At 45.0% G+C, this 144,179-nt stretch overlaps 1 protein-coding gene across 1 annotated transcript; it reads right to left on the reverse strand.

The window, feature by feature from the left end:
• Positions 1 to 23,822: 23,822 nt before the first annotated feature.
• On the reverse strand, positions 23,823 to 107,559 carry LOC138249596 (adiponectin-like). The gene is made up of 3 exons (XM_069203537.1): positions 107,323 to 107,559; positions 40,892 to 41,003; positions 23,823 to 24,376 (listed from the first exon to the last, which is right to left on the reverse strand). Exons 1-3 carry the CDS (start codon positions 107,557 to 107,559, stop codon positions 23,823 to 23,825), a joined length of 903 nt encoding a protein of 300 aa, XP_069059638.1.
• Positions 107,560 to 144,179: the final 36,620 nt, after the last annotated feature.

Here is a 144,179-nt window from a genome sequence, read left to right on the forward strand (position 1 = left end):
TCCTGTTGTTTGAAGTCTCGGGGACAGCAAAGACTTCTTTCTGCCAGCACCTGGAGTATCTGGAGAGACTCCTGCTCTGACAAGTGGTGCCCTATCCAGTCCCTGGGCCCTTGAAGAGAAAGCTGATGGAAATCCAAGGAAATCGACTTCGGACGACTTCAGACCGATGCCGCTGCTGAATCCAGTGACGCCGTCTGCAACCGATTCCCTGATCTTTGCTGGAACGCGTCGACCTTCGCTGGCCCGACGCCGCTGCAGCCCTGCTGAAGTCCACGACTCCGTGGAAGTCGCCGTACCACGTCAGGACCGATGTCGCTCAAAGTGCGCGGATTCAACGTTTCGCACAGACGCCGCGATCCCCGACTTCGCGCATCGACTTGTTTTCACTCTTCACCAAAGGTACTGTACTTGGGGGTCTACGCGACTCCGTGTGTGGCGCCGCTGGTGTCGGCTTGTTGGGAACGACTCCGTCACGACGCCATGTTAACACCTCATCGAAGCATTTTGTGTTTCTAAGCGCTATTTTTGAGTTTAATCTTTAAAAATTCATAGCTTGACTTGTGTATGTCGGATTTTTGTCGTTGTGGTCTTGTTTTGTTTAGATACATATTTCCTATTTTTCTAAACTGGTGTTGTGTCATTTTGTAGTGTTTTCATTAAGTTACTGTGTGTGTTGGTACAAATACTTTACACCTAGCACTCTGAAGTTAAGCCTACTGCTCTGCCAAGCTACCAAGGGGGTAAGCAGGGGTTAGCTGAGGGTGATTCTCTTTTACCCTGACTAGAGTGAGGGTCCTTGCTTGAACAGGGGGTAACCTGACTGTCAACCAAAGACCCCATTTCTAACAGTGGCCACATGTGGTTGTATTTGCAAAGCTGGAGTTAACGTTCGCATCAGAGGTGTTTTAGCATTTCTTAATGGTCTATTGCTCAGCATCTGGAGGGTTTCATTTAAATGCTCTCTCCAGTTTTTCAAAGTTCCATCAGATAATTTTCGCAATTGAGCTTTCAGTAAGCCATTCATTCTCTCAATCAGTCCTGAGGCCTGTGGACAATAAGGAATATGATATATCCACTCAATATTGTGCTGAGAACAGTAGTCCTGCACCAATTTGCCTTTGAAGTGTGACCCAGTGTCACTCTGGACCTGGAGTGGTACTCCATAATATAACATTAATAAGTCCAGAGTTCTGATAGTATTGTGCTGAGTAGCACATTTGCAAGGAACAGCAATCAGGTCCCCAGAATAAGTGTCCACTACGGTGTAGACGTATTGACACCTGTGACTAATCGGTAGTGGTCCAATGTAATCAATTTGCCATATCTGTCCTGGTAGCTTTCCTCTCCCCAATAGACTTTTAACTGTTTGAGGGGCAGATCTCTGTTGTGTGTGCTGACAAATCGAACATTGCAAAATGACAGTTTTTATCAAGTCTAGGGGAATGTGCATCCCTCTAATCTCTTCCCACTTGTAAATGGCTTTATCTCCCAGGTGTCCACATTTTTGGTGCGCCCATTTAGCCATCCTCACCAAGTCAGAATCCAGTATTGCCACTTCTGTCTCTGAAATTTTGGCTTTATCGTCTGCAAGGGAATTGAACCAGCGTTCTAGTGAGTCAATGGGACAATGAGCATCTACATGATAGACAGTGACTTTACTCTGTTCTAACATTTCCCAAATTTCCTGCCACAACTCTTTGTCCCACACCTCTTCTGTGTGGATAAACCAGTTATGTGCATGCCATGTGGGAATTCAAATGGCTAACTTATTGGCAGTGGACCAAGAATCAGTGTAAATATGACAAGTCCCAGGAAGCTCTTTCTTTGGAGCCTGATACACAGCATACAGCTCTGCTTTTTGGCTATTTTTTCCTTCTCCTGTGCTGGTCAGCAACTTTTTGGTAACTGGATTGTATGACACTGCTTTCCAATGTCTTTTGGTACCCGCATATTTGGATGAACCATCGGTGAACCATACATGTTTCCTATCCTCAGGATACAAGGATTCAAATGGTTCACCCCATCTTACCGTTGACTCTTTTACCTGTGGTACCTCCTGCACCCTATCTGCATCCTCTACAGGGGCTTGTGACACGTGTTCATGTAGGACTGCAGTGCCTGCCGGTCCTACTCGAGCCCTGTCTTGTAAGTACCATTACCAGCGTATGATGCTAGCCTCTTGTGCATGTCCTATACAGTGAGATTTAGGTGAACTCATCACCCACTGCATAATTGGTATTTCAGGTCTCAGAATTACTTCATGACCTTGTGTTATTTGCTCAGTATCCACTAGAGCCCAATAACAGGCCAAAAGCTGTTTTTCAAAAGGAGTATAGCGCTCCCCAGAATCAGGTATTTTTCTAGTCCAGAACCCCAGGGGCACCCTCGTCCTTCCTGGTTTCTGCCACATACTCCAATTTGCATATTGTTTTTGAACAGTTACATATAACTCAATGTCTCCCTTCTGTACTGGCCACAAGTCTAAGGCCTGTGGAATTGCTTCCTTTGCCAAATCAAAAGCACGCTGCTGCTCTTCACCCCGTTCAAACTCATGTTTCTTCCTAGTCACTTTTTACAGAGGGGCCAAGATCTGACTCAAATGTGGAATGTGCTGTCACCAAAAACCAAACAATCCAATACATTTCTGTGTCTCCTGCTTAATGCGGGGTGTGGCAATTTCGAAAATCTTTTGCTTTGCTTGTGGTAACACCTATCTGTGTCCCTGATTCCACTGAATGCCTAGAAACTTCACATTTTGAGATGGTCCTTGTGTCTTATCTGTGTTAATCATCCACCCCTTACACTGCAAGAGTTCCACTACTCTCTCCAACTAAATCTGCACCTGGTATTCTGTCTCTCCCTGAATTATCAGATCATCAATGTAATGGGTCAATTGCACACCTGGAATGACAGATACTTCATCTAGGTGCTCTGTCACCAGCCGGTGACAGATAGTGGGACTATGTATGTACCTCATTGGCAAAGATAACATCTTAAATTGCCTTCCGCAGTGGGAGAAAGAAAGTTGCTCTTGACATTCTGGCACCAAGGATATAGAGAAAAACACATTGGCAATGTTGATAGTGACATACCATGTCCCTGTATGTTTCTGTATTCGTTCAATCAAAGTGATGGTGTCTGGAACCATGACTGTCAAATGAGGTGTATGTTTATTCAGCTCGCGGTAATCAACTGTCGTTCTGTACTGCCCACCAGGTCGTTTACCCGGCCAGAGGGGATTGTTCCATTCAGTAGTAGTTGGAGCTATTACACCAGCCTCAATCATGTCTTTTATAGTTTCACTTATTTCATCATGCCTTCCAGGAATGCGGTACTGTTTCAAATGAATTAATTTAGTTACAAGGTGCACCTTCACTGGGGGAATTTTTAAATGACCCACTTTCATGGCAGCCACTGAAATGTATCTTCTTATTCCAAACCGATAACAACCATCATCCAAATACAAAGTCATTCCTTTCAAAATGTCAATTCCAAGTATGTATTCCAAAAAAGGCACAATCAGCACAGTATATTCTCTTTTTGCTGTTCTCCCTATTTTCATTTGTACTGTGGTTTGTACAGCGGGGTCTGCCTTCCCCCCAACCCTGTGATGGTGTAATGCGGTCCATTAAACTTCTTAGGGTTTCCATAAATCAAAGAGGCCTCTGCTCCAGTGTCAACTAAGACTCGAACTTTGTGCACATTTTTGTGTTTCCAATGTATTTCTAAATCAACATGAAGTCTGTTATCTCAAGGAGCCAGTTTCCTAGTCTGATTTAAACCTGTCAACTTTTGCCCAAGTGAGGTCTGGATATATGCTTTCATATTTGTGAGCAGGCTCGCCCCCGTCTCTGTTCTCAAAAGTTAACCAGTCAATGTCCAGGTTTTCCTCACTCTCTCATGAGGAAACATTTTTCTCCCTTTCCTTTCCTTCCCTTGAGATCTGTGACTGGCTCTGCTTTTCACGCTTGTTAGCTTGCTTGTTTATCTTTTTGCTGCTTTCCTTTCGATCTAAGCCCCTTTTATGGTACATTTCCCGCAAGCTTTTGGTATCTATCACATTAATCTGTTCTTTTTTGACTCCATCTTTTAGTAGTGCCATAAACATGTCTTTTCTGGACACTTTGTTGTTATCTGGGCGACCTTCAGACCTTGAAGATCTCTCAGGTTTATCCCAAATTCCTAATTCACCAAACTCTATGACCGCTTCTAGTACATCTTTCAAATTCTGCCCTGTCTGATTAATTAATAAAGTCATAATTTCTTGCTTATAGCAAGGTGAAGCAAGGCAAATTATTTTATTTCTTATTGGCACAGTCAACAGTCCATCTAACAATTGGTTCTGCATTGCCCAAGAAAATGGTAGATTTCACTGCATCCTCCTTAATTCTTTGCATTGCATCACATGAAGTAACCAGAGTTTCTCATTGGGAGGCCACTCTGAATCAGTGGGGTCAGAACTTAAAGAACACAACTTGTGAGAGTCCCCAACATCTAATATAACACTGGAAGCACCAGTTTCAAACAACCTCACAACCCATGCAAGTAGGGACTCCCCTGTTCTCTATTTAAAGTGATCCATAATGTCATTTACTTCTTGAGCGTAATTATCTAAAGCATGTAGTGCAACTCCTGCTGGATCTTGTGCTGTGTCCTGCAATTTCCGTCTAAATAATGTCTGTGCACTCACTACATTCTGCTCCTGTAGGTTCCCCCTGTTCCCCACCTTTTTCACTCTCCTCTTCACTAGAGTTTGACGTATCACTGCTGGTCCAAACGCTATGCATCCAAGACAAATCTGGGCACCAATCCAAACCAGCATTAGCATTGACTAAATGGACCTTTTTCTGATTTATCCCTCCTCTACGTTTACAATATTTGTTTTGAGCTATTTTGATTGCAGTACGTTCTGCAATGGTTTGATACGTCTCTGCCTTATCTTGCAATAATTTATTTTGGCAAGACAACATAGTAACACTATTCTTTGAATCCGCAAGCTGCTTTTCCAGTTGTTCATTTACCCTTTCTAAGTGTTTACATTTGTCACACATTTTTCTGTAGGCAGACAAAAGTATCCACCCCCATCTGCCAAGAACTGAAAGATCATTCCCTTCAACCAGTACTTTTCTTAACCCCTTCTGTGCTGCGGACCTAATGGTTACATCCACCGGCACAGTGCTCCTGTGTGTCAAGCACGTAACCATTACGTCCTTGGCACAGAGCTCAGAGGGAGCGCAAACGCTCCCTCTGTGGGCTTCCCTCCCACCCCCCAAAGGCAGGGATGCAAGGGGAAGCCTTTCCACCCCTGGCCCCCCCCAGTGATGTCTGATGACGTCAGCACGCCTTCATGCAATGACCTCATGTGAGGCCACTTCCCCATCGCGCTGGAAGCTCACCTTCCAGCGCAATCAGAAGAGAAATGCAAGGGTCGCTCCCCTAGGGGGCAAAATATATTTAGGCCATTTCTGCCCCCCTTGGGGGAGGATCTGCCTATTTTTATGAGGCCAGTCTGCCCCCAAGGGGGGGCAGAAACCACGAGACACCAGGACGTTTTTTTTATGGCGAATTCACGGAAGGAGAGCGACCCCTTAGGCAAGGATCCAGTTTCCTAGTCTGATTTAAACCTGTCAACTTTTGCCCAAGTGAGGTCTGGATATATGCTTTCATATTTGTGAGCAGGCTCGCCCCTGCCGCTGTTCTCAAAAGTTAACCAGTCAATGTTCAGGTTTTCCTCACTCTCTCATGAGGAAGCATTTTTCTCCCTTTCCTTTCCTTCCCTTGATATCTGTGACTGGCTCCGCTTTTCACGCTTGTTAGCTTGCTTGTTTATCTTTTTGCTGCTTTCCTTTCGATCTAAGCCTCTTTTATTGTACATTTCCCACAAGCTTTTGGTATCTATCCCATTAATCTGTTCTTTTTTGGCACCATCTGTTAGTAGTGCCATAAACATACCTTTTCTGGACAAGGGGGGCAGATTGGCCTATTTTTGGAAGGCCCATCTGCCTTCAAGGGGGGGCAGAAAGCCCACCAGGGAAGTTTTTTTCCAAAATAAGAGGGTGGGGGTATGGCCATAGCCCCACCTCAAATAAATAGGGGCAAAGATGTTCTGCCCAGCAGTGGGCAGATGGGGCAATTACCCCTGATCCACACCCTGGGGGGCAGAAAGTCTACTAGATGCCAGGGAATTAAAAAAATATATATAGTGGGGTCGCAGCTACCAACTAGTATGGGCCTGGTTATGCCCCCACCCCTACTGAAGGGGGTAACAGTCTTTCAGCTCCTCCCGCACTCTAAAACATCTTATCCCACAGCAAGCAAGAGGACATTTGATTATTTTGGGGTTTGGTTTTACATTTGGGCCATGAGAGCTTGGCTAACTCTCAAAATTGTCCCACTTGGAATGGAGAGGGCTGCACTTTTTGGACTTTGGGACGCTGCCATGTAGAAAAATCCACAAGACCTAGACACATCTGAAAACTAAACATCTGGGTGATTCTAGGGTGGTGTGTTTCACGTGCACCTTGCACCATTTTCTTACCCACAATGCCCTGCAAACCTCCAATTTTGCTGGAAATCACACATTTTTCATACGTTTTTATGATGGAACCTTCCGGAATCTGCAGGAATCCACAAAATTCCTACCACCCAGCATTGTCTCATCTATACCGATAAAAGTTCTGCTGCACTTGTCAGCCTAAAAATGTTTTTTTTCAAACTGCCCTTTTGGACCCGCTTTGGTTCGCCCTCAATTTCAACATGTTTTTGGCTCTTCCCTGTTACAAGCACTTGGCCCACCTACACAAATGAGGTAACATTTGTACCGGGAGGCTGAGGGGAACATTGGGTGGTATGAAATTTGTCCCAGTGAGGTGATCCCACACAGAAATGTGGGAAAAATGTGATTTTTTAGCTAAGTTTGAGGTTTGCTGAGGATTCTGGGTAAGAAAACATTGGGGGATCCACGCAAGTCACACCTCCCTGGACTTCCTCGGGTGTCTAGTTTTCAGAAATGTCTGGGTTTGGTAGGTTTCCTTAGATGGCTGCTTAGCCCAGGACCAAAAACAGGTAATTTTATATTTGATAATTTCGATGTGTCCAGATAGTGTTTTGGAGCATTTTCTTTCGCGGGCAGTAGGCCTACCCACAAATGTGAGGTACCTTTTTTATCGGGAGACTTGGGGGAACGCTGGGTGGAAGGACATTTGTGGCTCCTCTCTGATTCCAGAATTTTCTGTCACCGAAATGAGACGAAAAAGTGTTTTTTAGCCAAATTTAGAGGTTTGCAAAGGATTCTGGGTAACAGAACCTGGTCAGAGCCCCACAAGTCACCCCATCTTGGATTCCCCTAGGTGTCTAGTTTTCAAAACTGCACAGGTTTGCTAGGTTTCCCTAGGTGCCGACTGACGTAGAGGTCAAAATCGACAGCTAGGCACTTTGCAAAAAACAGCTCTGTTTTCTTTGTGAAAATGTGATGTGTCCATGTTGTGTGTTGGGGCATTTCCTGTCGCGGGCGCTAGGCCTACCCCCACAAGTGAGGTACCATTTTTATCGGGAGACTTGGGGGAACGCTGGGTGGAAGGACATTTGTGGCTCCTCTCTGATTCCAGAATTTTCTGTCACCGAAATGAGACGAAAAAGTGTTTTTTAGCCAAATTTAGAGGTTTGCAAAGGATTCTGGGTAACAGAACCTGGTCAGAGCCCCACAAGTCACCCCATCTTGGATTCCCCTAGGTGTCTAGTTTTCAAAACTGCACAGGTTTGCTAGGTTTCCCTAGGTGCCGACTGACGTAGAGGCCAAAATCCACAGCTAGGCACTTTGCAAAAAACAGCTCTGTTTTCTCTGTGAAAATGTGATGTGTCCACATTGTGTTCTGGGGCATTTCCTGTCGCAGGCGCTAGGCCTACCCATACAAGTGAGATACCATTTGTATCGGGAGACTTGGGGGAACACAGAATAACAAAACAAGTGTTATTGCCCCTTGTCTTTTTCTACAGTTTTTCCTTCCACATGTAAGACAGTGTGTAAAAAAGACGTCTATTTGAGAAATCCCCTGTAATTCACATGCTAGTATGGGCACCCCGGAATTCAGAGATGTGCAAATAACCACTGCTTCTCAACACCTTATCTTGTGGCCATTTTGGAAATACAAAGGGTTTCTTGATACCTATTTTTCACTTTTTATATTTCAGCAAATGAATTGCTGTATACCCGGTATAGAATGAAAACCCATTGAAAGGTGCAGCTCATTTATTGGCTCTGGGTACCTAGGGTTCTTAATGAACCTACAAGCCCTATATATCTCCACAACCAGAAGAGTCCAGCTGACATAACTGTATATAGCTTTCATAAATCTGACATCGCAGGAAAAAGTTACAGAGTAAAACGTGGAGAAAAATGGCTGTTTTTTTCACCTCAATTTTAATATTCTTTTATTTCAGCTGTTATTTTCTATAGGAAACACTTGTAGGATCTACACAAATGACCCCTTTCTGAATTCAGAATGTTGTCTACTTTTCAGAAATGTTTAGCTTTCTGGGATCCAGCATTGGTTTCCCACCCATTTCTGTCACTAACTGGAAGGAGGCTGAAAGCACAAAAATTTGTAAAAATGGGATATGTCCCAGTAAAATGTGAAACTTGTGTTGAAAAATTTAGTTTTCTAATTCAAGTCTGCCTGTTCCTAAACGCTGGGAAGGTGGTGATTTTACCACTGAAAACCCTTTGTTGATGCCATTTACAGGGAAAAAACCACAAGCCTTCTTCTGCAGCCCTTTTTTCCCATTAAAAAAAAAAAAAATTAGCTGTATTTTGGCTAATTTCTTGGTCTCCTTCAGGGGAACTCACAAAGTCTGGATACCTCTAGAATCCCTAGGATGTTGGAAAAAAAGGACACAAATTTAGCATGGGTAGCTTATGTGGAGAAAAAGTTATGCGGGCCTAAGCGCGAACTGTCCCAAATAGCCAAAAAAAGGCTCGGCACAGGAGGGGAAAAGCCCTGGCAGCGAAGGGGTTAAGCAAGTTAAAACACCTGCTGGTTCTGATTCACCAAACATTCGTCCCAACTTTCTGATAAACCAGCCAAATGTGAAATTTCACTAGCTAACTCATCATAAGGTGCGCAGCCCCATCCTGGAATTTGAAAAACACTCTTTTCACACACGTTTTTAGAAGCAGATGTTTTAGTCTTCCTGCTAAACATATTTTCACTTTTAAATGTACACTTTTAATCTACAAATCCTTCCCTTGCTAACCTATGCCAAAGTGTTTTGCTTTACTTTTGACTGTGCCAAAATATACACACTGAAAGGAATCAAAAACATTCTCTGGAATGCACTTCTTAATCTAAAGAAGACATTTATTATAGCTTTTCGCAAGGTTCGTGAATGAAGGCTTGAATAGAAAAAAGTGTACTTTTAAAATGTGCAACAATGAAGTAAGACCATACATAACGAATCTTTAAACAGCAAATATATACATGCAAGAATACAAACACTGATATTGATATCTGTATAAATATATTTAGACACAATGCGAAGCAAATAATTAAGAAAAATGCATCACCGTAGGGCCTGTTAGGTGCTTCATCTTTCCCATGCCAGCAAGCCGTGGACCCCGTTCGACTGTGAGAAAGAGAGATCTCCGCCCTCACGGGAAATCTATATCAGGCATTCAACATCTGAATCCTACTTGAGGTGTCTGAATCTGCCACTGTCGATGAGGGTCATCTTTTATATTTTAAAGAACCGGAGAAGAAGCTTTCTGGAAAACCCCTCCCATTGATAAGTATTCAAAAATAATGGCTAGTTTAGGTAAGCTTTGAAAGAAACACGTTGGGAGTTGGCCAAATTCGCAAGGCGTCCCTTCCAAAGTCAAACCGTTCCCTGCTGTACCATAAATACGAGTCTAGTACATCCTTATCGTGCTGACTGACTAACTCCTCCATATTATGTCCTAGCTCTTCAGTGATAATACGTCCTAGTTCTTCGGTGAGAAAGAGAAATTGCAGAAATAGAAAACACGTTGCATAACATGTTTGTATGGCAAACTACTGACACCTCTAATGTGGCAGTGAAGCAGTAAGGCTAAGCTGAAAACAAAATGGAATCAGTAACTAGTGACCACTAATGTGACAGTGGGCAGCTAAGCCAAGTGCAAAGTGGTGCGACATGAAGTCAGTGGTCAACATACAAATATCACTACAAGAAGTAAGAACCACATGAGTTTACATGGGAGAGTAAGGAAATGTTGCTGATGTTTTGTTATTGTTTAGATTTGTTCTTCAACAATACTTAGAATAATTACTTTTACCATGAGGGGCCATAATTCTGACGACATAGGAACTTTAGAGCTTGTATTTCTTATGGGTCAAGGGACAAATATCACCTGTATTCAGAGGAAACATCGTGTTAAGGCATATGTTAAAAGACTGCGATTGAAGGATTTTCAACCGCAACTCTTTTTCTCAGCAAAGGACAAGAAGCGAGGGTGGGTACTGTGATTCACTGTCTGATCAGTTTAAATCATAAAGAAGGTGTGTCATCTGCATAGTTATAGCAGATGATGTCAAAACTATTGATCAGATCAAGTAATGATTTCATGTAGAGGTTGAAAGCAAGGGTTAGATGAATGAGCCATGAGGGGCTACTGATTTAATGCTTTATGGTTTGGAAGAGAATGGAGGGGTATGGATAATATCTGTTCTATTGTGTAGGTACAATGTACTCCAAGTGAGAGCTGGGCGCTCAATTCTGGCTTCCTCATGTCTTCGGAATAATGTGTCATGATCAACTGTGTGAAAGTCTGATGAAAGTTCAAAGAGAAGAAGGACAGCAACGCCGTACGGATGTATGATGTAACCATGGATGCACATACAACGCATGCCTTTACAGCGTGGTAAATGCAATGCACGGTCATTACCACCCATGTACTTACCACAAAATGTTTTTACAATGCATATGCTTTTACCACAAAAATTTTGTAGAAAAGGCATAGTTGGTAAAGGCATATGCATGGTAAAAACTAGAGGTAAATATGTGTGTGTGTGTGTGTGTGTGTGTGTGTATATATATATATATATATATATATATATATACATACATACATACATATACACAAGCACACCTTTCCACCCAAAAACCCTACCTTCCCTAGACCCTAAAAATTACCTTACCACCCCAAAACCCATACCCACCCTAAACCTAAACACCCCTTACCACCCAAACCCCATACCCACCCTAAAACCCAAACACCCCTTACCACCCCAAATCCCATACCCACCCTAAAACCTAAAAATGCTCTTACCACCACAAAACCCATACCCACCCTAAAACCTAAAAATGCCCTTACCACCCCAAAACCCCATACCCACCCTAAAACCTAAAAATGCCCTTACCATCCCAAAACCCATACCCACCCTTACACCTAAAAATAACACTACCACCTCAAAACCCATGCCCACATTAAAACCTACAAATGGCCTTACCACCCCAAAACCCATACCAACCCTAAAACCTAAAAATGCCCTTACAACCCAAAAATCATACCCACCCTAAAACGGAAAAATGCCTTTACCACCCAAAAAGCCATATCCACCCTAAAACCTAAAAATGCCCTTACTACCCCAAAACCCATACCCACCCTAAAACCTAAAAATACCCTTACCACCCCAAATCCCATATCCACCCTAAAACCTAAATATGCCCTTAAAACCCCCAAACCCATAACCAACCTAAAACCGAAAAATGCCCTTACCACCCCAAAACCCATACCCACCCTAAAACATAAACACCCCTTACCACCCCAAACCCCATAACCACCCAAAAACCTAAAAATGCTCTTACCACCCCAAAACCCATACCCACCCTAAAACCTAAAATTAACCTTACCACCCCAAAACCCATTCCCACCCTAAAACCTAAAAATGCCCTTGCCACCCCAAATGCATACCCACCCAAAAACCTAAAAATGCCCTTACAACCCAAAAACCATACCCACCCTAAAACCTAAAAAAGCCCTTACCACCCAAAAAGCCATACACACCCTAAAATGTAAAAATGCCCTTACCACCCCAAAACCCCATACCCACTCTAAAACGTACAAATACCCTTACCACCCCAAAACCCATTCCCACCCTAAAACCTAAAAATGCCCTTACTAACCCAAAACCCATCCCACCCTAAAACCTAAAAATACCCTTACCACCTCAAAACCCATGCCGACCCTAAAATCTAAAAATGCCCTTACCAACCCAATCCTATGCCCACCCTAAAACCTAAAAATGCCCTTACCACCTCAAAACCCATACCCTCCCTAAAACCTAAAAATGCTCTTATGACCCAAAAACCCATACCTACCCTAAAACCTAAAAATGCCCTTACCACCCCAAAACCCACACCCACCCTAAAACCTAAAAATGCCCTTACCACCCCAAAACCCATACCCACCCTAAAACCTAAAAATATCCTTACCACCCCAAAACACATGCCCACCCTAAAACCTAAAAAGGCCCTTACCACCCCAAAACCCATACCCACCCTAAAACCTAAAAATGCTCTTGCCACCCCAAAACCCATACCCACCCTAAACCTAAAAATGCCCTTAATACCCCAAAACCCATACCCACCCTAGAACTTAAAAATGCAATTACCACCAATAACTGTTACCCACCCTAAACACTATATATCACTCAACCCACTTAACACTTACCTTTAAAACCTTTAACACGCATACACCTTTACCATTCATGCCTTTCCAATTAAATTTGTTGTAAAGGCATGCGTGGTAAAGCCATGCGTGGTAAACACTTGTGCATTGTAAATGCATTGTGGTAAATGCATTTTGTTGCATTCACCACGTTGTAAGTGATGTTTCCAATGCTGTACTGGTCTAATATGTTTTTAAGGCTATCACAGATTGGGATTAGGGTTTATTCAGTGCCTCTTCCTGGACGGAATCCAATTTGGAAGTTGGAAAGTAGGGCATTATCTTCAACGAATTGTGACATCTGGATGAAGCTGCTCTTTCTCTAAGTGTTCAGGAATTATCTGTTTGCTATAGGTCTGTAGCTGTCAGGTTCACAATGGTCTAAGTTATATTTTTCAATAATGGCCATTTGTATGCCTTTTTTAAGGCTTCTGGGAACATTCCAGTTGTTAGGGAGTTATGGATGAGTGTTCTTACTAAAATGGCCACTGAAGTTGTGAAAATAATATTTTTGAAGGATGAATATGGACAAGAATCAGAAGGGCAGCTAGGTGGCTTCTTTGCTTTGACAAGATTTTTTGGAGGGGTAGTATTATCTGGTATTTTGGTAATGATTTGAGGTGTAGAATTTGAATGAGGACTGAAGAGTTGTGTATGTTAAAGGAGAAAGCAGTATTGAGTGTGAGAGGAGAGTCTGCGTAGCATGAAAGTTGGTGAACAGGGGTTTGTTGGGATGGTTGTAAGTTAAGTAGGAGTAGGATTTATCTTTACTGGTGGAGGGGACTGTTGAAAGAGTGTTGCCATATATCTTGCGTGGCAAGACATGGAGGGTTGTGTGGTGATGTGGTGTGTTACTGGGTTGAAGAAAGGGCTCAGAGTCATAGCAAGGACAATATTGAGGCGGCAGAGTGTAGTAAATGGATTTTGATTGGGGAGGGTGGGTGTTTGTGAGCTTGAGGGTGTATGTTTTGTGGTTTATTGGTATATATGCAAATTGTGTTGTTGGTTGTGTTGTAGTACAAAGTTGTTGTTTGTGTGGGATTGTGTGGATGTAGGGATAGAGCGATATCTAAGAATGCCTTATAGAACTGAGTAGTGTTTGATGAGTGAGTGGATTGAATTTGTTTGTTGGTAGAGAGTGATGTTTGTTGTGGGCTTTTGTGCATGGCTGTGTTTGTGGCTGTTTGCTGGACAGCAGTTGTAGATTGCGAAACAGGCAGCATTTCTAACGTTTTGTCCTTCTAGGCCCAAACAGGCAATCACTCTTGCCCTCTCTGCTCTTAGCCTTGACACTGTGGCTGAGTCGCCCTAGGAGGAGGGCTTGTAAATACTGGTGGAGAGCTGTCAGCCTCTTAGGCTCAGCTGCAGGCCCAGCTAAGTGGTTGGCCAGAAACTACCAAATAAGTGTACTTGGAGGAGGGGAGGAAAATGTTGTCTTGGCTTGCTGAAATGCTTCCTCACGATAGGCATTTTATTAATCTTCTCTCTCAATACCACACCCAGAGCAAGAATAACAACAGCCAAATTTATTCCTGAACCATTGCTGTCTAAGGGTATTTATTAGGAGTCCCGTTTGTGGCCTTTGTTCTTGGCGCAGTATCCCATAGTCAAGTTAAACAACTGATATAGGTACTTAATTAATCAAAGACCATACAACAAGATTGAAAGACACTGCACCAAGTTTACATTGGAAGACAGTTATGTTGCAGTTTCGTTAAACAAGGTAATGGAGTAACTTTGAGCTGATCTGACTGACCACCTCATTAACTAACAACCTAGAATAAAGATCACCCTGTGCTGGAATATGTTAGGGTTCCCCCAACATTAGACCCAAAAGCCAAGAAAATGTAGAGCTCTAACAGAGAACCATGTGACCTCAAGTTGTTCAGACTTGCATCTGTCCAAATGGACTAATGGGGAGCCATTGTTTTAATCCCAGAGCCAGCAGTAAGAATTCCAAGGCTATTGGATTGCAGACCCTATTGGACTTTTTTGTGTTTGCTTTCTCCACCAAAATGTTTTGGGTGGCCCTGTAACTCTGCTTGCAATTTTTGTAAGATGATCCATAAACATTACAACAGCATAACATTTGCATTGCATTTGATGTACACACAGATTATTAACATAGCATTCACTGCACAAGACAGATGTAAATGTTAGTGGTACAGTGGGTTTCCTAACGGATACGTAATGTAGATGAGCCTTGCAGGCTCAGGGTTCAAGATACCCTATGTTTTCATGTTATGTTATGTTATGGTATGCTATGCTATGGTATGCTATGTTATGTTATGTATTACTATGACGAGCCTGCTGGTGATGAGGACTTGCATGATGGTTTTGTGGGTGTCCGGGGGTAGGCACTTGAATACCTTTCCAGAGCATTCTAAGGGTATGGAAGCAGATGCAGGTGACTGTGTTAACTTGATCGGTCTGAGGTGATGATTGCCACAGAAGTGATGTAATAGAAAGAGTAGGGCTGGACTTGCCATCCCTGTGGCACATTCTCCAGCCCAAATAAATGGTACAGGAACAGGGGTTCTAAGGTGCCAACTTGTTGTCCTGCTACGGAAGTGGTCAGTTGCATAGCACTGATATTTCTCCATAGTCAAGTCAGTTGATTGATGCATTAATTGAACCAATGACCCTTCAACAAGAATGAACGAGACTACGCCAAATTCGTGTTGAAAGAAGATTATGGTATACAGATTTAATAAACAATGTAATAGGTTAACCCCCAGGTGATTTCAGGTCTGGCAGCGATGATATGACCTAAGGTACCTAAGGTCCGATACATTAGCCATCAATCGCCAGGAACAAGCAACATCTGGTGTTGAAATATTTCGGGGTTTGCCCCAATATCTAGACCCAATAGCCGTGCACAGAGCCGTGCACAGAGCAATAGAGGAGTCCCCAGTTGTTCATGTTTTTAACTGTCTAAAAGGAATAACAGAGCTCCATTGCGTTCATCCCACGACCCTCTCATAAGGACTAACAGAGTGCTGGTTTGCAGCCCTCTTTGGGGTTTGTTATGTTTGCTTTCTGCACTGGTGTTCTTTGGATTGCCCTATTATTCTGCCATGCCTCTTGGGGCACTGACTGTGAGTGACCCAGCCCCCACTCAATTACCTGTCTTCCCTTGTGACCTGTGTTTACTTCAAGACTGTCTCTGCAACCATCATTGGTTTAAACATAATGCTACAGGCATTCACATTGCTAACCGAGTAATACTTCAATGGTAGATTTAAAATGCGTGACTTGGAGATACGCTTGAGCCTATAGCACTGTTGGCCACACTGCAATGTTTTTGCCTTTTTCCTGAAGTCTCATCTGGTGACCTGTTGCCCAGACACCTTTAATTTATTAGAGGACTAACCCACAGTGGAAGATTGCTCATGTGTGAACTCTTTCAATGCGGACTACCCGCCCTCTATGTCTTCCTTAGCTTTGCCATCTGAAGATGAAATGTTGGGATAGAAGCTCGGAAATAATACTCACAATCGGTGGGTACCATGTTAGAAAACCAACATTAGTTCAGCTCTTATGAGGGTGCAAAAGTTGTCCAAATATAAGGATCATTTGACCCCTGTCTTGTTAACCATGCTTTAACAACCCATGAATGCTTCCAGTTTTAAGATCACCCACCCAGTTGAGTTATGGATGCTGAAATAATTTAAACAAAATGGACAACTGAACTATCTATTTTTATTTCTATAGGGGTGACATTGGCCCCTGCCCCATGTTGGGGAGTCCACCATTTCTAAGTCTGCGCATGACACTCAAAGACCCCTTGCGTTGTACTTGCCATTGAATGATCACAAGGTAAGTTACTCTTTGAGTTCCATTGCTTCAGTTAAACAGCATTCCCACACTATAAATGAATATCCTCAGCACCTTGGGTAATGATACAATTTGGTATTTAAGTATGCACTGCGATTTGGTCTTGTGGTTAACCCGGGGTGAATGGAGCGTCCCTGTTTCACCTTTCAATAAAATACAAGTTTTTTCTTAGTGCCTTAGGGCCAGATGTAGCAAAGGTTTTTAACCATTCTGTGTCTATGGGAAAAAAGTGTTCGTACATATGGCCCTTAGTGTCTTATTTAATTATTCTCCTTGCTCAGACCTGTCTTGGGCACCACAAGCCAGTGAATTATACTCAATGAGCCAACAATCATTCATGCTGTTTATTAGTGTTAAGTGTATCCACTCCTAATAGAGTAAACAAAGTCCTGCAGTCTGTTTCCCAGGTACAATCACCCAGTGCTCATCTATGACAACTAAACCTAATAAAAGCATGAAGTCCTTGTAAAGAAATAAAGTGCTATACCCACGCCAAAGGATGCAATAGAGGATGCAAATTTAACATATATATGTTCGAAGGAAATATAATGAAGTCGTTTGCGTGGAGTAATAATTAATGTAATTTGGAGAATAGGAGAACTTGTACTCAACTTTCAAAGACCATTACATCATGTTACTTTCCTGGAGAACAGGGACCAGACTGCACTACATTTGTAAAGCTCATTACAAAACACAGCAGTTTTTTATAAGGTGTTATTCTTTCACATGGTCCAGTTGACCCTAACATATGTTAATACTCGGCTTAGGGAGGTCACTGTGTAGTTAAACAATGCTACGTGGAGAAATATATGAAGAATGGTCTTGTTAAAATATGTTTGTGAAAGAGAACAAGCATATATGCTGCTTTACCATTGACATCTGATTGCTGACATATTCATGAAGTTTAAGAGATCGAAGTTTAAAATGCGTGTTTGTAGGTGAGGCAGCAGTTTCCCATTTCCATATTCGCTGGCTCTGTGAAAATTGTGCAGATTTTTGAAAGTTCTACTACAGAAAATAGGGTGACCGACGACTCAGTGCTCTGTCCATCCAAGGTTGCATTTTTGAATCTCCCATTCTCTGTGGCGTTTTCATCACCCTCTGTAGGCGGGCACTTATCGCACAACTTTTACTCACAGCTAGGTGGACGTTGGCAGTGTTGAGGAGGCCAGCTCAAATGTCAGAAATACATAATGGGCTGAAAAACATTCTAAATATTTCATTTGTGAAAATATTACTTATACCATTCATAGTCAACATGGCTGGCAAGTGGATACTGATCATCATGCTTGTATTTCGGTAAAATGGAAATAAAGTAATGTGTCATGCTTTAAAAGGACTGACAGACTATGCCAAAGATTGGAAGCTGCACTATCTTATAAATATTCTATCAATCGGATCTATAAAAAAATAATGCCTGTAGTACACCTCTCTATGATCTAACCTTCACTGAGATGGATACCCTGGTATATACCTTCTAGTGCATAAACTCAAAAATACATCCTAGTGAATAAAAAAAAAATTAATTAGCAAGAGATTGGAGTTCATGGTCACCTCACAGAAACCAACATATGTGGGCAAACTGGTTTCATAAAGAATCTAAACTGCAAAATTTCACACATGGCATTCATAAGCAGAGGGTGTCATTAAGTCATATCTTCTAATGCAGAGACCTCTTTCATTTTACTTTTAAAATACATGTTTGTGAGAAATTCGATTTTTGGTTGAAGGGGGTGTGAGCCCAGCTAAAGAAAAAAAACACAATCCTTGTCAGGGTGAACCACAAAATTCACTAATTTAACCTGCGCTTAACCCTCTGCTAACTTGGCACAAAAACAGGCTTAACTTAGAGGCACTGTGTTATTTATTTATGCAGCGCTGAAACAGAAATAAAGTGAAACACAAAATAATTCACACCAATTTAGAAACATAGAGTGAAATTTAATAGATAAAATGACACCAAAATCCAATCAGCAGAACCAGAGTTATGAACTTTTAAAGATTAAAGTGAATGATGGTGCCAAAAAGAGCAAAGCACCAACCACGGATATATGGTTGTGCGAGACCAAGGCAAAGTCAAATATTAAGGCTGACCGCAATGAAGCACAATTCAGCCACGATTGGATTCGCCTGGTCTTGATTTACCTTTGGACTTAAAATAAATTCTGGAGAAAGGTTCTTGATAAGGAAAAGATCATTGGGTTAAAGCAGCCACTGTGTCCTAGGAAGAGTCGTTGGGGAGCAGCTGGATGAAGTTGTGGTGAGGATGTCAATGTTCAGACCTTGTAGCTTTGTCACAACTCGAAAATCTCCATCAGGACAAAGCTGTAGCTGACGATGGCTTCATGAGCACTGATACCTTCTCTGGGAAAGTCTACTGAACAGGATTTGCTGTTGCGAAAAAGAATGTAGGAGGAGCTACTGCAAAGTCAGGTTGACCGGCAATGCACCTCTAGTGGATCAGCGAGTAGATAAGTTCCGTTCTCCCTCTGGTTCTCAGGCCTTTTTTTGTGAAAGATTTTCCAAGTCCCAGGTTTTAGGGTTAGGCTGGTTAGTACAATTAGCATCAATTCCAAGGGCACAGGACTGGTTGGGGACCAATTGGGGTGTCAAGACTCACTTTTGCCAGGGTTCAGGTGTGGGTGTGAGGTTGTTAGAGCTTGTTTTGTCCCTGTAGCTCAGAACAGGAGGCCAGCCATCTAGCTCTTGAAGTCACTCTGATAGCCCTGGGGTCAACCATCAAGGCAGGCTTCAAGCAGCAGGGCAGTCCTCTGAGGGTAAAAGGTAGGGTCCAAGCAGCAGGTCGGTCCTCTGGTAGCAGCATTGCAGTCCTCTGAGAAGTGAACTGAATAATTGGTCTGAGGGTCCAGTATTTATACCAGGTGCCAGCCTTTGAATTTGTAGAAATTCCTAGGCTCTTCCTTACATCTATTTCTGTAAGCTTCCTCTTTCCCCTGCCAAGGCTGCAAAATATCTAAGGTCACAATACACTGTTTTCAAGTTCTCTGTGAGTGCACTGGAGGCAGCCCCTTTGAAATGTAAGTGGGGCAGGGAAAAGCACTGCCCCTTCCATCCTAGCAGAATGACCCATCCTGTTCTCCATTGCTTTACTGTCTAGAAGGAATGCACAAAGACCAACTACCATTTTTATCACAGTCATGTGACCCAGGACACAGGTTGCAGGCACCAAATGGTTAGGACAAGCAAATGCCAACTTCTAAAAGTGTGATTTTCTGAATTCTGAATTAAAATCTGACTTTACTATTAAAGAAGAAATTTAAATGTCAGTTCTTTAGAGTCCAAACTTGTCTGTTTCCAATCAAAAGTTAGCATTTATTAAATATAATCAGGTAACTCAATGTTATCCTATAGGAGTGTTAGCCTTTGCAGTAGTGAAAAAGGAATTTAGGGCCACATGTACAAATATTAGGTTTTGTGACTCGCAAATTGTGAGTCTTAGCGACTCGTAATTTGCGAGTCACAAAACCTGATGTACAACAGAGTCAATGACACTGTTTACGATTCCCAAAGGGGTCGCAAATGACCTACCTCATAAATATTCATGAGGCAGGTCACAATTTGCGACCCCATTGGGAATGGCCGCCCTCACAGGGATGGTGGCCTGCTGGGGACAGCAGACCACCATGTCTGTGACTGCTTTTAAATAAAGCAGTTTTTTTTAATGCATCCTGTTTTCCTTAAGGATGCATTTCAAAGACAAAAATCAAAAGTTTTCTTTTCATTTTTTCAGAGCAGAAAGTGGTCCATGGGATCACTGCCTGCTCTGAAAAATATGTTCGCTACTATTCACAAAGGGGAAAGGGTCCCGTGGAGACCCCTTCCCATTTGCGAATGGGTTATGCTCCAATTTGAAATTAGAGCTAACCGCGATTGTTTTTGGACTGCATTCACGGTCACAAAACAATCCTACATTGCACTGCGACTCGCAATTAGGAATGGAACGCCCCCTCCAAATTGCGACTCACAATCCTATTTTGCTATTCGGTAAATAGATTACTGAATCGCAAAATAGGGTCTGTACATACCAAAATGCTTTTTTCTTGTCGCAAACAGCCCGATTTGCAGAATCAGGCTGTTTGCGACTAGAAAAAAGGTACGTACATCTGGACCTTAGAGTTTTTCACTACTAGGACATGTAACCTTTTAAATACACTGCACCCTGCTGCAAGGGATTTTTAGGATTTTCTTAAGGGGTGACTTATATGCATAAAAATGGTAGGATTAGGCTCGGCAAAAGGTTTATTTTGCCTAGTCAAATTGGCAGTTAAAACTACATGCACAGGCTGCTGAGGCAGGCCTTCGACATGTTTAAAAGGGACCTGAAGTGGGTGGCGCAATAAGTGCTGCAGGCCCACTAGTAGCATTTAATTTACAGGCCCTGGGTACATGTAGTACCACGTTACTGGGGACTTCCAATTAAATTAACCATGTCAATTGGGTGCTGCAGGCCCACTAATTAAATGTAGTATCATATAGCTTGTAGTGCCTTTTATTGCAAACTTACAAGTAAATTAAAAGTGCAATTGGGTGCTGCCGGCCCATTAGTAGCATTTAATTTACAGGCCCTGGGTATATGGTATACCACTTTACTAGGAACTTATATGTAAATTAAACATGCCAATCGGGTGTAAGCCTACTTTACCTTGTTTAAGGGAGATGCACAAGCATTTTAGCACTAGTTAGCAGTTGTATAATGCACAGAGTCCTAAAAGCCAACAAAAATGGTTTTAGAAAACAGGAGGGTGAAAGCAAAAGTCTAGAGATGACCTTGCAAAGAGGACCAAGTGCAAAAATGTTGAAATGCATATTTCATTTCTGGTGATTCTTGAGGGTGTGACTAATTATTGAATGATCATTTGGATTACCCCTGCGTCCTGTTAGTAACCCAGAAAGCACAGAGTCCAACATTGGCAGGTATGCTCAGTGAGTTGTTTGGGTTTACAGTAACCTGGAATTCACAACTTATCGTTGGTGCACTGAACTCAGTGCCCCATAGCCTGTGGGCTGGGACTCCAAACCATGTAGATTTAGGCCAGGGGCCTAGTTAAGCAACAAGGAAGAATCAAATGAGTAGTAATATAACTGTAGTAGTGTATTCTATCTTTAGTACAGTGACATTGATGGTGCATATAATACATCACAATGATGGTATCTACAATTTAAAAATACAGCACGATAAGTGAACAATTTAGTTTAATGGGAATCAGTGAATCCAGTGCAATCTATATATATATATGTGTGGATTGGGAATCCAAACCATGTAGATTTAGACCAGAGCCCTAGTTAAGCAACAAAGGAGAATCAAACAAGTAGTAATATAATTGTAGTAGTGTATTCTATCTTTAGTACAGTGACAATGATGGTGCCTATAAAACAACAATACAGCACAATGACGGTGCCTACAATATACAAATACAGCCCAATCAGTGAACAATTTAGTTTATTGGAAATCCATGAGTCCAGTGCAATCTATATATATGTGTGGCTTGAATAGATAAACAGATAGTCTTGCCAGCCTTTCTCCAGACAAGAGTCCTAACTATTGACACTGTATATTATAAAATGCATAAAAGATGTATCTTTAGAAATCTCTGACATTACCTCTACTAAAAGGAATTATTACAGAACGGCATAAAAAATTTAATTCTCTCCGTATTATCTACTGTTCCATTCCTTTTTTGTGGCAAACATCTGTGGAACCCATATGAAGAGATCTGACTCTGTATAAACCTACATCCAAATAAGAGAGACTGCTTCCTGAAGGACCTCCCATCGTGTGTAAAGGATTTTTATGGTTCTCAAGGAACGTAGATTGATTGTACTACTGAATTACGACCTCCAGAATATCATGGTAAAATTAAATGGACGACAGAATATCGAAAGAGAAAATATCAAAAGGTAGGTGCTTATCTGGAAGTATAGCTTTACTATTCCTAACTCCACATCCATGTACCTTGAAGATATATGTACTGCATAGGTACATATATGTGGATTTAGGTATAGAAAATCTAGACTTGCCTGTCAGTATGTTTTAATATATATTTTGTCCTTGCTTTTGTGTCCCATCGATATTCTGGGGTGGATATTCCGGGTGCATACCACGTGGATTATTACCTCTAACTGGATCTTCTATGCACTGGCACTTTAGTTATGACCATGTTTCGTGCCTGGGATTTCACTATTTACAATACTCTGGTGTATGATCTCTGCCAATCAGAATGAGCCAATCAATAGCCTGGCTGCACAGGTAGAGCATGATTGGAAGAGCTATATACTCTGATCAAGTACCCAGGACTCCAACCTGACCAGAGGGCAGCAGAAGTTTCTCACACATCCAAAGGGTGAACCCTGACAAGCCTTTATTAAAATATATACTCAGTGAGACCATGATTAATGAAGGACTAAAATATATGAAAACTGCATTATCTGGCTGTTCAGGAATTTGTGAAAATTCTTGTCCACATTCGGCCCTATACAACTTTAATAAAAGAAAAAAAAACGGTAAACAGTAAACTGATCTACCTCCAGGTATCTAGGTTTTTGGTGACTATTGCCTAATTTAAGATTTAGATTTTGTTGGGAAGGTTTACGTATTGCTGGCCAAACAAGATAGAAGTATAGGCGTATACACTATGGATGAACATGCATTACTCAATATGCCCTACAACATTTTCTGAATTGTTAATAGGTCTTAAACTAAAAGAATGCACGGCAATGTTTTGTAAACATAATGGTTATATGAATGCTGGAACAAAGTATTGGGATAAATCAAATTTGTTTTATACATTGTGAATTTGCTGTGGAGGAAAATTAGTTTTAAAAAGTGATATTATTTAGGCGTCAATTTTTAATTGTAGCAATGAAAAGCTATGGACCTTTTGGATTGTGCTGTGAAGCATATTCTTGAGACACTTGTCAGTTTTACCCTTGTTGTACATAAGTTCACCATGTTACTGCAAATCAATTTTTATGAGTATGTGCGATAACGAGTATAACAAAAACGTGTGTATGCACTTTTATGGATGTCTAAGCATACTTTATCTGGGGGGCAATGACAGTTATGTACTAACTCACAGGAAAGTATCGCTTGAAAACGATAGGATAGCTTTTTAGAAGCAATGGAGCATAATTGGCAGATATCGAAATTGTTTGCAGCTGCGATGTAAACACCTATGGGTTCTAGGTATACTACTTATAGATTACAAGAAGTGTATGACGCGCTGCTTTGTGCGCTCGCGGCACAAAATAAAATACAGAGATGTCAGAGCGTGTGCAATAGGAACCCAGAAAAAGTTGTGTCGTCATCATCGTCAGCATAGAGGCCACTCGGGCTTTGCCTTTCTTCTAACCAAATGCTGTCATCTTTCTCAAGTTGTAAAATGGCCGCACCAGAGGACTGGGCTGTTACACTGCTCTGTGAACTCTTGTAGGTATACTGCAGAATGACACTATTTTTATTCAGTGTCACTTGCGTTGCGGTATTATATATCGTCAATTGATACGTGAAAAAGTAAATTCCTTTTACAGGCGCTACAAATTTTCCTGTTTCCGTGTTATAAACATTTTGATCATTGTAAAGTATTTTCTTAAACTGAATGGGTTTATTCGAGGGTGGGTTCTTTGTCGTCAGTGCAACGTGAAAGGCATAGAGTTTGGGAGAGTGTCCCACTAGTTGTTGACCCGGTAAACCAGGCACTCCTTGGTTTCCTGGAGGTCCAGGAGGCCCATCTAATCCCGGAAGTCCTGGAGGTCCTTGAGGTCCCGAGGGGCCAGCTTTTCCCGGAAATCCTGTGGAGCCATTTTCTCCAGTCATACCTAGAAATAGGAAAGGCAAGCAATCAAAACCACTGAACAGATATTCCAATCTATGAAATAACACTGTGTAACCTGGCATCCCGCAATAATCTCATAACTAGACATTTTGATGGCAGGGGCAAGTCAGTTCATTTGCTGACTTTGCTCAAGAGCACAGGTAAGTAAGTAATTATCAGTTCAGGTTTTCTACACACCACAAAATACATCATACACACCTGCAATTTCAGCAGTAAAATGGCCCCATTATAGTTTGAACACAACATATACTAGGGATAAAGAAGTACCTTTGACAAACAGGTCTTTTACCCAGCAGCACACATACTGAGACATATGTGCAAAGCATATAGGGCCAGATGCACTATTTACTTGTCGCAAAAAAACATTCGCACCAATAAAGATTTTTGAGAACCGACCTATGTACTATTGGGTTGGTTCTTATAATTTCAAACTGTAGTGTGTTAGAATCTAACCTATCTAATGAATATTGAACAGGTCGGTTGCAAATCCAATTTAGGGGGCTATTTTGGTCCTAATACATAGGATAGGAATGTCGAAGGGAGGCCTCTTCCAATTAGCGATTCCTTACCCATTTCTAAATCCCATTTTGGGACTTTGGGAGTAAGTAAAAAGTTACTTGGGTCCTAGATTGGGTTTAGTACATGTCTATAAGCAGTTTTCAGATGCAAACTCGGAATCTGTGCGTTTCAGAACAATGAACTGATTTGTACATCTTGCCCATTGTTGCCAGTCTTTGGGCACGTGTTTTTGTCATCCTACTTATTGATATGTTTTTTACTTTTAAATTCTTTCAAGAAGGCTGCCTAAAGCCGACGGAAGTACATACTGTTCAGTAGAATCTACCGAAATACACTCTTGCGATTATTGTTTTAGTGCAGATGTACGCAACGGAAAACAACAGAGCAGCGTAAAACTAATACTATAGTTACATAAGAGGCAGAAGATACCTTTAAATACATCTTCTGCCAAATGTGAAGACCCCCTGATGCGTTTTGTTCCTTTGCTGAAGAGGGATTATCTGAACCCACTATTAGCACCACATTGACATTTGCTGTGGGATGCACGCTATTTAAATGATGGCACACATCTGCTTGCACACTCAAAATCACTCAAACTTTTATGCACTGCCTTCCACTTTAATCTGCTTGCATCATGAATATATAATGAGGCTAAATATTCGGTTATTGGTAAAGAATGAAAACTGCATTCTGGTTTCAAGAAAAAAATTGTTATCTGGCCATGTTTTGCAATTTTCCTCCTTCGGGTCTAAGGTGGTAACTATGTAAAGATTCCAAAACTGCATCATATAAAAACAAGCATTTGCAATGCAATAAGTCTCACATTTGTTCGACTTCGAGCTATTAGAGTTGTAAAGTCCTTACCAGACTTTTCTTTCTACATAAATTGAAAATGAAAAGTAGTACAGTTTTACATAAGCGAGCCGATTTAAAGTGCCATGCCATGAGCATGAGCATGAAGGAGCACAGAAAGGGAAACAGAAGTTCACTCGCAGGCAAATGTATTGACAGTTATGCAATGTAACAGGAATGATGTCCTGCAAAGTGCTCAATTACTGCCCAGTGAGATCGCGCCGCATAGGAAATAAAAAGAAAATGTTGTCCAGAAGCTACGTGGAATACATGGAACCTCGTATGTTTTCAGTAGTTTACCGGTGTTGTCGAGGAGCGCTATACACCGGAAAATGTTTGACATATGCATGCTTTTCACAAATGAAATCAAGCAAATTTTAAAAGCCAATCCCATGAACCAACAAAATTGATGGGTGTGACATGGGTGTGGTTAAAAGCCCACAGAGAGATTACAGCAGGGCCCAGAGCGCTTGCAGGCTCGACTCTAAAAAGAACGAATTGGGTTCTTTATATTGACAGGTTTATAGGCAAAACAAATATCTTGGTGAGGCGTAACCAAGACACACGACAATACAGAACAACATTCATTGTAAGCTACATGAAAAAATAAGCAATGCATGTTTCCTTGTAGAATCAAAATTCTCATTACAACTGCGGTTCAAAAGCAAACACACATTTACTTCACATCAATCTGTTGTAAATTCAGAATGATGCGACATTAGCAGTTTAAAAAAACCTGAGTGAGAGCACAGATTTGAGTTTGCATCCCAGTCTATATTATGTCACTAATGTCATCGTTTACAGTGTTTTGGTCCTGACCTCACCTGTCCACCCGAAAACACACTGAAAGTGCTTGTATCCATGACACTAGCTACTGCCATCCTTGGTGCTCATCAGGCGCGTCATCAGTGGGAGATCAGTGCAAGAGAAGAGTGCCAAGCTCATTGCCGCCATGTCCTTAAGTCAAGGGCCAAAACACTCAGTTCAATTGTCTCTGCTAAATTTACTTCAACGTTATTATTGTTGAGTGTGGTGATGGACTGAAGAATATTTCTTCTTCTGGATGAAGATCTTCATGCTGAGATGCTGATGATTCTTTCATGTTTTATCAAATTAAAAAGTAAAGCACTTTCTTGTAAAAACAACGTAGAGATAAAGTCCTCTTCATGTTCTATCAAACCACCTACACTCTTTTTTGCCTTTTTAATCCAACCCAAATATATTAGTGCAGCGAACATTGTAAATGCCTGCTCTCCTCAGGATATGGAAACAAGTGACACATTAGTACATCTTCTAGTAAAAGTAAAAACTGTCAAAAACACTTTCCAATTGAAATGGCTGCAAATGTTAATAGTGGACACAGAAAAAATATCTCCTCTAAAAGAAACTCAAAGGACAATATAAAAAGGGTAACTCTTTGCTTGGAGAAATTTTGGAAGAATCTATGCTTTATAGATCATTTTGGTATGCACTGTTACTGGGATACTAAACTGAACTCGCTGCTGCTGAGTCTGGTACAGTAAGAGACCGGAAAGAGTTGTTCCTTTTATCGGTTCCTGGGGAGTCCAGGATTGGCAAAATGTTATAGTTTGTTTCTCCTTCTTCGCCACAGGGTGTTAGAGGTCCTACTTGGCAGTTTTTTGGGTGGTGGGGAAATGTTCACCAAAACAGCGATGGAGAATGTTTTGCAATTTCTTGCTCTGCCTTGTGTATAGTTAGAGTTCAGCTTGATTCAACATAGCCACTGTAACCTCAATTTCCATAATGTCCAATTTTTCAAATCAAGATGGCTGTCACTGACTTTCAGGTTGATGACACATCCCACATGGGCTGAAAGGGATGCTGACAGTATATAAGCTGGTGCTGCCTTCTAATGTATACCTGGCAACATCTATAGTTGGTGGGTTCTTCCGTTATTGACTAGTCAGCTCACCTGGCTCCCTTCCTTTCATGTGGACCTTTTTTTTGCACTTCTAGGTCCCTATCCGGAATTTCTCTTAACTGCTTGCGGCTTAACTCTCTCTAGTTATTCATGTAGCCCTACCATTAGGAGCAAATTTCCAGGTTTTACCACGTCCAGGATGCCCATAAGATATGATGATGGTGAATGCGCTCTGTTCCGCAGATACACAAACTGCTGGACAACTGCTGGTTTCTCTGCTTTCACTAACCATGTTTATCTCATTTCCTCTTATTGTACATCCCCAGCACTTGCAGCACAAACAGTTTGAGAGCATTAGTAAATTGGGAGGCTGGTGGACAATCTGGGCAGTCCTCTACTTCAATCATGACATATATAATCAAGAAAACCCCAAAGTACACTGAAAAAACATACACATTGAAGTTATGGCTATGAATTAAAACCAAAACACACTTGAAATGCTCCAGTTATGATTAGCTTTGAAATTTGTATATCACACACCGGCCATGCAAACCATAATTTGTGCAAGTAATGCTATGTGTATTTGAACACAGACTCCATCTTGATGACTGACTCCATTTTGTGCTTAGCTTCAGGTGCCGTTACAGAGGCGGCACATGTTTTATTCCCTACTGAGCTTGATTTCCATACAGAACGTGTTTGCGCTTTTCTCCCCAAAACAGGGTTACATTGTATTGGAACAAAATATGGGGGATGTGGAAGGTAGATGTGATAAGAGTGTCTCAGTCCAAGAATGTTTTCTTCAAGAAAAATACAGCTCCTCCTGTGGAATGTACATTGGGGCAGGGCCCGTTCCTTTGCGTGTTTTCGGCGCAGACAGAGTACAGCCAGCGCTTGAATGTCATAACCGTAGGTAAGGGCAGATTGCTAGAATCTTCCTCTTGAGTTTGTTTAAGGTATTTAAGGCGGGGAAACTGGGTGCTGAGGTAGAAGGAATTTGCCTTTGCAAGGACGAACAGTTCAGGGAAAGAATCTCATGTTGAGAAGACCTCCTGCCTCAGCAATTCAGGGTTCCCCGGGTTGATGCTGGCAAGGATGAAGAATTCAACTCCCATGGTGATACATTTTAATTCCTAATTATTTAGCTTGACTGTATTTATATTTTCACTACATCTATTCACTGTTGAAGTATTGCACATTTTCTGTCTACCATTGTTTAACGGTTGTGAGCATTTTGACATCTACACGTGTTTCATTCTGTCTTCAAGTTAAATGCTCATGTTCATATTTTTGTATGCTTTTATTTATTTGATATCTGGGAAGTACCTTAATACATGTATTACCCAGACTAAGAGTGCTGCATTCTTTGGCATTGTTTCCTCTCAGTTTAAAGTAGAGCAACACAGTGCACCAAATGGAATGATTATGACATCACAAAACTTCTCTTAAATAAATACATAAAAAAATCTGGCAGAACAGCATCAGTAAAAACAACACACTCAAACAAAGAAATCATACTTTATCCATAGTTGTCTCAATAATAATGTTAGTTATAACATCATGACATGTCTGCTGTCAGATCTTTTATGTCATATGTTTTGTGGTGTTTCACATTATGGATTAGATGTCAACCAATGGGTAACTATAGATTCTCCAAGTATAATATTTACTCATGTGGACATGTGTTTTAATCCAAATAGTTCCACTTATTGAAATTGCTTATTTATATCACATATTTGGTAAATCCACAACCTTTTACTTTATTAAAGAAAGATATTTGTTTCGGTTGTGGAAGCTTATATGAGAAGTCTTGGGACCTGAAATAATACCCTGTAGACAGAGTGACAAAAATACATGCACACTAGAACCGCATGCTTTCCAAATAACTAGGGTGGCCATTTGATGATAAAGTACCATAGTGGTGCGGATGAACAAATAAGGTCAAGCGTGGGTAGGGTGTAACTGTGTAAATGTCTTGTTTGGAGTACCACGCTGTACTTTGGTGTTTCCATGTAGACGACAGAAAGAAGTGGCTAGGGTAGGCACATAAGAATATAGTGAGGCATATTGTTTCTGTTGTGCGCAGATCAAGAGTGATCAGAGTGAAATAAACATCATTGCATGCAAAGTGTTTGATTCTAACTAGGTTTGTTCAAGCTACTGTAAATGAGATACATTGGGGCTCTGAGCTGTCACAAGTGAATTTTAGAAACCATATTGAGTATGCAGAGGAATGGCTTCCCAGAAGAACATTGTATGGTAAGAGTCACTAAACGAGAGACAGACATTGACAGGAAGGAAGTTGTTTATAAGCAATGTATTATGAGCTAGGATGTTAAAAATGCTCCTAGATATGTGGAAATGTGCATGAAAACTGTCGTGGTCCTAAAATAAAAATACAACATAGTGAATATGTGGGTCACTTGGTTGTTCCACGTCTCAAATAATTGGTGAAAAAACAAACTAAGCCTTGGGATAACCAGGATACTCATCAAATAGTTCATAAATGTTCGTAAAAAGTAGGACATTTTGATGCGATCACTAATGGATTTCATACTTGACAATGCTTTCCCAGGAAGTTTCTCTTTGCAATAACATCTGATTACTATAATTGGAAAAATTTGAGCCCAAATTCAAGGAAGTGTTTGACAGCTGAGGGAGATCAAATTTTATTAAAATATTAGTGGCATAGAAGTTACCATATGGTGACTAATTAACCTACGTTTAAAAGCCTCACAGTGAAAATAAAGCCAGTTGTAAAATGTGCACGTTTGAAATATGATGGACCATGTGGCCGCCACTTGTATTAAGCACTGTGTTTTAACATGAGATATTTTGCATTCATATTAAATGAAGTACTAAAATGAGTTAACATAAAGAGTGTTCTTATTAAAATGAAGATTAAGAAATGAAAGTATTAAATGAATATGAATTAATTGTACTTATACTGAATTAAATAAATTTTAATAATGCAAATTCTATGGGTGCAGAAAATAAATGCGTGTTTAAATCAGCTCTAACATGTCATAAATAATATTTGCAATATAATAATTAGCGTTGCACATTGAATTCGAATTGTAAAGTGCACAATAGGTTTTAATAAGTGTATTAATGTGTATTAAGGGTTTTTTAGTTTGATTAGGTCTGAAAGATTCATTTTGCAGCAGTAATGGAAAATCACTTGTCTGACCTACATTCATTTCTAGAGTGTTGATGTGAAGTTGAATGTCCTATTGTATTGAAGGCAAGGAACATGTTTGTCACTAACAATATTGCATTGCTTGTTCTATCTGTTGAACAAGACAGGAAATTTATGATTCTCATAAAATTGTATTTAGTTCATTTAGTGTATCGTGAGAGAAGATTATGATCCTGTAATTTATTAGATGTAATATTTTGTTTCAACTGTGTGAAATCATTGAAATGACAATGCATTTTATCTGAGAAAATTCAGAATAGTTGCAAATTTGATGGTGCCACTGAGAGCCCGTGTTCTGCACTGTCTTGATGCTGCTGTCAACTGACATTGGAAGACAGTGACAATTCTGCCTGATGAAGCACTAGTGTCTGCTGTCCCATGAGGACAGGTATAACTAAATGTGGTTTCTTGTTTCCTCTTCGGTTAGATAATTACACCAGTGTATTTTTATAGTGAGTTGCCCTAGTTAGATGATTTGTCAAATTATTATTTCTCTCTTTTATTTTGCGTTTGCCCGCATTTGTTAGCCTGTTCCCACAAATACAGGTCTAAATTCATGTGAGTGACTTGGTTGGCCCAGCCCTGAAACCTGAAATCTGAATGTGAAAAATTGTAACTCGATTATTTACTGATGTCACTGTCATCTGCTTTGAAAGTTAATAATAATGTGCATATTGTGTTGTTGCTAATTTAATACTATTGATGTTTGGTAGGTTAAATCTTTTCAGATGTTTCAGTCAGCCCATGGTTTTATGTATGTTTATAATTTAGTTTTGCGCACCATATATGTAACATTGATTTTGGGATTATAATAAAGCTTTGAAACTTTATTCAGTTTGGAGTCTGATTTAGTGTTAAATTGGCAATGGTGCTTGGAATAGTTTATGGTTTATTATGCCATTGATTTGTGATTGAATGATTCTGATTACTACACTCTTCGCCAAGCCTAAAGATCTAGTTGACCTCAATTGGTGATAGTAGTGATGGTGTCTCACCAGCACGTTTGTGGTTTCTGAACCCAAAGTGGGGAGGAAATCTTCATGGATAGTTTTGGATGTATCACAGGATTCTACGCTTTTATGGATGCTAAATATTTGCTCCCTGCAGCATTGCACTACAGAAAGCATAGTTGCAATTACAGATAGTCCCTCTTTTGTTACTTTCATTTTTAATTTTTAATGCCCTCTTCCTTAATCTCCAGGGCCTTGCCGCAGTCTATGAAGCCTTCATGCTGTTAACCCCAGCTGCTTTCAGCCTAAAGCCATGCACCATAACAACAGAGGGTTAAACAAATGGAGTTTGTTTGAAAGGCCTGGCCAAAATTCTTCTACAGCCAACCTTCAACTTCATAAAGGGTGGCAGTGGGTAGGTTTTTAAAAGAATGGGAGGTGGGAGGTGGGAGGAGGGCAGGTTAAAAAGATAAGGCTGGGGAGGGCAGGGGTGAAGGAGAGGGACTGTAGAGCCATACACTTCAAAAGAGTACATGTCTACATTTAAAAAAAAAAAAAAGAATACCTGCAGGAGCCTGAGGCCAGTGGACAGCAGTAGTTGGTACATGCTCCATGGCAGAGACAAAGACTGACGCCCAGGAGGAAGACAGAGGCGAAGAGGAGGTGCTGGCCAATTGGAAGCAAGGAAACAAGAGTGATGTGGGAGCCAACCAATGCTAAGTAAAGGTAAGTAATGGGTGGGCTCTAAGCCTCTTTTAAGAATTGTGTTTTCTGTACAACAGATTTTGAAAGCACAGCACAAGCACTGGTGCAATAGCAAACAATACATAGTGTAAGTATTAACAAAATACGCACACAACTGTACTTTGTTGGAATGTGGACAACAGATGCCTTCCTTTTCTCTATGTTTTAAATGGAACTGATTTTGTAGGGCACTCAAACATCTAATTGTAAACCCATTTGGAAGTAAGCATTAGTCATTTTAAACACAGCATGCAGGACATATATAAATCTGCAACATATTGAGAAGAAAAACAGAATCTCACAATCCGGGGCGTAGCTTGGTCAGTAAAATTGGGGGTTGGGGGTTGAGCTTCAGATTTTCCAACAATCATGCTGGCATATAATGTTAAAAAACATTATACAAGAAGCAGGGAACATGAGAGGGGCTAAAGAGTCAGTGGAAAGGGAGACGAATGCGGATCGGTAGGTGTACTAAGTGAAAGAAAACACAATATTTTGTAAAATAATCAACATTTTTTAAACCTTTCAAAGCAAAAAGGAAGAGAATGTGTGTGCATTTTTTGTCTGTGTTTATGTCAAATGTCTTGGTGAAATCCAGCAGACACCTCACCATACCCTACTGAAAACACCCCTACCCAACTATTTTCCAGAAAACACATTTATTCGGGTGGGGAGGTGTAACACCCCAAACACCTCCTGAAGTTACATCCCTGCTCACAAATGCTGTAGTTGAGAAAATATGTTATATTTAAACTTAACAGATACTTTTACTGCCATTTCGGACAGCACTGAATAAATCACAGGTGTCTGGTTAGACAAAGCTATAGTATATGGGCTACATCGCTGAGTGCAACAGCCAGGAACGGGGGAGCGATATCAAAGTGAACTCAGAACAACATTTATATTTCAGCTCGCACAATCATGTTATTTTGATCATCTTTGTGCAACACTGAAGATTAGTGAGTTGGCATATCAAGAACACAACAATCGCTCATCGAAGGGCACTAGGAACTCGAATCACGTAAAGCAAACTGCATTAAATACAAAGGGAATTTAATCTGCATTACTCCTCATATGTTCGTGGTAATGATCTGCCCCATTTTGTTCTACTTCATTTTAAAAATACCCAGTTGATTCTCCCAACAGAATTGCTATGCAGTCTCAGGTAATGTTTATTGCATGGCTCGTACACATTTATCAAAAGAATTGTTAACTTTACCTGTGGCTGCTTACCCTGGCTTTCTTTAAAAACAGTGAGGCTTGAGAAGAGAAAACTTGGCAAGGAGCCTGGAGACCTAACACGCAGATGAAACCTTCTATTCATTATCTACCAGGAAAAGGAGATGTTCAGAATTGTAGTAACTGTCTCAGTTTTGGTGGAATGGGAAAGCTAAGTGATGTTGCAAATGCACATTGCAAGTAAAGAATTGATTGTTTCCTGGTGGTGTGGGAAAATATACGAATGCTGCTGAAGTTTCGGTTGGTTTTAACTAGTGTTCACACAGTTAGTAGTTAAGACATATTCCAAGAGGTTCAAACCTCTCTGCTTCCCTTTATTCTTACAATTGTGAAGCTTTAGGCTAACCACTTATTCCTTTTTCCTGAAGACTTCTACTGAAGTCCTAGCTATGCTGGCACCTTCATGAAATTATTGAGACTCTATTTTGAACCATCCTAATTCCCTATTTAGAGCCATGATTAGATGATCTTATAATTATTTTATGTTTACAAGAGATAACAGAAGTTTCTTTATGGAATATCTATTTCTTATTCTCAGTTTTTGTAATGCAGCGGCTGTAACTATTTGGTATCTTATTCTGCTATAACTGAACTTATTGAGATATTTTAGCTTGCCAGCTGCATTGCAGTACCTCTTGAATAAACGCTTTGAATGGATGCAAACTGGATTAATAACCTGAAATAAAGTCTTGTTAACTTCATTTGACGATTCCTGGTCCCTACTGTGGAGTCACATTGGCTGAAATGTATTACTGATGTCAACTCCCTTTGAATGCTTCTTGTCAATTTAGAAAGATCCATACGACCAATGTGAAAAAATCTTTCATGACTTTACTTAGAGACTGTGGTTTACTGCCTTGCATGACTTCAGTATATTGTGCTGATAAGGAGGAGGTGAAGGCACAGTTTAAAGGCCGGGCTTCCCTTTAAGGGACAATTCGGCAGACAGCATGGGGCAGATCCTGTTACAGGTTGTTTCTCTTGTGGTGAAAAAATAGAAGGCGGACTAGGATTGGTTAAAGGTTTACTGCTGCTGTGCTTATGGGCTCCACATGTCCAAGGAGGGAAGCTCCCTATTATGCTTTACAGTCTGCCACTACTTCAATGTCAGGGCATTTATTAATCCTCCACATGATTTATGTGTGCCTGAATCACATCTGTAACACCACAACGTTAAAATGATTGAAATTTCAGACCCGCTAGAGTGGCATGCTAAAATTCCCTATTGAAAGGCTTGGAGAAAGCCATAAAGCAGGCGCAGCCGACATTCACAAAAGCACTGCGTGTTGCACTGAGGAGACTGTGCTGCTTAAGAATTTTCTTAATTTGTAGTGCCAAAGTGTGTTTTTTCTGGTAATTGTTTACTTCTGCTTTAGAAGCCTATGGAGGTAAAAGGGGATTTGGAAAAACACTTTAAGGGCTAGCACCTGTCCATAAATCTACCCCTCATAATGCACACAGGCTTGCGGGCTTTCCTGCTTTAACTATTATTCGGCATGCCTTTTCTCCCCTGCCGACATACTCCATCGATATATTTCTCTGTTTTACAAGCAATGCTCCTAATGAACAAGTACAAATCAAGAGAATGCCCTGGGCATGCCTAGTTGATGCCTGTAATTATCAGGAACATGGCTGAAAAAGTCCATGAACCCACAACTTTACCTCCTCCAGTGTTCTTTGCAGGCTAAAGGTGCTGCACAGAGCATGCTGGAGAAAAAGTACTGTCAGGACCTTGAGGTCAGTGGAAGGACACTGGCCACAGGAATCCATGCTCCATGGCAGGGACAGAAGACTGAAGCCCAGGAGGAAGCAGGGGGAGGAGACCCGAGGAGAAGGAGGAGCAGACCAATAGGAAGCAAGGAAATTAGAGTAAAGTCAGAGCCAACCAATGGTAAGCAAAGGCAAATAAGCCCCTGTTAATTTGTTTTTTTTTTACAAGAGATTTTTCAAGCACAGCGCAAACGCTTTGCAGGCGAACCCTAAAAAGGTACCCCTTTACATAAAGGAAGAACAAATATACCACTGTGGGATCCATATGCATAATCAATTAGAGTTGGAAAAACTTCCTTCCTGGCTAAACATTCCCTTAAAATTAAGTACTAGACTCCTGGGCGCATAATGCCACAGATTAATTTTTTATGAATACTCCTCCCCCATGAGGCCCATTCCCTTCAAAGGAGACCTCACTGAGGCACAACTCCTCATTTGTTCGGGTGTGGCTAAGATGGTGGCCGTGGTGGATGCTCTGGAATTAGCTCCGGCACCAGCCCCAACTTCATCCTGTGTTATCCTGCCTATCCGACCTCGGATGACATGTGACACTGGGACACATATTAACAACTGGCCCTCTCGTTATCTGGCTGAGCCGCTCCTGCCAGAGACGATCGGCAGCTGTTACGCGGGGGGGAGGAGTGCCCTACGCCACAGTATGTCCCCTGTGGCCGAGGTAGTGGAGAGGGAGCCTGCGGCTTGCGATTTGCCGCTCCCTGCAGATGAACACTGCAAGTGCTCCGCCAACAGGTAGATGTGGAGCCATCAGGACGAGAATCCACTCGCATTTCCGGAGGGGCAAGCGACGAGGCCTGTGAGGAGGACGGCCCAGCTTCCAGAGAGGGCCATGGGTGGAACACTGGAGAGGTGTGGGACCGAGGTGAGCCACAGCCACTCATTCCTGTAATCTTCTCTCCTGAGGCCTTTGCAGATGAAATACCCTCCCCTGGGGGCCGAAGGTGAGCCATATATGCCCGCAACGGGCAACAGCCTGGTTGTTGGGGACGACTGTGGAGGAGGAGATGAGCATGTGGGGAGTGAACCTCTGCATTTGCACATGTTGCTGAGGGATCTGAGGGCCCAACGGAGATAAAGGTCTGATTGCTGGGCAGTCAACAGAGAGAACCGCTGGCCCATGTGTGCCGTAGGTCCTTGCAAGTGGCCCAGGGCCTGTATGAAGATCTGCTCACGGTCAGAAATGACTAGAACCAGTGCAGGATCGGCAGAGTAATTATACAGAACAAGACCTCCGCCGTAAGTAATTGGCTGTAAATTGAAACTAACGCGTGGGGACCGTTGTGCAGAGGTGGGGCAGATAGGACTCTGTGACACATGGCTGCATAGCAGTATATGTTCAAGGATGGTTGCATATATTAAACCCCTCCCTACACAAGACATTGCATTGCTGGCCAATGCTTGGTGTGCAGCTGGAGGTGTGCAGCGCTACCCTGGTGCATGTCACTGACCATGTGCAAGTGTAAGCAAGGACTTGTAACACACGTTCTCCTGTCTGATAATTGCTGCACTGGGCCACAGAGGCCTTCACCAGACCCCACTTGGAATATGGGGCTCTCAGACTTGACCGGCTTTCCGGTTTGCAGATCTATGCACTAATTGGGTCCCTAGGTGCTGTTTAACTCCTGCACGACACTTATATAGCCACTAGCTGTCATGGAGGCTCTATTCCTTGCCCTGAATATACTCCGGAATGACAACACAGGATATCAAAATGATGAAAACGAAATTTTCTAGATCCATGCCACAAGACCAACCAGAACACTCTACTAGGGCATCCATCCCTTCGGACTCCTCGATGGCTCTGCATCAATTGGAAGCCATGCTTCAAACGCACTCCACTCAATATGAGAAAATATTGCAGGCCATTCATGACACTAAAACTTCATTAGAGGCCAAGATTGACTCGGTCTCCCAGGATGTTAACCTCCTCTGCAGTGACCACTGCAAACTGACTGAAAGGGTCAAGTTCACGGAGTCTTCTCTGTTTGCGATGAGGCCCACAATTCAGGAACTGGAAATGCAAATGAGGTAGCTTAGTGCGGAGGTGGTGGTCCTACATCGCAGGGCGTAGGATGCAGAGGGTTGATCTCAACGGAACAATGTACGCTTCATGGGCTTTCCTGAAAAAGTGGAGGGCACGGATACGGAGCTCTTCATCGCCCATTAATTTCTCACTTACTTCACTATTGCGAATGAGACCTGCAAAGATTTAGAACGCACGGTCCATGGAAGTCCATGGAAGTATGAGGACCCAAACAACTCAGATTTTACAGCGGAGGTATAACGTCTGCGGGCCACATACACAATGATCAAACAACACCTATGAGAGCAGAACTATGAATATGCTGTGATGTTTCCAACCAGACTCCGCGTGGTAGATGGTGAGTCAACATTTTTCCCATGCCGGAGGACGCATTGATGTCGGTGCACGCCTAAGGTATCCCTCAGTCCTCATCTGGGAATGTGGACCCTGGTGAGTGGTTGACCCCCCCCCGAACTCGTCACCAATGTGATCAATGGCAATCCACAGTCCAAACCTACCAAAATTCAAGCAGCGGAAGAAAGAGCCAAAGTACTACAGGAAACCACTCAATACTCTGCAAATACGTTTGCAGTGTTAAGGGATACACAGAGACGAGCCTCTGCATCTGCGGATATGACTAATGGTCTGGACATAACTCTGCATATGGCTGATGATCTCTAACTCTTGAACATCGCATAGATAGTGTTTCCATGTCCACCTAACTGTTGGTTCCCACTGGGCAATTCTATCACATGGGTTCCTGGGGGAACAGGTGCCCGTTGCACCGGAACCCAAGCCCCATGCGGGCTGCTCTGGCACCTCCATGCCTCCCGGATAATACCTAGTGCTTTGATGGCACATTTTGATAAGCTCACCAACCAACCCAGCTCTATTTATAGCCCAGTGGCCTTGCCCAAACACAATATCACTGTTTCTACACCTGGTTCGGATGGGGTCATGATTGCTGGGGCTAACCACACCCTGGAATGTCAAAGCCTGCTACATATATATATATATATATTTATACACATGCCCCATGAATAATGGTTACCGCATCTACTGTCCTAACCCTTAATTTTTGTTTAGTTTACACAAGTTGTGTATTCTGAGTATTTCGAAGGGCACCTCTCTTTCACCCGTTTGAGGGATATTGTTTGTAGTTACAATGTACGTTGCACTTGTTTTCGCACACAAGCTGGGGTTGGTTGGATTTTGGAGATGTAATTCTGCCACTAGGGGAGTTTAGATGAGACATTAGTCAGCACAAAGAGAAGTCAAAGCACCAATCCTCTATTTTTGCGCTACATTATACTAACATGGAATGTGCACAGGATGGTGACACCATCTAAAAGATATTGCATTCACACATTCCTCAGACGCCATTGGGTGCATTTCTTCACCTTTCAGGAGACTCACCGATGGATAGTGAGGTTTGGAAACTTGAAACAAAGTGGCATTCGTTAGAGGGGTACTAATATGGCTAGAGCTATGTGTTCCGTACACAGTACATCACCACTGGATTGATACTGGGGGTCGCTTCATTGTTCAGGAGGGTACCCTGGATGGATCACCATTGGCATTCATGGATCTCTACTCTCCCAAATGAACACAGAGGAACTTCTTGAACACCCTCTCCCCTGCGCTTTTTCAGGATGCACTGGCCCCTTGTCTGTGGGGTGGGGACTTTAACTGTGTGTTCGATGTGGATCTCGATCGCTCTTTCACCCCAGTACACTCTGCACCGAGTAGCAATCTGCCTCACAGCATACAAACCTGGGCCAAAGATACAGGAATCCATGGTCTATAGTGCATTAGACATCCATTCACAAGAAAGTACTCCTTTTATTCCCCCATCCACAACCTTCATATCAGGATTGATTTGATGTTAGGCAACATACAATTGGGACAAACAATTATACATCTGGAATATATCCCGCACCCTCTCCGATCATTGTGCTTTACTACTCACTCTGCAATAGGGCAAACCACACCCATGTATACCCACGTGGCGTCTTGAATTAGATACCCTCTTAGATTCTCCTTATCGGGAGGAATTGTCCAAATGCCTTACACAATATTGGGAGCACAACACTGGGTCGCACTTCGGGTGAATGAGTGGGATGTGAGAGGGCATTGCCTTTCTGCGACGTGGAGAGTGAAGCACACATTGCACGCTGAATTAAATTCCATAGAGCAGGACCTCTGTACGTTAGAGATTGAGGTTGCTAACCGCGTGGCTGCACCCAACTGCCTCCGCGATCTCAGTAAATCCAATCATGATGCTGAAATATGCCTCTGCAAACATGATCATTAGTTTCACATTTTTAAATTACACATGGAGGGCGATCGGTCAGGGAGATTATTGGCGCAGCTTGTTAGAGATGACTGGCAGCACACTCCCATAGGTGCTATTTGACTGTGAGATGGCTCATTGGCCATTGCGCAAGACTCTAATTATGCCACTTTTCGCGATCACTCTTGTACCATTACCAGTCACTACACACGAATGACCCAATACAACTGGCTGCATTTTTGGATGAGGCCACTCTGCCCCGGTTATCCCCTCTGCAAATTGCGGAACTAGATAAGCCCATTCTGCTTCAGGAAATACGTAATGCAATCTCTCAATTGGCTAGAAACAAGTCACTTGGAGCTGATGGCTTACCAGTAGAATATTATGCCATGTATTTGGCGGCCCTTACTCAACCCTTGCTGAAAGTGTACGAAAAGGCATGGTCATGTGGTGAACTTACAAGCTCACAACAGAAAGCATTGATTATAGTCTTGCTTAAACCAGGACGTGACCCCACAAACGTGCACTCCTACAGACCGCTGTCACTCCGCAATATTGATTGTAAAATACTGGGCAAGATTCTTGCAAACAGGCTTCTACCCCTGGTTACATCATTAGTTCATGAAGACCAATCTGCATTTATACCAGGGTGCAGCACTTTCCTGAACATCAGTCAGTTCCTACACATCCTGCATAACACCCCACTGTTGGCATATAATCAGGTTGCGGTTTCTATAAACATTGAAAAAGCGTTTGATGCACTAAACTGGGAATTCTTATTTGCAACTTTAAGCCACATGGGATTTGGCCTCAAATGGCTCTTCATATTATATGCCAAACCAACTGCCAGAGTGAGGACAGGGCCTCTTATATCTGAGAGCTTCCTGATATCCAGGGGCATCAGGCAGGGTTGCCTATTATCACCAATGATATTTGCACTGGTAATTGAACTCTTGGCCTGCCACCTGAGAGAGCATGCTAAGCATTGGGGTATTCAGGAGTTAAATACCTTTCATATAATATCGTTCTATGCGGACAATGCATTGATCTACCTCATGGACGCTGGTGTATCCATACCCCCGTAAATGCATCTCCTGGGCACTTTTGGGCGGCTCTCGGGCCTGAAAGTAAAATGGTCTAAATCATGTCTGTTCTCTCTGTCCCAGATTCCTGGGCCACTTAGGGACACACTCCCAGTGTACTGCTTACCAAGGTGTCACGATTCAATTAAATACAAACTTACTACTCGTGTGAAGCCTTACATGATGGGAACTTAGGCCATACATTAAGCTCAATCTGCAGCTCCCCCCTCCTTTTTGGAGCTCCCTACGGTTGTCGCCATTGGAAAGGGTGGCAATAGCCAAGATTCTAATACTCCTGAGACTGTTATATTTCTTTATGGCCTTACCAATAGTCATTCCTAAGCATTTCTTTTGAGAGCTAAATAGTCTCAGCTCTCACTGATATGGGGACGGGCCGACGTCCGGATGCACTGCACGTATTACAGCATCCGCTCCTGGAAGGGGGTCTAGGAGCTCCTAACTTTGAGCTCTACTATGCCGCAGTGCAATTACAGTACCCCGCTCATTGACTTGACACATTAGCCAACGCAGAGAGGAAATTGACATACACGCAACTGGGCACAACATCTGCCTACTCCTGCCTACTCCTGGCTGTCAGATGTCACACACTTATCATTTAAGGGAACCACCTTAATGAAGACTGCTCTCAAGTGCTGGAGCTGACATGTTTTGGGCAGCGATGGAGGCCATTCATTCTCCCCAATAATCCCCATGGCGCAGATATCGGGTGGACAGGTACTGTTTAAGACACATGACTTAGCTCCCTGGGAGGAGGTGGGGGTAACTTCGCTTGGGGATCTCTTCCAAGACAGAGCTATTCTGTCATATGCTGACATTATGGAACACTACTATCTGGGTCCAGGGCACTTTTTGATGTAGCACGCTTTGGTTGTGGCCAGTGTGGAACCCCCACAATCGCCAATACTCTGCAAACGAGCCACATCATTGCTATATGGGCCTTGAGGACAGGGGTTGGTGTGCCTATGAAGGCAGCCCGAGCTAGAGGGGACGCAGCTGTCCTGCAACCTTTACCACTATCGCAATGGTTCAAAGCACTGGAGCTGGTGAAGCTGGTGTCCTGCAACCCTCGGATTGTTACACTCAGTTCAATTACATACATCAAGCATATTTATCTCCAAAGCGCATTAAGTGCATGTTCCCCTTCTCCACCCCTAGGTGCCCGAGATTCGGCCTGATCGAGGTGAACTTCTATCATATGGTCTGGGAATGTCCCCCTCTATTGGATACATGGCACAACATCACAACCCAACTCTCTACTAATAGAACACACATTGATGCCCACCCTGGAAACTTGTCTCTTAGGGGTGCGCCACAGGTCCAAGAAGTACAAATACATCCACAGATTCATAGATCTGGCATTTGCACTCGTTAAGCGACAAATCACTGTGCAGTGGAAAGCACCTAGTCCACAGTCTTTATCTCAGTGGCTTCAGACAGTATTACAATGGGCTAAAGAAGAGACTAGCATGTTGACAGAAAGCGGTCAATTAGGCTCCGGGTGTCACATATGGGACGTTTTGGTAGTACGCATTGAGGCTAAAAATGACAACCGTACCTCATGAAATGACGATCACTACTAACATGGGTCAGAAAAGTGACAGGGCCCCCATACTCAACCGGTACAAAACCTAATCACTGGAGTGGCAACAGGTATAGTTGAACACTGACGTCTGAGTGGGATGAGACTTAGTAAAAGTGACCAAACTTAGTCGGGACTCATAATTAAACAAAAGCAGACAGCAGCTCCGTTCTCCGAACCTCTTGCCATTATCATGCATTCTCCCACACTGTGTTTGAAATATGCAAAAATGTTGTCTGGCATCTCCCAGTTTCGCTATATATGCCTTGTTTTGATATCTTTTGTTTTCCTAATTTATCTCCCCTTTCCCTTGTTTCCTTATTTCCTCATTTATAAGCAATAGCCTACCCTCTTTGGATAATGTATTATGTATTTACATGACCTACACGCCAATGCTGCGATTGTTTATGAACACCATGTCTCTATACAAAAAATTAGATGTTTAAAAAAAAAAAATCCTCATTCGTTGTCCCAGAAACTTCGAGGTTCTTTTAAAGTGAAGTGCTATATTCCAGGTCACATAGTTTAGGTAAACAATATTTTTTGAAGTGTGTTTGCCATGGAGAGCACAATTATTTTTCAGGCTTCTGTCACAAAGCTATAATACCCTGCTGATATTTAAAAAGACCCACCACACTTTCTGGCTTCCTCCGTTTGATGAACTTAACCAGAAAGGCTAATCCAGGTTTCTATCATGTTGCGAAGTTGTGGGTAAAATTGGGCTATCATAGTGTGGTGTGAGCGGAACTGCTCACTTAGGCCAATTTGTCAAATGCAGAACTAAGTGATGGGAGAGAAAACTCACATACTACACACCCCCATTTACACAGAACAGACCCAAAGAACAAGTAACTACTAATGAAGGCAGGAGCCTTCCACCAGTATAAGTGTAGCGCTTTGGGTAGCCCTCTCAGTCTAACAAGACATCAAACTGAGAGATAGGCCTATGTCATGGCGCACAATCATGATCCATTCTAGTCCATGACAACAAAAATTTGTATTAGGGATCCAGCCATCAATACAGTCGGTAAAGTCAGGACATGGGTGCATGTCCATTACCATGTGGAGGACTTTTCCAGCCCAACAATCAGAATGATAACGTTCTATGCCTGGCTCCAAGTGTAGCCTTCCTTGGGAGAATAGAAGGATTAAATTATACTTTGTATCAAAGGTTCTCCAAGTTCAGGTACTTACAGACGCTGGCCATCAGTTTATGATATAACTGACCTTACTGAACTGTGGGCCAATTAGTGCAAGATTTCACAGTACGCGCATCATCTACTCCAATGTGTAAGAAGAAATTAGGTTAACCCACTTGTGTGTCAGGTATTGTGCTCCTTAAGAGTTCAGTAACAGTACATCATGCATGTCCCTTAAAAGTTCTTAAGTACTGTTGGAAATGGCCCTTTGTGCATGCCCCCGACTTTTTGCCTTCCTCTTCCTCATTTTCCGGCCTTGTTTTTATTGGCTTTAGGATTTTCCTTAAAATGTGGTAACATTGGCTTACCCACAATTAGCATATTTAATTTGTATGTAAGCCCCTAGTAAAGTACACTAAATGTGCCCAGGGCCTGTAAATTAAATGCTACTAGTAGGCCTGCAGCACTGATTGTGCCACCCACTACAGTAGCCCTGTAAACACGTCTTCACTAATTGCACTGTTTCTTAACTATGTTTAGGCCTATTTCTGCATAGTGGTGTATATAATTTGTGTATTACTTACCTCCTAAGGGAGTATGGTCTCTATGGTATTTTTGGTATTTGTGTCACCAAAATGAAGTACCTTTATTTTTGTAACACTCAGTATTTTCTTTTATGTGTGTGAGTACTGTGTGACTACAGTGGTATTGCATGAGCTTTGCATGTCTCCTAGACAAGCCTTGGCTGCTCATCCACAGTACCTATAGACAGCCTGGCTTCTAGACACTGCCTACACTTCACTAATAAGGGATAACTGGAACTGCTATAAGGTGTAAGTACCATAGGTACCCACTACAAACCAGGCCAGCCTCCCACACCAATTCAGAGCCGATGTGTGCAATTCTAACCTGGCATTTTGACCGGGTCAAGTGTACACACTTGCCAGGCCCAAACCTTCTTTTTCATTACAGTCACACCTAAGGTAGGCCGTCGTTAGCCCCAAGGTCAGGGTGCAGTGTATTTCAAAAATTGGACTTGTAATGTTAGGTTTAACATGTCTTGGTAGTGAAAAACGATTACATTTGTTTTCACTACAGCAATGCCCATCTGTACCATAGGTGAACATCGGGGTTACCTTGAAGCAACTTTTCAGTGCAACTTTCAATTATTGGGATGGATAGAATTTTGAAGGTTGGTTTCTCTGGACTCACAATTTTAAATCACAACTTATGGTGAAGTCAGATTTTGAAGTGTAAGTCAGAAAATACCACTTTTAGAAAGTTGTCATTTTCTTACTTTGACCATTCTGTGCCTCTGCCTGTCTCTAAATATACGTCTGGGGTTGGTGGCAGCTGGGCTTTCTTCACTCCCTGTAGACAGTCACACACAATGGGAGTTTAGGTATGACTTAATGGGCTATTAACTGGTTTGATAGGGCCGAGCTAATAAATGCCTCACTTACAATGGAATAGGGCTGTATAAACCCCTGTAGAGTGTCTGGAGGCAGGGAACGAAGGGCAGGGACCTTGTGATCTTCAAAGTCCCCGAGGTCACCCCCACTTCAAAGGCACATTTAGGTATAAGCACTTGACCCCAAACCCCACCAGATCAGAACTCTACTGGAATCAGGGATATTCTGCCAGGAATAGGCCTGGTCTGCTGCTAGGAGGGTCTGCCATTCTGCAGCTGCATTGCTGTGTTGGTCGACTGCTTGCTGTGTGCTGTAGGAGGTACTGCCACTTTGCTACTTAATTTGCTGTGTTTGCCTGCTCCCTTCTGTTTCTTGCCTGGAGTAAATTATGTTGGAAGGCTGGCCTACCCTCCATTGTGTTCGGCCTAAACTTTGGCTTTGCACCAGTCCCTCATGACCTCAAGTAACCTTTTGACTGCTAGTGACTGTTAGCACTGTTCTCACATTTAATCTTTAAACATTCTTATCTCAAATTCTACTTATTGGATTTTTGTCCTTTTGGTAGTGTTTTATTCAGATAAATATTCTCTAATTTTATAAAATGGTGTGGAGTCTTTTTGTGCTGTCTTTCACTGTGTTACTGTAAATAAATGTTGCACAAATACTTTCCACTTTGCCTCTTAAGTTAAGCCTGCCTGTTATTTGCCAAGCTATCAGACAGTGAGCATAGGTTAATTTAGGGTGTATATCTGACTTACCTTGACTAGGGTTGTGGTCCCTACTTGGACAGGGTGCACACCTTTGCCAACTAGAGACCTCATTTTGAACATGTACATAATTTCCAGCGGCACAAATGGTCGCAAACTGAACCTTGCTTTTTTAAACTGGAAAATTATTTTTTGAACTGAGCTATGTATTAACAGCTCATTCATAAACTTCTAACTCATGTTAGGTCTCTGTAAGACTGTACGAAATTGGGTTGTTGGTTGAAGTGGAAGGATGGCCCCTGTTTAAGCAACAGCCACCGTCCCTGTCAGGGTGAACCACAAGTTTCTCTAAATAAACCTGTGATTAACCCTCTGGTAGCTTGGCACAAAAGCAGTCAAGCAATGTGTCAATGTAAAATATTTAGGCAGCACACAAACAGTAATTTCTAGTCAAGCATATATTTAATTACATGATGAAAGTAAAACATTTTCTGCACAACATTTTCTGAGTGAAAGTTGTGCACTTTGAAAAGCCCCACTGCGCCTGCGTCAGTATGTGGCTGAAAGCTGCACCATAGGGCTGACAGGGCTTGCCCACGCAAAGCCCTTACGTTTTCTCAGAACGCAGTGACGTCCCTGGGTTATCTCCTCCGCCACCAGAAACCCTGATAGTAAACAGCCTGGAGCATTTTTTGTTCAGCCCGGGTTTCTGAAAACTTCATGTCACTCCGATATTATTGTCCACCCTTTCCTATTTACTCAAATGGTGGGGTGTGATCAGAAGGGTCTACGTACCAGAGGTCACATTTTATTAAAAGAATGTGGCATTGTGCAAAGAAAATCCCCTTTTCCTGCATTACAAGCAGTCTGTGGCAGAGAAATGGAATAAATACAATAAATAACTCCATCCAGGGCTCTCTGGGAGACAGGAGTGTGACCTGAAGACCTCAAGTCATAAATATGCCAAAGACAAACCTGCACACAAGTAAGTTGGAGCTCTATCTTTTTTACAGACAATAAGAAAAAAATCTGTTCTCTCAGCTCTCCTCTCTTTTCACTGCCTCTGTAGGTGATTTCGTCTCTCAAAGGCAGTAATGGTTCCTGTAAATTATCATGGCTAGTTATGCTTGTTTTATTTCTTCTGCAGACTAATGACGTGATATGTCATATTAAATATGTAATCTGCAGCTCAAATAAACGTGTACCTTTTATCACTGAAACTGCTGGATACTGGATGGGTGAGGCAATGTGTGTTTGTTTGAATGTGTTTGCAGGGCTTGACTGAGTGGCTGAGAAAATGTGGGTGTCTGTGTATAAGAGTTGTGTGAATGGCAGTGGATGACAATGTGGATGAGTAAATGGGTAGGTAACCAAAGGCAGTGGGTGAGTAGGTGAATGGAAATACGTGGGTAGTGAGGCAATTCCGTCTTGTATTTGTGCCCCACCACTGCTTTCAGTCACCAGCCACCACTGAAAGTAACAACACAATACAAGAAAAATTCCAAACCAATTTAGAAAAAAGAGTGAATTTAAATAAATAAAATTATAACAGAGCAACACAAATCCAATAAGTAGAACCAAATATATTTACTTTTACATTTATAAGTGAAAGTGAAGCCTAAAAGCACAAAGCGCCACTCGCGATCATCGGGTTGCGCCAGACACGAGGGGAAGTCATAAGTTCAGGCCAACTGCTATGGAACATGGGTCGGCTATGGAGACCAGGTTAGTCCCACTAAAAAACTTGCCTTCTCAAGTCCAGCGTGAAGAGTTCTGTTCACACTGGAGGAGACCGGAAGAAGGAGGATGAGCGTTGTGGACGGTCATTGAAGTAGCGCGAAAAGCAGGCTATGGGTTGCGGATAGTGGTCTCTGTAGCGTGAACAGCCAGTCATGCGTCTTAGATGGTCATTGCTGTAGCTTCATGTTGGCAGTTGTTGCAGGCTGTCATGGCAAAGAGACAAAACTTCAGGTTTTTCTCCTTTTCTTGCAGGAGGAGCATCCACTGATCCCAGCTAAATGGCTAGGATATGGGGGAATCTCTTGAGGATCAGGACTCACTCCATCACTGGCCAGCAGCAGGCCTCAAGAAGGTTGACCTGCAGGTCCAGGCAGGTCCAGGTGCAGCAGGTCAGAAGGGAGGTCTCTGAAGCTTGAGATGTCCCCTTAGCTCACACAGCATTTCAGCAAACTGACCCCTGGAGTCACTCTGAGCAGCCTAGTAAAGCAGGTCCAATTTTCCTTCTAGCACAGCAAGGCAGTCCTTCACGCAGCAGAGCAGTCCTCTGACAGCATGGAACCCATTTTTCTGAATCTTTCACAGGTCCAGGAGCATTCTGATGAGTGGCTCTGGTGGTCTAATACTTATATCTGGGGCCAGCCTTTGTGTGTAGGAAATTCCCTGTCCTGTCCTCAATACTAGTTCTGCAAAGGTCTCTTCTTTCTCCTGGTCAAGGCAGTAAACTGTCTGGGGTGACAATAGGCAGGGTAGGTCTGGAGTCAGGGTCCTTTGTGTGTGCTGTAGTCAAAGGCCTTCTGAGTGCAAATGGTGATTAGTATAACCCCTCCCAAGTCATTCTGTCAGGATGGCCCATCCTGTCCACATCTAAGTCCCCACTGTGTCACTGTCTGAAAGTAATACATAAAGGCTGACGCAGAGCCATTTACAGTCAAGTGACCGAGGACAGTAGCTGAAAGGCACAGTTGATTGGGACAAGAAAATGGCAACTTGTTAAAAATTGCATTTTCACAATTGTAACCTAAAATCCGACTTTATCATTAAAGAGGATTTTAAATTACAATGAATTTGAGTGTAAACAGCATATGTCTATTTGCAGGCAATCCAAAGTTAGCAATTATTAAATGTAATTAGGTAACCCAGTGATAGTCTGTGGGAGTGCTAAGTCTTACAGCAGTGAAAAATTGCTGTAGGTTTTTTTTTTCACTGCTGGGACATGTAAAACTTATCCACAAATGTCCTACATTTTAAATAAAATACACTCTGCCCTGTGAGCCTTTAGAGCGTATCTTAACGTATCTTAGCTGTGACTTATAAGCATTAAAAAGGAAGGTGTAGGCCTGACAAAAGGTTTTTTTGCCAGGTCGGAATGGCTGTTGAATACAGCACATAGACTGCGGTGGCAGGCCTGAGACATGTTTTACAGTGCTACCTTTAGTATGCGCATAAAGACTGATGATGCCTACTAGTAGCATTTCATTTACAGGTCCTGGGTACAGGTAGTACCATATTCCAGGTACTTACCAGTAAATTAAATGTGCCAATTAGGTGAAGTCCACTATTATCATGTTTGAAGGAGAGAGCACAAGCAGTTTGACAGTAGTTCGCTGGGAAAGTGTGAGTAGAGTCCTAATGGCAAAAAGCTCTGGGTGACCCTGCAAAAAGGGCCAGGTACAACTGTCTCAATTCAACCTACCTCATCAATATTCATGAGGTAGCTCGCCAATTGTAACTCAGTGAGGTCGGTTGCCATCATGTGGATGGTTGTGACATTTTTTAAGTGCAGTCCGTTTTCCTAAAAGGATATGGACCGCCATTTAAAAAGGAAAGTTTATTTTTTTAGGCTTGTTTGAGGGCCTGCAGTGATCCTCTGGGCCACTGCCTACTCCCTAATGGTTTTTTACATCCACAGGGGGAAAAGAGCCCTTTCCTTTTGCAAACATGTTACCACCACAGATTGGCAGTCAGTAGCATTTCAATATTTTGTGACCAGATTTCAATCACAAAACATGATACACACCATAATGTATCACAATTTGGAAGATAGAAAACATGCCCCTTCCAAACAGCAAACTGTTATGACTTTCTAAACCCATATTGCAATTTGGCAACCTGTTACGGAATCTCAAAATGGTTTTATTACATTTAAGAACCCATTTTGCAGTTGCAAAACCTGTGACTCTGCAAATGACAGGCGTTTGGACTCTAAAATAACTTTGACATCAGTGTCAAGAGGAGGTGTATCAGGAATAAAGTTTCTTCACATTCCAACATTATGTATGGTTGTACTTAAGGGCAGCTTTTATGCTACAGACTGCTCAAGCCTGTTCATACCCATGTGATGTATATATCCATTGTAACAACATACTGAGGGTAAGTTCCTATGATATTATGGGGGTATATTTATCAATATTTCACACAACACAGCACATCAAGACACCTTGCTGTGTTGCGTGAAAGTGAGAGGCCCGAAATGCAGTTTTTAACATTATAAAACGCATTCCTGTCCTCTCCTTGCTCTGGCACACTTTTGGCTGCCAAAGCTTGCACTCTTGTGCCATGGTGCGAGGGTGTCTGAGTTGCAGGCAGGACACCTTCCGGCACAATCCTCTGAAGCTTTTTCCTCTTTCTACGTTTGCTGCAGGATGCAGTACATGTGGAAAGAGGAAACTACAACGATAAATAAATATATTTCTCCTTGTTACGCCTCCCCTGAAAATGACTCATGGTAAAGCTGGGAATGCACCAAAATCCATGGGTGGATTTGTGGGGACACCTTCCAGGGAGCAGAATAACACAAGGCAGTGCAGGACCATGCAAGGTGGCTTTGCATGGCTTGGTAAATCTGACTTTAGTGTTGTATTGCCCTTGCATTACCTTGTGCTGTGTCCCGTTTGCTGTTCAGACATTACCTGGAGATAATAATGATCCAGTATACTCCTGGAAACTCTTTTTATGGCCAATAACTGCACCTTAAAGGGGAAAGGTAGATACACAGTTTCCAGGAAAGTGGGCATTTTGAGTAAGAGGTCTCTTCTGTTTCTGGTTTTAGAGACTTGGACCGACCCACGGAGGTGTTATGCAGCACTCCTAGGAGATAGAAAGGGGAACATGTGGTCATTGCCTCATGGTACTTCTCACCTGAACTCCGATTGCAGATCCTCCAGAAGATGGGAACATGACTGGTGCATGGCCGACATGCCATTACCATCATGGAGGGGATCTCAATCTCACCATGAACGGGAAGCTAGACAGGCTCACACAGGGTGAGCAGGATCCAGGAGATGACACACTACTGCATACATTTGCAGAGGCAATGGGACTGCTTGACATATGAAGAGACACACTACAGGGAGCAACAATACTCTTATGCAGCTGGTTGAGCTGGATTTATGCCAAGACTGGGTTATCTCCTGGTCTCCTGAATACAAGGTGATCAGTACAGTAACACTGCCTACCTGCCAAGGGGGATTTCTGATCATCCCCCCAAAATATACATGTCTGGGGCGACAATTTCCTAGGGGGTCCAACAGAATGACAGTTAATCCCATAGAAGTTATACAGCTAGAACACCAGAAGGCTGTTGATAGCCAGTGCAGAGTCATACTCCAGATAGAATGTGGGGTCTGAGCCATCAGAAATGGCGACCTTGGAAGCCTACAAAGCAGTAGCAAGAGGGAGCCTGACATTCCATATCACAGGAAACAGGCAACAGAGGCTAAGGGAGACAACACAATTGGAGGCTAAACTGACCAAATGTGAAGGGGCCTACACTCTTCGACCCTGTTCTGAACTCCTACTCCGATTCTCCATCCCTAGGGAAGAGTATGGACATTTGGGGAAGGCTCACTCTTGACCAAATAACCCAAATTATACGAAGTAGGCAACAAAGACGGTCAATTTTCACCATGGTTGGGTAGGCGAGAGGAGGGGAGACACTGGATTCACCAGGTAGTGAATGGAGAACAGGTGTTGGTGCAGTCTGCAGAGGAATTCTACAAAGGATTTTCAGCTCATCTTGCACACCTATATAGTCAAAGGTTGGATATGTGAAGTGATGACAACCAGGGATTTTTGTAGGACCTGCCCTCCCTGGTGCTGGACTGAGAGCACTCGGTGGCACAGGGGATGCCATACACCAGCTCATGGGAGCAAAAACTCCTGTGCCAAATATTTCTCCCCTGAATTTTTTTTCTGCGTTGGGATATTAGTGTCTGACTCGATACGCAAAATGCTGTACAAAGGCAGGGAGAGGGTGCCTAACCCGGGATCTTAGGATGGCCACTATTGTCCATATCTACAAGGAGGAAAAGCCACCAGACCACTGTGCCTCTCACAGGTCAATTACCCAACTAAACACTGAAGTAAAAAACTTGGCTGTTTAGTGGTCAATTTCCTGATGCAGTGATTCATAAACTAGTAGCTCTCTATCTATCGGTATTTATGACTCTATGATCTACTTGTCACAACTTGTGGCAGGTCGTTCGATGGTTGGTGAGAAGGCGGACACTGGGAGACCCTGCAGTATTGCTGGGTCTGGAAGTCAAAAAGGTCTTTGATTTGGTTAATTGGCTGTTCCTACTTGAGGTGCCAGGCAAAATGGGGTTTAAGGGGGAGTTTGTCTTCAAGTTACTTCTCCTATGCACCAGGCCAGTGGCTTGTGCAGGTCAATGGATCCCTGTCAGGAGTGTTTGCCTCGGGGAGAGGGACAAAAGAGGGATGCCCACTCCCCTTTGAATTTTGCCCTAGCCCTGGAGCCTCTGGCTTGCTGGGCCCAAACATTCACCCAGGTGTGGGGGCAGCGCTGGGGACCGGATTGGGAGGATGTTATCTCCCTCTAAACAGATGATATGCTACTGTATCTAGCTGACCCATTAAAGTCCATCCTCAGTGCCCTGGATATTTTAAATACTTTTTGCAGGTACTCATAGGTTTGCATCGATTGGTATAAGTCTATGGCTTTCCCGCGGACCAGCTTGAGTCCTCCTGATGATTGGCCATTCCCCCTGTGGTGGGTCCCTGAGGGATTCCAATACCTGGGGGTCCAGGATAGCTTGGACCCTCAGGAGTTCCAATGAAACAACCTGGGGCGAATCCTCAATGAATACAAGAGAGACGTGGTGACTTATGATCTCTTCCACTATCCCTGATGGATAGGTCCGCCCTGTACAAAATGAATTCCTATATCTACTACAGAACGCATTGTATGAAGTGCTCGAGGAATTTTTCTAGGTAGTGGATGTGGAAACCTGGTCCCTGCTATGGGATGTGGAGACCCCACGTATAGCGCTACAAACACTAACCAGGAGACCCTGTGAGGGTGGGGTTGCAGTACTATATTATTGGCCCGCCCAGCTACAGGTTGTTAATGACTGGGTGTTTGTTCTCACTCAGGGCAAACAGGTATTCTCTAGACTTGCATGGGTACATAAGGAAGCTAGCTATAAGATCAATCAAGCCGATTCGTCTCCATCCCCAATGTACCTGGTGGGCAGCATATGGAAGACAGCTACTGAGATACGATGAAAGACATTTCTAAAATGGAAGGGATTTCCCAGAACTCTGGTGACTGCACTCTCTTGCTGTGTAATCAAACAATGCTCTCCATGCCTTCAAATTTCCCTCCAAATATCTTTTGCGCCACACCTAATCTGCAAATTCAAGCAACCTCGCAAATCTAAAATTGGCACAACAACATAAATTAAAGCTTTTCGTCAATTAATTATATATCTTTGTATACTTAAATTTAATTGGCATAATTTGTAAATTCAATAAGTCAACCAACAAGATAGCTATAAAACAATAACTATCTGAAGCCCTCCTAACACCTTTTTGTAACACTAATAGCTCAAAAAAGGGGCAAAGAAATTCCTCACACATTTGGAGAAGATGGGGAACAAAAGGCACCTTATGCCCCTCGCTGTCAGTTAGGCATGTCAGGGGTGGGGATAAAAGAAGGAAGGCCTCCACTCTTGGACATGGAGGGGGACTCACATAAATAAATATCCACCAATACTCCTGGGCAAGACCTGGGACAAAATGCTCTTAATGCGCCTCCACCACTCTTTGGTAAGGCAGGTTGAGTGTTAAAAAGTTTAAAAAAACAATCTCCTGAGCACAGGCAAGGCCAGCTGACTGAAAGCCCCTTACGCCCCCACTATCAGGCATCAGGTAGGGTGGGTAGTGGCATTCTTTGGATCTCACAAACATCTGGGAAGATTATAAATTTAAACCCCCTTCTGCCCATTAGAAATGTGAGGGTGTAATAACGACAGGAAGCCTGGGATAATTACTTACTGTACGAGACACATTCCACCATCCCCTATTTTCTAATAGAATGGCTGACCCAGTTTCCTTGACCACACACAAGGGTTCACTAAATTTAGCTCCACCTGTTCTGACTGTAGGACACTTGATCCTTATCAAATCACCGACAGCTATGCTGGATCTAGCTACTCCTTTGCATCGGTAATAATATTATTTCATCATGGATTGTTTTGTACTTGCTGTTTCATACAACCTGTCCTTTTTGGTTTATGGAATTTTAGCAGTTAGTAGATTGCTTTTTAATCCAATACTTGAAGTCAATTTAGTTATGGGTGTATGTTCTCTTAACGATTCAAATGGTGTGACACCAGTGGTAGTGTGTGGTGTTGTGTTATACGCCCATAGAGATTGTGTAAAGTTATTCTTACGTTAATTTTTCCCTTCAGTGCCAATTGAATAGTTTCTTTAATGATACGACGTTATGTGTAACAAGCGAGACTTCCTAAACCAGTTTCTAATGGGTGGGGCATGTTATGGATGGGCAACTAAGTAATTCAAACCGCAAAAGAACCTCTGGCACTCAGGCACTCATTCTGACCCTGGCGGTTTGTAACCGCCAGGGCAGAGGGCAGAGGAAGCACCGACAACAGGCTGGCGGTGCTTCCGGGGCAATTCTGACCGCGGCGGTAAAGCCGCGGTAAGAAAAGGGGAGGTTTTCCCCTGCCCCAGGGAATCCTCCATGGCGGCGCTGCATGGGGATTCCGACCCCCTTCCCGCCAGCCTCTTCCTGGCGGTTTACACCGCCAGGAAGAGGCTGGCGGGAACGGGTGTCGTGGGGCCCCTGGGGGCCCCTGCAGTGCCCATGCCACTGGCATGGGCACTGCAGGGGCCCCCTAACAGGGCCCCATTAAGATTTTCAGTGAGTGCAAAGCAGACACTGAAAATCGCGACGGGTGCCACTGCACCCGTCGCACCCCAGCATTCGGAGCCGGCTTCATCTTTGCTGGGGCTTTCCCGCTGGGCCGGCGGGCGATCTGCTTGAGATCGCCCGCCGGCCCAGCGGGAAAGTTGTGATCACTGCCGCGGTCATTTGACCGTGGTGCAGTGTTTGGGCGGTTTCCGCCCGCCGGGGTCGGAATGACCCCCTCAGTCTATATAGGAGGTAAAGTGGATTACTGAATATTTATGTATTTTTGTTTCAAAGTCATCTTAACCCCTGTCGTTCAATTCATTTTGAAATATGCCAGACGTCGCAACTTTTTTTCTCCTGAGATGAAATGTGCAAAACAATGACGTGATGTATGAGCTAGAATTATCAGTGCCTGTGCCCAGACAAAAAAGAGCTCTCAGCACCCACTGCATGGAAGATGGGTGGCTGCAAGAGGAAGGTGGCTGAGACAGGCTCAGTGTTATGATTGCATATTGCACTACAACTGCTGGAGACCTGCGGACTGCACCTTGCTCAAAGTCACACCACTGCCAAAATTCAGAGCAAGGGCACAAAGAAAACAAGCAACGATGCAGGAGGGGTGGCAGGGACAGGCAGACAGGAACAGGAAATTTTGGGTCGAGCAGGAGGTGCCACAGCGCCTCTCATTTCCGAAGGGTGTGCCTAATGTCGAGGCTCTTCTTCTCTATTGATTAGTGCCTGTAAATAGCACTGGATTAGAACTGAGGGCGCTGCCTGATGTGCGAGAACCAAGCCCCTGTCTCTGAGAACATGGTGGACTTGGAAGTGTCTGTGATGGGCCAGGTACAGTCCTGTGTGTGACTGACTCTTCCCCAGCCCGAAAGTCTTTTTGAAGAATTTATCTTCAAGGTGACTTTGGCTGTCCCAATCCTTCCAACATTACAGAGGCACTTGCCTGACAAGTGACTGACTCGTCCTCATAAGCACTCTCCTGCATGGGACTGACTCTACCCAAACCCACCACTTCTTCCAGAGACAGTCTCTCATGACACTGACACTGCTCCAGCTTTACTGGCATTCAAGTCAATGTGTGGTACGCGACCGACTCTACCCAAGCCTCATCTGTCTTTCAAATGCATCAGTCTACATGTGACTGACTTCTCTATCTGGCCAGCCGTTTACAGGCATTACTTTAGTAACTGACTAACGTTTCCCCAGTCCTCTGAGCCGTTCAGAGACACTCCAACGAATGGTCACGGACTGTGCCCCCTTCAACCAGCCTACAAGCAAAACTAACTTGATATGTAACTGGCACTCCCAACCCAATGGATTTTTTGGGGGGGAACTCATAACTATTGGATGTTAATCACCTTTAGATAGCAGCAAAATAACGTTTATGTGCCATTGTGATTTATAGAGTTTTATGTCATTCAAGCTACCCCGTGGCCCTACTAACCAGCGGAGACAAATCAACATGCCAATGTATGACATTACATAAACCCATTATGAAAAAGTATCTTGGAAGTGCTGTCTTTTTTTGGTATTCTTCTATTGATAAATTAGGCTGGCCCCCTCGAAGCGCAATGCTGTACAGAAGCCGCATCATTCTGGGGCTTAGAAAAGGGCTGGTGTGGGGGTGGCGGGGCAGCGCTCGAGGACATGCTAGTGACTGGGGCATAACATGGGCTTCCGTTCTTTGTACCCTCACAACATCAGCTAATGTAACGTCAGTAGTGGCAGCTGTGTGTGTTACGGCAGTGCCCGTCTAATTGGCAGTGCTCAATGTGTGCCTGGCATCGATTGTTTCATTTCCTGATTCACCAGTGGTGAAGCTTAAGTTTTGGTGCAGAAAGTCGGTGATTCTGACGGTTAGTGAGAGTGGAAGGGCTGTAATGCACTTATATTGGGTGTGAAGTGCTGAAGGGTTTATGTGAATCCAAGGGCAGACTCCCTGGCCTAGCCCCTCCCTGCCCAGCAGCCCAGGGGAGGAGAGCGGACCCGACAGCTGCCTATATACAGGGAGCTGAGGCAGAACTTGAGCCTAGAGCTGGCGTCCAGAAGAGAGCACGCACTGCACGCACTGCACTCCAAGCCCTGCTCGGAAGGGAGTGAGCAGCGGCCTCTATGTCACTGAAACCATCCACTGCGCGCACTTTGCTTCAATCCCCTCTCAGAAGGAAGTGAGGAGTGGCCCTCAGTGCCACTGCACCCGTCCACTTCACGCACTGCACTTCAAGCCCTGAGCGGCCCTCAGTGCCACTGCACCCGACCTCTGCACGCACTGTGCTTCAAGCCCTGCCTAGAAGAAAGTGAGGAGCGCCCCTTAGTGACACTGCACTCGTCCACTGCACGCACTGCACGCACTGCGCTTCAAGCTTTGCTCAGAAGGGAGTGAGGAGCAGCCCTCAGTGCCACTGCACCCGTCCACTTCACGCACTGCACTTCAAGCCCTGCTTAGAAGGAAGTGAGGAGCGGCCCTCAGTGCCACTGCAGCCGACCTCTGCACGCACTGTGCTTCAAGCCCTGCCTAGAAGAAAGTGAGGAGCGCCCCTTAGTGCCACTGCACTCGTCCACTGCACGCACTGCGCTTCAAGCTTTGCTCAGAAGGGAGTGAGGAGCAGCCCTCAGTGTCACTGCACCCGCGCACTGCAAGCACTGCGCTTCAAGCCCTGCTCAGAAAGGAGTGAAGCACGCCCCCGGCTTCACAGCCCTATTGATCACTACACACAAGCATGAACGCACGATCAGCCACACCCACCATGAGCATAAGCGAAGGAGAGACCCAAAGGGAAACAAGCATTTGAACTGCAATGGGTCTCGCGTTCGCTCGAGTTAGAGCTATTAGCGTTTTCTTGCAACACAAACTGAAAATAAAAAGTAAAACAGTTGACATAAGCGGCCGGTTTAAAGCGCCAACGTGAGCTCGCAGAGACAGACAAAAGGAACAAGCATTTGCAAGGCAAGAACAGAAAATGCGCGAGGGAGAGTAAGGAATGGAAGAAACAAAGTCACATGCTACATAGGCACAAGTGGAAGGGTACAAGTACTAGGGCCATGCTCCAGGGCAGTGTACAACTGTGGAAAAGGTGGGACAAAGAACAAGGATTGACCACTAGCAAGCAAGGATTTTTTCAGGACAGTGAAACAAACCAGTGAAAAAGCAGAGACCCCACAAAGAAGTATAGAAGTATATACTAACGTATATACAAGAGGCCTTGAATGCTCGACCTAAAAAATGCACTCATGTCTTGTGGTGTAAACTGTGAACTATTATCACTTACAATCTGGTCTGGAAAACCTTCTCTAGCAAAAACAGTTTTCAAGAAATTCAAAACATTAAAAGTAGTAGGATTGTCCATAAATTCCAACTCACTCCACTTGCTGTAATAATCAATGCAGACAATTGCATATCGCATTTCTAGAGGTAATTTATACATAGGTCCAATTAAATCATTTCCCACTTTCTTCCAAGGTGCTTCAGGAATGGGTAAAGATGCTAAGGAGAATGCATGGACTGGCATAGTTTTGTCCGCTTCTTTGCACAGTCCACACTTTTGTAAATGCTTCAACTTTGCAGTCCAGTAAAGGCCACCAGTACTCCACTCTTAATCTTTTCTTGGTACCTGTCATCCCAGTATGTCCCTCATGAGCTAGCCTAAGGAGTTGAGATCTAATCTCTAAAGGAGGTACCAATTTGTCATTTCTTATAACAATATATTCAACTATTGTTAATTCATCATTTACCTTCCAATATGGTCTTACATTCTCATCCAATTGCTTTTCTTTTGGCCACCCCTTGACAATAAATTTAGAAACTTTTTTTGTATTCAGTATTGTCACAAAGTGCAGATACCCACTGTGTTTTGCTTACTACACTCATGTCACTTAACTCTTCAGACAAATAAGCCACATCTTCATCCATCTCAATCAATTCCTCATCATCCATTTCATTATTATATGGAATTAATGATAGGAAATCTGCAACAACATTTGACTTACCAGGTAAATATTATGGCGGTCATTCCTACCTTGGCGGGCGGCAGTCGCCGCCCGCCTGGCGGGAACCGCCAGAAGACCGTACCGCAGTCAAAAGACCGCGGCGGTCATTCTGTCTTTCCCGCTGGGCTGGCGGGCGACCGCCAAAAGGCCGCCCGCCCGCCCAGCGGGAAAGCACCAGCAACGAGGAAGCTGGCTCCGAATGGAGCAGGCGGAGTTGCTGGTGTGCGACGGGAGCAGTTGCACCCGTCGCGATTTTCAGTGTCTGCCAAGCAGACACTGAAAATCAATGTGGGGCCCTGTTAGGGGGCCCCTGCAGTGCCCATGCCAGTGGCATGGGCACTGCAGGGGCCCCCAGGGGCCCCACGACACCCATTCCCGCCAGCCAGGTTCTGGCAATGAAAACCGCCAGAACCAGGCTGGCGGGAAGGGCGCCGTGGAGGATTCACAGGGGCAGCGGGAAGCCGGCAGGAAACCGCCGGCTTCCCTTTTCTGACCGCGGCTTTACCGCCGCGGTCAGAATAGCCCCAGAAGCACCGCCAGCCTGTTGGCGGTGCTTCCTCCGTCCCCTACCCTGGCGGTCTCGGACCGCCAGGGTAGGAATGACCCCCTATATGTCAAAGACATACTCATGTAGTTTGCATGCTAGTTTTGTTATAATGGGGATACCTTATCTGTACTACACCTACTCAAAATACTCAACAAAGGTTTGTGATCTGTACAAATGAGGAAATGTTTACCCCAAAGGAAACTTTTAAATTTTACAACAGCCCATTGTCAAGGCCCAATTCCTCGGAGTCTGTGCGTTGATGATTTAGAGGCCCACCTCCAGAATGCTGTAATAGCACTGATGATTGGAGCGGCCAGGCGGGGGGAAGGGAATTAGGATGGGAACAGCCAGGAGGGAGACCTAAAAGGAAAAACTGTTAGACTTACCATAGAACAACAATAACAGTATTTATAAATCAAACAATATAAAATTGTAAATATGTTTTCCATCAAACATTTTAAATAAACTAAACTCCCTATTCTCACTTGACAATCTAATAATTGGCACTCCAAACCAACACCATAAGATACCAGAGAGCATATGTTAGAAAACTCAGAAACTCAAGAGAAATAGTAAGTCCCAAAATAGAAACCAGGAAATCAAGGGTTAATATCACAAGAAAATTGTTCTAAATAGAAGTCCACTCTTTTTCTTTTTAGTGATTACAAGAACAAAGGAGATGCTGCAAAGGAAAAACTATTACAAGGTCAATTCTCTTTTTCTATTTAACATGTGTTAAATAAATAGCACAAGCAATCCAAAAATCAATAAACAAGAACAAATTCTTTAGCAAAAGCAGCTCTTTGGAAAAATCAATAAACAAGAACAAATGTTATTTTTTTAACAAAGTGGCAGCTATTTGGAAAATCAATAAACAAGAACAAATGTTATTCTTTAGCAAAGTGGCAGCTATTTAGATACTTTGTATTCAAGGCAACAGGTAACTGGTAACTGACACAAATACCATTAGGGAAAACCCTAATGGAACGGGCTCACCGTGTGAATGAGTTGGAACACTCGTTAGCAGAGTCTGGAAACTGAGTCAGCTTGATGAAGGCTCCAGAATAGTGTGCACTGGAGATTGGGTGTGGCTGGTTTATATAGCAGAGCCACACCCTAAAAATGGCTAACCTTGAGGGTTGCTGGGATATGTAGTCCCAGATACAATGTGTGAAGGGTGAATGCAAGTCAGCCACCACCTAGTGCTTCCCCCTGGCCAATGAACCTTGCCACAAAGGGGGCGGGAGGAGAACCCTTTGTGTTTAGACAGAATGGAACAAGTACACAGTTTATCCTCCGATAACATGGGATTGAAACCGCGCCAACAGCGGAGTCTGACACCCACACACAAGCCGAAAGTTAATTCTCAATTATTGACTGAGGACTATAGTTTGGGGTCCTTCAATCTGCGTGAAGCAAGTCAGTCTTGACTCAACACTGCACTGAGACCCACTCAACTTGCATCTACAGTTATAAGAGAACAGAAAGATTTATTGAACGATTTAAATGACAGTGCATTCTGTATTTCCCTTTTCCGTTGACAAGCTTCTCTCACATGCATCATTTCATACACAATCTGTTTCTTTTCTCATCAATTTTCCCATAGGCTCCACTATTTATGAGTAATTTCTTACGGACTTTAAATAGAATTCACATAACTCAAGAAAAGATCTAAGTTCCCCCTGGTTAGCTGGACTTGGTGAATTCACAATAGAAGATACAAGACTAGGATTTGGTTTGATTCCTTCTGAGCTGATCACATGGCCTAGGTATGTAACTTCTTTTTCGAAGAATAAACATTTGTCCTTTCGAAGGGTTACTTCTTTCAAGATGTTTTGGACTTTCATTGTCTTTAGTGAAAATTAAGACATCATCCTAGAAGGCTCTCACCCTTTGCATTCCATCGAATAGTTTGTTAACAATTTTCTGAAACACTGCTGAAGCTGAACTAAGGCCAAATGGCATGCGTCAAAACCTGAATGATGCAATAGAGGTTATTATGAATGACATAAGGTCCCATGAGTTCTTATGCAGTTACACCTGATGATATGTTGTAGTGAAATCCAATGTTGAAACACCTTTGCATCACTACGTGTATATTGGACAATGGTTGAGTTTCAACAATTATTTGCCGATTCGATTGTCTCACGTCTATGTAAAGTCTGATCCCTCCCAATTTTTTCAATGTGATGACAATTGGTGAAAGCCAAGATGATGCATCAACTGGTTAAATTTTTTCGTTCTTTACCGATTTACCCTGGATATTTTTAACATCTTCTCTTATGGATAGAAAGATATTTCGTACTTTTTGCTTCACAGGAACTGCATTGTCTTTTAATTTTCTCATGTGTTCAAATCCTTTCAAATGCCCTAATTCTTCCTTGAATACAGGATCAAATTCTAGCAGAACTTCCTCAGGTCGTTTGTGTGTAATAGTGAATACTTATGGTGCTATGCAAGGATTAATCTTCATGAGTAACTGTCTTTGCCCATGCTATCCTAAAATGTTCACACCATGGATGACCACATATATTTTGTTTTTATTATTCTTTTAATTTGATGTCACCTTCAAATACTCCTTTTAGATGGATTTTGTGACCACTATCCGTTCCTGGTGTAATTTTGCTTAGTTGCAGCGCTTGTTTATTTGGAGTTCTTTCATACTCTTTTCTAGCATTTATAGTTACAGGGACCATGTATGAATACAATTTCCATGGGTAATTCATTTTTTAGTAACATGCACTTTGGTTGATCCTGATGATCTAATTCATTAAGAAGATTTACCATAAAAATTAGGTCTTATAAATGCACCTCTCGGTTGCTGAATACATCTTCATCGTCTCAAATGTTGAGGACCCTTCTGACGCATAGACTAGAAACTGCGTTACAAAGATTACAATGCCCCCATAGGAGACCACATTAGTAACAAAAACATTTTTCCACAATAACAAACACCATGGGTATATATTTAATTAGAGAAATTACTTTATTATTATATATACAAAGAATAAAATCCAATCTTACATAAAAATTACGTCAAAGGAAGTCCCTATCTAAGCACCCTAAAGTAGAAGGACAGAAAAAAGTGCAAAGATCAAGTGCTCGTGATCAGAAAAGGAAACAAGAGATTATAAATCTCACAACCATCTATATACCATATACTAAAAAGCAGCCTGTTGGTTAATCTTCTTCTGCATTGAACCAATATTCAATTCAAAAAGACATAATATTTCCATTTTAGTCCTTCATCCACACTACATACAGTAACCAAATTCAGGCTGGAGCATCGTCGTAGAGGTTTAGACCCCCTTTCGCTCTTGGGCCAATTCAAAAGCTCCTCAACGGGTCTTCTTCATGACTACTCGATAAGGACCCCTAAAATAATCCTAATAGAATCAATCAATCCAACTTAACATGATCCCATTCTGCTGCAAACCATCACCATATATACTTACCCATTATTTCAAATTGAATTATGTCATCACAATTTTCTCCAAAATTATTTCAAATTGAACCAAATCTACAAATCCAATCAAAAATCAACTCAATTAGTCACCTTAATAGTCCCTTACACGAAAGTCATCTACAACAATATTTCCCTCAAATTCTTATCCCACACTTATAAGCATACCTTTTCACTCGTTAAATGATAAATATGAAGAGGTACATCTCATGTATCACTCCTTGAATAGTCATTTTCTCCTTCAAAAAACACAAAATACACTCATTATCTAAATCATACTTATACCCGCATAAATTCATGTCCTCTCTTATGGCTCTCTAAGGATCAAATCCCCATTTGAGTTCGCTATTCATTCATGTCCCTTCAATAAACTATGGACATCAAATACATTGTCTTAAACCATCTCAACAGTCTGACTGCCTATGAATCATTATTAATCTTCTAATATGTTATCCCATAGCCGCTTGACAAACAGAGAAATCGGCATGTGAGAAACGCGCTTTTTTTGATCTACATCCGAGCGTCTTATTCCCGATCTGTAGTAACATTTTACAAAAACAAACCATACTCCCTTCGTTACTTCAAGGAACAAGGAAAGTGTGTGATAAAATATGATAGATAGAACTCGCTCGTTTAAAAGTGCGCTGAGGTATATCGTCAAATACTTTTCAAGAATGAAGACCAACGGAATACCTCAAAGTTGCCGATCGTCGTTAATGCGACCTTTGCATACATTATGCCCGGCACAGGCATAATGTAATGCAAAGAGATACAAAGTGGTGCAATGCATGCATTGCGCCACTTTGTAAATATGGCATGACGTTGTTGGCCTTCTAACGCCACATTAGCATAAAATAATTAGGCTAATTTGGCATTAGAATGGGGCTAGAGGCTCTTAAATTTGCCCCTATATTATATGTGGATAGCTGAGTAGATTAGTAAAGCCAGCCTTTACAAGTACTTTAAAACACATGAATGTATGTGAAAGGGGAGCGATGGAGAGATGTGGGCACATTTGCCGGGTGGTAGTGAGTGAAACCGAGGAGGAGGTCATGGGGTGGGGGCGCCAAAATAATCTGTCGTACAGGGCGCTTCCAGTCCTAAAGCCGGCCCTGGTAATAACAGTTTACACGCGATCCCGTCCCTCCAATTAAAAACTTAAAACGTCAGGAATCCTGATGAAGTAAGACTTTTTAATACATTTGCTCCAGTTTGCCTCACAGAATGAATTACCGGCCCGCACACTTAACTGTCAAAATCCCTCCCCAACATTCCAACAGTGGCGCGTGGATGTCCACAAGCCTCAATATAATAAACAGTGGCAAAATACTCTTCATAAAATAAACTCCCTAACAGATATAGGGGGTCATTACAACCCTGGAGGAAGGTGGAGAATCGGCGGTAAGACCGCCAACAGGCTGGCGGTCTTACTCTGTGGAATTATGACCATGGCGGTTACCGCCATGGTCATCCGCTGGTTCTCCATTCCGCCCGCTAGGGCGGAGCTGAACGCCGGGCTGGAGACCTGGGTCTCCAGCCCGCCGGCCGTCACTATACCGCTGGCGGTATTTGGACCCGGCTTACCACCGTGGATTTCCAGCGGTTTGAACCGCCATGAAATCCATGGCGGTCAGCACTATCAGTGCCAGGGAATTCCTTCCCTGGCACTGATAGGGGTCTCCCCCACCCCCACCCCACCCCAACTCCCTCCCCTACCCCCCCACCACCCCTGCCACCCCCTAAAGGTGGCAGGGCCCCCCTCCCCACCCCGATCCCCAACATCACTTCACCCATACCCACACGACACGCACGCAGGCACCACCTACATACTTACACGCACACACGCCGACATACATGCCTACATCCACACACACAGTCATACATGCACACTCACATTCAAACATACACGCACACATCCATACAAACATACCCACAGACATACACGCACTCATTCCCATACACACAACACCCCCGCAGGCATACACGCACTCACACACCCCCTCTACATACACACACGCACACCCCCATGCACCCACACAACACACAGCACCCGCCCTCCCCTCACGGACGATCGACTTACCTGGTCTGACGATCCTCCAGGAGGGGACGGGAGCCATGGGGGCAGCTCCGCCGACACCACACCGCCAACAGAACACAGCCAAGGCGAATCACAGGATGTGATTCGCTGGGCGGTGTTCTGTTGGCGTGGAGGTGGAGCAACCTCCACTTCCCCGCCTCCCGCCAGTATGGCTGTTGGCGGCTCTCAGTCCGTAAAAGGACGGAGGGCTGCCAACGGTCATAGGGGGTTATTTTGACCTCAGCGGTCTTTTTCCAAGACCGCCGTGGGACCACCGTGCGGAAGACCGCCAGTGTTGGGAGGGGGGGATGTTGGGGTGGGGGTTGTTGGAGACCCCTATCAGTGCCAGGGAAGGAATTCCCTGGCACTGATAGTGCTTACCGCCATGGATTTCATGGCGGTTCAAACCGCTGGAAATCCACGGCGGTAAGCCGGGTCCAAATACCGCCGGCGGTATAGTGACGGCCGCTGGGCTGGAAACCCAAGTCTACAGCCTGGCGGGCGGAACGGAGGACCGGCGGATGACCATGGCGGTAACCGCCATGGTCATAATTCCACAGAGTAAGACCGCCAGCCTGTTGGCGGTCTTACCGCCGGTTCTCCGCCTTCCGCCAGGGTTGTAATGACCCCCATAAAAGGCCGAGCGGCGAACCGCCAACACTGGCGGTCTTCCGCACGGCAGTCCCTCGGCGGTCTTGGAAAAAGACCGCTGAGGTCAAAATGACCCCCATAATCTTACCACGCGCTGCCCGTCCTTTAGGGCAGAGGGGCCACACACCCTCACCTTTTGTCCCTCACGAAGAGTGTCTGTCAGGCTGAACAAAGGTAAGCCTGACAGACACTCTTCATGTTCAGGTCAGGCAGCCAGGAGCAGACATGCACGATTTGTGCAGACTCCTGGCTGCCTGAGCAAAACTTTGCTGGGCTGAGGAGGTCACGGCTCCTATGGGCGTGACCTTCTCAGCTCAGCAAAGGTACCTCAAGGCCCTCCCCTGGGTGACGAGGAAAGCGTCACCCATTGACTTCGACCTGGGCACTTCAGGTTTCAGCCCTGAAGCGCCCAGAGAGAGTGTCAATCAGTGACACTTCGTCACAGAGTGTGGTGGGGTCAGAAGTCACACTGGCAGCAGACCCAACCCTCCTGGAACCTCCAAGGCTGAAGGTAAGTGTGTGTGTGTGTATGTGTGTGATCTTTTAAAATGAATGTTTGGTGTGTGGGTGCATGTTTGAATGTTATGAGTGCTGTTAATGGTTGTGCGTGCCTGCATGCATGTATGTAAAAGAATGAGTGTGAGTGTGATCTTTTAAAATGAATGTTTGGTGCATGTGTGCATGTTTGAATGTTATGAGTGTTGTTAATGGATCTGCGTGGGTGCGTGTGTGTGTGTGTGAAAGAATGAGTGTGTGTGATCTTTTAAAATGAATGTTTGGTGCATGCGTGCATGTTTGAATGTTATGATTGTTGTTAATGGATGTGCGTGCCTGTGTGTGTGAAAGAATGAGTGTGTGTGTGATCTTTTAAAATTAATGTTTGGTGTGTGCATGCACGTTTGTATGTTATTAGTGTTGTTAATGGATGTGCGTGCATGTGTGTGTGTGAAAGAATGAGTATGTGTGTGCTTCCCGCCCACCCCTCTCCCTCATAAAGCTGCCAGCCGCCGCTGAATCTTACTCGATTAAGATCATATCTAGGGCACTACAGAGGGGAATATAAACAACCCCCGTCGCATGCATAACTAGGGAACTGCAATTACTGCAAAAGCAGCACATTTTCATACCAAAATTCTAATTTCGATAAAAGCACCAGCGCCAAAGCTTGGCTGGTATTTTTTTTTAACCTTTCCCAATGTTAATAAACACATACTGGCATAACCCTTCCTATCAAACAAATCCCAAGCTGTGCTTGGGCAATGCAGGGAGGCTGAAATAAAGTCAAACTCACTCTGTTAGGTAAGGTGGGCCATAAAGTGCAATCCGCCCCCCCTTTGGCAAGGTTAAGTATTGTAATTTCATCTAGGGGAAAAGCTCAGTTATCCTTACCATTAGGCAAAGGAGATGGTACAAGAAATATAACCTCACCCACCCTTGGCCAGGGAAGGGGATGCTCACTACTCTGACACTTTTGAAAGAAGGGAATGTGCCACCACCTCCTTCTTTGGCGATTCTAGGGATGCACCACAAGTGTCGGGTGTCACAGAAGGAAATATTTCAATAAAAAATATGATTACAAATGCTTGCAGAGACCTTCAAATACTCACCACCAGACCCTCAAACAGCCGCACACCCACCATCAAATTTCAACCCCAACCTCTGAAGCCAATACAATCACTGTTATACGCCGATAGTACTCTTCATCAGTTGCTCACATCCACCATCAGATACTCACATATATCCACACACTAGTCATCAGGCACCAAAGAAGCCTCATCAAATGTTTAGACATTGGCCATCAGACACCAATACACCCACCATCAGAAGTCTACATACTCACTAACCAACACTTTGCAGAAACAAGATCAGACAATCACATATACCCACCAATAAACATCCACGCACACATCATGAAAGTACCACACATGTAGAATCAGATACACATGCACACACCCATGCACATCTATAAACACAATACTATTTTCCAAAAAAAAGCTAAACTTGAAAAAAAGTTAGGGTTGATAGTGGGGCAGTACAAAACCTAAAATATTGATAAAGTCCCTTAATCTTGCCTCCTGTAACCTGTAATTAATATATATGTGTGTGTGTGTGTGTGTGTGTGTGTGTGTGCGCATGCGTGAGTGTAGGTTTGCTAAAAAAACAAAGGTTACAGGGACGTTATAGTTAGGAAATAGAATTTAAAAACCTTTCTTTTATTCCTTCTTTCTTTCCTAATCTCTTTCTCTTTCCTTCCTCCTTTCTCTTTCCTTCTTTCTTTCCCTTTCATTATTTCCTTCTATTTTTCTTTCTTTATTTTCTTCTCTCTTTCTTTCCTTCTCTCCTCTCGTTGAGTCTCTTTTTTCTTCTCTCTTTTGTTCCTTCTTTTTCCTTTGTTCTTTCATTCTCTTTCCTTCATTCTTTCTTTCCCTCTTTTCTTCTCTTATTCATTCTCTTTTTCTTTCCTTCATTCACAGTCTGTTTGTTTGTTTGTTTCTTTCTCTCTCTGTTTCTTTCTTTCTTTCTCAAAGGCAAAAGGATTGGACCCAATGTCAGACTGACTGATTTTTTGGGTCTGTTTTAACCATGATCTTTTGATTTTACTAATATTATGTGTACAACATAGATACTTCTAGGAGTTTCAGTCAGGTTTCATCCATTAGTCTGTGATCGGTGTTATTAGTTTTTTCTTCCACCCACTCCAGCATTAAGAGCCAATGTATCAGCCCATTCTAGGCATTGGCTGTCTTCACTATGAGTTACAGCATGCCACCCTTTCACAAGGAACACATATAGATAAAAATAAACCCTTCAGTGCCAGGGCGCACTATGGTAAGGTACTAGACCTAAGTTCAAGACAGCATGAACCAGGGTGACAGACCAGAAGGATTGGGAATCGGCAAACCAGAGGGATTAGTTATTTCAGAAATGGAGGACCAGAAGGAATGAGGGACCAGAATAAGGGTGAGGATGAAAATGTCCAAATGTAGGAGACTGTGAAATGGACTAGAGGGCCAAAGGCAGGAGTACATGGGAATGATGGCCAGACAGATCAGGGCCAGGAAGTACAGGGCCAGGAAGTTCTATGACTAGCATGAAACAGAGGATTTGAACCATCCGAATTATGAAAGCTAGAATGATCTGTGGTGGGCCAGTACAAGTTAATGCAGGACCTTGAGGACAAGGGGCAGGAGTACCTGGGCCAGGAGTTGCAGGACCAGACTGAAAAGGACTATGAAGATCAGGGCCAGGAGGCCAATAAGCACTAGGACCAGGGGACCCAGATAAGCAGGACAGGGACTAAGAAGACCAGGGGAAAGAGGACCAAGGTCACGTATAGGACCAGAGCAAGGAGGACTAGATGAATTAAAAAGATCATGACCAGGAGAGAAGGGCCATGAAGATTAGGAACTGTGGGACAAGGCAAAAGAGAGCCAAGTGGGTTAGAGCAATCATCTTGGGTACCAGGGGTACCAGGACCAGCATGAGGCAGGCCAGATGTAAGAAGGCCAAAAAGAGTCTGTAAAAATAAGGGAATTGAAAACTTATGGCTAGGAGGAGAAGAACCAAAATGACCAGGCTTAGAAGGACTGAACAAAGAGAACCAAGATCAAGCAGACTGTCAGGAACACTGTTGCCAGCATTGCAAGGTTCTTCCCTCAGCAAAATTGATTGCTCCTTTTCTCTGTACCCAGGTTGGTTGCAGCTGCGTCCTCACTCCCGGTGGCTCTTCTGGAGGCTGTTTCTAGAACTCAGGTTTAATGCCACTCAAGATGGTGGCCGCAGATCATTGTGAGGTCAGCCCTCTAGTGTTTCTACTTTAGTCTTGTGCTATAGCTTCCCTCCAGCTGTTCCTCTCAGGGAGCCGTGCACTTCAATGGTTGTCTTGAGGAGAATCAGCAGTGTTCCTGTGGTGCTTGGCTTCATTGAGAATTATTTCAGTATTGAGTAGGTAATCCTTTTTTCTTGCTACGCTGTGCACACCAGAGATTTTTTTCCCTTTTTGAAAAGCTGAATTTTTTCCTTCTTCCAGCAATTGGCTATCCGCTTTCTAAGGGAGAATTCGTTCTGGCTCAACTGAACTTCAAGCAAATGCATTAAGGAATCCTTCTGTATAATTTCCAGACTTGCCAATATATATTGCTCTTCAGAGAACCTTGGATTTATCCTCAGACTTCAGGAGAAAAGAAGATTCTGAGATAACATTGTTCTTTTAGTGAGAGAGCCTAGTCTCTCAAAAGATTCAGGTTAGGAGAGTGATTGTATTGGGTGAATTAGAATGACTGAACAGTTGAATGCACAGTATCAATGTACTCATTTATGCTCTTATCACCCAACTGCAGGTCCTTCCCTTAAAGAAATTCCCAAAAGAAGAAAGGTGCTAGTTTACAGAAGCACATGCACAGTATCCTATCTTCAAGTGGGAAACACAGGCAGGAAATGGATCTGGAGGCAGTCTCTCTTTTTCTATACCCAGTCCCCTTAACCCCCTAGTGGATGCAGGGTTCAGATAGTCAGTTAAGGTCTGAAAACACACCTGTTGGAGGGAGTTGGGTAAAATGCATCTCCTCCTGTGGAAGTTTGATTCAATTGGTAATCTTCTGACAGACTGCAATGCCTAAAATACTTATTTCCACCCGACTAGAATGGCTGAAGGTTTAGATTTGAATGCCTTGGCGGCACTTATGGATGAAATGCAAAATCAGTTAACCCTTAGATGAAAATAAAAACTTGAGAGAGGAATTAAAAAGATCGCATGTTGAGACCCAACAGCTCATGGACAGATTAAATAAATTCACTTCTGGGAATTCCGCTGGTACTAGTGGGCTTTCAGGTAAAAACTTCCCTACCTCTACCTCTGAAATATCCACACAAGTCATTCATTCCATCTCCCCTATCATTCCCCTGGCCCCACCTGAACGTTTTAGTGGAGATCCTTTCAAGGTGCAGATATTTTTAACCCAGTGCTCCTTACACTTCCTTTGTCAACCCGTTATTTTTTTAGAGAGGATCAGTCAAAAACAGGGTTCCTTTTGTCTTATTTGAGTGGCGATGTGGCTTCATGGTCAATGCCTTTGGTTTCACAAAATGATCCTATATTGTATGATTTTGGAGTTTTTAAAACCAAATTCCTTCGAATTTTTGAGCGCAGAACAATTTCCCAAGCCACAGATAATGAATTGCTAGACTTAAAACAAGGTAATAGGGATTTGATATTTTATCTGGCCCAATTCAACAATTTAATTGTGGAGAATGGTTGCCCGAGAGCAAAAGGGCTGCGGTTTTTTACAGAGGTTTACTAGAAGAACTAAAAGATGCGCTAGCTCAAATTCCAGATCGACCTACTGATGTGTCAAAATTAATTGATCTATTTTTACAGATTGATCAGCATCTGTTTGAAAGAAAAGTTGAACGCAAGAGAGAATTTCGTCCTATCCAACCACACTTCAACAGGAGTAAGGTGGAAGGTACCAAGACCTCTGAGATACACTCTTTGGAAGAGGCAATGCAAATTGGCAGTGTTAGAGGTCCCCTGTCAAAAGAGGAAAGAATAAACAAAGATCTAAGAATCTATGGCCCTTATTATGACATTGGCGGTAAATCCCACTTACCGCCATGCTGACTGCCTCCAACTTACCGCTGCTGCGGTGGATATCCATTCACCATATGATGACACACATACACCAATCTGTCACTATTCAGCCACAGACACAATTCCGCCACACCAAAGGTCAGTGATAAACTAGCGGTATCAAAACCCACACCGTTACGCCAACAGAACAACGCCCACCACATTATGACCCACAAATCACCACTGTGGAAATTCAATGGCGTAAACCATTGGCAGTACATACTGCTGCACTAAAAAAACACACACATACAAAACAACACTACATTGGTCAATTTAAATAAGACACACCTGACACCCATACACACACCACACCCACACCCACACACCCACATCACTATAAAACACACACCCACATCACCCACAACCCTTTATAACTACAAATCATTGGCAACAGACAGACACCAAGACCACAGACAAAACCAGAGCCACACACTACATACACCTATACACCACTCACGCACCCCAACACATCACCCTACACACCCTCACCTACACACCTCACACAACACCCATGGCACCACAAACACACCCCCGATTCACAGAGGAGGAGCTAAGAGTTATGGTGGAGGAAATTATCAGGGTAGAGCCCCAGCTATTTGGAGCACAGGTGCAGCAGATATCGATAGCTAGGAAGATGGAGCTATGGCGGAGAATCGTGGACAGGGTCAACACCGTGGGACAGCACCCAAGATCTAGGGATGACATCAGGAAGAGGTGGAATGACCAACGTGGGAAGGTACGTTCCATTGCCGCAAGACACCAACTCACTGTACAGAAGACTGACGGTGGACCCCCACATCCTCCCCCACAACTAACAGCATGGGAGGGGCAAGTCTTGGCAATCATGCATCCTGAGGGCCTGGCCGGAGTAGGAGGAGGAATGGACTCTGGAAAGTCAACTGTCTACTACTACCACCCCCCTACCTGCATGCCATCACATATCCCCACCCTCACCCTCACTCCCATCACTCCACCACTTTCCACACACCCCACCATCACATCTCACTTATCCTAATGCCAAACCCTGCATGCCATACCAATGCATGGACACCACTCACAGACCTGCATGGACACCTATCACTAAAACATGCACACTAGAGAGAATCAGCTAACCCACCATATACCAACTTACACAAGTGAAAGCTGCCAGGGAAAATACAACCAAAGAGGGCAAGCCACGGATGCACAATATGTCAGACACAGAAATGATAACACAGCATTTACATCCCCACAGGTACCCCAGCCAATGTCAGCGGAGAGGAGGTGCCAGCAATATCCAGTCCCCCAACAGAAGAGGCCCACAGTGATGACAGCAACTCTGGCCTTCAGGATCTGGATGACCAATCTGGCCCATCAGGAACCTCTGGACAGCCGGTTACCCAGGCCCAGTCACACACCACCACAGAGCCTCCCCCATCAGTAAACACCACCACAGCACCCACCCAGCATACCCACACCTCTGTCCCCAGTACACGTCAATTAGCAGTGTGTCCATCGCTACAAGGACCCCAGGCCACACCTCATACCCAAGACAATTAGGGACCTGGGGTCAGTAGCAGTGGGCACACGGTTCAGGGGACAGAGGCACAGGGCAACATGGAAACTGGGAGGAGTGCTGTGCACCAGGGGGAGGAAAGGCCCAGGGAACCGACTCTCCAGGAGGCACTTGCACAGATCCTGGGAGCATATCAACATTCCCAGGACACGATGGGCCAGATCCTGAACAATGTGCAGGAGAACAGGTGGCTGCAGGAGGGACAGTACCAGGGGATCAGGGAAGACTTGCAGGCCATTAACAACACCCTGGTCTCCATAGCAAGGGTGCTGGCAGACATGGCTATGAGGGAGGCAGTGTCACACCAGCAGGCCCCTGCCACTAGCCAGATATCTGAACAGCCTTTCATCTCCGCTGCCACTAGTGGCCAGGAGGCCCCGCCACAGAACCAACAGGCCTCCAGCACCCCTCCCCCTGCAGAAGGTGAACCACCCCTCAAACGTTCCCTGCAATCCAGACAGAAGCCAGAGACACTTGGTAAGACCCCCGCCAGGAAATTAGACTCCTGATTTTCACCCTTGTGTCCCACTCTGTCACCCTGTCCACCTTGAACTGCCATTGCTCCCCTTCCTATGTCCCCTTGGACAATGCACCTGTGCTACAAATAGACCGGAACAATACCCTGGACTTTCCTCCATCATCACCCCATCACATTGCACTTGCCCCTCCATAATTAGCACTACAATAAACACCTGTTGGAAAAAAGAATTTTGGAGTATGTCACATTTTTAAAGTATGTATTCATTTCAACAGGTACAGACATTTCAATTCAACTGTACAGAAAATGAGCATAGGTGTATGGCCTGTAGCTGGCTGCAGTGATTACACCAGGAGCATATGTGAGGTCACCAACATCTGTAAAATGAATTGCCAAAGGCTACAGTAAGTGGGCATAGAAGTGGGAAATAACAGCATGCCAGTGCCACAGAAATTCCAAAATATTTCATTGAAATGTGAAGTAACACTGTCTTACCTGTATGTCATTGGAAGTACTGTCTGATGACTGATGTTCTGTTGTCCTCATTCTTATCCTCTGCCTCCTCATCCTACTGTCCACAGGGTCCACTGCTGCCAAACGGGCATCTCCAGCCTCCTCCTCCTACAGAAAAGGCACAATGGCGTCTCAGGGCAAGGTTGTGCAACATGCAGCATGCCACTATTATCTGGCAGACTTTCTTGGGTGAATCCACCTTTTAGATGGAGACACCTGAACCTGGCCTTCAGGAGGCCAAAGGTCCTTTCTATTATCCTTCTGGTTCCTGCATGGGCCTCATTATAACGTTCTTCTGCCCTTGTCCTGTCGTTCCTCACAGGGGTCAGCAGCCATGATAGGTTTGGGTAACCAGAGTCACCTGCAAATATTGAGGGACAACATTTAGCCACACACTATCCCGTATGGCCCACACCATACCCATACACCAACATATATTGGGTGGGAACCAGGGCTCACCTATTAGCCACAACTTGTGCCTCTGTAGTTGGACCATTACATTTGGGATGCTGCTATTCCTCAGGACAAAGGCATCATGCACCGACCTAGGATACTTAGCATTGACGTGGGAGATATATTGGTCCACCAAGCACACCATCTGTACATTCATAGAGTGGAAACTCTTTTAATTTTTGAACACCTGTTCATTTTGAAGGGGGGACAAATGCAATATGTGTTCCATCAATCGCCCCAATGATGTTGGGGATATGTCCCATTGCATAGAACTTGGCCTTCACTGTGGCCAAATCTTCAACCTGGGGAAATACAATGTAGCTGCACATGTGTTTAATCAGGGCAGAAAACACTCTGGTCATCACTATTGAGAACATTGGTTGTGACATTCCTGCTGCCAATCCCACTGTCACTTGGAAAGAACCAGTAGCCAGGAAATGGAGCACTGATAGAACTTGCACAAGAGGGGGATCCCAGTAGGGTGATGAATAGCAGATATCAGGTCAGGCTCCAATTGGACACACAACTCTGTGATTGTGGCCTTGTCAAGTCTATAGGTGAGGATGATGTGCCTGTTCTCCATTGTTGCCAAGTCCACCAGGGGTCTGTACACCAGGGTGTGTCTCCATCTCCTATTCATCCGCAGCTGTAGCAATCTATGGGGCAAAAGAGTGAGGAGCCGGTCACAAACTGAACAATGGGGCTACAACAGAACTTTGCATGCTGTAAACATGTAATGGGTAAGTGTGAATTGTCCAATATGTACGAATTTCACCAGTGACATAGCAAATGTCCAGGGCCTGCCCCCCCCACTGAAATGGCATCCGCCTGTCCTGTGTGGAGGGTCAGGTTGAAGTGTGGTAATTCCGTTGACATTGTGCACCGTTGCGGGAGGCGGTCGGAAACCACTGTGCAACTCCTCATTGGATAGCATTGGCCACTATAGCTAACAGTGGGCAATGGTGATCTACGCCGACTGTGGCGGTATGCACCGCCGTGGACGTGAACGCAATTTTCTATCTCATCCCTTACTTGCTATCTGATCTTCAACAGGAGAGGACCAACACTGCATGTGCTACTATGAGCTGTGTCTGGATCCTACCATGGCCTGCGTGACCGGGGAAAGGGCTGCAGTATGGGCCTCCAGGCCAACAGGTGAGTACACTGCGGGCACGATGCATGTGGCATGAATACATGGAATGGAGTGTTTGAAGGCCTTGTGTAAGGGGGGTGGGTGGATGTCCTCTGGGCGGCATATTGGTTGTGTGCAGGGCCATGTGTGAGTAAATGGTGATGTGAAGGGGTATGGTGGGCCATAAGTGTAACATGCAGGAGTGTTTGACTAATTCTAGTTTCCTGTGTGTATTTCCTCTGCAGGTCAGTGCCCATCAGAAGAAGGGTATATGGCGTGCCCTCGCCAAGGACGTGCGGACCCTGGGGGTCTACAGCAGGCAGAGCACCCACTGTCGGAAATGGGGCTGGGCACTGAAGACGGCGGAGGCCCAGCTGGGGATGGCCTCCCAATGAGGAAGGGGTGCCCTTCGAACCCTGACCCCCCCGATGGCCCACATACTGGTGGTGGTCTATCCTGAGCTGAATGGGCGCTTGAGGGCATCACAGCAGCAACAAGGGGGTGAGTACAGTGCCCATCATTACAACTAACGCATGGTAGGGTGGTATCCATGTGGGTGATGTGTGTCAGTGGGTGCCCCTAGGCCAGGCCTGGCATTGCAGCGTAGTTCCCCTTGTGGCTAGGGTTCTGAAGGGATAATCCTGCTACCTAGCTCTTAGGCATCCACTACTGGTCAGGGCTGCGGGGTCCCAGGTGTGCTGCATTTGCCGGTGTGTGCCCCTCCCCATGTCTTGGTGGTTAGCAATATCATTGGTAGTGCAATACATAGTGCGTAGGCATGTTTCCTGTGTGTGAAGGTGCTGTATACGCAAACTGTGGTGTTGGTACTGCCATTGACCAAGTGTATCCTTTGACCCTTCCCCCCCTTATTGTTTTGTCACCCTGTACTTATGTGCATTAGCCGGGGGGAGGAGCAGTGGCACTGATGACGGAGGGAGATGCATGCTACTGGACCCAGGAGGCAGAGTCCACCGATGCTGAGGGCACCAGTGGGACAGAGGGCAAAGGGAGCACCTCAGTGGAGACAGGAAGGGACAGTTCAGACAGAGATACCTCCTCCGATGGAAGGTCCCTGGTGGTGGCGGACACCTCTGTGACCACCACAGCTACAGGTATATCTGCCACCCCCGTACCAGCACCGCCCTCCCATCAACCCCTCATCGAGTTGGCTGTGCCCGCTCACCAAGGAGGGTGGGCATCTCCTTTGCCCCAGGCACTTTAGGCCCTGCCCCAGTGAGCCCTGATGCCCTGAGTGAGGAGACCTCCTGAGATCCATCTCTGTAGGGCAGTCAACCATTGTAAATGCCATCCAGGGGCTGGCAGCCCAGATGCAACAGACTAATGCATTCCCGGAGGGCATTCACACTGGATTGACGTCCCAACAGAGATCGATACAGGCTCTGGCCTCCTCTCTGATGGCTGCCATTGTCCCTGTTTCCACCCTCCAACTTCCTCTTCCCAATCCCATTCTCCTCAACCCCAACCTATACCAAGCACACAGGCAGACGAGCATGCACAAAAGACAACACACAAGAGTGGTTCAGGCAAACACACGCACCACACTTCATCCCACAGGCACTCACACAAACACCATTCAGATGCAGATACACCAACAATCACTATTTCCACTGTCTCCACCTCCTCCTCCTCCACCACCTCCCTTCCAGTTCCATCTACACTCACACCTGCATGCACTACATCATCATTCACTACCAGCATCATCACCACACCAAGCAGAACACACACCTCACTGGCAAACACCTCCACAACAGCCATGCACACGTCACCTGCGTCCTCTCCCAATGTGTCTGTCCCCCCCCCAAGGTACACAAACACAAGCACTCAGACACCCAACAGCCATCCACCTTACAACAGCATCCAGCCCATGCCCTGCACCCAAAATCAGCAGACAGACACTTTCAACAACCACTCCCTCTTCCTCCATTCCCATTCCTTCTCCCTCTTCCCGCCCCAGTGTCCCTAAGAAACTGTTCCTATCCACCATTGACTTTTTCCCTACCCCTCCCCCCCGTCCTGCACGTCTGGCCAGGGTGGGAAGAAGCCAAGCACCTCAGACAACCAGTCGACAGGCCCAGTCATCACCACACCCACTCATGGTGGAAAAGGATCCAGGGCACATGTCCTGAGGGTAAAGGAGCCTGCACCAGGCAGCCTCAAGGGAAAGGAGCCTGCCCAAGATGCTGCCAGGAAGACAAAGGAGCCTGCCCCAGCTGCTGCCAGGAAGATAAAGGAGCCTGCCCCAGCTGCTGCCAGGAAGACAAAGGAGCCTGCCCCCGCTGCTGCTAAGAAGGGAAAGGAGACTGCCTCAGCTGGCAGGAAGACAAAGGAGGTTGGCCAAGCTTCCAGGAAGAGCAAGGAGCCAGCACCAGCATCCAGGAAGAGCAAGGGGCCTGGGGCAGGAACTTTGACGGAGCTCCCACCACCATGGTTGTGTAGCCATCCGAAGTTGCAGGGGATGGACAGGACCCTCCCCCCACCAGCAGCAGCACCACCACTTCCAGTGAGCCGCCGTCTGAGGCTGCAGCGGATGGGCAGGAGCCTCACCCCACTTGCAGCAGCACCACCACCTCCAGTGAGCAGCCATCTGAGGTTGCAGGGGATCAGCAGGAACCTCCCCCCACCAGCAGCAGCACCACCACCTCCAGTGAGCAGCCATCACCACCGGCGGACTGTATGTAATCCTGCCTCCATGGACTGCTGTGCAGTCTGCCCCCTGCAAATCCAGTGGGTATGACACCCACTAAGAGACTATTACCTTGCACTCTCCAGGATCAAGAGCACAGGGCACGATGCCCCCTCCAGAAGCAGGGGTTAAGACATCCACCTAACCCAGACTCCCCAGGATCAAGAGCACAGGGCACAATGCTCTGTCCAGAACCAGTGGGTAAGACACCCATCTAACCCAGACTCCTCAGGATCAAGAGCACAGGGCACGATGCCCTCTCCAGAACCAGTGGGTAAGACACCCACCTAACCCAGACTCCCCAGGATCAAGAGCACAGGGCACGATGCCCCCTCCAGAACCAGTGGATAAGACACCCACCTAACCCAGACTCCCCAGGATCAAGAGTACAGGGCACGATGCCCCCTCCAGAACAGTGGGCAAACCACCCACTTGAGATTCTGTGGCCTTGCACTCCCTAGGACCAAGCACAGGGCATGTTGCACCCTCTAGAACCGGTGGGCAAGTCACCCACTATCGAGACTGTGGCCTTGCACTCCCCAGGACCAAGCACAGGGCATGTTGCCCCCTCCAGAGCAAGTGGGCAAGTCACCCACTTGAGAGACTGTGGCCTTGCACTCCCCAGGACCGAGCACAGGGCATGTTGCCCCCTCCAGAGCAAGTGGGCAAGTCACCCACCTGAGAGACTCTGGCCTTGCACTCCCTAGGACCAAACACTGGGCATGTTGCCCCCTCCAGAACCAATGGTCTTGTTACATCTGCCGGCTGAGGTGCCCTCTTCCCCCCGTCCCCCTGAGGTGCCTGCCTATTTCCCAACTGATGCCCCTGCAGTGTTCTCTCCATGTTGATGTAGGTGCCATGTGTGGCCTTGGACTTTGGCCTGTGGCCATGTGGACTATGTACATTGTGGACTGGGCTGTGTCCCTTTTGTGTACATATGTATATATCTATTATTTTGCCTAAGTTAATTATCTTGATGTGTTGCTCTCATTACATTCCCTTTTTCAAATTTGTTTTGTCCTTGCATTATTTATCCGAGGTATGGGGTAAAAATATTTTAGTAATGCAGCTGATTGTGTGTATGGTGTTGGGGGTGTGGGGCATGTGTGTGTCACTGTCGTTTTCCTCCCTCCCTCCCTTGTGTGCTAGGCGGCTGTACTCACCGTCGTCGTCTTCACCGGCGTTGGTGTTTGTGGTGGAGCAGCACGTAGAAAATCCTCTGGAAGACATGCAGCTCGGGCTCCATGGCGGCGTGGTTGTTCCCTGTGTCTCAAATGGTGAGTCCTTTCCCTTCTGAGCTCAGTTTCTGCCAGGCTTTTGATGTCGTTGCTACCGCCCTGGAAAAGGTGGCGATTTGCAGGATCTTAATATGGTGGGCGGAACATTGACTTCCACTTGGCTGTAGGTGGCTACCGCCATGGTGGCTGTTGTTTCCGCCCTGGCGGTCGGTGTGGTACATTGGCTGTATTTCGGAGATCTTTCCGCCATGGTCTTAATTGGGCAGTATTTACTGCCGGCATGTTGGTGGTATTACCGCAACTTTCACACCAATCGCCAGGGTTGTAATGAGGGCCTATGTCTCTATTGTGGTTTGTCAGGGCATTTTGTAAGAGAATGCCCAAAGAAGCCTAAACAAGATAATTCAGGAAAGGAAACATTCATTTTACCAAGAGACTAGCCTTGGTCGACTGACAACACCAACCGGCCCCGAATTCCAATTATTGGCAAATATCTTACAGTCTGCTTCCCCTCAGCTAACAATCTCCTTTGATCTCACTTTCAGAGAAAAGAAGCTGCAGGAGGTTTCAGTGATTATTGACTCTGGAGCTACAGGAAATGTCTGCGACATCCAGTATGCCACAAAAATGGGAATACAGTTTGTCAAAAAAAAGGTAGCAGAGCCCGTCCGTGATGGAACAACCTGTCTTCAGGCCCAATCACAGATTGAAATGGAACCTATAGTTCTGAAAGACTATCTAGGACACCAAAAAAATGTATCTTTCAAACTCATAGATGCTCTTCAATGTCAGCTGATCTTGGACTTACCATGGCTTACGGAACACAACCCTGAAATTAATTTGGAAAAGAGGACTGTCCAATTAAATTCAAACCACTGTCGGAAGCATTGTTATGGTCCTCAAGTGATAGGTAGTTCACCATCTCCCACTCACGTTTTAGCTACTAAATCTAATGTGGTTTGTGCTCTGGAAAGGGTTGTCATTCCCCCAGAATATAAAGAGTTGTCTGCCGTGTTCAACAAACCAGAAGCAGTGAATCTGCCTCCCAACAGATCTTATGATTGCAAGATCGAGCTTGAGTGAGTAGAATCTATGCCCTTACTGAAAAGGAAAACAAGTTACTTAAAGAGTATTTGGAAAAAATATTGGCAAACTGTTTTATTTGTTCCTCTCAATCCCCAGTCTCTTACCCCCTTTTTTTGTCTCAAAGAAGAATAATGAAGAGTTAAGAACGTGTATCGATTATAGAGTGTTAAATCAAGTTACGGTGAAGAATCAATTTCCCCTGCCCTTGATTTCAGTACTGCTGGATCAGGTAAAAGACGCAAAAATCTACACCAAACTAGATCTTCGCGGAGCGTACCATTTAATTCAAGTTGCTAAGGGAGACGAATGGAAAATGGCCTTCCGCACCCGTTTTGGTCTATACAAATACCAAGTGATGCCTTATGGGTTATGTAACGTGCCGGCCACTTTCCAGCACTTTGTGAACAATGTTCTGGGAAAGTTTTTAGATCAATTTGCAGTGGTCTACATTGACAATATTTTAATCTTCTCCCAGAATTTGCGAGACCATGTCAATCATGTGAGAGCAGTTCTAAAGAAATTGTTGGAAAATAACCTGTATGTGAAGTTGGAAAAATGTGCCTTTCATGTGAAGAAAGTAGAATTCTTGATTTGTCTTATCGGAAAATGGAGTTTCCAAGGTTCCTGCTAAAATTCAAACAAACCTGGATTGGCCTTCTCCTAAAACGGTGAAGGAAGTGCAAAGTTTTATTGCCTTTGCCAATTTCTACGGCAGATTTATAAAATAATTTTCTAAAAAGGTGGTCCCCATTACAAATCGTTTGAGAAAAGGAGTACCCTTCCATTGGCCAACTGATTCTGAAGAATCTTTTGAGTTCTCAATCCTTCTCCATCGTAACCCTGAAGAGCCATTTGTTTTGGAAGCAGACGCTTCCGACCAAGCGATTGGTGGCGTTTTGTCTCAGAGGCAAAAGGAAACTGCTTAACTTCACCCAGTGGCATTTCGATCCAGGAAATTAACTCCTCCTGAAAGAAATGATCCAGTTGCTGACAAAGAGCTACTCGCCGTGAAGGATGCCTTTCAGGAGTGGCAGCATTATCTATTAGTCATGTAGTCACTGTGTTAACCGATCATAAGAAACTTCAGTTTCTAAAGACTACTAAGACTTACCTACTCCAAGGCAATCGAGATGGTCCTTGTAGTTTGCAGATTTTAATTTTAGCATTACCTATCAACCTGGTTCTGCCAATTGTAAAGCAGATGCATTATCAAGAATGGATAATATACCTGGAGTCGGAGAAACTGAAAAGATTCCAATTATTCCAGCAGGCAAGATTGTTTGTACCTTACAATTTTCCAAAATAAAAAGGAAGGTTTGAGAAACCATGTCTGATCACGAAATTTCGGATTGTGCCAACAAAAAAGAGGGAATAAAGCTTCTGGAAAATCTCCCTTATGTTGAAAATGCCTGATATTTGCCGACTCATGAGCTGCAAGAACTAGCACTACAGGTGTGTCATGATAATCCTTTAGCTGGCCATAAAGGAATTTTGAAGACTACCAAATTAATCAAGAGGTATTTCTGGTGGCTTGCCATGATCCCTCAAATTAAGACAATACGTACAAAACTGTGATAAATGCATTTGAGGAAAGACAACACGACTAGCTCCCGAAGGTGAGCTTCAGCCTCTCCCATTGCACCATATCCCTGGCACACCATTACTATGGACTTGATTGTAGTCTTAGCTTCAAGTCAAGGCTTTGACACAATCATAGTCTTTGTGGACACCTTTCCTAAAATGAGTCATTTCATCCCACTGAAGAAAGTTCCTAGAGCCTCTCATTTAGCACAGTTATTTTCACAACACATACTGAGAGCTCATGGTATCCCAGTGGTTTTAATCTCAGATCGAGATCCCCAATTTGTTTCCCAATTCTGGAGAGCCTCCATGAAACAGCTTGGGGTAGACTCACGTTATTCTACTAGTTATCATCCAGATGGACAGACAGAAAGAGTTGACCAGGAGATAGAGCAGTACCTACGCTTATATCTTTTGGACCAAGATAATGATTGGCCAGATTTCATTTGGACAGCAGAATTTGCGTACAACAATGCTATTCATGCCTCCACTGGTTATTCTTCTTCCTATTTGAACTCTGGTAGGCACCCAAACATTATCTTAGGAAGGTCAGGAGGCTGGGTCCCAGCTGTGAATGAATTCAGGTAGAAAATTCAAAAGACCGACCAATCTGCTAGAGAACATGTGACCAAGTGACCAAGGTGAAGGTCTCTTACAAGAAGCATGCTGACAAAAAGAGGAGAGGCAATCCGGGTTATTGCAAGAGTGAGAAGGTCTGGCTATCCACTCAACACTTACATCTAAGAGGGAACAAAAAAATTCCAGCCTAGATATGTAGGACCCTTTAAAATAAAGAAAATTGTAAATCCAGTAACAGACAAAAGCGCCTTGCCCCCTCTGATAAAGGTTCATCCAGTATTCCATGTGTGGCTACTTAAGAGAAACCCTCCTAATGTTAGGACAATCACCCCTCCAGATCCAATCGAAGTAGATTCACATTTAGAATGTGAAGTGAATAGAATTTTAGATTCAAAATTTAAGAAAGGAACATTATATTACATCATGGATTGGAAAGGTTTTGGTCCAGAAGAAAGGTCCAGGAAAATGTGCATGCTTCAAGCTTGATAAAGCAATTTCACCACACTTTCCCCAATAAACCTTCTGTAGGAGGGAGTTCTTTGGAGACGGGTACTGTCAGGAAAAGTATTGCCAGCGCTGTAAGGTTCTTCCCTCAGCAAAAGCGATTCCCCTTTTTTCTGTACCAACGTTGGTTGGAGCGGCGTCCTCACTCCCAGTGGCTCTTGCGGAGGCTGTTCCGAGAACTAGCCTTCTCAGGTTTAATTGCCACTCAAGATGGTGGCCACAGATCGTTGTGAGGTCAGTGCTCTAGTCTGTCAACCTTAGTCTTGTGCTGTAGCTTCCCTCCAGCTGTTCCTCTCAGGGAGCCGTGCACTTCAGCTGTCATCTTGAGGAGAATCAGCAGTGTTCCTGTAGTGCTTGGCTTCATTGAGAATTCTTTCAGTATTGAGTAGTTAATCCTTTTTTCTTGGTACAGTGTGCACACTAGGGATTTTTTCCCTTTTGGAAAAGCTGAATTTTTTCCTTCTTCCAGCAACTGGCTATCGGCTTTCTGAGGAGAATTCGTTCTGGCTCAACTGAACTTCAAGCAAATGCAGTAAGGAACTAGATAGATAGATAGATAGATAGATAGATAGATAGATAGATAGATAGATAGATAGATAGATAGATAGATAGATAGATAGATAGATAGATAGATAGATAGATAGATAGATAGATAGATAGATACAGACTGTGATAGAGAAATCCGAACTTTGAGAAGGAGGTTTCTGTTTCTGTAAAAGACAATAGTAAATTGTACATTTGTGAACTTTTGGACTGTTCTTCAGAGAACCTTGGATCTATCCCATGACTTCAGGAGAAAAGGAAATTCTGAGATAACATTGTTCTTTTAGAGAGAGAGGGTAGTCTCTCAAAAGATTCAGGTTAGGAGAGCAAATGCATTGGGTGAATAAGAATGACTGAACAGTTGAATGCACAATAGAACTGTACTCATTTATGCTCGTATCACACCACTACAGGTCATTCCCTTAAAGAAATCCCCCAAAGAAGAAAGGTGCTAGTTCACAGAAGCACATGCTGAATATCCTATCTTCAAGTGGGAAACACAACCTGGAACAGGATCTGGAGGCGGGCTCTCTTTTTCTATTCCCATTTCCCTTTCCCCCTAGCGGATGCAGGGTTCAAATAATCAGTCAAGGTCTGAGCACACATCTGTTGGAGGCAGTTGGGTAAAGGCATCTGCTCTTGTGGAAGTTTGATTCAATTGGTAATCTTCTGACACAGGCCAGGACTAGAGGGTGCGATAATAGGACTAAGAGTATAATGAACAGATCCAGTAGAAATAGGGCAACCCAAATCAGGGTGACAAAGACTAAGAGGGTCAGGATATGAGAGACCAGATGAAGCAAGGGGACCAGCAGTGCTAGACCTGGTAGCCTTAGAGTGGTCTACCCCCAAACATTTTGCCTGTTTGCCACCATCATGTCTGGATTTTAGCTCTGTTGTCCTTAGGGCTCTATGAATTTTACCACTGCTAACCAGTGCTAAAGTGCATGTGCTCACTCCCGTAAACATGGTGTGTTTGGAATACACCTGATTGTCATATTTCATGTAAATGTAAGTCCCTTGTTGAGGGGTCTGCCATATACCAAGGGCCTGTAAATTTGTAATTAGTTTTTATTTGAATTTTCAATAAACAACAAGCAATCACCATGTGACATGATTAGAAAGCCACATTATAATAATCAAATATGTCTGCATTTCATAAGAAAGTGTCTCCAACACCAATATATAAGAAAATGATACTTTGGTGGACCCCAGGGTATCATGAAATCATCTGCAATCGTCTAATAATAGGGAGGGAATGTATTGTGTGCCGCCCGGCACGTGGCACGTAACTGATAATGTAGTAGGGTATCCAAGAAAGTGGGATGTCATCAAATGGTGGGATGAAGTGGCCCTGCCGGTAGAGGTCTGGAAACACAATAATGTCTCATGTGAGATAGCTCCATTGTCTTGCAGTGGTGGAAATGCAGGGTTGTTAGCTGGGGGATGGAGGAAGTGCAAAGGAGCCGACCTGCCCACCTATGCAAGCCCTCCCATGACATATGCACACATTCAACGCTGTCAATTTCCTCTCTAGTCTCCCTGTATGGCAGGAATAGTGCAGTCAATAGTGGTTAAGGGAAGGCATGGTCCTTCTCGATAGCCACCTGAGCTGGTATGGAGTGGGATGGATCCGATAGTGAAGGAAGTGGGCTTGGGCACATAGCTCATATAGGATAATGTCTGGTGCCCCAAGGCCCTCTTGTGTTTGTGGTAAAGTGAGAAGTTGTATGAAACATGTTGCTGTGTGTTTTGAGAATGGCTTTGAGGCGATTGGGAAGGCAGGCGTGTAACTTTGGTACACACTCTTTTTGAATAGGGGCAGCGACAGAGGCAGCCAGGTTGGGGTGGGGCTGGGATAAGATTAGGCGCATTGGACGATGGTGCTCAAAGTGCTGTGAACGATATGTCAGAACCTAGTTTGTTGAGGGAAGAGTGTGGTTTTTAGCAGGGCAGTGAACGGGAGGCAGGGGGTCATGTGGCAACAAGGCTAATTTTGTTTCTCGTTTCAGGTTGTGTAAGGGGCCCGGAACATATGAAGTCAGTCACGTGGCTGGGGGACATTCTTTCATGCACTGGGCAGCCAAGTATGTGGAAAAACAGATCTACGGACGATCTTTGGGACTGCTGAGTATCCGGCATGAAGTGCTGTGGTGGGGAAAGAGCAGCATGTGGTGGAGTAATCTGCTTCCTTTTCTCACTTCATTGTTGCCGACTTGGGGATTTCCGGACATGCTGATCATACACCTCGGGGAAAATTATTTGGTACATCTTTCAAGGCTCACCCTACTGCCACACATGCAGCGAGATCTGGTCCTGATGAGGCGCAACATGCATGGGACTTGATTAGTGTGGACAGAGTTCGTGCCATGAAGGATATGGCGTGGGACACAGAAACATGGTGCAATTGAGAGAGCAAAGAGAAAGCTAAACAGGGCCATGCAAGTTTTTTGCGGAGAACATGACATTAAGGTTTTGAGCCACGAAGGTTTGAAGAAGGAAGAGCAAGTGCTTTTCAGGAGTGATGGTGTGCATCTCTCCGATATGGGGAATGCACATTATTTGATGGAGCTGAGTTTTTTGTTCACAAATTTGTGGGGAGAAAGTTTTGGGCGGGGAACATGAAGGGTGAAACATGAGTTGCAGTGGGTTCGCTGGTGGGGCAGCAAAACGCCAAGTGGGTTTTGCTGATTGGCAGTGGATGGGGGAGGCTGGAGAGTCAGATGCAGGCTTGTCCACCCTTCCAGGGGCGGAGAAAGAAGCAGAGGAAGGATGACAGACGGTGGGGAGGTCAGAGTCAGGCAGGGGGTAAAAGGGAAAAGGGAGATGCGTGGAAATAGAAGTGGAGTTGGTGAGATGCGAAGGATAAGTGGAGGTTTGAAACGCGAATGGACGAAAGGGAATTACAATGTTAAAATAAAGGTTCTTATAAAGTTCTGTTTGTATTTTACATGTTATGATCTTTGAGCAAGCCTGTCTTAATAAATGGCCTTTTACATTAAAGAAGGGTGTCAGAGTCCATGTCCCAAGATGACACCAATTTTAAATGGGTTAAGATGGAGCTGTCCGTCTAAAAGTAACTTGGAACGGAATTACTGTGAGTAATCTATGCATCTATGCATAAGCACATCACTGTATATTAAATGGTTGAAGACGTAATTACTTCAGCCTTTATTGTTACTATTAGGTGTGAAGTAGAGTGTCCAGTTGTTTCACAATGAAAAAGTGATCACTTTTTAAAATATCTTACATACCTCTTTCTCCTTTCTCTCCGGGTGCTCCATCTCTCCCATCCCTCCCTGCAGGCCCAGCACTGCCAGGTAAGCCTGGTATACCTGGAATCCCTCCTGTTACTGCTTGACAAACTTTGTGTTGTTTATCTTCTGGAGAAAATGAATCAGTAGTCTCCGTGCTACTACTTAGTAAGCAGGTGAACAACAGCATGGTGAAAATAGCCATCTACAATAAAGTGTAGTCACAAAAAAGTTAGCATGTGTCTCTATTTAGAATAAAATCACATTTACAAACACTGGGACTCATTATAGAAAATATTTCATTAGGGAAAAATAGAACACAAATTTGCATATTTTTAAGTGTTTAGATAAGGAGGCAAAGAATGATCTTGCTTCCATTATACTAACTTTTGTATGTAGAAAAGGAGGTAATTGTCTTTTCTAAAAGTAGTTCAACGTAGCAGGTTATTCAGGTTAAGAAAATGTCACAAAGGGGCGTGGCTACACCAGCATCCAAGATGACCATGTGACAGTAAATCTCTGGAGCCATTCGCCCAAAACAGTCAGTCTTTTCTACCTACCTGACTCCATCCTCATGCTACAGATATGTCGGTGAGATTACAGCAGCCTATGCATCTGGACGGCCCGACTGCCCGCCGATGGATGCCTTATTGAAGGGGGTAGGACAGGGTCAGTGGGCTGTTGTGGCCCAGTGCAGTCCTTGGAGGCCCTGCAGTGACAGGGGCCATGAGTGAGCCTGAGAATGGGGGCTATCGAGACCTGCTTGGACACCATCCTGTCTTGCTGGTCCTGTCTCCCGCCCGCCACAATGAATATGCTTTCATGAGATGATATGCCGAAGGACACCTTACACTACTGCTGTGACATGCTGGGGCCACTGAGCATGCGCAGGCCCAGGTCCCAGTGGAGCATGGGACTGTCACCCACGTTTGGACTTCCCAGGATGGCGTTTTGGAGTGCACTGTTCCCGCACCTGGTTTACTTGCTGTTGGAGGGCCTTCCAGGGAGCAGGAGTCGGTGCAATGTTGCGGCACTCGCCCTCATGATATTGGACTCCATTTGTGACTCCCCCACCCATCGAGTCACGCTGCGACAGTTCAGGGCCCACTAAGAGGAGATACTGCACAGATCTGGGGCACACCATCGCTGAGCCCCCTTTCTCCTGGCATTTTACAGTGATACAGTGAAGAACAGATAGCACACAGGGAGTTCAGGGGGCCCCCTTTAATATCACCCATAATACCTCATTGAGGTATTCCACTATCACGTGGGCAGTCAACGGCCTCCAGGGCCTCAAGCTCCCCATTTTATGGCCTACTTGTACTTCATTCTATGCTTGGCACCAGGGCTGCAGTCTATCTCTCCCTGGCCACTGCTGGATATCTTCCCTCCCACAACTTCACAAGCTCTGCTCATTGCTTAGACTGTAGTATTCCAGCCCACTGCTTTCACCTGCTTTCATCATGTGGTGCGGTGACTCAAAATAGAAAAAGCTCTTTTTCGAGCAGCTCAGACATGTGAGGCGTCAGCGGTTCGCTTCAGACGCATAGGAGGCCTCACCGGAGGACACAGCTCCCTGGATGACACTGCAGCTATAATGGCAGAATTACACCCTGGGTTCTAATCCACTGACGCCCTCTTTTATACCCTCACAAATCCACTTGACTGCATGGATGAGTGTCCAGATCAACATACTGTCAGGATGGATGTTGCAGGAATGACACATTTCTGAATTGGTGGACGATGCCACAACTGTTATGAAATGTTTGGAAATGGTGGAGAAACTGCTTTAAAAAATGGTGGCCAAGAACAAAGATCTTAAAGCAAGGGGTCACCGGAATTTTTCTCCAGATTATGGGGGTGGCAGAGTCCACAAACATGGGTTGCCTGACATCTCTGTCAAGCATCTATTTACTTAGCTCTTAAGCAGGCAGTACTTCACTGATACCTTTGTCGTGAAGAGGGCCCACAAACTGATTGGCCTGCGCCTTCTGCCTGGATGACCGCCCGCCTGATCATAGCTTGTTTGCTAAACTATAGGGTCAGGGATACAACGCTGTGACTGGCCTGGGAGAGGGTCCCCCTACAATATCAGGGATCAGCCCTGTCCCTGTTCCCTGACTTCACAACTGCTATCCAGGAAGCAAGGCACACATTTCCAGCTGTCAAAAACACCTTGTGGAAAAAGGGACTCAAATACAGTATGCTGTACCCGGCTTGTCTGTGAGTAGATTTTTGCCACTCCCGCCGGGCAGGGCAGGCCCTCCCCTCTCCCACTGCTGCTGCTGCCAAAGATACATCCCACAGCCCACATGAATACGCGATGCCACTTGTGCATTTCTGTACCGTTACTGTGCATATAGAATGATTCTACTGTTTTTTCTCCTATGCATTGTCCACTTTGAGTTTCAACTGCAACCATCTGACATTGGTTTACCATTACTCAACTTTTTCTCATTCTCAGGTATTGTTAGAAATGGGGTCTTTGGTTGACAGTCAGGTTACCCCTGTTCAAGCAAGGACCCTCACTCTGGTCAGGGTAAAAGAGAATCACCCTCAGCTAACCCCTGCTTACCCCCTTGGTAGCTTGACAGAGCAGTAGGCTTAACTTCAGAGTGCTAGGTGTAAATTATTTGTACCAACACACACAGTAACTTAATGAAAACACTACAAAATGACACAAAACAAGTTTAGAAAAATAGTAAATATTTATCTAAACAAAACAAGACCAAAACGACAAAAATCCACCATACACAAGTCAAGTTATCAATTAAAAATCAAAAAGAGTCTTTAAGTAGCTTTAAATACACACTAGCGCTGCTAGAGTGAAAATGTACGTGGTGCGCGTCAAAAATAACCCCGCACGGGCAGGTGTGTGTCAAAAATAACTTTGTACGGCGGTACGCGAGTCGAAAATCCAGTCGTACGATGATCCGAAAATCCCGCAGCGCAGGTTGTGATCTCCCAGCCTCCGTCAGCGATGCTGTGCATCGTTTCTCCTGCTCCGTGCGTCGATTCTTCGGTCGCGTTTCCTGCGAGTGTCGTTTCTCAGCTGCGGAGCCGGCGGCGCATCGTTTTTCTCAGCCGCAGATAGGATTTGCGTCAATCTTTCCTGTCTTTAGGCTGCCAGCTTCTCCTTTCAGGGACCCAGGAACAGGATGGGCACCACAGGGCAGAGTAGGAGTCTCTCCAGAGACTCCAGGTGCTGGCAGAGAGAAGTCTTTGCTGACCCTAAGCCTTCAAACAACAGGAGGCAAGGTCTAGATCAAGCCCTTGGAGATTTCTTCTCAAGATGGAAGGCACACAAAGTCCAGTCTTTGCCTTCTTACTCTGACAGAAGCAGCAACTGCAGGATAGCTCAACAAAGCACAGTCACAGGCAGGGCAGCTCTTCTTCCTCAGCTATTCAGCTCTTCTCCAGGCAGAGGTTCCTCTTGGTTCCAGAAGTGTTTCTAAAGTCTGTGGTTTTGGGTGCCCTTTTTATACCCAATTTCTCCTTTGAAGTAGGCATACTTCAAAGTAAAGTCTCTTTGGAATGTGAAAGCCTGCCTTGCCCCAGCCAGGCCCCAGACACTCACTAGGGGGTTGGAGACTGCATTGTGTGAGGGCAGGCACAGCCCTTTCAGGTGTGAGTGACCACTCCTTCCCTCCCTCCTAGCAAAGATGGCTCATCAGGATATGCAGGCTACACCTCAGCTCCCTTTGTGTCACTGTCTAGTGTGAGGTGAAACCAGCCCAACTGTCAAACTGACCCAGACAGGGAATCCACAAACAGGCAGAGTCACAGAAATGGTATAAGCAAGACAATTCCCACTTTCTAAAAGTGCCATTTTCAAACACACAATCTTAAAATCAACTTTACTAAAAGATGTATTTTTAAATTGTGAGCTCAGAGACCCCAAACTCCACATGTCCATCCGCTCCCAAAGGGAATCTACACTTTAATCAGATTTAAATGTAGCCCTTATGTTAACCTATGAGAGGGACAGGCCTGGCAACAGTGAAAAACGAATTTAGCAATATTTCACTGTCAGGACATATAAAACACATTACTATATGTCCTACCTTAACCATACATTGCACCCAGCCCTTGGGGCTACCTAGGGCCTCCCTTAGGGGTGCCTTACATGTAAGAAAAGGGAAGGTTTAGGCCTGGCAAGTGGGTACACTTGCCAAGTCGAATTTACAGTTAAAACTGCACACACAGACACTGCAATGGCAGGTCTGAGACATGATTACAGAGCTACTTATGTGGGTGGCACAACCAGTGCTGCAGGCCCACTAGTAGCATTTGATTTTCAGACCCTGGCACCTCTAGTGCACTTTACTAGGGACTTACTAGTAAATCAAATATGCCAATCATGGATAAACCAATTACATACAATTTTACACAGAGAGCATATGCACTTGAGCACTGAGTTCAAACGCCAACAGCAACAGGTCAGAAAAAATAGGAGGCAGGAGGCAAAAAGATTGGGGATGACCCTGCATAAGCAAAAAAGTCCAACACGACCCCCTACCAGCCTAAAGCCAGGGGAGAACAATCAATACCTTGATGTACTTCCCTGACTGGGGCGATAGAACAAGGGCCCAGGCCCACAACAGCAGGGGCATGTTCCAGTTCTACGCCTTCCTGACTCCAGCTGGATCCCTCTGTCCATACTCTCAGGGCCAACTAAGCTAACCCATGGGGAACCCTTCTCCACATCTGTAGATACCATCTGTGCAGCACCTAACTTTACTTTGCTCACAGATGTATCCCAATGGGCAGATAGTACCACCAGGGCCAACACAGTGGTGTTGCCCACTCCAGCCCTGGGGTGTGACTCTCGTTCCCCCCCAGGGGCAACTCTGTCCACCAGGACAGCACTGGGAACCCCTCCAACTCCCACCAACCATGCACGAAATCTAGGATTCATCCTTGACTCCTCCCTCTCCATGGCCATACAGTTCAACGCAGTCTCCTCCTCCTGCTACAACACCCTCCACATGCTCCGCAGGATCTACAAGTGGATCCCGACTGAAACAAGAAGAACCGTGACACAAGCCCTCATCAGCAGCAAGCTAGACTACGGCAACGCACTCTACACAGGCATCCCTGCCAAACACCTACAACGCATCCAGCGCATCCAAAATGCCTCCGCCCGACTGATCCTCAACATACCCGCCCACAACCACATCTCCCACCATCTGAGAGACCTCCACTGGCTCCCTGTGGACAAGAGGATCACTTTTAAACTACTCATCCACGCACACAAGGCCCTCCACAACACCGGACCTGCCTATCTTAACAGCAGACTCAACTTCTACACCCCCGCCCGCCAGCTCCGCTCCACGAACCTCGCCCTGGCCACCGTCCCCCGCATCTAGCGAAAGACCTCCGGCGGCAGATCCTTCTCCTACCCCGCCGCCAAGACCTGGAACTCCCTCCCGACCAACCTACACCAAACCCAAGACCTCCTCGCATTCAGAAGACTCCTCAAACCCTTAGATCAGTGAACAGCACCCCCTGCTCCCTCCCAGCGCCTTGAAACCCTCACGGGTACGTAGTGCGCTTTATAAATCTTATGATTGATTGATTGATTGATTGATTGATATAATCCTTTAGTGGACTCTACCAGTGTGACTGTCAGTGTTAAATGTTGCACCTTGCGTGTATTCCAGGCTACTGTAGACACCTGATCGATGTGTGGCGGGCTCTCCATGCCAACACAGCGGACTACATGTTCTGTTCTGTGCCCCATGGTGTTTGGACCCGAATCAACTACTAGTTAATTTCCCAAGGTATAAAACATTTCCCCTGCACTTTATCAGATCACCCTCCAGAGAAGATAATCTTAAAAATCCCATACAAGGGTATGTTAGCGAGACAGTGGCGATTCCCTGACAACACTTTATATGACATGGCTTTCCCATTGAAATTGCCTGACTCCACAACGGAATGCTTTACACTCAATACGGGATCAGTCACCATGCACGCTACCTTTAGGGAGCCCTTCAAGGCTTTAATTTGTGACGTATGGATCACCAAGTATATGGAAATACTCAAAAGCATATGCAATGATTAAGACTGCATAGAACAAGAGCTACTGAATAATGACCATGATTCTGCGAGACGGGGACATGATACTCATCTTCACAGACAATCAGTCCTCTTAGACAATTTTAGAGATCTTGCAGAGTGTGAGGTGACCCACGTTGGGAAATGTGTACAAGCACATAAGTATGGTAAAGGAGAGAGGCCGGGATGCACATTGGCATGACTATTGGGCCCTAACCCACACAGTAACTATGTGACCAAACTCCTTGCCGCTGAAGGAAAGACTGCGGTTGACAGAATATCCAAAGAATTTATGCAGTATTACCAACAGCTGTATACTGTGTGAACTGTAGAGGACACTGTTGTGATTTCTGAATAGCTAGCAGAGGTAGCAATGGTCTGGTTGACGGTTAGACGCATTAGATGGATCTAAAGCTCCGGGATTGGATGGTCTTATAGGTACCTTCTACAAGGCTTGCAAGTATGCTCTAGCTCCCCACCTCTTGGAGGTCTAAGTGGAGTCAATTGAGGCTGGGTCTCTCCCTCTCCCCCTTAGAGAGGTTGTGATAACTTTACTGGTCACGCCTGGTAAGGGGCCACATCTGTGCATGTCATACAGGTCCCTCTCATGTCTTAACATCGATAATGAGATTTTAGCCAAAGAGATCACCATGGGACTCGCACTTTTGATGGAACAAATCATATCACCGATACAAACAGGCCCTTGTTCCACATAGATCAACCAATCTTAACTTAAAGCTCAGCAAGGCTTTTGACTTGCTGGAATGACCATTCTTGAAGGTGCCACTGATCAAACTGGAACTTCCTTGCCTTTTTTTAGATCTGATTATGCTCCTATACACCAACCCGGTGGCTCAAATGAGAGTGAATGGTTCCACTACAGACCCATTCTTGGTGACTAGAGGGAATTGCCAGGTCTGCCCCTTGTTGCCCTTGCTTTTCATAATTGCTCTAGACCCCCCGGGTCAGACAGCTGCAGGATCGCTATTTGCATCGAGTTCTGCAGTTGTAGCATGAACCACTTTTGCTCTGTATGTACACAGACAATATTTTAGTGTTTGTCAGGGACCACACCATCATCCTAACTCCAATTATCTGTGGAATTGTTAGATTTGTGTACCTCACAGAACTCTCCATACACTGGAATAAATCAGAGCTTTTTCCTCTCAATGATGCCACGGTGCAATGCGAGTTAGACTACTTCCTCGTCTAGTGTGATGACTTCCCCAAGTACCTAGGTATTATTCTCCATAGGCAAAAGGAAATGGTGATCCACCTGAACTGTGGTCCAGCGGTTGACAAGCTTACTATACAGACCGAACGCTGGATTAAGCTACCAATATCTATGGCTGGATGCATTGCCATTACTAAAAAGGTAATCTTCCCCCATTTCTTGTATTTGTTTATAAACATACCGATCCCTCTGACTAACAGCTTTTTCACAACCATGCAGAGCCTCCTGCTTTGCCTGATCCGGGTGGGCCGCTGGCCCAGGATTTGGTGGGAGGTCTTGACACTTCCATGTGAAAGGGCTTGCTTTAGCGTACCGGATTTATAATTGTATTATTTGGTAGCACAATGTCACCTTTCATAGTAGTGGTACTACCCAGATGCCCAACTACCAGGCAGGGAAAACCCCACTCTCCTCTGTCTTGCCATTGGGTCTCCCAAGAGATCCCAAAGATATTCAAACACTATCCACTACAAGCTGGGCATGAGCAAAGCTGCACAGGTATCTGGGGGAAGAGTTGCTTTATTACTTTATTCTCCAGCCATACCAGTAATCCATAACCCTAGGATACCTCTGACCCAGGGAGAAGTGGCACAATGTGCTTTATGGGCTCATAACATATATAGAATGGGAGATCTTTTTCCAGATTGACATGTTATCACACACAATGCAATTACAGCTACCGCAGTCTCTACAGATATGGACCATTTCATACTCTCACGCCGGCGTAACACACTGCCAGACAGATTACCCTCATATCCGGTAGAGCCTAATAACTTGCCGACACTGACACTGATGATCACCTCCACCGACGGGTCTAGATTAGTTTCCAAGCTCTGTCAGTCTTGCGTAGCCTTGAAATCAGTGGGCATTGAGAGGACCCGGCCAGCATAGGAGCGCAACTTAGGGCACCCTGCACCAGACAGGATGTTGCACGCAAATGAAACTCATCTCCTCTAATCTTAGGCATAAGCTGCTACAGTATAAGTTTATGCATCATGCATACAACACAGTACATGGTCTAGTGAAAACTGATCCCATGAGCTTGCATAAAAGCCCAAAACATGGAACCGATTATGTCGACTTGATACACCTCACATGGACCTGTTCTGTTATTCAAACATACTGGCTCCAGACCCTTGCTCTGATTTCATCAATGACTGGGCTCACTGTTGTGCCCTACCCCCTGCTGGCCCTGCTGGGATATGTCAAATCTCTTCTGCTCAGATCTGGGTGATGCACTGCCATTGCGCTACTACTGGCTAAGCGTTTGACAGCTCTTTATTGGGTTAGTAGCCCCCCCACCAAAGATGAATGGCTGAAGCACATGATTTATTGTGACACCACCAGCGAAACCTACCCTGTACTCCAGCCCCGCACATCCATGCTTAAAGACATGTGGCAGCCACCATGTGATTATATGTTAACTCTGGACACTGATGTCTCTGATGGCGACAATGACTGAGACTCACGCATATGTTCACACTGGGGATCATGAGAGCCAGCTGCAAATGGAGGCCCTGCACCCTCATCCTCCTCTTACAGCCCCCTTTTGTATGTGCCCCCCATCCACCACCATATACGCTTTGTAACTGCTTTTTTCTCCATGTACTTTTTTTTTTGTATATGCTTATTTAGTCGCAAAGGCACAATTTGTGACTCAAGTCTAATTGACTTCTGTAAAGTCCATGCAAGCACAGCTTCCTTGATTCACTTGGGAGTCTAGTTTTTAGAAATTACTTCGTTTGTACTATTCCCCTGGTACTAGAAGGTCAGAGGCCCAAATAACGCAGCCAGCCCAATTGGATATTGAGGCTATTTATTTTCCTTCAAATCATCATGACCACGATTTAGGAATACAGTAATCACTGGGTAACTGGAGGAATCCTGGATGGTAGGACTTTTCCATTGACCAGAAACTCGGATGGTTTACAGCACTCCTTCAACTCCTTTGCTAATCACGTTTCCAACAAAAAAATAGTTAGGGGTGCTTTTCATCAGCAAATCAAAGACTAACCCTAGACTGCAGACATTTTGCAAGAAGATAATTTACACTCACAGCACAATCCATTTGGCAGATAAAAATAAAAATCAGTGCAATGAAAATGGCTGGTCTGGTAGAGGGAAATCAACTTTGTAAGCAGTAGCCCAACAGCAAAACACCAACAGCACCACTGGCCATTCACACATCCTTCATACTGCCACCAGGCTGTCACTTGCCCACCTAAAACTCAAACACTCACCCACCAAAGACACACCCATTCACTATATAATTACACCAGCAGACGTGCGCTATAAAAACGGCCATGCTCCCACCGCAGTCACCTACCTGAAAGAGAACTCCTCCCCCATCTAACACACTGCCAATCCCCGCCGAGCCAGACCACCAGTGATCTGCTAAATAAAATACACCACCGGGCACCATTCCCCAATAAAACATAATGTTAAACATGCAGAACTGGCTCTACAAATGCCACTCAAACCAGAGATCAATACAACAAATCCACTAAGCCTCAGTGTAAGTATTTACAAACTTAATATGAACGTTATTACATGCTACAAAACATCAAGAGATATGTTGACTGTGACTCAGAACCATAAGCTGTAGAAAACGACTCTTATTTTCGAGATGCCTCTGAAAGGTTCTCGTTTGGATGGCACAAAGTAAAACGGAGTGGTAAAAGGCTCTATTTGCAAAACTTGGGATGCAGTACCATCTCTTTTCTCCGCTATCCATGCTGGGTACAAACTAAGCCCCTTCGGTAATGTTGCATCTTCTTTTCAGTTGCAAGAATAAGATCATTAATCTTTAATTAAGACGAGACTGCTGATAATGATCTTCTCAAAATCAATCAATCAATCAATCAATCATTCGCATTTATAAAGCGCGCTACTCACCCATAAAGGGTCTCAAGGCGCTGGGGGGGGGGGTCAGTGCTCGAAGAGCCAGGTCTTGAGCTGCCTTCTGAAGGAGAGGTGTTCAGGTATGGCGCGAAGGTGGCTGGGCAGAGAGTTCCAGGTCTTTGCTGCCAGGAAAGAGAAGGATCTTCCTCCGGCGGTGGCTTTGCGGATGCGGGGTATGGCTGCCAGGGCCTGTCCAGCGGATCGTAGAGTGCGCGGAGGAGTGTAGAAGGAGACGCGGCTGTTGATGAGTTTGGGTCCGAGGTTGTGAAGGGCTTTGTGTGCGTGGGTGAGGAGTCGGAAGGTGATCCTCTTGTTGACGGGGAGCAAATGGAGTTTTTTCAGGTGTCCTGAGATGTGGTGGTGGCGAGGGGTGTCCAGGATGAGTCTTGCGGCAGCGTTCTGGATCCGTTGGAGTTTCCTCAGCAGCTTGGTGGTGATGCCCGCATACAGGGTGTTCCCGTAGTCCAAGCGACTGGTGACGAGGGCGTGGGTGACGGTCTTCCTGGTGTCGGTGGGGATCCAGCGGAAGATCTTGCGGAGCATGCGTAGGGTGTTGAAGCATGCCGAGGTCACCGAGTTCACCTGTCTGGTCATGGTGAGGGATGAGTCCAGGATGAAGCCGAGGTTGCGCGCATGGTCGGTGGGTTGGGGAGTGCTGCCTAGGGCGGGGGGCCACCAGGAGTCGTCCCATGCGGTGGGAGTGGGGCCGAGGATGAGGACCTCCGTCTTGTCGGCGTTCAGTTTCAGGCGGCTGTCTGTCATCCAGTTCGCCACTTCCTTCATTCCTTCATGTAATCTGGTCCTAGCTGAGGTGGGGTTGTTTGTGAGGGATAAGATGAGCTGGGTGTCGTCGGCGTATGATATTAGGTCGAGTCCGTGTTTGCGTGCGATGTTCGCCAGGGGGGTCATGTAAATGTTGAAGAGAGTGGGGCTGAGGGAGGATCCTTGAGGTACGCCGCAGATGATCTCCGTGGCTGTGGATCTGAAGGGGGGCAGGCGGACTTTCTGAGTCCTTCCGGAGAGGAAGGAGATGATCCATTCGAGGGCCTTGCCTCTGATGCCGGCGTTGCTGAGGCGTCGTATCAGGGTGCAGTGGCAGACCGTGTCGAAGGCTGCGGAGAGGTCCAGGAGTATGAGGGCCACGGTCTCACCCTTGTCGGTCAGGGCTCTGATGTCGTCCGTGGCTGCGATGAGGGCGGTTTCGGTGCTGTGGTTGGTCCTGAAACCGAACTGTGTGGGGTCGAGGGAGTCGTTGGTTTCCAGGGCGTTGGTGAGTTGAGTGTTGACAATTTTCTCAATCACTTTGGCGGGGAACGGCAGGAGAGAGATGGGCCGGAAGTTTTTGAGTTTGGTGGGGTCTGCTGTGGGTTTCTTTAAGAGGGCGTTGAGCTCTGCGTGTTTCCAGCTTTCCGGGAAGGTGGCGGTGGTGAGGGAGGCGTTGATGACATCTCGGAGGTGCGGTGCGATGATGTCGTCGGCTTTGTTGTAGATGTGGTGCGGGCAGGGATCCGATGGGGATCCGGAGTGGATCGAGTTCATGATGCGGGTGGTCTCCTCGGTGGTGGTTGGGCTCCAGGTGAGGATGGTGGTGATGTCGGTAGCGGGTTCCGGGGGGGGGGTTCGCGTCGGTGGTCGGGAAGCTGTTGTATATGTCGGTGATCTTGTGGTGGAAGAAGGTCGCGAGGGAGTCGCAGAGGTCCTGTGATGGAGGGATGGAGTTGTTTTCTGCGTCCGGGTTGGAGAGCTCTTTGACGATGCCAAATAGTTCCTTGCTGTTGTGGGCATTGTTGTCAAGTCTGTTCCGGTAGGCTGTTTTTCGTGCGGCGCGGAGGTGTTGGTGGTGTTGGCGGGTGGCGTCCTTGAGAGCTGACATGTTCTCTTCGGTCTGGTTGAGGCGCCACGTCTTCTCGCGGGCGCGGCATTCTTTCTTGGAGTCCTTGAGGTCGGGGGTGAACCAGGAGTTTTTCTTGTGGTTGTTGGTGCTGGCTTGAGTTTTCAGGGGGGCCAGGAGGTTGGCGCAGTCGGAGATCCAGTTGGTGAGGTTGTTGGCGGCTTCGTTTGGGTTGGTGGTGCTGGTGGGTCGGTTCTGGGAGAGGGTTGATGCGAGCTGATCCGTGGTGATATGATTCCAGTGTCTTCTTGGTGGTTGCTGAGTGTGGTGGTGCACAGTGGTCTTCTTGAAGATGAAGTGGACGCAGCTGTGGTCCGACCAGGTGAGTTCGGTGGTGTGGCTGAAGGTGATGTGTTTGCTGGAGGAGAAGATTGTCGCGCCGCACCGCGCGGCGCGAGCCGAGCGTTCGGCACAAGCCGCGCGTTCGGCTCGGGCCGCGCTTCGCGTCTCTAAGACGCGGCGCGCCCCGAGCCTTTCTTGCACCTTGCGAGGCCCCAGGACTTACTAGGGGCCTCGCGCTGCGCTCTCCCTCCGTCTTGTTGGGGTCTCCTGACCCCTCTTACCTGTCTGGGGACTCCTCTTTCTTCTTTTCTGTCTTTCTTTCTTTTTGGGTCTGTTTTCTCCTCTGTCCTTTATGTCTTTCCCCTTCCCAGGTTACCTCTGTCTTCCCAGCATTCCTCCTTCCCTATTCTCTATGGTTTCTGCTCCAGTCTATTCTATCTACTTTTCCCTATGCAAGATGGTGTCCTTTTTCTTCCTGTGGGTCACTTCCTGTTTTATGGTATTTAAGGGTGTTTTTTCTTTCCCTCTTTGCGCTGCAACACTCTCTGTTTCAGTTAGTGTCCTCGCTCCTGATTTCCTAGCCCTTGGCTCTGGATTTCGCCATTTCTGTGTTACGTCAGTTCCTTTGATTCCTGTTCCTCTGTTCTTGTTCCAGGAATCCCCTGCGAATCTTCTGGGAGGTTTTTTCCTCTTCTTCTGAAGGGGTTTTTTCCCTCTGGCGCTACTTTCTCACGGTCACGGTCTGTCCTTGGCGTTTCCTCGCCTACAGCACCGTGGCTACCAGAAAGAGTCGCCCCTTTTTGGGACAAAGTCGAACCCTCAAGATCCACGCCTCAAGATCTGCAAACTCCAGGCGCAAGCAGCACGTGAGTCGTGACAGATTGCAGCGCCTAACCATCCCGACGTCTTCTAACACCATGGAAGACACTGTGGTAGCTGCTGCGGATCCGGATCAAGCTCTGCTAACTACAATTCAGCAACAAGCTCAAGAATTACAGCAACTACGCAGTGAGAATGCTGCGTTGCGACAGGCCTTGGCCTTCCGTAGTGGTGATGTCCCGACGCTCTCCGCCTCTACCCATCGTTTTTCGGGTGAACCAACCAAGCTGCGAGAGTTCCTTGACTCCTTGACAGTGTACTTTGCCTTCCGACCCACCCAATTCTCCCATGACAGAACAAAGGTGGGTTATCTCATCAGTGCCCTATCTGGTCCTGCCTTGGCCTGGGCAACCCCGATGGTATCATCTAACGATCCGGTATTGTCGGACTATTCTGCCTTTGTGAACCGTTTCAAGCTGATGTTTAGTCGCCCGGGATTGGAGGCTTCAGCAGAAGAGGCCTTATGCGATATTCATCAAGGTTCACAAGAAGTCCTTCAATACATTACACGCTTTCGTCAACTAGCGGCAGAGACCACCTGGGTGGAACGTACTTTGGTGACTTTGTTTCGTAGAGGACTCAAAGAAGAGATCAAAGACGAACTAGTACATTCCACCAGAGTGGAGGATCTTCGTGGCCTGATGGATCAAGCCCTCTCCATCGAGTATCGCCTTCAGGAACGGAGAGCAGAGAAGAGAAAAAGCAGAGGGTCTTTTCAACCAAGCACCTCACGAGTTTTTCCACATCGTTCTGAGGAACCTCGCCCTCCTGTCAGAGACACCGAAGGAGAACCCATGCAGGTGGATACAACTCGAGGCCCTCTCTCCCCTAGCGAACGAGAAGAAAGACGAAAGAAGGGGTTGTGTTTATACTGCGGATCTGCCGGCCACATACTGCGTACCTGTCCAGTACGTCCATCAAGGCCATCGGGAAACGCCGCTTCCCGTCCTCTGTAAGAAGGGAGGGGACGGGATTAGCAGCCATACCTTCCATCAGTTCTTTCAACGACAATACCACATCCTTGTTCACTTTACCAGTAATGTTACAATTACCTGATGGCCGTCTAGAGAAGACTATGGCACTACTAGATTGTGGAGCTAGTGGCATTTATATGGATAAGAAGTGGGCCACCACTCAACAAGTTCCTATACAACCTAAGGAGGTTCCAGAACAAGTTCACACGGTGGATGGATCTTTGATATCATCGGGTCCAGTAGATACAACTACCCTGATGCTAAATCTACAGATCAGTAACCATCAGGAACACATTTCCTTTGATCTTATAACTTCCCCCAACCATACCATCATTCTTGGAATCCCGTGGTTCATCAGACATAATCCATATGTGAACTGGGCTACCCGGACGGTTTCCTTGTCTTCACAGTTCTGTCACGAGCACTGTTTTGCTTCAGACAAGTATTGGTCGCCTAAGAGGTCAATTATCACGGAGGGCACCACCGGTTCGACCATAAATACAGTCCAAGGAGTTCCTGAACACTATTTGGAATTTCAAGATGTCTTCCAAAAACCTTCCAAACCTGTGTTACCTCCACATCGAGATTACGATTGTGCTATTCCCTTGGAACCTGGCACTATCGTTCCTTTTGGCAGGATGTATTCCCTCACGGAAACTGAAAAGGAAGTACTAAAGGAGTATTTGGATGAAAATATTCAAAGTGGGCTTATTGTTCCATCGTCTTCTCCGGCTGGGGCTCCTCTCTTTTTCGTACCCAAGAAGACAAAGGACCTTCGCCCTTGCCTGGATTTTCGAGGCCTGAATAAAATAACTATTAAAGATCGTTATCCTTTGCCTCTCATAAGGGACATTTTAGAGGCAGTCAGAGGGGCTCAACGGTTTACCAAACTAGATCTACGGGGAGCCTATCACCTCTTACGCATTAAAGAAGGAGATGAGTGGAAAACGGCCTTTAGGACTCCATTTGGTCATTTTGAATACAGGGTAATGCCTTTCGGTCTTACTAATGCCCCGGCAATTTTTCAGAGATTTATGGACTCAGTATTCTCGGATCTCCTGAATCAGACAGTTGTAATCTACCTTGATGATATTCTTATTTATTCCAGAAATCCCAAACTCCATTCTTCCCATGTTAAACAAGTTCTTCAACGACTCCGGGCACATCAACTGTTTTGCAAACCCGAAAAGTGTGAGTTTGACCAGACAGAAGTCAAATATCTAGGATATCATTTAAGTACCACCGGAGTAGCCATGGATCAAGAAAAGGTGCAAGCTATCCTAGATTGGCCTTCTCCATCCTCCATTAAAGAAACACAATGCTTTCTAGGATTGGCGAACTTCTATCGACAATTCATCGCAGACTTTGCTAAACAAACTAGCCACATAACTCACACTTTAAAGAAGGAAAATCTTATTAAAGGGTTTGTCTGGACTAAAACTGCTGAAACAGCTTTTCAAGAATTAAAGAAGGCATTTACACAAGCTCCCATCTTAAGACATCCAGATACCAACAAACGATTTATTGTCGTCACCGATGCTTCTGAAAAAGCCATTGGTGCCGTTCTACTCCAACAACAAGAAGACGATGGTCTTGAACATCCTGTTTTCTATTTATCTCATATACTCTCTATTGCAGAACAACATTACTCAGTATTGGAAAGAGAATTGTTGGCTCTGAAAACAGCTTGTATTGAATGGAGGCAGTTTCTGATGGGTTCCAAGGAACCTTTTGAAGTGAGAACAGACCATCGAAACTTACAATGTTTACGAAATTTCGTATGCCAAAATAGTCGTCAAGCTCGTTGGGCCTTCTTCTTCAGCCAGTATGATTTCTGCATTACATATATTCCTGGCTCCCAAAACATTCTGGCTGATGCTCTATCACGTCGTTATCCAGATTGTACTCCTGTCCCAGCTCAACCCCTACTGGAACCTAGTAAGATCATTGGGGTAGCCCAGTCTTTTCTGGAGGAGGTACAACTGGAGTACCCCAATCTATCTGATGATGAAATAGAGGACTTAAGGCCTCTTTTACATAAGAGACAAGGATACTATTATTATCACGATCTGTTATTCATCCCCACTAACAGAGTGAGAGAAAAGGCATTACAAATGTGTCATGATTCACCGGTTGCTGGTCATAGAGGCATCAAGGCCACGCAAGAACTGTTATCCCGATTTTTCTGGTGGCCTACTTGGAAAAAAGACATTGAAACATACGTTCAGGCTTGTCCCACATGCGCTCAAGTCAAGATTCCCCGAACCAGGCCTGCGGGTTTACTACAGCCCTTGCCGGTTCCGCCAACTCCATGGCACACCATCTCCACCGATTTCATGTGTTCGTTACCACTCTCAGCAGGAAACCGAGTAATCATGGTCACTGTGGACTCTTTTACTAAGATGGCTCACTTCACTGCCTTGAAAAAACTACCTACATCCCAAGAATTAAGCCAGATATTCATTGAACATATCTTCCGTCTTCATGGACTCCCTCATACTCTTATATCTGATAGAGGTCCTCAGTACATTTCCCGGTTCTGGAGGTATTTTTGTAAGACACTAAACATCGATAGAGCTCTGTCATCGGGCTTCCATCCCCAGACCAATGGACAGACCGAGCGTCTGAACCAGGGCTTAGAACAATACCTTCGTTGTTTTTGCAACTCAACTCAAAGCAACTGGAACACTTATCTCCCTATCGCTGAGTTCTCTTATAATAACTCAGTCCATAGTGCCTCCAAGACCACTCCTTTTTTCTGTTCTTATGGTTTTCATCCTACCTCTTTTCCTACTTCTTCTCTGTCTCCCACTCCCTTACCCGCTATTACTCATTTTTCCAAACGTCTTCTACAAATCCATAGACTGATTCGTTCTAATCTCTTACACACCAAGAGATATATGAAGAAAGTAGCAGACAAGAAACGTAGGGCAACTCCGGACTACCTTCCACAGGATAAAGTTTGGCTTTCTTCTAAATTCTTACCCTCACGTCTTTCTCAGAACAAATTCACACCTCGCTATTACGGGCCTTTCCGTATTCTCCAGTTGCTTAATCCCGTCACTGTCCGTCTTCACTTGCCTCACACATGGAAGATTCATCCAGTCTTCCATGTCTCCCAACTCAAACCTTATGTACCAGATCCGTACTCCCGTCAGTTTTCCTGTCCTCCTCCTGTCTTAGTGGATGATGTTCCTGAATATGAGGTTCAGGAGATTTGTGACTCTCGTCTTTTTCACACCCGTCTGCAGTATCTGATTCATTGGAAGGGTTATCCTCTCAGTGAGTGTTCTTGGGAAGATGCATCTTCTGTTCATGCTCCTCTTCTGACTCAGCGCTTTCACCGTTTATTTCCTTTCAAACCAGGGCCTTCGGGAGGGGGGCCTACTGTCGCGCCGCACCGCGCGGCGCGAGCCGAGCGTTCGGCACAAGCCGCGCGTTCGGCTCGGGCCGCGCTTCGCGTCTCTAAGACGCGGCGCGCCCCGAGCCTTTCTTGCACCTTGCGAGGCCCCAGGACTTACTAGGGGCCTCGCGCTGCGCTCTCCCTCCGTCTTGTTGGGGTCTCCTGACCCCTCTTACCTGTCTGGGGACTCCTCTTTCTTCTTTTCTGTCTTTCTTTCTTTTTGGGTCTGTTTTCTCCTCTGTCCTTTATGTCTTTCCCCTTCCCAGGTTACCTCTGTCTTCCCAGCATTCCTCCTTCCCTATTCTCTATGGTTTCTGCTCCAGTCTATTCTATCTACTTTTCCCTATGCAAGATGGTGTCCTTTTTCTTCCTGTGGGTCACTTCCTGTTTTATGGTATTTAAGGGTGTTTTTTCTTTCCCTCTTTGCGCTGCAACACTCTCTGTTTCAGTTAGTGTCCTCGCTCCTGATTTCCTAGCCCTTGGCTCTGGATTTCGCCATTTCTGTGTTACGTCAGTTCCTTTGATTCCTGTTCCTCTGTTCTTGTTCCAGGAATCCCCTGCGAATCTTCTGGGAGGTTTTTTCCTCTTCTTCTGAAGGGGTTTTTTCCCTCTGGCGCTACTTTCTCACGGTCACGGTCTGTCCTTGGCGTTTCCTCGCCTACAGCACCGTGGCTACCAGAAAGAGTCGCCCCTTTTTGGGACAAAGTCGAACCCTCAAGATCCACGCCTCAAGATCTGCAAACTCCAGGCGCAAGCAGCACGTGAGTCGTGACAAAGATGGGGTCGAGCGTGTGTCCGGCGTAGTGGGTGGGGGTGTTGACTAGCTGATTCAGTCCCAGGTTGGCGAGGTTGTCCAGTAAGGCGGTGGTGTTGTTGTCGGTGAGGTTCTCCAGGTGAAAGTTGAGGTCTCCTAGGAGGATGTAGTCGGTGGACGGGAGTGCGTGAGGGTTGACGAAGTCTGCGATGTCTTCGCTGAATTTGGTGCGGGGTCCTGGTGGTCTGTACATGAGGGTGCCTCTGAGGGTGGTCTTGGGGTCGCTGTGGATCGTGAAGTGGAGATGTTCGGCGTCGGGGAGTGAGTTGTCGGTGTTGGTTGAGATGCGGATGGAGTTTTTGTGTGCGATGGCGATGCCTCCTCCGATGCGGTTGGTGCGGTCTTTCCGGATGATTTTGTAGCCGTCGGGGATGGCTATGGCGATGTCGGGTGCCGAGGAGGGATTCATCCAGGTCTCGGTGAGGAAGGCGATGTCCGGGTTCGTAGAGTTGATGAGGTTCCACAGTTCGATGGCGTGCCTGTGGACGGAACGGGTGTTGACCAGGATGCAGTGGAGATTGCTTCCGGGGGAGTCGTTCTTGACGGGAGCGGTGTTGGTCCGTAGGCAGGTGAAGTGACAGTTGCTGCAGGTGAAGGGTCCTTGGGTCCGTTTGGGGTGGGCGCGGTAGCAGCCCAGAGTGCGGCCGGGGTTGAGGTTGACGAGGGTGGCGGAGTCGTAGGTCAGGCGGGGGGCGCGGGGCCAGGGGTTCGGGCGCTGTGCGCGGTCCAGGCGCGGACGGGCGCAGACGGGCTTGCCTTAGGCACGCCTTCGGCACGCCAGCGGCGCGCCCGCTGCGCGCGGCCGCCATTTAAGGGGTAGCCGGGGAGGCGGGGTCAGCCGGGAGGCGGGAGGAGGGCGGGTAGGGGGAAAAAAGCAGCAAAAAAGCAGCGGGAAAAAGGCTCCGAAGGCGAGGAGGCCTAGAAAAATGACAAAGTGCCGAAAAGGCGAAAAAACGAGGGGGAGACGGCGGGAGGGCAAGGGGGACGGCACTCAGAAGATGCAGGCACTCGGGGATACAGAAGGAAACCGGGGGAGCGCGATCACACAGCACAGGCACTCGGGGATACAGAAGGAAAAAAGGGGAGCGCGAACGCAGACAAACGGCAACACAGACACTCGGGGCACAGGCAGCGAAGCAGGCAAGAAGAGAAGGCAGAACAGGGGATCTGGATCTGGTGGCGCTGTGAGGACAGGGGAGCGACCTACCCTGGGGTCAAGGGTCGCTCCTCTCAACAATCAACAAAAAGCATCTTCTTTTCGGCTGTTGATTGGGAGCAATCAAGACATGCATTGTATATAATCAATATCATCAAATAGGCTGCCCACATTGTCTTCCAAATATAGGATTTATGTGCTGAAGAATTGTACATCTGAAGCGTCTGGCTGCTATGGTTGCCCATCTCATGTGCTTGTACTCCAAAATACAATTAGCAACCTGAGTGTAAAATTACACTGGTTGTGTGTTTTCATCAGGTATAGTGGTAAGAAGATGCCTATCCCTTCATGCGACTTGACTTCCAGCAGTTCTTAGCAAAATAAAGCAGCATATAGTCCTTTTGCAAGTTTCTCCCACACAAGTTCTATTGGAAAACATTTCATGTTGGTCCTGATTGTACCAAATCCAGGATTTACCATAGTTAACAACTCCTCTAAAAGTGAAAATGCAGTGTAGAAATTATAAAGACACAAATTGTGCTCCTTTTTCAAAAGTAGTGAATCGTGACATGTTCTCACTAGCAGTGAAAAATTCTGGTCGACCAGATGGTAAAAAAACTACAAGGCTTTCCTAGTGTACACTGGATGATTTTAAGTGTATCCAGTAAAGATTTTACAAAGGAGGTACACATTGGTAACACTCTGAGCTCTCTAGCCTGGTTTGTACAGCCCTGCTTTGTACAACATCCATGCCAGATCAGCCACTACGTTCTTGCCAGGAGTATATAGTTCTGTAGACTGCACTATTAGGTGGTCCAATTTACGACAAAACATTATCAGACGAACACAATAGGGGTGACCTATCAGCAGTGTCATTAAAATGCAAGACGTGGGGGGCGTGGCCACGGGCGTCAAGATGGCAGTTGCACTCTATGAGTGCTCCGGACCCCTCCGTCATCCACCTGATACTGGCCCGCCGTTCCTGCACCCCGCCGGCCCTTCTTACCTGAGCGCCACCTGCGTGAGGACCCGCTGCAGCGGTGGGGGGAGAGGCGCCTTCGTTTGGGCCGTGGCGGAGTCGGCGGCGGAGGTCGGCTGGGTGAGGCCAGCGCCGGTGACGCGCTTGGGGCCGGCTGGAGAAGGCGGGATCCCCGTGGAGCTGTTGGGGCGCCGCGCAGCAGTAAGCAGCGGCGCTCTGCAGTGGTAGGGGCGCTCCTGGCCCCGTCGATGAAGCAAGCCGCATTCTGCGGCAACCCCGGAGAGAAGTCCCCGGCATCTGCAGCCTGAGGCCCGTTCTGCGGCCTGGGGCGTGTGGCGGCAGAGGAGGCCTACGGTGCGTGGAGTGGGCGGGCCCATGCTTCCTAATGAGCCCGCGGGCCAAGTCAAGCGGTCCATCCTGCCGACTGGAGGCACGGCAGAGACAGTGTGGGTGCAGGCGGCTGGTGGAAGGCACACGGGAGATCACTGACCCGGGCATAAGTGGAGCCAGGCCCACGGAGCATCGGCAGAGTGACACAGCGAAGCCGTGCGTGGCCCAGAGATTAGTGGCTGCCCCTCCTGCCGTGACAGAAACGGTCCGGGAGTGCCTTGTGGGGCCTGCACCTGGTGTGTGTGGACCCCCCGGGACGGCGTGGCCTAGAACTGTCTGCCCTACCCCTGGAGGAAGACTGGGGGGTTACAAGCAGCCAAGCAGGGAGCAAACACCCCCAGTGCAAGAGGTGTGGATCTGCTGGTGGAGCGACGGTGAACGAGAAGCCCCGGCTGGGGTGAGAGCGGACTCATGGGGGTAAGCAGTTGTGCTGAAGAGACCCACTGAGGCTGTGGCAACAAGAATCAGGGCCTGACTTTTCATCTAGGCACAGATTGGCAGCAGGCATGGGAAAAGATAGGGCCAGCAAGCAGCCACCCGCGTCACAGCAACGTATCGACCAGTTTGCCAGGCAGTCTGCATCGTGAACAGTGGACATACCTTTGTCAGAGACCACCACAGCGGAAGGGGCCACCACGATCCTACAAGCCATCCAGTCTTCACAACTGGCGATTGAGACCAAGGTTGGTGAGGTGCGAGAAGATGTGGGCCTGCTGCTACAGGACTTGCGAGCGGCAGTGGGACGCATCACGGAGGTGGAAGGCCGGGTCTCCCAGGCAGAAGATGAACTTGCGGATCTCAAGGCCAAAGTCACCCAGCTACAGACCCACACGGGGAACTCCACCATAGAACAGAGGATGCGGAAACCTGCTCCAGATGTAACAACCTACGTTTCGTGGGATTTCCGGAGGGCGCAGAGGAAAATGGTGCAATAGATTTTCTGGAGGGCTAGATCAAGTCATGGGTCCCTGCTCAGAAACTCTCCCCTAGGTTTGCGATCGAACGAGCGCACAGGGCCCTGATGCCCCGGCCTCCCCGGGCGGACCCCGGCGGCCGATGATTGCACGTCTCCTTAACTTCAAGGATTGGGATGTAATCCTGAGGGAGGCCAGAACACAACTGGACTTCCGCTGGGACAATAACAGGATCTTTATTTTTCCGGACTACACTCGCGAAGTGCAAGCTAGACGCTGCTCATACGAAGGAGTGAAACAAAAACTTAGAGCGCTGTAATTGACTTATATGCTCCTCTTCCCAGCACGCCTTAAGGTCCTCATGGACGGGGAGGCCTTCTTTTTTGACTTGCCAGAGACCGCATGGGACTGGCTAACGGAAGAGAATTGAGTGATGCGTTGAGGCCCCCCCCGACCAGGAGAGGGCTGCCCGGTGTCAGAACCCGGCGGCCCCCCGGAGCACGGGAAGGGCGCAGGTGCACCCATTCCCGCAGGAGGAGGTGGAGCGGCCGGGGCGGCACTCCCGAGGCAGAGAGACAACTGAGCCCGGGTCCCCTCGGGGTGATATTATGCCAAGAGACCCTAGCCAGGAGGGCCCGGACAAGGCTTCAGAGAAAGAGTGTCTTAGCCAGCTCCCCCTGCTCCCCTGAACCTGGCCCACTGATGCGTGATAGTGCGGGGAGGCCGGGATGGGGACATGTTCTCTGGTGCGGGGTGCGGGGTGCGGGGCGGCAGGGAGCCAGATTGCAGAACTCAGATTTAAAGGAGGGGTCCACCACTCCAAGCTTGCAGTTGACACGCTGTGGGCACAGCTTAGGGCGACTGATGCTTCTGGCCTAGAAGTATGGGGTGGGGGGCAGTTGGGGAGTCATGGGGGTACAGTTGACTACAGTTGTTCCCTATGGGGTTTGCATTGCGTTTTCTTGCCCTTGCTAGGTTGGTGGTGGAGGAAAACCCAGACAGGCACACTTCTCACAGTACTATTTTCACCCTGCACAAACTAGAATAGACTAATTGAGTCCTCTCCTGGAATGTAAACGGGCTCCTTGATAAAATTAAATGATCAGCAGTGTTCTCCTTTGTCTGTCGTTTTGCCCCAGACTCACCTCCTGGGTACCAAGTTCCCCATGCTCAGCAGAGTTTATCACGCAGGATTCACTAAGGGCTCGAGAGGCACAGCTGTTTTGCTACACTGCTCCCTGCCCATGGTGGTGACGGCCAACCGATCTGATCCACAGGGCCGATACGTGATGGTCACTGGACTTCTCGGGGGCAACCCATCAATATACTTAGTACCTATGCCCCCTCGGGCGTGCTGGGGCGGCTCCTCGCGCAGCTTAGAGACGTGGTGGCTGGACTCCCCTCGGGCCTAACCATAATAGGGGGAGATTTTAACTCTGTTCTTCACCCGGAGATAGATATGGCTGTGTAAATGGGTTGACAGCTTAGGTCTCTGTGACGTGTGGCGGACTTGGCACCCCCACCGACGGCAATACACTCACACATCCGCAGCACACCATACCCACGCCAGAATAGATCTCTTCCTCCTGCCAGCCCTTGATCCTTCCTCAGGGGGTTTCAGATCACGCGCCAATACTCCTCTGTTTCGACGATGTAGAAACGGCCAGATACCCAATGTGGCGGCTTAATGCCTGGTACTTGCAAGACACTGACTACACCCAAGCTCTCGGGGAACACATTTCAGACTACTTTGCCTTTAATCTTGGGTCTGTATCATCCCCGGGTACGATCTGGGTGGCATGCAAGGCCACTCTCAGGGGGCACGCTAAGCATCTCCTTCGGGTGCAGGAACGTACATGTCTTCAGAAAGTGTTGGCCCTGGAGGCCAGAGCTGTGCGCTTAGAGGGCCAGCTTAACGATACCATATCTCCATCAGCGGCGTGGCAATTAACCATAGTTAGGGAAGAGATTCAACACACTACCATTGAGGCAGCTAAACACATGTGGCGTGCGTCCGTAGCCCGGGTATACGGGTGGGGACACAAGAATGGCAAGCTCCTCCATTGGCTCGTCACTGGACCAATGGCGAGTAGAATTGTGCCAGAGGTCATCGAAGATTCCAGCGCCATCTCCCAGACCCCATACGAGATAGCGCAGAGCTTCCCCACTTACTACAGGAAGCTGTATGAGGAGCGGGCCAGGTCTCAGGTTGAGAGAGAGGCCCCCTTGCTGGAGGAGGTGTCCTTTCCAGTGATTTCGACAAAGGAAAAGCAAGACCTTGACGGGCCTCTGGGACTGCAGGAGGTTGAGGAAGCCATTTCGGGGCTGGCTGCTGGGAGGACGCCGGGCCCGACGGTTTCCCGGCGGAGCTCTACCAAAAGTTTTGTGATATCCTTACCCCCACCTGCTTACCATGTTCGAAGAGGCCGAAAGAAATGGGTGTCTCCCCCCGATGTGGATCTGGCCACTATAGTGGTGATCCCGAGGACCAGCCCCCCTCACAATGCTGTGCGGCTTACCGCCCCATCTCGCTGCTTAATACCGAACTGAAAATACTATCTGTCATCCTTGCTACTAGGCTGAAAAAGGTGTTGCCCTCATTTATCCATCCAGGTTAATGCAGCTTCATGCCGGCCAGGAGCACCAGACACTGTGTCAGGCGACTATATGTGGCCCTGGCAAAACCAGAACCTGCTGACCTCTCCACTGGCACTTCTCCTCCTGGACTTCGAGAAGGCCTTTGATACAGTGGACTGGACCTACCTTCAGCAAGTGCTGTTAGAAGTCGGGCTCGGGCCACGATTTCGAGCACTAGTAAGACTCCTGTACTCCAATCCAACGGCCCGGGTGCAAGTGAACGGGGTGGTGTCCAACCGGTTCCCTATCCGTGGGGGCACGCGCCAGGGATGTTCCCTATCCACGCTGCTGTTCGCCTTGGCGATGGAGCTGCTGGCGAAGCTTATCAAGGAGGACCCCTTGGTTGAGGGCTGGTCATGGCCTACTGGAGGAGAGGATCGTATCGCCCTGTATGCGGATGACGTGCTTCTGTTCCTAGCAAGCCCAGCTAGTAGCGGTCCTAGCTAGTCTATAGTTAATGATACTACTAGCAAGATAGCAATTTTAACTGTTTTTTTGTATTAAGGCTTATACTTTAGGGGTATTTTATAAAAATTTATAATATTTATATGGCGATCTGCATGATGATGTGTACTGTATATTTTATAGTGTTTTAGTGATTAATTGTTGATTTTTTAATAACATTTATACCCATAACTCGCCTATTTGTATTGTATGGCCCTGAGGGAGCTTTGGTCTCGATCAGTTTTTAGTGTTTCTTTGTCTTTTTTCTTTTAAAAAGTGTCTTTGTTCCTTCTAGAAATGTAAGAATTTTGTCAGTATGCTTTTATGGTATTGTTTTACCGAAATAAAGCTGTAAAGTACGAAAGTAGCGGTCCTAGAGTGATGCATCTGCTGGAGCTGTTCGCAGAGGCTTCCGGCCAGATGCTTAACCCCAGTAAATCGCTCTTGATCCCACTTCACCCAGCCAGGGACTGCTACGACAGGCAGAGTACCATTCCGATTCAACGTAACAGCTTCCGATACCAGACTGCACTGTTGCCTGAACTAGCGTGGTCCCTCAATGTTGAACCTCTGACACGGAGGGTCAAGGAGGACCTCCAGAGATGGCGGTCTCTGCCTCTCAATGTCTTGGGCCAGATAGCGCTTTACAAAATGATGGTGCTCCCCCAATACTTCTACCTGCTCCAGAATTACCCCTACCCCATCCCCAGGAAATGGTTCAAAGAAGCAGAGACTGTAGCGCAACAGTTCCTATGGTGCAATTCCCGCCCCCACGTGGCTTTTTGCTTTTGCCAGGGAGACGTGCACGAGGGTGGACTGGGGATGTCCAACCTCTATCATTATTAACTTGTGATTCAGCTATTGGTGATTAATGACTGGCTGGTCAGACGCGGCATATCGGCTGGAACTATTGACACTCGACTTTCCTAGTTTGATGGGGCTGCTATATAGCGAACCATTGCCACGCAATCTTCTGGAGGTGACGAGGGTGGTGCTGATGGGGTGGAGGGCGGCTCAGACGGAGACAGGTTGGTGGTGTTGTCTCACGCAGCAGACCCCGCTGTGGCAGGGAACGTGGCTTAAGGATGTCTCAGCACTCAAGGGGTTCCATAAAGGGGACCTTATTGGCATATCACTGCTTGGAGATGTCTGGGCAGGTACTTATATGTGGTCATTCCAAGAGCTTCAGCAGCAGTTCTCCCTTGCCCCTCCCAATTCCACAAATACCTGCAACTTCGTCACGCACTGCATGTACACGTTCAGGCCAGGACGGTCCTCCCTGAGTTTAGCCCCGTGGAGGCCAGGACGCTGATAGGTCACTTGGGCAAAGGGGGAGTGTCGCGCATATACCATACATTGACAACACACACAACACAGCCCTTAGATGTGCTTTGTGAGTGATGGGAGCACTGGGTGGGTCCAATGGATGACGACGACTGGAGAGACGTTCTGATGGCCCCACGGACAATAACCATGACCTCCCGACTCCGGGTTGTGCAAACTTATTATCTCCAGGCGGCTTATCTCTCTCCTGTGAGACTCCATAGAATGGGCCTCTGGCCTTAGACTGACTGTCCGCGCTGCGCAGGCCCGAACGCAGACTTCTTTCATATGGTGTGGACCTGCCCACATATTGTATCCTATTGGCGGGCAGTGACGTCCGAGATCGCTAGGGTTTTGAAGGAGGAGCTGGAAGTTGCCCCAGTACGCATCCTCTTGGGGGTCCTTCGATGGAGTCGGTTCAAATAGAGCAGACCGAGCATTCGTCGGAACTGCCTGCTTGGTGGCCAAGAGGGACATTGCTGCAGGCTGGAAGTCAGAGACAGCTCCAGTGGTAGAAAGGTGGCGCAGGAGAGTGGACTGGTGTGCTCACCAAGAAAAGCTTGTGTATGAAGTGAGGGGCTGTCGCCATAAACATGATAAGGTGAGGGGGAAATGGATGGGGACCTGGGGAGGGGACGATACCGATATGGAGTAATGTACATTTGTCAAACGCGCTGTGTTGATTCCTTAAAAGTGCATTCCGACCAAGAGACTTTGCTATGTTCTGTGCTATTGTCTGACACGATGCTTGGTTTATGCAGCTCCTCTACGACCTGTTGGGCTTCATATTGTTGCTATATAAACTCAATAAAAATGTTGATTAAAAAAAAATCCAAGACGTTCTGAAAAAATCAAAAAGTAAGTCCTTATCATACAGAGATCATTGGAACTTTTGGCTTATGTATAATGCTCGTCAGGAGCGTCAAACCCAAAAACGTTTTCAAATTTTCAAGATTAATTTGATTCCACTCTGTAGCCTTTGAATAGGTTTTTGCAAGGGAAACTTAAGAAAACATTTGTTCCTAAAGGGAACTATTTAAAATTGTTAAAGAACTGGCACACCCTGCCATGGCTGACCAGGCGATCTCGTCTATAGTATCAATTTGTGAGGATCTGGCAACTTTTTTTTATGGAAAACATTTGAAAATCTACTCAGGGTTCTCAACCAGCCATGTGCGGAGATGGTCAGTCCAAATATGGAAGTCCCTACTATCTCATCCACTCTCAGCTGGGGCACATTTGACCATGTCCACTTCGATAGAAGAGGAAATGACAAAAGTTAAATCAGGTTAGCCATCAGAGTAGATGGCCTTCACGTCTTGCCTCTACTCTCAGCCCATATTTAACTGAGCTTTTCAATAGATCTCTTAGGCAAGCTGAGTAGCCCTCTGATTGGAACCATGCCTTGGCATTACCTTTGTTGAAAAAAACAGTGCTAATCTGGCAAACAAGGTGAACTAATGTCCTAGTTCCCTATTTCCTCACCTTGCTAAGATTCTGGAAAAATTAATCAATACCCAACATATTCAACATATTCTCAGAAAGGGGATTTAAAGCAACCAACAACACTAAGTCAATGTTGTTGGAAGTGTTGGATAAAATCAGGCTTCTGGGAGATTAGGACAAATCTACTGCTCTCTCTCATCTTTCTTGACCTGTCTGCTGCATTTGATACAGTCTCATATTGTTTACTGTTACAAAGTCTACATGAGATTGGACTGCATTCTAAGTGATTTTGCTCTTTTTTGGAGTAATTATTCACAGTGAGTTCAGCTACCTCCTTTAAAGACGAATACCGTGACGGTCAACTGCGGCATCACCCAGGGTTCATCTCGGAGTCTTATTGTCTTCAATGTCTATATGATTCTTCTGGCTGGAATTGTTAAAGCATGGGGATTTGATATTATGTTGTATGTGAATGATACTCAATTAATTTTTTCCATTGATGAGAACTGTGAACGTACTAGAGCAGTGGTTCTTAGCCTGTGGTCCAGGAACCACTGGGGGGTCTGGGAAGTCTACTCAGGGGGTCCGTGAATACTTAACAAATTAAATAATATTAACAGACTTGTAAAGTGCACATGAATAAAGAAGCAAAATGTAAAAATTTAATTTTAAAAATGTTCTGCAAATGTGAAGACATTTGAATCTGGAGGCTAAATATTAGCTTAATATTCTCAGATTGATGCATGAGAGCACAGCAAGTGCATGCAACAGAATATAGTATAGAAAGGGAAGAGGCCTCACTTGACTTTAGAGAAGCTCCAACCTTCCCATTAAAATTACAATGTTTATTTTTTATAATTGTTTGTGAGTTAAATAAAATATTTCATAATGTGTGTATTTGTTTGATGAATGCTTGTTTCTGCACTTTTTGTGTATTTTTTGTATATTTGTTTGCAGATTAAACCATCGAAAACACTTAGGCGGAGGACTCCTATTTCCATTACTGATCAGTGGGAGTCCACAGAAGTCAAAAGTTTAAAAACCACAGTACTAGAGGGAATCTCATGGGATGTCTCATGGAAGTAGCTGACTGGATGCAATCTATTTGAGAAGGCCAATAGTGTTTGGAATACTTGGTGGCCAGTTTCTTTGGGCTCTGTCCCAAAGCCCAAAAAGGCAGTCAAGAACCTGAGTGGTGGAAAATGGCCTCACTGAAGGGTCATCCCAAACTTTTTGCCTTCCCCCTCTTCTTTTTTTGGCCTACTTTTTGCTGGCTTTAGGACTCTGGACACTTTACCACTGCTAACCAGTGCTAAAGTACATGAGATGCCGCCCTAAAATCAGGGTAAGATAGGTTTCTACTCAATTGGCATGTTTAATTTACTTATAAGTCCCTATTAAAGTGCACTACATGTGCCCAGGGCTTGTAAATTAAATGCACTAGTGGGCCTGCAGCACTGATTGTCACACCCACATAAGTAGCCCCTTAACCATGTCTCAGGCCTGCCATTACAAGGCCTGTGTGTGCAGTTTCACTGTCACTTCGACTTGGCATTTAAAACTGCTTGCCAAGCCTTAAACTTCCTTTCTTCTGCATATGTCACCCCCAAGCTAGGTCCTAGGTAACCCATAGGGCAGGGTGCTATGTAGGTAAAAGGCAGGGCATGTACCTATGTGCTTTACATGTTTTGGTAGTAAAAAACTCATAAATTTATTTTCCACTACTTTGAGGCCTGCTCCTCTCACAAATTAGCATTAGAACTGCCTTCACATATTTTTAAGTGGCAGATTCTGATCTGGAAGGAGTAGCCATATCATATTTAGTATGGCCAGAATGGTCATGGAAAATCCTGCTTACTAATGAAGTTGGACACTATTTTAGAAATGCCACTTTTAGAAAGTGGGCGTTTCTCTGCACTTACTACCATCCGTGCCTTACAGCCTGTCACCAATCCACGCCTGGTCTGCGCTGGTTGACAGCTCCCCTTCTGCATTCCACCCAGACAACCACAAACACAGGACACTCGGTCACATCTACATTCATCTGCATACTGAATTGGTCTTCCTGGGCAGGAAGGGTGGAGGGGCTCACACTTACATTTCAAAGTCCAGTGGCCTGCCATCACACAAAGGACTGATAGTCCCCCACAGGGATCCTGGTAGACAGGACTGGGCTGAAAGGGGAATTTGTGCACTTCAAAACCACTCTTTGAAGTTTCCCCCACTTCAAATACAATTTGGGGTGTATATAAACTGGGTCTCTGACCCTACCAAATCAGACACTTCTGGACCTACACCTGCACTCTGTCAGAGGAACTGTCTGGCTACCCAAAGGACCCATCTAGACTGCTTTGCTGAGAAGGACTGCTGCCTTGTTTGTTGCCCTGAAGCCCTGCTGGCCTTTGACTCTGCTGGAAGTACTCTACATTCCTCCTAAAGTGCTCTCCAAGGGCTTTGATTGAGCTTGCCTCCTGTTTCTGAAGTCTCAGGGCCAACAAAGACTTCACCTCTTCAAAAAAATCCTTGTGCATCGAAAATTGTCACAACACATGCAAAAAGTGGCGCAAAACCTGTCACGCGGCTGGTAAATCACTGCACCGCCAACCGGAACGATGCAGCACCAACTTCCCAACTGAAACTTCAACGCAGTGCCTGCCTTGTGATGGAAAATTTGACGCATCGCCTACAGGATCGACGCAGCACCTGCTTGTTCTACCAGCGCATCAAGGATTTTCAAAGCATCGTCATTGGGTGTCAAAATATCCCCGCATTGCAGTGAAGAACCAAGACTGAACGTCTGAAAAATGATGCAACCCCTTGCAGCGTGGAAAGAAACAACGCAACGTCTGTGCCGTGCCGGAAAATTTGATGTAACACTTTATTTTTCCACGCATCTCCTCCACTGCGGTCCCCGCACGTCGTTATTTTTGACGCATCCCAAGTACTGTGTGTTATAAAGAAACAACTATTGATTTTTAAGGATTGAGACTCTTGTAAATCTCTTAAAAGTGATATTTAAACTTGTGTTTATTGGATCTTTGTCGTTTTTACATTATTTTATTCAGATAAATATTATCTATTTTTCCTAAATCTCAGTGGTGTATGTTTGTGGTGTTTTCACTGTGTTACTATATGATTTATTGCACAAATAATTTACAAATTGCCTCTAAGTTAAGCCTGACTGCTCAGTGCCAAGCTACCAGAGGGTGGGCACAGGACTATAATGATTGTGTGCTGACTTAGATTGTGATCCCCACTTGGACAAGGGTGTATACCTCTGTCAACTAGAGACCCAATTTCTAACACTGAGCTTCCTGACTGATGATTCCCTTTCTGTGAAAGACCAGGTCAATGTTGTGTGTGGAAGTTATTTCAGCATTTTAAACTAACTCTGCAGAATTTTTAATTGGATCCCAACTCACGGGAACACAACTATAGTACAGGCATTCATCATTATTCGACATGACTTTGAGAATGAGCTGTATGTAGGGATAGCCAACTATCTATTTATCCTCATGCAAAGCATCCAACATATGGCAGTGGACATGATCTGCAACCTTGCTGCTAGGACCGCCACATTAGCCAGTTTGATTTCTCTTTATTGGCTGCCTGCACGCAAGAGAACTATTTGACATGTCCATTGGGCAGTCTACTCTACTGATCCTTTGGCTCTTAGAAATAGAATGTGTTCCTATAAGCTCTCCAGAGCTCTTAGATCATCTAGCCAGGCCTCATCCTTCACAGATGAATTACGAGGGCTTGTAAGGGTGGACGCTTCTATACTGTCTTGACTGCTACCCATTAGAATGCTCTCCGTTTGAAACTGCGCATAACTTCTGACCTAACTTAGTTCAGAAGTTGCTGAAAACATGGCTGTTCGCTTTATAGTAGTGCTCATTTTTTAGGGTGTTGTCACTTTCTCTTCATTTTGTGTTTACTCCCTGATTCAGAACTTTATACAGGGCGCTCTTCCTCAATGAAATCCAGGAAACCTTTTCCTCCATCATTGCTCTAGTATGCACAATGCTTGTAAGCATATAGGAAACTCAAAGTATCTTCCTGCTTGGGGCTGCCACATCGTACTCATCTCATGAAGTACTTGGGCTTGCCACATTCCCTCCTTCACTCTAATTATTGGAAGCAGAATCATCAGAGGATTCTTCTCTAATGCAAAATATTCTCCAACATTCATCTCCACACTCAACCCAGATACTGTCTCAGCTAAGTTTTTAAGCCAAGCATTGGACCGTTGTCTTGATCAGGTTCATAACCAATTGCATTGCATGGTCAGCAGTAGCTAGAATTTAATGCCATTTATACACAAAAAGAAAACAAAGGAGAAAATAAAAAAGCACCAAAAGCCTATCAACTCAAGTGAAGCACTGCAGTTGTTTTGAGAAACCATTAGACAACTTTCAAGCAGAGAAGAGGAATGGCCTAAGCGATGAGCCAAGAAATAAATGTATGTTTTCATAAATTGTGTACAGCTGCTTTCAGTTGGGTATGGTGAGGTGTATGTCAGACTTCACCAGGATATTTTACATACACACTCTCTCCCGCTCTCTGTTTTGAAAGTCTGCAAGATTTTGGTTATTTTAACAAAATATTGTGTTTTCTCTCACTTATTAGTACCACTACTAGTCCCTGTTCCTCTCCCTTTCCACTGCCCCTTAAGCGACGCTCATTCGCCCTGCTTGTTGTGTAATGTATTTTAACATGAAATGCCAACGTGTTTGTTGGAAAATCTGAGACTCACACTCCTACAATCGTCCCAACAAAGCTACACCACTGGACGTACCCTGGCTGAACCCCGATGACAGGGCCTGCTGAAGGCCAGTACAGGGCTGACTTTAGGGCGGTGCGAGCGGTGCGGCCGCACCAGGTTCTGACCTGAATTGGGGGGCGCTGACCTCAGGGGGGTGCTGTGTTTAGCAATGACTTTGGCAAAAAGCACCTGCTTAAAAGTTCCTTGTGCATCTAGCCTTCAGGAAACAAAATGTCAAGATACCTCTTGTGATTAATGTTCCTGCTAGGGAGAGAGCAGGAGTTTTGTCTAGCCGCATTTATGACTTGCCTTAAAGTAGCAGAGAGGATTAATGTGCCTGCTACAATGAACAGAACTACATTTTATGTGGATAGCTGAGTGGATAAGTTAAAGCCAGCTTTTACAAGAGCTTTAAAACAAATGTATATGAAAGGAGAGCAATGGAGAGACGAGGGGCATATTTGCTGAGTGGTAGTGAGTGAATCCAAGGAGGTGGTCATGGGGTGGGGAGGGGTGCCAAAAAAGACTGTCGCACAGGGCACCACCACCGCTAAAGCCAGCTCTGGGCCAATACAAAATATATTCTACGTGTTTATGAAATTTGGCAAATCAGATGGAGGGAACAATGCTATTTTGTTTTAAAGCATATACTTTTGGCCAAATGCAGGTGTGCACTGCAATGTAGCTGGTAGCCTGTTACCTAGTAGTGATTACGGAAGTGACGGCCTTCTGGACGATGCTTTTATCCTTGCAGAAGGAAACGGAAGCCCAAAGAGGAACCTGGTGATTTGAAGGTTTGGAGGCACTGATTGGCCAAGTGTCAAAGCAGGTGGTGAACAGTGATGCCTTGGGTAGAACAATGGTGAGAGAAATTACCCCCTGGCACAGCAGAAGCTTGGACCACCCCACATCACTGCAGTAAATACTATGGTCAGTATAGAAAGTGCGAACTGATCATGCGCAAGCAGGAAATGTGCTGGCCTACTCGTAGGTGCTGGAAGTAGGTTTGCAGCACCACCCTAATAATGATGCTGAAGTTCAGAAGGAGAAAGAGCAATTAAGATGCCTTTAATTATAATTTTGATTTCATCTTGTCACATTGCTGTAGTTCAAAGATAGCGGTCAAATGTCAGTCTGTGTCTTCTGACTTTTATGTTAGCAGGGAGGTTGATGGTTAATTTTCTTCCTCTGACTGCAAAATGAAAGGATATTGTAAAGTGAACTCTGTGACAATCTTGTTGATGTACAGGGAATGAGAAAGGAAATGATATAGGATATCTATTTTTCATAACACACAACAAAATTTAAATATTAGTAATAAAACCGGTACAATACAAATACAGAAAAAAATGCACAATATAGTCTTTATTCCCATACTAAAACCACATGTTTTACTTGGTCTATTTAGGTAAGTAAAGGTAGCTCATTAGTTGTAGTTCATCAATCATAAAAATCAATTTCATTTCATAAACAATTTCTTCAGGATGGATCAAATAATATGTCAAGTACTTTGACAATTGCTTTAACAATATGCAATATCCACTTCTGCTAAGCCCCGCCTAAAACTGTGCCCTCTCAAGCATCAATTTGTCAATTTGGGATCAACAAACGGTTAAAAAAAGAGACTACACTGTCAGTAAGACGCAGAGCAGCACCGGGAGAGGGTCCTGAAGATGCCTGTGTTCAGGCAAACCGATTCCGTGCTGGACTGATGGTTTGAGGATATTGTAATGGGGTTCAACTGTTATCTGAATAGTTCGCGTGGAGGTTTTTAGTCGAGTTTTCCCAAAAAGCTATTGCTAGGACCAGAAATTTTGGAAGTCTAGTTATTACCTGCGCATCAGTTCCATGCAATTGTATGTCGAGGGCTGGTAAATCTAACTCCTAAACGATTAAAGCACTGGGGTAAGAGTTTTGTTCTATAATCTAGAAGAAGTGGACAAAGGCATATTACGTGTATTAATGATTCAAATACCAGTAGGTAAACTCTACAAATATTTCAAACTTTATCAGCAGCTAGGAAAGCAAAAATTAAGTAATTTTTTTTGGTTGTAATTCTGAACTGTAATGAAACAAAGTTTTTAGTACTATCAAAACAAACCAAGACACTTTAATTGGTGATGTGCAAATGATAAATATTTGCTAGTAACCCACACACTATATTTCGTGTGTGTCCTATATAGATTTATCAGTAAAGCTGCATGTCTGTGCAAATGTAGTCGCTCTTTAAGTGGAAAATGTGCTGTCTGTAAATGACAGTACACTACCAAACCATGTGTTAGTAATATATTGGCAACAGTCTCCAAAAAATACACCAATGGCTACATACCACACCCTTAGTATTCTACTGCTTAATGGGTGTGACTCATTTTCTACACTTGTTCTTTGTGTGAAGCTTGGATTTTTCACAACTTCTATGTCTTCAGTAATGTAACATTGATTGCAGCTCCTCCGATTCTGAAAATTGTTCCAGCATCACTGGAAATACTTGGCATGCTGCAGCTGCTATAGGAGAGTCAACACAGGATCCTGAAGTGGAAGGTATAATAGAGTTGGGGTAGGCCTGCTTTGTGCAACCTGTGGAGCCCACGGAGCCCTGACCCTGCTTCCACACAACCCCTATTTTACCCTGACAGCAACAAGAAAAGCCAGCCGAGCTTTGAGGGGGCACCACAGCCTTTGGTTGCTCTGCAATACCACTACATCCCTTGGGAATACGTTGTTGTTTCATGAACATCCCAAATGCTGTGCATGTCTCACATTTATGCTGCTATAAGAGACTCTGCAGTGCGTTCAATTGGGGCTACATATGTACCGTACACCCACCAATGCGATGCTTGTTCATTTCTCATGGGGGAGCATAATGTTTTATTAGCATAATCAAGGCATGTTGAGCACAGTGTGATCTACATTGATAAATAATGTGTGCAGTTTAATCATATAATCTATAGTAGGTGACTGCATTTGGCTGTTATGAGCAGCACCCGAGTTAACCTGTTACGTAACTTAAGTTAGCCACATTTCTATTGACATCTTGAATGTCGACTTTTACACGTTTAAGGCTGAGAGGCCTGAACATTTCATTTTTGTTTGCTTTGTATAATTATGTGTTTTTCAATTGCAGATGCTGTTTTTCTTGATTGCCTGTTTCTAGCTAGTGAACAGTTTATTGTTATGTATCAGACGACTGATAGTGAGGTTCTCATTGAAAGAAGAATAAGATGCCAGGGTCAGAGAGCGCTTCGTGGGAAGTGCTGACTGTACTCAGCAGTGTGTCCAGTGTAACAATTCAAGGATATACCAATGCATTTACCGTTGTGTAACCCTAAAAAAGAGGGGGGTTCACCTGCTCCCAGAGTCTGGAGTAATATGATTGGCTCCCAAGAGTGAGATCAAGCTGTACTGTTGCAAACTAGTGCCCTCTTGAACAATAATAGTGTGTGTTTCTTAGATGCTTGCTGACTTCGAACTGAGAAGATCCTTCTCACATTTGCTAATGTCTACAGCCTGTGTGCAAAGGCCTTTATGCCTAAGCATTCATATTCTCTCATCAGAGATCTTTATTAGGTTTTCTGCAGCTAACAACTTACCCTATTTGCTTATCTAAATGCCCTTTTCTGACCTATACCTATGTGATCTAGATTAGGGATTTTCTTTCCTTTATGGAACACACTTTTTGGATGTTTTGTATTTTTTATGTAGTTTTTGTTAATGTGCTATTTTCCTTATCCTGAAATGTGGACTTTTGAACCATTTAAACTTGTAATAATGATGCTTATAACAGAATACTTACCAAATGAAGGACCTTGATTTAACTAAATTTGTTAATAAATCTTTTTTAAGTTATTCAAATCTTCTTGGTGTTTTCTGTGGATCCAATTGGTCTCCACTGTTTATGGAAATGCATGTAAATGTTTGCTCCTAAACCTCTCTCCACGTCAACGAGAAAAGGTCCATATGACCAGCGGTGGGGGTTGTATGATGATTACGCTCTGCGTTTGATATTTAAGAATCCCTGCTCCATCACTCACTATAAACATTTGGGACAAATGTAAGATCGGTCTCAGAGGGAAGTAGATCATGCTGCTGACAGGCTTGGCAGACCTATTGGGTCTTGCTGAGAGCTACACTTCACCTGTACTGCTTCAGCTTGATTGTAGCTGGGGCAGTTAGGTGAACGCTACTGGACTTAGCATACACAATTATCCCAATTTGTAGATAATGTATGTTGCATGCAACAAAAGCACAAAATGCTCAACTGTTAAAGACACATTAGCTCCAACAAGCGTCTTATCCAAGAGGGCTGCTTTCTTACTTTAGGCCATAAAAGCCCTACCCAATGAATCTATGTCATCTGAGGATCTGAGTGCACTGTCTAAGAAAGAGGACATCCAGTTCCTGATAATGGAATGTAGAAAACGCATGACAGCACTGCAGCATGATTTTGGGGAATAACTTTCCAAACTTCATCACTTCGTGCAGAAGGCAGATGATAGAACTGATCTCTTCAAGATCACCACAATGAAACAGATACCTGAAGATGAGGGCCTGGCAAGAAGAGTGAGGTGCTTGAATGTCGTCAACATGGAATGAAGAAAACTGAAGATGGCAAAAACAGGTCCATGAAGAACTGTTACCATTTTAGACCTCAACAGTTATTCCCAGGGCTTGTTTCTCAATCTGTTGGAGAGACCTGATGATTGTCAACAGAATTGGATAGAACACACAGGGCCAAATTACAGGTCTAACAGAATGAAATTAAAACATGGTTGCAAGTGTTAATTTCACTCGCCTGATTATTAGTGGCTAGACTTTTCTGGACCAAGATTTATTGGGTGTGGAAGTACCTCAATTAATTTTTCTGGCCAGAAAAAAATAACTGGCAACATTGGATGAGACTTCTCCTTCAGCAGCAGTGAAGTCTCGTGCTGCTTGTTGTTTTAACAGCGGGAAACGTACAATGCTTCCCCCTGCTAAAAAAAGTCTCTCCCTCACTCTCCTAGCCACCTCCACCATTACCTCCCACCTTCAGTGCACCAGACCCCACATACAGTTTTCGCTGCTCAGAACAGGTGGTAAATGAATGGAATAGGGGATTCCATGAACTTTTATGGTAAGAAACATTGGACCCACGTGTTAATTCTCCATTGTATAGGGGTTTACTTACACAGTAATGGAGTGAGTTTACTATATTGAAACATGTGCACTTCTGGAGTGCTGTAAAATCACCCCAGTGCCGTGCAACCTGGAATTGGGACCACATAGTCTTCTCAGCAAACCAAGTGAAGAGCATCCAAGCTCTGCACATTTTAATGCAGGTCCATTACTTAAGAGTAAACAGCAGTATGCAAGAAGGAACCTATTTGTTTTCAGGATGAAGCTATAATACTTTTCCAGTCCTACCTCATTAGGAGAAGGTCCCTAGTGGGAAGTTATGGCACACTGGTGTGAGCAGCAAACTCTGAATTGGTGGGGATTCCCCTTTAAATTCAGTTTCAGACTCACTGACAAACAGGATTCTATTACTACCGAGAAGGAGGCCGCCAAGTTTGCACATCTTCAAATCTTCTAGATGACCCAGAACCAACTGGATTAGTTATGAGTCCATAATGCATTACAGATTTGCAATTTTGGTTCACGGTTACATACCGAATCTGTATTTCGTAGGGGCATGCTTACGCCGTCCTTTCCAAATACTGATTCAGAATGGGATGTATTATTGTTTTGCAAAGGAAAGCCAGTCACAAAACATTAATATATAACGACTACATAAAGGTAGTGGTAACCTATTCACAAATGGGAGGGGTCCCTAAGGGGTCACTTCCCTTCTGTGAATGTTGACAAAAGATGTTTTAAGAGTAGGCAGTGGTCCCATGGACCCCAGCAAGATACCATCCCTGTGATGTCAGCAAAACAATTTTAGTTGGTAGCAATGTGCAACCTAACTCATTAATATTCATGAGGTAGGTCGATTTGCGACCCACTACGATTTGGTATTTTGTGAATCGACCTATTACTATATAGGTTGGTTTGAAAAATACTGCACTGGTCCCAAACATATTGGTTGTAATGTATAACTAGTATTTGCAGGCTGTGCTTAGTACTTCAGGTGCTTACTCCCTTTCGGTCTGGTGGTGCGCTCTCCAGATATTACTGAGATCTGAATCAATAACTATATTGGTCAACAACATGGATGGGGCCACAGTATGAAAGGTGGGCTTACTTTTATCTATGGTTGGATCCATTGCAACATCACAATCACTACCCACAAACCATGTGAGTCCGAGCCAAGCCTCCTTCTCAATCTAGTCTTTACCTCTATCAACCTGCCCCATCAATCCATAACAGATTTATGCTGCTAAAAAGGGATTTCTGTCTTATTTGAGGTCCCCACACCTTTGATTTTAGTTTGTGAGGAAGAATGAAAAATTGGACAGTGTGTAATCTTCAGTTCCAAAGGCACACAACATATTCATTTCTTCAATGAGTGCCAGGTCAGCCTTCTTCGCATCCAACCAGTTTAACAATTAATTATTTTGAGGTCTTGAAGATTTAGAGATTTTTTTTCAAATGGCCCATCCGTCTGCATCTGTTCATATACACAATATTTGATGTACTCAATAGTTCCGGTAACAAAAAGGGGCCCAAGAGAGGCAGAAGCGTTCCTCCTGTCCGTCAGACTGAATACAACCTAGAGTAGCACACTTACACTAATCATTAAAAACATAACGTGTAGAAGGGACCTGTTTGCACCACACAAAACTAAAGAAAACAGAAATGTGCAAGAAATCAACAATGAAAACACATCATAATAGACCGTAACAGAGAGAAAGAAAAATGTAAGCAAATGAAAGTGACAAGAAGCCATCTCAACAAGATGAGAGGGATAAATCCAGCCCAACTCAATAGTATTTCCGAACTTTTAATATAGGTGTAGAACACAGAAACCCCACAGTAATAACATAGATGGTGAGCAAAAAATGTAAGAAAGACATGGTAACACTGATCCTCATTACAAACGTCCCTTCCAACAAGAGGGGAGTATTGCCAGTGTCCGAAGAACTTGCACGTTAGTTCAAAAACAGAAGTAATTGTGAAGGTTTGGTGCTAGAGCCACAAGTCCGGTGTTGTCTGAGATGTTTTCTGGTGAATCCCCATGTGTTCAAATCTCCTCTGTCTTCTAGACCTTTGCCTTTTCCGATCAGGACACAGTCGTAAATGGCCAGCTTTTGCAAATTAAACCCCTTGGGAATTAAAAAAAAAACTTAGCACATCTGACCCTAAACCTTTTTTTCAATGTTCATAAGCCCTATTCTGCCATTTTACAAATCTTGGTGAAATCCACTTCTGTGCTCTCGATTCCCTTCTCAGATTGAAGCTCGAGTTCTATCAGCCAGGCTCCAGTATTGATAATATTAGACAATCCGGAGATCTTCAATGGGGTCAATACTTTGGAAGATGAAATGAGGTTGCCTTTGATGATTTGATGTTGTGTAGTAATTTCAGGGAAGCGCTGAATAATTATTTTGCAGAAAATGTTATAGAAGGTTTATCATGGAACACGAATTGATGCAGTTAAAGTGATTAGGAGAAGGGACATATAACAAATACAATGCCTTTCCTTAGCCTTGTATAAACGAAAAAGCTTGATCGTTAGAAAAAATACTTGTAGAGAAGACAGATCCAGAGTAAGTTCAGTGGGTTCTTTATTTAGAGTATCCCATCCACAGATCAGGAACACCATCAGAGACAGCTATCCTCAAATCAACTGACGTCCAAAGGAATCACTACAGAGCTTTCATCCCCAACACTCTAACGTGATGTCAAAGAGAACACAGCACTGAGTCTAACATTCTATCTATCTATTCATCTGCCAAACTCACAATATACCACACACCTTCCCTCTTACAAGAAAACAAACAAATAAAACAAACAAACAAACAAAAAAACGTAAAGATAAGTCAAAATATCATAAATGCACAACTTAGAATAGAAACAATTAACTTCCTGAACTATTCTTTGCAACCACAACCTGATTAAGATTCCACACTCTCCCATCTCTGATCTTTACTGCATTTCTAAACAACTTTATGACTTCGAAAGGTCCCATAAATTTGCTTTCATTTTTGCGCCACATAGGTTGCTTAATTAAAACTTTGTCTCCTACTCTAACATCAACTTCACACGTACTCTTCTTATTATCGTAATATTCCTTCCTCTTCTGCACACTTTGCTTTTCATGTTCATCCCTGTCTCTCATGTTATCCCACATCACACTCTCATTCTTTCCCCAATATACCCATCCTGGAGCTAATAAGGTATTTGCTCTGCGTCCTCTAAACAATTCAAAGGGAACTTTACCTGTGGTAGTGTGAGGAGTAAATCTATACGCATGTAGAAAACATTTAAGACCATCCTTCCAATTTCTGTTAGCTGCAACCTCTAATTGTATGCATTCTTTAACACATCTGTTAAATCTCTCGACCATACCATTACCCTCAGGATGATACAGTGAAGACTTATTGCGTCTTATCCCTTTTTCTTTAAGATATGATTCCATTTCTCTTGACACAAACTGAGGACCATTATCCATCACAACTACGGTAGGATAACCTTCACGATTGAAAATTTCATTCAGAAAATCAATAATTTTTCTTGTTTCCATACTGCAACTAATGCATAATTCGGCCCATCTAGAAAATTGATCAACCAAAACTAAAATATAGTTAATTCCACCCTTCATTTGAATGGGTCCAACCACATCAAGGGCCACAATTTCCCATGGCTTATGAGACTCAACTCTAAATCCCATGGGAGGTACTCTAGTCTTGAATACTTTGTCACTACTGCAACAATCAGAACAATCTCTAATTTTCCTCTCAATCATAAGATCCATCCCTGGCCACCAGTAATTAAGACGAATTCTAGCCTTGGTTTTACCCATTCCCTGATGCCCTTCATGGCCTAAATCAATTATTTTCTTTTTCAAAGTAGAGGGAACTACTAATCTCGAACCCCACAAAAGCACACCATCATCTATGGATAACTCATCCTTTATTTTAACAAATCCTTCCAATTCCTTCTCACGCTTGGCACTCACACTCCATCCTTCACAAATACTTTTACATACACATTGTAATACTTCATCCTCCACAACAGCTTTTTTCCATTCCTCTCGACTTATAATACCTTCTGTTATACTACAGACACTTATTTCACTTTCCTGACCGTTTTCCCCACACTTTTCATTTTCTGTACTGAGTCTAGATAAACAGTCTGGTAACTTATTAACATAGCCAGGAACATAACGTACATCAAAATCAAAATCTTGTAAACCAACTATCCACCTGCTGATTCTACTAGAAATAGAATCCAAACCCTTACTCTTGAAAACCTCTACTAACGGTTTATGATCAGTGAAGATCAAAAACTGTTTTCCCCATAGAAAATTCCTTAATTTGTGAACCGCCCAAAACACACTTAATGCTTCTCTCTCTATTGTAGAATATTTGATTTCCGCTCCCCGCAACGTTCTGGAACAATAAACTATCGGTTTGAGGACTTTCTCATCTGTTGCTTGCAATAAAACAGCACCCAAACCACACATGCTTGCATCTGTCATAATTACACTTTGTTTATCCGGATCAAAAGACTTTAAACTTTCAGCACCAGATAGATCCCTTTTTATACTCTCAAATTCACTCTAGCATTCCTCATCCCAGTTAAATTCACAACCCTTCTTAAGTAACTTCCGCATGTGCACTGTCTTTGAGGCCAAATTTGGTAAAAATTTGGCATGGAATTCCACCATTCCTAGAAATGACAAGAGTTCTTCTTTTCTTTCAGGATTTCGTAGGTTTATAATGTTCGTCACTAAGCTCTTCTTCGGATACACTCCTTTAGACGTTATCTTGTGTCCTAAATACTCCACTTCAGTTCTACAGAAAAAGCATTTCTTAAACTTCAAAGTTAAACCATTTTCTCTTAAAATGGTAAGAACCTTCCTGACTCTCATCTCATGTTCAGCTTCAGTTCGTCCATGAATAAGAATGTCATCTTGAAAACACTTCACCCCCGGCTCCAATCCAAATAAATTGTACATAACACGTTGAAATACTGCAGCTGCAGACACCAAACCAAAAGGCATCCTCTTGTATCTAAAAGTTCCAAACGGAGTGATAAACGTCGTGTAGTCTCTAGAATCTTGATCGAGCAGGATTTGATGATACGCCGAAGTTAAATCTAACTTGCTGTAAAACCTTGACCCATGTAGTAACGTGACCATTTCAGTGATGTTTGGAAGAGGAAATTGGTCACTGACGATACACTTGTTCAGATTTCTTAAATCTACACACAATCTGATTTCTCCAGTCGGTTTGCGTGCGACTACAATGGGTGAAACCCACTCAGATGATTCTACAGGTTCAATGATGCCTTCATTACACAATCTTTTCACTTCTTTCTGAACATCATCTTTCATTGAGATGGGTATTTGCTACACTTTTGCCACAACTGGAACTGATCCCTCTTTGATTCTAATGTGATGAACATAATTTTTTAAACAGCCCAGCTCGTCACTAAATATCTCACTGAACTCTTTAACAAAAGCAGGAGGTTTTTCAACATCTGCAGCATCGATAGAAACAATAGGAATCTTTTGACAGTTTGCATTGAACTCCTCTTTTATCATAACAGGCATTGTAGAATTGGGATCCAAAATAATGTTAAGGTCCTTTTGATGCGGCCAGCTCAAAACACTGTCACCTTTGATAGGCACATAAATTTTCCCAAAAATTGTGTTAGCTTTAAATGTAATCTCCGATTCAAAATATCCTCTCAAATCTATGCTTTGACCACCGTAGGCACCAGGTATGACATCAGGATGTTTCAACTCAACCTTATGACTAAAGTGTTCATCGAAAATTGCACTTGATACTAACGTCAACCACGCGCCTGAGTCAAATAAAACTTCACTTTTGACTCCTAGAATGGTCACTTTATCTTTTGGGTAATTTTTCTTTTGAACCCCGGTTGAGACGGATAGGATACAGTCTTCAACTACTTTCACAGATCCTGTATTTTTTGAAGATTTACAGCATTTAGCGAAATGACCCTTCCTGTTACATAATCTACAGGTTACATTAATGGCAGGACATTTCTTATAGGAAGCGTAATGTCCAGAGTTACCGCAGCGGAAACACTTGGCGTCTTTAGCATCTTTATATTTGAACCATTGTTCATGAGCGTTTCTGTCTTCCCCTTTGTCACCATCACTTTCCTTTTTTATATTTTCTTTTCTTACAGTAACCTTATTTATTGATAGATTTCTCCCTCTTTCTAATTCTTCAACACATGCTAAGGTATGTTCCACACTTTTCGCCAACAAAATAACTTCATGTAAAGGTGGGTCATCTTTACTCCACAATTCCTGTCTTACTTTATCACTTAAACATCGTAACATGAACTGGTCTCTGATACGTTCATCAATTGTGCTTCCAAACTTACATGCAGAAGCTAATTTTCTTAAAGCTGTTATATATTCCTCTACAGATTCTCCTGATTTTTGTTCCCTCATACCAAAATGGTATCTCTCCAAAATGGTGCTCACTTTTGGTAGAAAATGGAGATCCAATTTCTTCAAACATATTTCAAATTCATTCAAATCTGTTCCATCATCCCCTGGATCAGGTAAAGTCTCAAAAATGTCCTGACCATCACAACCTAAACAGTGCATAAGTAAAGCAGTTTTTCTTTCATTGGACAAATTGGTGCCACACACTCTAGAATAATGAAGAAAAGTATTTTTCCATTTTGACCATTTAATTGGTGGATCTCCTGGTACAGTTAGAAAAAACGGTGGAGGTGAGATATTCTGCATCCTGTGTTTGTATAACTTTTAAATTATTTGCAAGAAAAGACAAAAAGGAAGAAAAGGAAAAAATAAAATGTTTTTTTTTTTTTTTTCTTTGAGAATAGCAATGTCACAGTTCAGTATATAGATCAAAATAACTTTCACTTTTGTAGCATGTTACCGTTGTTATGTAAACACAAAATCCAACTCCATAGTTCCATATGCAACAAATGTACCAATTTCACTTTTGTAGTTAATTATCGTCGTTATGTGAACTTCAAAGTTTTAGGCTGTTTTCTATAAACTTCCCAATTTTCACTGATCTTGTAGACTCGGAACTCAAAAAGCGATGCCAAATCCTTCAGGATTACAGTGCCGATGGTAAGTACACTTGTTTAATTTTAAGTATTTTCCTTTATTGCTTAAATTTTCGAAAATACGCTCACGGGAGCGCAACGCACGATAAAATAAACATTCGTTACGTGCGGCGTCTCTCGAGGTACAGTTGGAATTTGAGACACGTAATATGAGAACACCGAATAGCGGCTCTCGTGCTCAAAAAAAAATTCAACTTAAAATGCCAAAAATACATAAAAAAGAACGGCAAAAAGAATAATAAAGTAAAAGCTCACCTCAGTCAAATCAAATGTGTAGCACTAGGTTGAAGAATGGCACTGTTAGGTTTAGGGAAAAAAACATATTTTAAGAGAGAGATCCTAGTGCGAAGTATCAAAAAGTTCATGTGTTGGGATACTCCTGGGTCACCTTCCTCGCCAAATTGTAGAGAAGACAGATCCAGAGTAAGTTCAGTGGGTTCTTTATTTAGAGTATCGCATCCACAGATCAGGAACACCATCAGAGACAGCTATCCTCAAATCAACTGACGTCCAAAGGAATCACTACAGAGCTTCCATCCCCAACACTCTAATGTGATGTCAAAGAGAACACAGCACTGAGTCTAACATTCTATCTATCTATTCATCTGCCAAACTCACAATATACCACAATACTGAAGCTCGAAGGCCATCGAAAATCAAAGTCTCCCAAAAAAATGTGTAGAGAATTAAATAAGTCGAGAGGGGAACTGGAAGCTTCGCTAAGCGGAAGCTTTACTAATGAAGAATGTGATCCATAACGTATTGGACATGAGGAAGATGTTTTATAATAAGGATGAAAATAGGTAGTTGGCTTGATAATCATGATTAGGGTCCCACAGGGACAAAATCACACTGAAACGATTTTGATGACCAGGTGTGGCATTTCTTATTTGACAGCTGTTTCTACACAGTCGGTGTTAATTGATTATTCCTCTCTATACCAGGCTGAATGTCACAATACAGGACTCCTATCTCTAAAATATGCACTTTCACAACTGCCTCTTGAAACAATTGCTTCATTGAAAGATCTAATATCACAGGACGCGGACAGACGTGCAATAGCAACAAAGCGCTGGGACTCGATGACTTCATGGATATTTTGTATTTGTATTTTCAAAGATATATTACTGCCCCAACCCACCAAGATGTTCAATGCCTTTATGAGACTGGTTTGGTGACAAAGTGTTTGAAGGAGTCAAATTTGCCAGAAAATACCTAATACTGTGTAGTTCTTATGGCCTTTTGCCCGCTGAACTGTGACCTGACTTGTATACAAAGATACTGATGCTTCATTGGAATAATATCTGAGTGGCTTGGAGCTGTTTTCAGCCTGGCTTTGTGCGAAATGGACAAACTTTGGACAGCGTCAGATAGGAGCTAAATGTCAGAGACATTGGGGTCAAGGGAAAGCATTAGATGACCTCCCCCCCTTCCGCTAGGTGAAGAGATGTTTTAGACTGTCCTGTTCCTAGTGGCTCTTAAAAATAAAGCAACACTATTTTCCTATACCTGCAATAATACGTAATATATCTGTACAAATGAAGTGGATTGCCTTCACTCTCCATCTGATCAGGATATCTTCACATAACTATACAGTCCCTGAAGTTAGACAGATCTTAGGAGCACTGCCTCTGACCTCAGTGCTAACATTTGGGCTGCAGATCTCCAGATCTGGCTTATCTTTCATGAGATAAATATTTTAGGCACAGTTCTCGGATACTAGATTCTTACAGACAGATGACTCAGACAGTAAACTTGACACTCAGTGTACAAAGATCTCTCACACTAAAGTCTCAAACTAAAGTCTAATAATTCATCAGGTTATAAAACTTTGTCAGGCTTACAAAGTAAAACTATTGTAGCTGTGCATATGTTACAAAGCCAGGCATCCTACAGTAGATTGGACTAATCCGCACTGACAAAATTAGTGATACACCCCTATGTTACAAACAGCAAGCAAATCTGACGCTCTGGTAAATTACTTCATCAAGCACATGATTAAAAGATAAATCTAAATACTGCTTTGGAACACAGAAACACAGGGTCTGCCACAGCACCTTGGGGTATTTTTGGCAGTTGGAAAACAGGTCAATACTGTAAAAGCTTTCAAAGAAATCTTCCATTTCACATGTGCCCCAGTCCAGCCTTGCCTGGCAAGAGACCTGTCCCTCAGACTCTGCAGATCTTATAGGGAAACCCTCAGACTATAGACACTCAACTAGTTAAGACGTGGCAGATAAAGTGATGGGGGGTTCATATACTACAGGATTACATTTAATGAAGCAATTTGTGGGTTATACAGTCTACACAAAGAGACATTCATGCAAAAGCAGATTCTGAAATTCAAATTCACAGTAGTGTTTTTTTAGGTCTCGCCTGCGATTGCGCTTGTTCTCTCACTTGCAAGAGATACTGTGAACAACAAAGGGCTTGCAGCTTGCCCATTGCTTACCATTCATTAACTTAATTGTAACTCTTATTTGCTGCCTTCTAATTGGTCAGTGTGGGCTGGCTTTGTTTCCTCTTCTGTCGTCTGGAGCATGGATCAAGTACTGTTTGCTTCAGTTGATTGCTGTCCTTCTGCTGATCGTACTGTGATTGAGGTACTATTTTTATTCTTTCTTCTCTGTTGCTTATTCACCTCCCACCACTGTAAGTGTATTGCTCCTTTCAACTCACAACCCCACCCCCATTGTCTGTGTGATTATTTCCCATCTTGCCCTAACTACCAGTTACCAATGTGGTTTCTTCTCTCTCCCGCCACTCTCATTGTCTGTGTTGCAACTTTCTACTCACATCCTTCTTTTCTGTGTTGCTTCTTCCACTCCCATCTCATTATTCTGTTGTCCGTGTTACCTACCCCCCACCTGCCATTAGAAAAAAAATGCTATGACAAGGTTAGATCTGCTGGCATCATAAGGCTTTTTTTAATTTAACTTTTACGCATCTTGCAAACCAGCTCTGCTTCGCTACAGCATGGCTAAAAGACATTGGAAAAGCCAATAGTTCTAGCACAGGCAAGACCTGTTGGCTTTGCCAATGCTTGTTTAATATTTGTGAGGCATCAGTCATATAAATGCAAGTTCCACTTGATGAGTTCCACTTGTTTCATCGTATGTGGTGGCTTGCAGGCCTAGGTCTTTTTCAAGGCTTTACCATGTGATCAGACACCAAAGTATTTTTTTAAAATGTTTTTATTACTGGCCATGGTTATTTTGCCACTTGAAGGTGGTTACAGTCATCAGTCTAATCTCAGAATCATAACTATGGAGTACTTTGTGCACCTTGGTAGGCCAAGTGCTGTCCAGTGCAGTGCTGATGGGTTGATTCTCAGGGGCGGCTCGTTTGCTATGGGAGGTTAGAGGGGGGAAGAGGGGAGAGTGCACATGTCCACATTTGTGTTTGACCGGCCGTCTCAGGCAGGCCAAACACATATGCACACTTAGGTTTTTCCAGCCCTACTGTGTACACACCCAGGCTGGAGAAACTGCACAGACCCCAGTCTTGTGTCTGAGCGCAGTCACTGGAACTGAGACCAATCCTGGTGCTGCTTTCATGCAAGATTTTGCATGAAAGCAGCACCAGGATTGCTGGGGAGCGTGTGCTAGTGTCCCAGCAGTGAATGCTAACACACCAAAAGAGGAGTAAGATGGCAGGAACGGAGGCAAGGTAAGTGCTTGTTTTTTTATTTTTACCTCATATCCGTCCCCCCGCCCCTCCCCTTGAGTTATGCGGCGGCCACGGCTGTTGATTCCCTAAGTAGTCAATTTGGATGTAAGAGTTTATTCAGTCATTCAGGCAGCACTGCTGCAAAGAGGTCTGTAGTTTATGTGGATGGTCCCGTATTTCAGGCAGTGATAGTCTGGAATCATTAGATGCGACCAACATTGTAAGATGACTCATTGTAAAAGCCCTCAAGGAAATCTTCAATCTTGCCTGTGCCCAGTCCAGCCATGCATGACAACAGAACTGTCCATCACATTTGGTAGCTCTTACAAGGGGTATCCTTCAGACTACAGATATCTTACTGGTAAAGATATGTGACAACAAAAATATTGCTCCGATCATACATGGGCATTACCCTGGCAGCAGAGCTGTCCCTCAGGATACAGGATTATATATGCTAAAGTTACAGACAGCAAAGCTATCACTCAGTTCAAGCGCAGACGTATAATGGTATTGCTTGTTCAGAAAAACTGTCCAATGCTTGATTTGTGATTTTAAATGTATTTCTTAATTTCACAGAGAGGGCTTAACCTAGCTTCTAGGCACCATACAAAAATATGAAAATAAATAATACACCTGACACACACATATAGAATAAGATACTGATTTTACAGTATTTCACATTATCCTGAGTTTAGATAAAACCTTTTCTATTCTTTTCCATAAGGTGATAAAATAAAGAGAGCTAATTCCGCAACAGAAGAGCTGGGCCTGGTGGATCATGGAGAACCAGACACTCACTAGGAACTGACTTCCCTCATTACTCAACCACACACAAGAGCTATGCTTGCATACATTGCATCCCATAAGACAGACATTTGCTCCACGATCTATAAGACATGACTCGGGGACCCATCTCGCTATCACATCACAGACGGATGACTGGTGTGCTAGATCATCCTAGAACTAACCAAGAGCAGTGAGGAGGACACTGGTAACTCCAGGATTCGCTATTAAAAGACCCAGTTGTCATAAAATTATAAATATAAGCATTTCAGACTACAGCACATTCAATGAAATGGGAGGGGTCAAGGCTGCAAAACTATGGGAGGCACTGAAAGCCAGTGGTGCGGTAACAATTTTCTGAGTGAGGGTGTTGCCATCAATGTTACCTCACAGAAGTCGCATGGATTGTCAAAAATCCAAGTGTCACACAAAGGACAAGTGTAGCAAATAAGCCATGACCATTCAATATGAGAACCAAAAGAGTGTAATATGTGTCCGGGGTCATGGGCGTAGGAAGTGTGGGGGACGCGGGGGATATGTCCCCCCCAGATTTTGGAGTGGGGGGGACACGGGGGACAAGGGTGGGGGGGACGAGGGGACAGAAGAATTTTCCTTTCTCCTGTAATTCGCAGGGCCATTAGCGCATGAAAGCGCTACCTATATGGCCCTGCACTTGACCTGTGACCTGGCTCCAGGACACTCGCCCTCTGCCCTTTTGTTGTGCTGCAGCACACAAGGGATTCTTTCTCACCTTGCCGCCACAGCTGCCTGCAGTTTGCACTTCTGAGAACAAAGGGGGAGGAGAGGTCCTTTGTTGATTGCTGTGTGCATCCAGTCCCTCCTGAGCCCGACCCTTCCTGTCCCTTGAAGATCGAACCCTGAAGACAGCAGCAAGATTTGAGAAGGTAAGGAGGTTTGGGTAATTAAATAAACTATTGCTAAGTAACTCCCTTTCTTTTTAAATACAGTGCTGTGTTGCAGAGTATCTCCCTTTCTAAAAACAGTATTGTTGAGTTACTGTTCGATATGAGCAGGGCAGGCTTTAGCGCGCTAGTGGCACCCTGTGCGCCAGTGTTTGTTAGGGCCCCCCTTTCTGTCGCCTCTCTCTCACTCTCTTCTCTCCTCTGTCTCCAGCTTGCCTGCCCCAGTGCTAATTATTGTCCCCGAAGTTGACATCCTGCCCCCCCCCAACATTTCTGTCTCTCCCTCAGCCTTCCTGGTATTTGTGAAAGCCCGCTCTGAAGGGCAAGGGCTGTCTGTAAATCTCATTTCCTGCCAATGGCCTGTGGATGCGAAGCCAGCACTGTGGCAGCTCACAGGCTTTACAGGACTTCACAGGCTATGGTGGAACAGAGCCTGACACTGCTGGATAGACAGCAGAGAGACCAGCACACAGCATGGGTCCCAGGAAGAACCAGATGGCCTAAGAGATGGACAGGGCTAGGTAAGGCAGCTAGGGCGATGCAACCGGTGCTGCCGCACTGGGTGCTGACTTAGGATGGGGGTGCTATGTTTGCAAGTATATTGTGACTTTAAAAGCACCTGCTGGATGTTCCTTGCCACCAACAGTTTTCAGGCAACAATAAAAATCTTAAGATAATTCCGGTGATTAATGGTCATTCTGGAGAGAGACTGAAGTTTTGTCTAGTGGAAGTTTTGACTCATCATAACGTACAGGGTTACTATGCCTGCTACAAAGGCCGTCTACATGCAGATCACAAAGTGTATATAATGTGAATAGGTCAGTGGGTTTCTGCTTTTGTCAGATGCAGAAAAGTACCCTCTTTTTGGCATGGTTACCCCACTTTTTGCCTGTTGTCAGTATGTTTTGACTGTGTTCACTGGGATCCTGCTAACCAGGACCCCAGTGCTCTCTCCCATTAAATTTGGTTGCTTGGACCACACACACACCCCACTTGGCATACTGGTGCCCCTTATAAGTCCCTAGTATATGGTACCCAGGTACCCAGGGCATTGGGGGATCAGGGGTTCCCATGGGCTGCAGCATTTATTATGTATTATGCCACCCATAGGAGCCCATGTAAACTGTGTCTGCAGGCCTGCCATTGCAGCCTGCGTGAAAAGGTGCTTGCACCCTTTCACTTCAGGCCACTGCACCAGGTCACTGTAAGTCACCCCTATGGTAGGCCCTCATAGCCCAGAGGGTAGGGTGCAAGTACCTGTGTGTGAGGGCACCTCTGCAGGAGCAGAGGTGCCCCCACGAACTCCAGCTCCATTTTCCTGGACCTCGTGAGTGCGGGGACGCCATTTTACGCTTGTACTGGACATAGGTCACTACCTATGTCCAGCTACATAATGGTAAATCCGAACCTGGGCATGTTTGGTAACAAACATGTCAGAATCATACCCCAATACTATTGTCAGTATTGATTGTATGATTCCATGCACTTTGGGGGCTCCTTAGAGGATCCCCAGCATTGCTCCTACCAGCTTTATGGGGTCGTCCGAACAGCTCACGCTGCTGCCACCCCTCAGACAGATTTCACCCCTCCTTCTGCTGCTTGAGCAGCTCATGCCCAGGAAGGCAGAACAAAGGATTTCCTTTGGAAGAGAGAGGCAACACCCTCTCCATTACAAGGCTTGGGAGGGGTAGCCTCGCCAAGCTACTAGTATGCTCTGAAGGGCACATTTGGTGCCCTCCTTGCATAAACCAGTCTGTACCAGTTCAGGGACCTCAGCCCCTACTCTGGCGTGAAACTGGACAATGGAAATGGCGTAACCACTCCCCTGTCCATCACCACCCCAGGGGTGGTGCCCAGAGCTCCTCCAGGTGGCCACTTGATTCTTCCATCTTGAATCTAAGGTTGGCAGAGGCCTCTGTGAGAATCTGAGTGGCCAGGTCAGGGAGGTGACATCACAGCCCCCTCCTAGGTGGTCACCCGGCTAGGTGACCAATCCCCCTTTCTGGGCTATTTTGGGTTTCCCTCTTGGGTGGGTCCTCAGATTTGACGTGCAAGATTCCAGCAGGACTCCTCTGCAACGTTTACTTTGACTTCTGGCCACTGGAACCGCAACTGGACTTCACAGGAACCTACAATCTGCAGCTCCAGCGACGACTTTGCCACGCAACATTGTTTCTCCGACTCCTTCCAGCAACTGCAACATTTGCCCAGCTGTGCTTCCTCTGAGGGCAGCAAGTCTTCAGTCTGCATGAGAAGAAAGAAGGAAAATTCCTTGAAGTGAAGGAGTCACTTATCTGCATCCGCAGGCACCAACTGCAACAACAACCGGCTGCGTGGATCTCCTCTCCTCTCCTCCTGAGCTGCGTGGATCCTGCATCAGGGGTGGTAGTCTGGAGTGGTCTCCTTGGTCCTCCCTACCAGCTGCCCAACTTTGGAGTAGGTAGGTCCTTGCCTTCCCATGCAGGACAGTACCCCCATGCACCGCATCTCTTGCAGCTACCCCCGGCACTCTTCTCTGTGAAGCACAGCCCTCAATGTGCTTCGCCTGTGAAGTGGGATCTCTCTTCAGGTGTGCTGTGGGCCTCTCTACAGCTCCTGGGCTCCTTGCCTGTAGGTCTTCTGTGGGGGCTGCCTCTCCTCCTCCAGACTCTCTGCCTTGCTGATGGTCACCTGAGACTCCCCTCCATGGGTTGAGTCCCCCTGGACCTTGTTGGTCCCCGGTAGCTCCACTTTTCTCCTACTGCGACATTTGCTTTTGCCAAGGCTTGTTGGTGGGTTTTCCACACCACAGACTGACTGCAATTCTTCATCTGGCGTGGGACGTCGACTGCATCACCTAGGAACTCTTCATCTGCTCCCGTGCTGCATTGCTGACCATCTTTGTCTCCCCGTCGACCAACTCCTGCATCCACAGATGGGTGGGTTGTGGCTCCTGCCACGACCGGACCATCCTACGTAAACTGGACTTGGTGCCCTTCTTTTCCAGGTCTTACTCTTCCAGGATCCACCTCTAGTTTCTTGCAGTCTTGTCTGCGTTTTGCAATATCCTTCTCTGAAGTCCTTTTGGTGGGTCAGGGAAAAAACTGTAACTTACCTCTTTTCTCCTGGTCGCTGGGGGGCACTCTGGTACTTACCTTTGGGGTTTCCTAGTTCCTCCAGCTCCCCTCTACCAATTCCACTTCCTTGGGTGGGGACCCGGCTTTCGCATTTCACTTTCTTAGTATATGGTCTGGTCCCCTCTAGGCCTTCAGTATTGCCTATTGCTTTTCACTTTTTCTATTGCTTTTTATGCCAATTTGTGATTGCTGCTGTACATATAATAGTGTGTTACTTACATCCTATTGGAGTATTGCCTATCTAGTGTTTTAGTGTTTGTGTTACTGTAATAAGGAACCTTTATTTTCGTAACACGTGTTTCTTTCATGTGTGTAAGTGCTGTGTGACTACAGTGGTATTGCATGATCTTTGCATGTGTCCTAGATAAGTCTTGGCTGCTCATCCACAGCTAACTCTAGAGAGCCTGGCTTCTAGACACTGCCTACACTTCACTAATAAGGTGATACCTGGACCTGGTATAAGGTGATAATACCATAGGTACTCACCACACACAAGGCCAGCTTCCTACATCAGAGAGCTCCTTTTTTGTCCCCTGCAATTTATAAATGAAAACTGAATATAGAACAGTGAGCAATGAACTCATCAAAGAGCTGCATGCAAACATCAAGGTATAGATTAGAGCGTCATGATTTCCCCCCACTTTTTGATTAACTTAATGTTGCAAAACAAGTTGATTTGAGTGCAGTTCTTATTATTAAAGAGAGCCCCCAACCATGGTGTTATGTTTTAAATTCTGAGTTTGCGCTTCTCCAGATAAAGCACTCTGAAACTATACCTGCTACCAGTATGGATGACCTGTGACACCTACACCTTGTAGTCCTCTGTCTTATGTAACATTTCATATACACTGATTTACACATATATGATGATTGTCTCTGCGTAATGTCTGTGTGATGTAAAGTGCTTTGACACCCTAGACTGGTATGAGGGATGAATGATAGAACAACACATGCGTATATCGTGCATGCCTTAACATCGCGGTCTCAACAATGACTGTGTCTTTACTACGCATGCCTTTACAACGAATTTCATTGTAAAAGCATGTTTGGTAAAGGAACATGTGTGGTAAATTCTCTCTACCCTGCCCCCTTACACCTGATACCATACTCCACCCATCCAAGCACTTAAAACTGCCCCTGCCCTGAGCCCTAAACCCCCCTGCCCTGAGCCCTAAAAGTAACCCTGCCCTGTCCTAAAAACTACCCCGACCCCCACTCTGAACCCTAAAACCTACCCTGAACTGCTCTAAAAACTACCTTGATGCCCCTGCCCCCACCCTGAACCCTAAAACCTACCCCGCTCTGTCCTAAATACTACATGACCCCCACCCTGTACCCTAAAACCTACCCCACACTGTCCTAAAACTACTTGAACTCCATGCACTCCTCCTGACCCCTAAAACCTACCCCACCCTGTCCTAAAAACTACCCCGACCCTACCCTGACCTAAAAATGACCCCAACCTCCCACTCTAAACCCGGCCACAGCCCTACTTATCTCTCTCTCCTCTGCTTCTTCCTGTTTCACCCGGACAGCTAGACCGCTATCTATGCTGTAACCACGCATATGTGTTGTAAAGATATGTGTGGTAAAGGCATGTGTGCTAGACCCATATTTGTGGTAATGGCAGCATGGTCAATGCATTGCATTGATTGCGTTGTAAGGGATATTTCCCGGTATGAGTGGTGCTATAAAACGAATGAAATGCATCTGAGAGAGAGTGGTGATGGATAGTAGTGAGGGAATCCTTGGCAGAGGTGGTCACTGGGGGGCACCAACAAACAATGTCGCACAGGGCGCCACCAGCACTAAGGACGGCCCTATCAGACAGCACAGCAGTTCACAGGAACGCGGCAGCACAGAGACTGCCACTTGACAGTCAGACAAGGACCTAGCAGCAATCATAGGCCTTACTGGCCTTCATAGGCAGGCGGAGACCCAGAGACTTATACAGCCTGACTAGTAAGAAAGCTCCCAACAGGCAGCACAGTGCCTGGCAGGCAGCACAGGAATCGACAGGAAGCACTGCGCCCAGCAGGCAGTACAGGCCTCTTAGGACTTCACACAGGCGAACAGCATCACAGAGCCTGTCGCTGCCTAACAGGCAGCAAAGGGCCCAGCAGACAGGGAATTGCAGGCCACACAGGACTCGACTGGAAGCGACCGTCTTCCCCATCTACCCCCACCACGGCAACCCTTCTGGGTGCAAACTTTGTGCGGGGGGCCCACCTCAAGGTTGTCCCTGTCCCCCCCAGAAATTTAGTGTCTCCTACGCCCCTGTCCGGGGTGCATTTTGGAATTCCCTTTTGCAAATCTATCACCAGAGCATGGTGTGGAAGGACACTGTCATTTACAGAGAGCACATTTTCCATTGAAATGCGCACTAAATTTGTGGCAAGACAGTTACCTGATAAAACTACATAGCGCAGAAATGATAATGTGTGGAAAGAGGACTTCAGCGAATATTTATGGTTTGCGAAATACCAAATAAAGTATCAAGTGGTTTATAATCCTATTAACATCGTTGTTTTTAATTACACTTCAGAATTAAAAATGTGCCTCATTGTGCTTTTTTGCTGATGATACATTTTGAAATAATTTTACAGTTCATTTATAGGTATTTACATTTTTTTTGCGTGTTAGAAAAAATGCCATCCTACAACACTTTTCTTTCTCACTCCTGGTACTCCAGCAAGATTGCCACAGAGTTCACTTAGGAAAAAACTCTTACTTTGCAGTCAGAGAATGAAAATTAAAGACGATGTCTCTTTTACGAGAATAGGCAGCAATTTGTCAGAAGACATAGCCTGACATGTGATCCGTCTTTGAGCGCATTGCTAATGAAATAAGATATAAACAATCTTTAAAGACATCTTTATTGCTCTTTCACCTTTTGAAATACAAAATGGTTATTTTGGTGGTGCTGCACCCTACCCCTTCCCCTCCCCCACTCTACGCATCCTTACCTTCTGCACCTATGGTGAAAGCCGTCCGAAGAGGGAGTTTTATAATTGAGACGGCCCATCCAAAAAAGATGAGAAACGCCCTGATATTTCAACTTAAAGATGAGCTCCAGGAACTGGAAACAACTCTCAAATGCACACAATCACGCAAAGGGAGGGAGATTAGGACAGTCAGAGGCCAATCAGAATCCTAGAAACTGAAGGGGTGGCCATCCTACTAGCCAAACTAGATCAGACGTCCTATGAGCTAGGCAAGGAGCCCAGCAAACTACTAGCATATTTGCTCAGATTGCGCCAAGTGAAAACTCGCTTTGCAGAGGTGAAACACGAAGGTGGTTAGCTACATAGAAATGAAAGAAACAAGGCCAAATGCTTCCAGAAGTCTATGCACATCTCCATGCTGAGGAGACACCCCATGCCAGAGCAAGGAAAATATTCCCAAAGGAGGCACGCATACTCAAGATATCAACCATCAAAGGGTATAAATTAAAGGAAGCAATCCTACTAAAACCTACCTCGAGCTACCATTCTAAAAAGCACCAGCTGAGACTATTGTATGACATGCATGCCTTTCCTTTACCACCTCCCAAAAATGCAATCAACAAACTGCAAAAGATAAATGAAAGTTTCCTTTCAGAAAGGAAGAAGCCCTGAATGCCAAAGAAATATGCTTAGCTACCACTTGAAAGGGTTACACTGTGCATACCCAAACTAGTCAACTACTATCATACAGCCCAACTCCACTTCATTGTAGAATGGAACGGAAAAGAGGCTGTCAAACACTGATGCTTCATAGGCTGGTTAGTAGAGAGGGCACGTATCTGGAAAGCGGTTCTAGCTACCTCGGAGACATAGACTTTGAGGCCTGTATTCCTCTCCGGTCACCTGAGCAACAGTGACCAACTCAGACTTCTCCATAGCTGCGTGAGGAGACAGACACATCGAATGACAGAAGGCAAGATGCAAAAGAATTGGGGACCTCTGTATCACAAGGATCTTTGTTCTTTTTGCCAGATTAAGACTGACTATGGGATTCAGGAAGAAGAGAGTTTGAGAGACCTCCAGATTAGACACTGGATCACACAAGGATCTCTAAAACCATATGCTACTAAACCCCTGAAAACATTTCCGAAAAAAATATGATAGATGGCAGTTTTCCCACATCTGAAAGTTTCTCACATGTGATAGAAGTAGATAAATTCCCAGCACAGAGGAAATGGGAGGAGTAATGGAGGAACTCAGATGAGTCACATATATGTTATAGACCACAAGGGACAGCCAGA

This window comes from Pleurodeles waltl, chromosome 8, assembly GCF_031143425.1.
Source record: "Pleurodeles waltl isolate 20211129_DDA chromosome 8, aPleWal1.hap1.20221129, whole genome shotgun sequence".
Classification (NCBI taxonomy): domain Eukaryota; kingdom Metazoa; phylum Chordata; class Amphibia; order Caudata; family Salamandridae; genus Pleurodeles; species Pleurodeles waltl.

What these genes read in the sequence shown, in the direction of transcription:
- LOC138249596 (XM_069203537.1), bottom strand. Translation starts at nt 107,559, where the DNA reads ATGCGGCTTGCTTCATCGACGGGGCCAGGAGCGCCCCTACCACTGCAG. An exon ending in CTCACGCAGGTGGCGCTCAG is followed by an intron (nt 41,004 to 107,322) that starts GTAAGAAGGGCC and finishes TTTTACTTTCAG; the next exon opens with GCCCGAGAGCCGCCCAAAAG. An exon ending in AGAACGATATTATATGAAAG is followed by an intron (nt 24,377 to 40,891) that starts GTATTTAACTCC and finishes TCCTATTTCTAG; the next exon opens with GTATGACTGGAGAAAATGGC.